A 144179-nucleotide genomic window follows, 5' to 3' on the forward strand; every position below is an offset into this window, starting at 1 on the left:
GCATGTGGAATTTTCATTCCGAATACACCAGACGTGTCATGTTCCTAGTCTACATGTGCTCATGTGGTGCAGTGTTAAACAAGGCATTCTGAACACACTACACTTTAGGCTTTATTGTAAAATTTTACTTGAAAGGTGTATATTAAAGTTATTCACAAAATTCTGGGATTATGTCCTTGTACTTTGTACATTTTAGTGTTGTCTCTGCGTCTCAGACAATGCCTACACTGTATGATGTACTCTGATATAAAGCCCAGTATTTTTGAATAACTTTATGCAGATGTACCCTAATAAAACTTGTTTGTAGCTGCGTATACTTTCTCATGATGTTAGCTACTCCTGTGAGTTTTGTTATCTGATTATTTGTCTTCTTTATATTACAAAACATAGTGTTAATGACACTTGGCTCACATTTGGTTCGATGTGGCAGCTAGGCCACAGTGAGTGTACATACTGTAAACATTTAATAGCTTCTATGGATGGGCCTTAGCTTGTAATAATCATGTCAAGTGCATTTGAACACATTTTGATGCATAGTACATCAAATACCAAGGCAAAGTATGTAATGGTTGACAATTGTTACAATGGACACACACATACACAATACCATGCAGACTGGTACATCAAAATCAGTGATACACATTACCATACCAAGGTAATTAAAGATGTCCTCTTGTGATATCGTACATGGGATTTATGTAAACATTATTTGGTAATTCATCAAGCAGCAATATTTAAGAAAACAACTGATTATTGACTTGGAGTTGGTTGTGTTTCTGTAAAAATATCACCAACATATAAAATTCTGACTCACAGTTACTGACGTTTTCACAAAGTTTACAATTTTGCTGCTCATTATTTATTAAGCATACTTTTTGCCAATGACAACTTCATTCAAACAAAGCCTGCACCGACAAACCAAATACAAATAAGAGGTTAGAGGTGTAATGTGCAGTGGTTCTCAAGTTTTTGCAATTTAACCAGAGAAATAAAACATAGGGCCAAAGTCCCTGAAGCTACTATAGACATGGATACAAAATTAAGTATTTCTTGACTGTATGAAATTATCTCACTAAGGTCATCCTAGGGACTTGTAAACCAAATATTAAAGCTGTCTGACCAGCGGTTTTGAAAAACAAGCGACTCAACAGTTGACAGAGCTCTGCTGTGTTATGTAGAGAATAACCTTTTGTGACACATGTATTGATGAAGAAGGTGGATATCTTTGATAGCTCATTTCAGGATGGCCTGACCAAAAATGGAAAAAAAAATCCTTAAAAATACAGATTTGCATATTTCATCACAATTTGAACAAATCTAAGTTGGGTTATCCCTAGGGACCTGTATGCCAAATAACAAAGCTGTCTGACCAGTGGTTATGAAGATTTTTTTTTACCAAAACGCCTTTTTGGGTGCTAATTTGCATATCTTCAATAATATCAAAAAATTAATAAAAATAGTTTCTCAAAATCATATACTTTATCCACACAACAAATATCAAATCAGTAAGTACTGCAGTTCTCAAGATATTTGAGTGGACGGACGCCTCACAAACGGACATACATACATACATACATACATACACACAGCACATATGGTACATACTATATTAGTCTACAGTAGCTAATAAACGAGAGTTAATTACATTCTATTTAAAGTAAACAAGACTTGCTTAAATCAAGCTTTACGTCATAAAAATACAGCATATCTGTCAGGTTATAAAGAATCTTAAGCTGGTTATTTTTATCCTAACAAACCACATTTTAACTTTCAAATTAACATTGTAAGTAAGTTCTTTTGAATAAGTTGAGACTGTACGTACTCAGAGAAAGCTCACTGAAGAGACTAATGTTTGAAACTTAAGAAGTTCAAGGTCATCAAAAGCATTGTCAGGAGTCATGTAACACTTTCATTGCACTGTTTACACAGATTGCATAATTGCTATAATAGCACATGAGGAATCTTACAGCCCAGCTTTACCATAAAAACCCTATCACTTTGACCACTCTTTTAATTGACCACTCTATTTTTTTCCTCAAAAAGTAATTTTATTTTATCCTCAGCAAGTCAACCATACATGAAGATTAGAACTTTCTCTGATCTCTATTTATTGACCACCCTATCATGACAAACTATTACAAGCAATTTCTTTGAGATAACATACAGGGCACAATAAATGACGGTTCAGAATATGCCAAAGTTGGGATTCAGGAAAGTTGCCTTACATGTTTTAATCCTCTAAGATGGTAAGCATTTCACTATGGACTGTCAAAAAAGTTGAACTTTCTGATAATTCTACACTAAAATTATTTTGCTTTGATGATTATTCAATTATTTAAAATCATATTTTTTTTCTGGGTGAATTGATAGGGTTTATACAGTACAAGAATTACATACAATGTAAGTCAAATTTTGACCAAAAATGACAAAAAAATTCCTTAAAAATACACGTTTGCATATTTCATCACAATTTGAACAAATCTAAGTTAGGTTGTCCCTAGGGACCTGTATACCAAATAACAAAGCTGTCTGACCAGCGGTTATGAGAAGAGAAATTTTTTACCAAAACGCCTTTTTTGGCATTAATTTGCCTATTTTCAACATTATCAAATGAACAAAAAAACTAGTTTCTCAAAATCATATTTTTCATCTACACAACAAATATCAAATCAGTAAGTACTGCGGTTCTCAAGATATTTGAGTGGACGGACGCCTCACAAACGGACATACATACATACATACATACATACATACATACATACATACATACATACAGACTGACGACGGACACCGGACGGATACCCATCCCAATAGCTTCTATAGACTATAGTCTATAGTAGCTAAAAATGAGATGTTTGGCATTTTTATGGACCAAAACAGCAAAAATCATAACAAAAATACAATAATACATGTTTAGTCACAATGTGAACATAAGCCAACAAGTTGACCCCCAAAGAGCATGCATACAAGTTTCAATGCAATCAGACACATGGTTATAGAGAGAATGATTTTTTGATAGAAAATGGGAAAAAATTGCCTAAAAAATACAGATATGAAAATTTCACCACAATTTGAACAAATCTGATAGAGGTCAACCCAAGGATCATGCATATCAAGTTTCAAAGCAATCCAACAAGAACTTTGGGAGAGAATGATTTTTTGACCAAAAATGGAAAAATTTGCCCAAAAGTACAAATATGAAAATTTCACCACAATTCGAACAAATCTAACAGAGACTAGTCCTCAGATCATGCATGCTAAATTTCAAGTTAATAGGACAATCAGTTCAAGAGAATAAGATTTTTTGACCAAAAATGGGAAAAATCGCCCCAAAAATATAACAAAAAATTTCACGACAGTTTGAATAATTCTAACTTAAATCACCTTAAAGGACCTGTATACAAAGTTTGAACCAAATCTGGCATACGGTTAGAGAGTTTTAGCAATTTGCAGGAATGTTCTTTTTTTCACCTAATTTGCATATTTTTGACGATGACACGTTCATTTCAGCAAAAGTCACATCTCCACTCTTGGGTGCCCCTCTACACCAAACACTTAGATGGTAGGTGCTGTAGTTTTTGAGATTTTGACATGGGCAGACATACATCTGCACATACATACATACTGACACCACTGACTTACCATATTTTAAGCTCTCTTTGGTACACATACGTGTACCGAATGTGAGCTAAAACCAAGCCAATAAACATGCAGCTCCAGTGTAACCAAAGTTGGTGGTGGGTGTACAGAGAGTGCAAATCAAAACAACATGATAACAGTGTGGTAAATTGACCTGTTAAAAGTCATAAACCATTAATGCAGGGAGGTTTTATTTTTAACACTTATCACACAATTAAGGGCAGTGTAGTTTTGGAATTAGCCTGAGCTTTCAAACAGGCAGTTTCAATAGATATGGAACTTGGTGACAATACTAAATGCCTACTGTGTTTGGTATCACAAGGAAAAATCTGTACCACCGCTGATACAAACCGTATTTATTGCACATAATAATAACTTAGAAGAAGTGAGAGTTAAAATCAGAGTTAAAATTAGAGTTACGATCAGATGATATGCAGATCAAAGTGATACTAGAACGGTATCTTGGGCTGTAACACTTTGTAAAAAGGCCAGTGTTACAACAAAATGCATATATCAGAAAAAGTGCATGTGGTAATGTAGTTGTGATTTGAATTTTAATGACCAAAACTTAATAGGATCACACATGATGTAACTCCTTACATCAGAGTTGTCTTGTAGAGTTTAGGAAAGTTAGTACTTTCACAACGGCTTGGATTATGATACGATAGATAAAAGATGTCAGTGTAAGGATTTGATAATCCAAAGTACAGTACATGCACACATGTACAGTACATGTTCAGATCACTTGGTGGCCTTTTATTCAACTCTTTCGAGAAAGCTTTAGAAATACACCCACTCCAATAAGCACATATATAAGGTTGTTTGTATGACCGCTATGTGACCTGATACCCTGGTAGGGTTGTCAGTATGTAGCATTCAAAATTTAACATTTTGTAGCAAGAAACATACAAATTTTCACCTAAAAATAAGCTGTGGGGGCAATGCAGTTAGAATTCTCTAAATTTTAGGCTTTTATGACGTTTCAATTCAATGTTTACTTACATTCATACAATGAAACAAGGATGCAAGGGAATGCAGACAGGAAGAAGATGGCCAGTTTTGGTGTGGATATGAAACAATTTGATTAAAATTTCTTTACACTGAACACTTTGTTATTACATATCTCAATCTGAGGAAAATAACATGTAGAGGTGGCATACATATGTGCTGCCCTACATCATAGAGAATCGATCACCAGTGAATGAGAACAGCAATGAGCAGATCTGGAAACACTGCCACTGCTCCATTGGATTTGATTTTAAAGATTACAGTACAATGGCAGAACTATTATTTTTTCATTTTGATGAATCATTTGTGTGACATCAAGAGATTGTTGTTATGTGGCTATCAATTTTGATGTCGACATTTGTTTTGTTAACCATAGCAGCCAAAATATGGACTTTGTAACTCAATTCAAATTTATCAGCATACCATGTGGTTGGTAGATAACCACTCAAAAATAAATATATGCTAGTTTATTAAGGCAGCAGTTGGGGTCATATGCACATGGCAATTTCTAGGGTAGAGCGTCAACACTACGATAAACAGCACAGAAAATACGCCAGTTTGTTAAGGTAGTATGCACCTCAAAAGTGGAAGACAACTTTTGCTCAAACTTTACTAAATGAAGCTTTCAGCCATATTCTCACCAAATCAAGAATAAGAATTCAGGGTTATCGTGAAAATTTTGGTATGAGAGAAACAAATTTCGAATCATTTACCGACATTTTAAATTCAAAATGGCCGCCATCTCTATTAATTCTATGGGGAAAAATTTTCAATTTTCGAAAAAGTAAGATGGTAAAAATATTTCTCACTCCAAGAGCTTTAAAATGATCTCCTACAAGAGGTAGATCAGAAGGAATTGTAAAAGTTAGGGAGTCCGAATATATTCATCCCCGAGCTGCATTCTACCTTAAGTGAGCAGTTTGGGTTGCAGGCAAATGGCTTATTGTGGGGCATAGCTTAAATATTATGATAAACAGCACAAACAAGGATTTAATAGTCATCGTACTCATAAAATTTTATTTACAATGGAATCCACTGAAGTTTGAATCCACTCCTCGTTAACATCTCTTTACTTTATTTACGGAATCTTACCAACGTCTTCTAGCACCACATGGAAGATACTTCACAAACAAAACAAATCAAAGAATCATATTAGATGTAAGATTTGAAGATTAAAAGACAAAAGCAAGAGCCACAATATTACACAGCATATTGATAAATACCTATAAATGTTGTTTTTATCCCATGTTTTTAGAAATTACAGACATTTGTTTACTGACATGTAAATATTTCGGATACAGCATTAGCATAAAATTTGCATTTGTGATTCACCTTTCACCTTTTGTGTTTTGTACAGGTATGGATTTATATTCCATGATGAAAGTCTTTACAGTTCATATCGTGAATTTCATTTCTTATATTAACAATTACATTTGATACACATTTAGCTGATGGCTGCCTGATTGGGCAGTCTCCACTGCCAATACAAAGAGAGGTAGTGTCTTTTCCTCGAATGTAAACTGACTTTGTGCTTCATCTCAAATTTTTTCTATCAGCAGAACTTTCCAAGTTTATGTTATCTGAACAGTTTGTTATCTGAACAGTTTTCTTTGACAGAGATCAAGAAAAGTGATGAAGATCAACACTGAATTGAAGAGCATTCCCGTTGCTATGCAGTTGTGCATTTCTGTAGTTCAAACTTATGGCAGTTTCCGTTTGAATTTTCTGCAACACAGCAAAAAAACATACGGAGGGGAAAAAGTATATCACAAAAGTGAAATAATTACAATCTGATATCTGACATAATAATCTCTTGAATCTTGCAACACACTTGCTTAATACATTGAACCCTGACCTATGATCTATGACCTATGACACCATGTGAGGATTTACTCCCAAACAGGGGTCAAAGGGAAACACATCTTCATAAATGAAACTCCACAAGAAAGGTTCATAAAGTAAGATTTCCAACATAAAAGTAATGTCATGCCTGCTTCATTTACCAGAAATACTTAACTGTGAGGAACCAATGTGATGATGTTGCAGATCACTTTTGCCTGAATTTTCTGCACTTTTTGCATGTCACCACTGACACATACCCTGTTTGGAAATGTCCTGTTCTAAAAATTCACTAAAACTGCACGGACAACACAACACAGAAAATTCAAACCTATGGATGACAATTCTACACAGAAAATGACTTTACCTAACGAAGGAAATCAATGGATTTTCAGGTAGCATCTCAGTCCTCATTCAAATTTAATAATGGGCATAACCCTTTCTCATCACCATGGTTTGGCCCACACCTATTGTTAACAATGGCAATAATGGACCTGTTTACAGGGCATCAGGGGTGACAATGTCAGTTGATCTTTACTTCTCTTTTATAAATACTGCAGCTCACAGAACGCTGGCACTGTGCTATTTCAAATATGGGAACTGAAAATCTCAAAAGCTATGTTTATACCACTCTGATGGGTGGAGACTGTAGATGTCAAATAACAGCTACAATAAATCGCACATGCATCTGTTTTTCCTGTTGTCATCATCTCATAACTGTTTTCTTTTTCCTGAAAGAGTGCTTTCAGAAACAACCATGGAGGAAGCAAGAAGAGGAATCCATACAGGAAATTGAAAAAAAAACTTAGTTTGCCTGACACAAAGAGTGTGGTTTTCCTTTTTGAAATGGACAGTACTGTTAAGAAAGCTCATCACTGGCATTGTATCACATCTGCTATAAATTCCAAACATGCAAAGCTGTGAATTCATTTGTCAGATTTCCCTCATCTGTGCAGATTTCATATGCCAAGAGAACATAGTTAACGATTCACTGGTAAACGGGGTAACTTCTGTGAGCTACGATGTAGAAGTATCACATGTGTGTATAGTAGATATGAATCTACAACGTAAAACATGACTGCACACTCAACAGGAGGAGGTCATTCTGTGGCTAAGCTGCAATGGTACAGCCAAACTCATGCCAAAATTTACAAAATATCATTTGAAGACACCTTCATATCCTGTACAATACTTAGAAAGTTTCACAGATATCAGTTTCACAGATATTCGTTTCACAGATATCAGTTTCACAGATATCAGTCTTGTATTCATTAGGCTGTAAACCATGGATGCAGAACTGAGCACTTCAAAATAACACATCAGAATTTATCAATAACAGAGTTCATTCCAACTGCATTTTCAACCATTCAAAAAATCGCTATATAAATATAAATATTACATTATACGCTTGGCACTGCTTTAACATATAAATATTACTGAATTATAACCACAGCAGCATCTTGGTTCACTTTAAAATTTGCTTCATTCATTCCTTCTTCAGTAAAGCACTTTAGGAGGAAAAAACAGTGCAGGACATAATACATTGCAAGGAAACCTACAGAGCATGTTTCATAATCATAGAAATATTTTTAGCGCAACCACTAAGGAAAAAATTGGTCCCAATAAAAGTTTGGTTCAATATGTAAAGACAGCGCCACAGATATAGAAAAATTATATGTAAATAAAACCTGTATCGAAATAAGGATAAAATTATTCAACCATGATCAAGATGAATATTCTACATGATAAAAGAATTCTCCCCGTTCTGCTTTAGAAAATGTATTAGCATACAAGAGTGCAGCAGTTTACCTGGCATACATCACACACATTGTTTTGGAATAAATAGTTCTTAAAAGAATTTAATGGGTGTTTTCTGCTGCAAATAAATCAAGTCACCATTCTACATACAAATATATTACTTAGCACAGTGCAGATTGCACTGGAAGGACCATAGACAGCATTATGTAATGGTTTTTCCTTTCCAGACACCATTTTCAAAAATTGGTGACATTTCATAAAATGGCAAGTCAAAATTTTTGTGTCACTTTGCAACAAATAGCACAATATTTGCCTATGGCGATCAGTTGTAAGTTGTAAACACAAGAGCTACTAGGCTACCATGCAGGTTACAAAGGTCACGCCAGCAAAACAAGGGCGCCCTCTCAGTCAGTTTCTGAAAACCTGACATGGGTGCTGGTGACATTTCAAATGTTCACATAACTTTGGCTTGATGGCACCAACCTGCTCTATGAAGTAAGTACCCTGTATGACATTTGTGAAATGGTTTGAAGTTGTGATTTCTGCACTGTGCAGGAACATTAGATTTTAGAAATTCAAAGAAGCAAAAACAAAGAATGGTCAGAAGAGGCAGACGTCACAGAGCACATACTGTAGAGCTTATTCACTTTGCAATGTATTTGCTGAAAATGTTCTCAGTATGAAGGTCACAAAGCAAACAAGACACATTCACTGATCTTTTGCCTTTGATGACATGGGAAGTTTTTAAACATGTTTTCTACATGGATAATAACCAATTATCAGCGGTCCGCCAGTTCTCGGTCTCCTTCAATCCAATAATTCTATTCATTGTATTGTAATGGCATATGTAAGAACAAACATTGAACACTGGCAAGAAAAGATCTGAACAGATATAAGTTTTTTTCCCTTAAAATTTGTGGCAGTAGACATCAACAATGAATTAACTTAATTAAAATCAGATTAATTAAAAGATCAAGGAACTAAAATGAATTAAAAATCATCATGACAATAAATAACAGAAAGGAAAAAACCTTAAGTGTAGCATAAGTTGAAAATCTAAAACAAGTCCTTTTTCTTGTCTGGACAACTCAAAGTGCTTAAAATGTATGCCAGTTTGAAAATCTATGCAACGGGACAAATTATTCTTCCACCCCTACTGTTCTTTGACTAGGTCCAACCATGAACTAAAGAACAACGGGATTAAAACCAGAGTTGTCAAAATGGGATGGCTTCTTCTCAGTTTCTCAACGCTGTGTTCAGCCTCCTTCAACATGGGACTACCTTGTGTGTTACTATGGCTTTCTGGAGGGAAGAGCTGGGAACAAACAAACACGATTTAATGACCCAGCCTGATGTACAGTACGCACACTGGTGCACAGTATAGTACGTCACAACAGACTAACATGGCCAGGTTTCACCCAAGAAGTCAAAGCAGTGAACACAAATTAATACGCCAGCTATGGCAACTTCAGCTGGTTTTTTCCACTTTCACACCGCAGTGAACACGCAAGGGTTGAGGAGACTCAGAAAGTTCTGAACTGAGGAGACATATGAATAGCAAAGGCACAACTCACTAAAGAGTTTGAATCTTGGGAAGATTTTTGACATGTAGCTGACACGGCTTTATCACACAGTCAATTTCAAATTCATGATTGGCGGCAGAATACATAAAACAATCGACAGAGGACAGTATCTGATAGGCAGACGGGTACAAAATCCGGTCAGTGACAATTTCTCACAGAAAATCTTCATAACTCGATATAAAGTGGACACTGGAATCACTTTTATCAAAGTCCTGTACAAAAAATAATAACAAAATTTTTTAATAAAAAAAGTAATAAATATGTGAGCCACGCTTTTCGAGATTTGAAGAGTGGCCCCTTGGACACCTCAGAAACAGCAATTGAGATATAATAACTTTTATGGCACAATTATTTACTATTTATCTTACCAGTATTTAATAACCTAAATAACATTTTTTCTAAGTCTATACCATCAACCACAGGATTGGTGATTCCTTACAACCTTGAAACAGGAAGATAGTTACCTACTGATGGTTTGATTGACAAGCAAACCTCAGTGGATGGTAGGTGACTTTATTCACAGGGTAGAGAATTTATTTTTATATACAACCATGTTTTATTTTTGATGGGATCCAGATGAGATGGGTACCCATTTATCACCATCAAATACCACCTGAAGGACATGCATGTTGGAGGGACACATTCACATTAAGGACACAGTGACGCTTATGACTCTGTAACAACAAGAACATCTTTTAACTGTATAAGCCACACCATCCCTTCTACCACGTATATTGGTCCAAAAAGACTATTAGAGACAGTGTGCTTTGACAAAGAGACACCAACGACAAAGCTGAAAAGTTTTCTGGAACATTGTGAAACAGGGTTAATCAGACAAAACGGAAGACTCTACAGGACTTGCTGTGGAATGATGAATTACAAAACAATCATGAACAAGGATAAGCAAGGAGAGGGATTCTAGAGAGATGGGCTGATGGAAAGTGTGAGGTAGAGAGGGTTAAGAAGATCAACTAATGATAAACTTACTAAGAGAGAAAGATTAAATTACAAAACTTATTCCCTACTCTTCTGTTTCTGAGGCAAAATGAAATTTTTCATAGCAACAACAGATGAATATAACTTCAGATATATCTCTGATAAAAAGTACAAAAAAAAGTTTTCCGTCATTTTCTTTGTCAAATTTTTGTTACAATACATTAAAAGTTGTAGACAAATTGCATGGATATGGTGAGGCAGTTTGTTGTACACATTGTTTTTGTCATGGAGTTGGGGTAGGGTGTTTGGGTTTCATACAATGTGCACAACAAACAACCCATGGCAAATTTTTATCACACCACGCGGATCAGAACACCGGAGTGTCATGACACGCGACATTGATATCCATTCTCATCATTGCCTATTTCATTCTCTACATCGGAAATTTCCGACTCGCTGTTTCCGTCCAGTGTGCGGACCTCGTTTTCATCATCAGTGCGGTTGCCATGGGAACCATGAAAACTTAACTCGGATCCGGTAAATGATGCCTCGGGGGTTGGGGATGTGGGAGTATCAGGGGGTGTCTTACTGGGTGTTTTGACGGTGGACTCTGAATTGACGATGGCTGTAAGTACCTGAGCCTGGTCTTTCAAGCTGTATAAAAATGGACGATATCCAGGACTGAAAGAAAAAAGAAAACACTGATAGCTTATTGCTGCAAATTAAGAAAGTCAAGGCTAACATGCACTGGAATGAGCAAACAAAGAAATTAGCATATGCAGTAAATCCAAAATTTATTTTTATATTCCTACTTTACCTGTTTTTCTGATGACAGCAGACTAAGCATAAATTCCACCTGTCCCCCAGAATCATACAACTCATTACCTAATTTCTGTTTGTACGTTTACTTTCTTGGAGAGACATGTGGCATGACGATACTAAAGTTTCACGAAAATTCTTTTTTTGTAACATTTTGGCTAAACATCACAAGTATATTTGACATAATTTGGGTCATCAATGCATTATATGATGATGTGTGTAGTAGCATATTGATAGAAAACATGTCAGGTTGGACACACTGTTACAAAATTTAAAGTTGAAAAATGTCTATAATACATGCAGTTTTTACTGCAATGGTTGGGTTTATTTGGTTCCTCAGACCAAATGGTCAGGCTGCTCTGAAATCGGCTTTCACAAAATGGTGATGCTAAGCTTTAGTAGACTGGTTATGTTGACATTGATTGAAACTTCAAGAGACCATAAGTCCCACATAGCAAATACATAAACTAAACAAAAATCCAGAGACTGTGATTAACCTACCATTCTGTGTCTGCCCAGAGTTCAAGGAATGACAATGCTTCTCTCATTCTGCCAATCATTTCTAACGGACACTCTGTCATACTGGCTGTGTTGACAACGCTGGTCACTGCTACCGGGTCACGTAATACTACGGCCAACAACAAACTCCATTCAAGACATGTAGCTTCTGAGAAGATCTTCTGTAAATATCTGTTGTGAGAAAAAGTGAAATTGATGATTTACCTACATTTAAGAATGAGAAAATAGTGTACATTGCATGTACATGTACTTCAATAATTCAAAGTAAAATTTTGAAATCAAACTGGCAAGACAATGTTTTCTTTAACAGGCATACGGTTCAATTTTAACCCTTTTCCTGCCAGACAGAAATAACTGTATCACTTCCCCATCAGCCAAGTCAGTAAAAAGCGGTATTGAGCCAAAACATGACGTATTTTCACCCACTTGGCTTGGTATGTTATAGCATCTTTTGTCCAAAAAAAATCAACTTTACAGTATCATGTTTTCAACAGCCTTCAAATGTACAGTATTATGTTAAAATACATCATATGGAATACGTTGTGTTTCATTAATTTTAACCATCTTGACCTGGTGGTGAAATATGGACTTGGCAGGAAAAGGGTTAAATGCAGAATACAAACAATCATTCCTCTCAATTTTAATATCATGCTTTTAAAACATTTATAAAAGGCGAGACAAAATATTAAGGGAATTCTGACCATGTATCCTTGGTTACTTTGACTTGTTGCTAGGATACCAAAGTCACTCTCATCATCAGTCCTTTGCTCAGTTGAGATACATAGTGTCTAGCCCTGTCTATGAAGCACTACTTTACAACAAAACAGTGTACAGTTGACCGTGTATGAAAGATTGTGTTCAAAGTCCATTATCAGATATGAATATACATACCGTAGTTCTGCCTCTGATTGAGGTGGTCCCTTGTGTACCAGTTCCTGTGATAACAGCTCCAACTCTGCCAATTGTTGACTGCTGCTCCATGGACTGTCGTCTAACAAACCATACTCATTCTCACCCAATGTTGAACTGTTCTCAGAGGTCATCTCCGTGGTGGTGCAGGTACTCAGACTGACCTCATCTGTCCCCATTGCTGTGGTTACAAATGCATGACGTGAGTAAGACATGTACAACTGGGGCTTTAACCCTTTGAGTGCTGTAATTCTTTTTCCCACCAAAATTTTATTGCAACATTTTACCAATTTTTATAAACTTTTCTGAAATTTTTTGATAATTTTGGACCCAATGGATATCACATTTCACTGGCTACAGTTTTTATCAAAATTTTGGCAAAAATTTGCAAAATATTGACTGGAGCATAGTTTATTATAGACTGAAAGATCCTTTGCTCAAGGACACGTAGAGAGCACCCTCGAGCTATGGATCTTCAAGTCTAAGTTTTATAAAGGCAACAAATATGTACTTGGCACTCAAAAGGTTTACTGTAATTGTATTGGAAATATTGGATACCATGGGGACAATAGTGGAGTACTTGAATCCTATTTCTCATAAACAAATCAAATCTAGGATCTTTGGATCAAAGGTCATTGAAAGTTCACTCGACATTCGATGCACTTCCTGTTCAAAATACTTGCTACAGTTTCCAACTAAGGCCACTAAGTAGTCTAGACACTGTCTACAAACAAATGTGGCCTGAAATATGACTTGACAGAATCAGAATTAATTACAGTCTTGGATGAAACTTGGACATTGAAAGGTGTTTCAATAAGATTCTTTGTTTACAGGAAAGTTTGTCAATTTCACCATGACCTACCTTTGATGGGCGTGATGGGTTTCAGAACAGCGTCCTCTGTCTTGCCATCGCACAGCAAGTCTTCTGTTTGAGTTGTAGCCTGTTGCCGTGACTTGGATGAAGGTATGGGAGAAGATATGTATCCATGGTTACTGCCGCTTGTTGCAAGGATGCCGGAATCAACTTCATCATCAATACTGACTCCATTGACATTGTTGTCAAGTCCGGTCTGGGATGCACTGCCAGATGATGACTGGGAATACAGTCGACCTACGCAACGTGATTTGAAAGAAGAGTTTTACTCTTCATACTAGAAACCATTACATACATACAAAACTTGTGGCAGAAGCTGTATCTTTCTGACTGTGGACCAAATTTCATGACAATTTTATTGAGAATGGTTTCAGATTGTACACAAACTGCAAATCACAAATGTCAGCAGTGTACATAAACAAAGACAGAAACAAACTTGACATGAAAGCACACAGTAGTCGTAATTGGAAGAATTCCAGCATCTAGTATGACATATCGGTAATAGTTGCAATGAACACAAGACATAAAGAACAGAACCCTCACTGTGCAAATATGTCTGCTACGGAAACTTTATCTGGTGATGGCTGAAAGCTACTTTCTTCCCAGAGAAGATTACGAGCTTTGGAAAAGAGGCAAAGTATATTATGACAGCATGCATTCACATCTTATGCTACTGAAACAAACCACCAGAACTCTGACAGCCTTAAGCTTGACACATTATACCTCAGCCACATTCAGACCTACATTGTACTCATTGACTGTGATGGTGTTAATAACACTGCAACGGATATTGAATATCTATTTTCCTTGGGTTGTGAAACAATGTAGGAAACACTGAACAGTGTCCACAGGGTAACCTTTTCACCTCTGAAGTAATTTAACACATGCTATTCTGAAGTATGGGTGGATCAAAAAGCCTTGGGGGAGGTGTAAGAGAGTAGAGTTATAATAAGACAATTTTTGCAGCAAACTTATATGAATTTGTGTGGCTTTCCAAGTCCCTAGATTTTGATTTATTTCAAGGAACTATTAAACCCTCAACAGTGTTCCCTCTAAGGTTTCAAGAGGGTGCGCAACTTGAGATACGCCTGATTGCCTCACAGCTGGGTCCGTTCATGTATATGCTAATTTACTGAGGTACGTCACAACGTACAATGAACGTTGGTGGCAACTGCGCCACCAACGGGCGCTAAACCCAAAACGCGGAAGTAAAATCTACGCCGAGATCGCACATTTCACCCCGAGTTATCGTTTCCAAAACTACCGATCGAAATGACTGAGACTAAAGTTGCGCAAAACATGAAATTTCACTGCGAGAGCAGTCGGAGACACTGCGCAATTGGCGCGCAAATAAGCCTTAGCGGGAACACTGACCCTCAACACAGAAATTCTTTTGTTCAAAGCATAGCTTACAACTGGTTTTCAGAGCTGTTTTATCACCCTGATTCTACTCTTTCTGTGTGTCATTTTCCATTTACTGTTTTGTTTTCATTTTGTTGTGAAACAAAGTTCAATGTCAAATGTTAACAATCAGACACCCTGTCTCACACTTCTACAGCTAACATAAGAATCTCAACACTCCATCACTGCAAGTTGCCACCCACAGAGTGAGATCACTCTGCTGCACACAGTAAACATGCCCACCTCTACACTGATACTCACCAACATACTTGGGTGGTGGTAAATGTGATACACTGACCAATGGGAATGCTGGTAGTGGCCACAGAAAGTCATTGTGAAGTTTTTTCAGGGATTCCACTGGGTCCTCCACTTTCGCTACTCGAAGTCTGCAGACGTCAGAAGGAAAATAACATGATTGATCTTTTCACAAAAGATATCTTTTAATAATCAAGTGCTATGTTACCAGTGTTTGATTTTCACACTTGTTTGTGAGGTTACAAGAGCTACAGAAATAATATTGAACGATAACAGGGCAAAGGAAGTTCAGTGACAAAGGATCAGGAAACTTGCAGATGACAGAATGAATATGATTGGCCAATGGAAGGATGGGTGTGATTGGTTCATGAACCGATTCAAGTGACTGAGTCATGAAAGCAGAAAATAGACTGGCTGTAAAGGAACAGAAGACATCGATACATTCAAACTTCTGGTTACCATGCCAAAGAAATTATTTAAATAGCTTTTGTTGAAATATCAATCAAAATACTTATTTTTGGATGTGATTTTGTCACAATTATGTACTTTATGACTGATGTTTGCACTGAACGTAATGTCTCTATTTTTAAATGATAGACTACCAGAGCATACACCTAAAATCACAACAAAACTAAAGAATGCTTTATATAGTTGATATAATTGTTAGACTTTCAAGCAAAACCAACTGTCAGCTAATCAACACTATCACACGTGTATGAAAATCCAATCAAAGCTAAACACACAGGACACATATCATACACTAACAAAATAAAACATCTGTTAACACCGGTTTAAATTTGACTGGGTCACAAGTTTGGGATACCAACCTTTCTTTCCTGAGCCATCCAATCAGTGGAAACTCCAGATGGGCGGCAAAGAGTCCAAGATCTTTGAGTTTTCCGATACTGAGTAATTTCCTGGCGTGTCTGGTCAATATAGTGTCCAGGAAAAACTCATCCGCAGATCCTCCACTGTCCTTTCTGTGAACTGAAGACCTGTTATAAATATGAGAGATGAAAATGTCAGAAACAGTGTGGTATAGCGGTATGTTTTATTACATTAGTGGGTAAATTTCCTAAATACAATAGATGTTTTACTGTTTGTCACTGAGGGTAAGTACAATCTCTCAGATTGGGGATAGGCTGGTGTTTGAGATTGAAGAATACAGGTCAGACTTTCCATCTGGATGCAATGGGGAAGATGAATATGTAAACACAACAAGGCTCAGCACCATGAATGATGAAACAGGAAGTATACATGTGTGGTTGTTGTGTGTACATTACACTAGTATTACAGGGAATTTATTTCCCAGAACTAGTAAGCCTTTTTGCTTGATGTCAGTAACACCATATTCTCGTCATATAGTGCACCTGACAAAGAAATGCTAACATGACTGAAATATTAATATTGTGGTGATTACATGGACATATCAACAAAGCTGGTCTCCTTTGTTCTCAAGCTTGAGTTTAACCTTTGTAGCGGATGTCACAACCAGGTCCTCATAACCAAGGGCGGGAGCGTGTGAAAATGTTAGTACATGTGTGTATGAGTTAAAAAAAGTTTAACATGGAACGAAAAAACATTTTTTAGGTTTGGACCTGATATTGTCCAAATCAGGAGGTACAACCTGAAAAATATTTGGTAAACACTTACTTTCTGTCTGGTATTTGCTGGTGAGCAGACGATGATCTCTGTTTGTCGTTTGCACTGGTTGGCGGGAAGTTAGGGTTGGTATAACTGCTGCTTCTGTTTCTCTGCGTGGCTGCCAGAGCTGGGCTGAACGGAAAAGCTGTCATGCTCTCTGCCTTGGGAGTGGTGGCTGAGTGCGGGAAGATCGCCGGTGAGTTGATCGGTGCCGTGGGTCTTGGGGAAGATTCCGGATCATTGGGTCCTATTGCACGGAGGAAGCGGACGAGGTCTTTGCAGAGTTCCCACTTGCCATGGTCTAGAGTGCAGTCCAATAGCTGTGTGGCATGCTGCAATGTCAATCATTTGCTGTGTAACTGATTTGAATGGTATTTGATTAAATGGCCATATAGCAGAAAGCTAACTTGAATTGTGAAATTTTTTTTCAGCAAATAAAGGCATGATTTGTGTCACATAACACCCGACTTATCCACTTTGTAACACTGTGGCCTAAGCAGCCCTTGGGTGCAAACTTTAGACTTAGACTTGATGTAATCATGTATACCAATCAGATAATTTGGAGGTATTCTCCTAAACAGTGCCATTTGACCATGGTTCAAAACTTGCTTGAAGGAATGACAATATGTTTCATCAGTTTGTAAACAAAATTCCCACTACATACCAGAAATAGTAACTACGATAATAACAGTCCTTCATTTGTGATACAGACTACAGACAGTATGTGTACAATGTAAACGACTTATGATACATATTTCAATTTCAGTAGGCCGCGATTGAAAAGCTGTAGCCATGGCAACTACTTACATGTCTGCTGACTTTGGGATTCTCTAAGTTTTGTAGAATAATAAGATAGGATGCTGCCGTCTCAAATGCCTCAGATTGTATACATTCCTGAAAAATCAAACAGGGCAAAAATACAATAGTTGAGCAAAATAGTTCATGAATGATAATAAATTGACATTCATTTTGATATCAACTCTGTTGTGAAATAATGACATGATTGCACATAAAAAATATATGTCTTCTCTTTTCGTTGGTGGTTGTGCTAATATTGAAATATTTTCTTCATATAACTATGAGGGCGCACTCCATATTCTCAGTGTAATTGGCAGTTGTGCTAATTTTGAAATATTTTCTTTATATAACTACGAGAGCGCACTCCATATTCTCTATGTAATTATGAGGGCGCACTCAACATTCTCTGTACATAACCATGCGATGAAGTTGATGACCATTTGATGTTGACTTACTTCAAAGAGATCTCTTGGATTTCCAACAGTGGCAAAAAGGTATGGCCATAATGCTATTTCAGTTTTCCTGGCACAGTGTACAACAGTTTGGAGGAATTGAGGAAACTCGTGTATGAATGCCACAACTCTTGGAAGGAGAGCATCTAAATTGATAAAATAGACATTTAACATTTAGTTAATTGATAAAAACTCAACAATTTTCGACCACTGTGTCAATTTAGACCATTGTAAATGCTGGCTTGTAGTTAAGCTTTTCATGCCTACAGCCTACAAGAGTAGTTCTGGTTAAGTTCCAGAAAGACAGGCCTGAAAGGGATTATATCACAGCTGGTTACACTAACCACATTATTTTATGAACAAACTTGAGCTTGCTTGGCATCAAACAAATGAAGTATTTTAATTTTTGAAAAAAATCTCAAATTGCATGATTTCATGTTTTAAGTGATTCTCAAACAGCCATGAACAATGACAGTAGAGACTAAAATGTATGAAAAAGAATAATATTTTACTTTTCAATACAAATTTCCTTTCATAACTGATGAATTTGTGTTTCTCTTTTCTGGTTGCTTGTGCAGGTAATTAACAAGTGCAAAAATGTGGTAAATAAAGTAGCAAGTATAGTTGTAGGCACGACACAGGAGTATTTTAAATCATGATATTCTCCAAAATAATGAAAGCAATATTAATACCTGGTATTGGTTCTGATGCTGTTGCTTCTGCTTCTAGTACTTCATGTAACATGAGTTCCAAGACATGTGAGAAGTAAGGTAGGGACGTACAACTCCTGGCTATATCAAGCGCATGGAATCCAAGACTGTGTCAAGAAAGGTCAGAATAATGATGGTGATTAAAATTCCATGTGCTTGAATAACCACCAAATGATACTCCTTACAGTAAACTCATATCAACTTTTGATTCTCTGTTTTATGTTGCACAGTAAATTTCACCTTTTTACCGTATTTTGTTAATATCTGTTGAAGATACACTTCTGTGAAACACATGAACAGTCACCTGATTGGCTGAGGCCAGTCCTAGGGCAACCAATCACCAGAAGGCACCGTCATTGTACAGGTATCGGCAACGGTACAAAAATACACTTCAGAATTTCAAAATTGAGATCCCTTCTTTTCAAATCATTTGGGTTTTTCTGTTCATCAACTAAAAACTGATTTAACACATGAATTTGTAGACACAGATATGTGTATAAAAGCACTGAACTACGAGGTACATAGGTACATGTGCCATTATGGACAGGAAGCAAATTATCTGATCATGTCATGAATTTTGCCTGTAGCATTTCCAGTGATCCGATAGTACTGGCAGAAATGAAAAGTATCAAGTTAATGTAGACACTACTTACTTTCTTCGTAGAAGTTGCCTGAGTATATGGTGAAGGTATATTTGAGTCTGAAAAAGAAGGCAGCAAAATGTTAGGGACAGTAGGATAGCAAGATGTAAGGGATAGTAGGGCAGAAAAGTGTGAGGGACAATTGGGAAGACAAATATAATGGACAGTAGGGCAGAAAAGTGTGAGGGGCAGACAAATATAAGGAATAGTACGACAGAAAGGTGTGAGGGACATTAGGGCAGAAAGGTTTAAGGGACAGTAGGGCAGACAAATGGAAGGGACAGTAAAACAGACAAATGTGAGGGACGGTAGGACAGAAAGGTGTGAGGGACATTAGGGCAGAAAGGTTTAAGGGACAGTAGGGCAGACAAATGGAAGGGACAGAAGAACAGACAAATGTGAGGGACGGTAGGACAGAAAGGTGTGAGGGACAGTAGGGCAGAAAGGTGTGAGGGACAGTAGGGCAGAAAAGTGTGAGGGACAATAGGGCAGAAAGGTGTGAGGGACATTAGGGCAGACAAATGTAAGGGACAGTAGAACAGACAAATGTGAGGGACGGTAAGGCAGAAAAATGTAAGGGACAGTAAGGCTGAAAGATTTAAGGGGCAGAAAGTTTGAAAACTATGAAATTCTTGGATTGTAAAACATCACATTTACACACATTTGAATAATGTGCACTGCGTTATTCAATATATGCAAGCTATTTCTCTTAGATTTTCATGCAACCTTGTTTCTGTTAAATATGTCAATTTCAATGTCACTTACTGTTCTTTCCATGACACAGTATGGAAGTCCTTGCTGACATGACAAAACAAGACCTGGCGACATTGGGTCAAAGGTCAATACATCATTGGCTGCTCCTAGAACGACAGCATCGGCAAAGAGTACAGCTGAAACAAGAATAATTAAAACAACACTGAGAATTAATAATAATTAAGTCTTTAATGTCAGACTGTATTCAACAAAAGTTTATGTAAAATTTGTTTTCTTATGACAGATTTTGATAAGACAGGGAAAAGGTAAAACTCACACTTGGTATGGAATAATCAAACAAAAAAAATGAAAACTTTGGAAAGATTTAATAAAGTGGAGAGATTCTGACAAAGAATGAAAGCAAAAACACAACTAATGCAACCAAGATCAGTACATTAAAATTCAAATTGTATGCACTTGATTTGACTATCCCCCTCCCCATTACAATAGAGAGATCCAAGTTTGTGAGACAACGAAAAGGGTTGATCCAAAATTTGGTTGTAAAAGGGTTAATACTTTCACATCACAGATTTTAATATGTCGGTTGGACCTTCATGGCAACACACATTGATGATGATGAGAGGAAGAAAAAGTATGTTGTTTTTCCTTACCAAGAGGGTATATTTGTAACTTGAACGGTAGCATAATCCGCTTGGCAAGAAAGCTGTGTGGCTTGTCTTCTTTGGTTGGAAACAGTGGTAGCCAGACCTAGGGATGAACACAGCAGTGAAACAAGGACAGGTAGTAAACACTTTCTGGATACACGGCATATAAAAACTTTACAGCAAAAATGCTTTAAAGATACCACCCTTTTGATAATTTGTGAGCCACTGTTATGAACATTTTTTGTCTCTCTTTTCTGGCCCCAATATACCATGGGTTAGTTTATTTCCTGTTTTGCCTTGCTAGAGGGTGAACTGTACTCATCTGTACGGGACATCATCCTGTCGATAAACCTGTGACGCCCATCTGATGAACATATTCCTGTGTGCCATATTGTCTAGATCACTATGATTGTATCGGTATTAATATCTAACAACGTAAAACATGTGTCATCTGGATGAATAATATCAGATGAACATGTTCAGCAGTGTTTTTGTGATTCAAATCTTTTGAGTTTAATATTTCAAATTACTTTATTTCTTGTCATAATTTCACATATCTCAGTTATGGCCTTAAATTTTCACCTCACACCTCATGAGGGAGCTAAAATACTGAATTCACCAGCAGCAGAAGAAGGATGTTTCAGTCCCAGAACTCTTTTGAGTCTCGGGTCAAAGGTTGGTAGACTATGAGACGTGGAAGCAAGAATGCGATGGCTGTATGAGCCAGAGCACCAATGGTGTGCACACTGCTGTTGTACATGGACTATCATTTAGTCTGGCTATCATATTTGCCTGTTGCAGAGATTTGGTTTAAATTCACGAGAATCAATTTATTGCTATCATTAGCAGCGATGTATTTTGTTATAAGGCCCATAAAATGCTGATGTGAATTATTCACCAAACATGTTGATGCTTCCAGCGAAGATATAAATACTGTATTTTACGTCATTAGATGTCGTTTATGCAGGATAAATATTGATGTTACTCCATACAGGGTTAACGAGCATTCCGTATATTTTAAAAGTTAATACCTTCATGCCCACGGCACCACATCCTAACCACAATGCTTCCATCAAATGTGGTTTCTCCTTGCTGTAGCCGACGGGGGCCCACATGTTTTCCACGGATGAGGCCAGTACCACTGGAGCCAGGAAGGGAAGCTGTAATGAAAAACAAAATCACACAGATGAGGAAAGAGACATCTGTGAATTCTGAATCTCCGCACTCTTGTGCTTGTATTGATGAACTTTGACCCCTGAAACCAATTGCCTTCTCTAGGCAACTCTGGCCGTGGAAGCGTAACAACAGAGGTAAAGCATTAAAAAATGCATCTTATGGAAAGTTACAGAGCTAACAGTTACGAAAAATTTCCAAAATGTTGCATAAATTTTGGGATGTTAACAGTGGAATGTGAAAACTCATACAGCTTTTATGGAAAACCATGAATGTAATTTATTTTTAAAATATTATTTTCCTTTAATATATGAAGTAAAGATTACATTGACCTTTATCTTGTAGTCTTTGTACATTACCAGTATTGATTTCATTTTCCAAATATCAAATTATTATCTGATATGTACACAAAGTTGCTGTATTCAGAATGTAAAACGTGGCATTACAAATACTATTTAATGTTATAAAACAAACGAAAGCAGTAACAGATGACAAAATTACTCTGGGTGATCTGAAATGTTGCCGAGATCCGCCACAATGCAACAGTAGTCCTACAGTCTGTCTCTATTTGTGATATGCATACAGATAACAGATTCCAGCGCATTGTCGGGAATTCACTGGATCTTGGTAATTTTCATAAAGTCATATTAGGCCAAGAAAAATAAAAAGATTGTTTCTCATCCTCGTGCGCATCAATTCAGACCCGCTGTGTCAACCTTTTTTCTGCTCATAAGGAAATAAAATGAAAAAAATACCGCAATTATGTGGTGTCGCTCAAATTTGATCAGAATTAGTATACCAGTATGGTTACCAAAGATCAACAATAAATATTGTTTCTATCTGTTCGGTGCAGGAAAATTCTACGTTAATGTTGTGATAATGATTTCTGCACAGTACAACCAGAAAAACAACAAGAAATATTTAACCAGAAAAAAAGAATGACAAAAGTAAATAAGGTCTGAAACTTTAGGTACTGGATGTCAACTTTAGCAACATACACAGCACTACAGCTAGCCCCTCTTAGTTTGAGCATAGACACTGTCTATGGTTTGAGCAGGTCTGTTAATATGTAACAGTTCATAAACAATGACAGGAAATGACTCAAGCCTGTTTCAGTCACTGGCATGCCATCACTCCTGCACATTTGCAGGATTTCCCTTTTTCTTACCTCATTTGCACATTTTTGACACTGACATGTTCATTTGAACAAATTCACATCTCAACCCCTGCATCTACCTGTACACCAAATTCTGAGATTGTAGCTTTGGCGGTATGGGAGCCTTTGTGTGTGACGGACATACATCCGCACATACATACCCACAAACATACAGACATACAGACGCCACCGACTCATCATATAAGCTCTTTTTGGTATTTATATACAAAACCAAATATGAGCTAAAAAATAAACACAAATATACGCCACGATAGTGCATAACACGGTGCTGTATAAAACAGAACTGTAAACAAAATAACTGACACAAACATTCCATTCAGAACTGTACACATACGTCACTGTTATATTAATCTGTCAAAACTGTGCATTGCTGCACTAAAAGTCAAACCGTGGAATGATGCTATACAAAACTGCTACATAGAGCAACACTGCTGTGCATTTATCTCTGCGTGCAATCCTATGTTGTTTTCATGTTTTTGCACGTTCTTGTTGGTTGAAGAATAAAAAAATTGACAGAAAAAAAACCCCCGTCACCGCATCATTTTTGCAATATTTCTAGGATGAGAAACAAACTTTTTATTTTTCTCGGCCTTGTTGTGATAGCATCACGCAGCAGGGTAAAGCTAATTTTATCAATCTTCAGATCAAGGTATTCTTGATGCAAATCAGAAACACATTTCAACATCAACTTTTATGAAAATGTCAGTGTAATTTTCAGTGATATTGACGGTAAATTCTTTGAATGTCTATTTTCCGATCCTTGTCAAGTCTCACCTCCTGGGGGGCTTTTTTCCTGTCTTTCTCTTTGTATTGTGGTTTACTTCGATCTCTCTGCAGCATTAGTAGCCTTCCAGCTACATTGACAATCAAACTTTCTGCTTCTCTGCTGCTTGATGGCATTTTGCTAGAAGCTGTAATGACAAAGGAATGAAGATGCATTGGCTTATACAAATATCATGAACAGATGAATATTCATTCACGATATAAGAAGATTATGAATATCATATTAGTTAAAAGTCATTGAACTTGAAACATTCAAATTATTTTTTATTATACAGTTCTAATTATTTCAACATTTTCACAATGCAGTCATAAAGGTAATCGCTTGACATGGGAGAAATCTTTTCTGGCGTGTAGTGTTTGTAAAATATATTACTGAACACTTTGTGACAGAAAATTGAACCATTGGCAGTGACTTCCACACAGAATTGCACTGTAACATATTTTGAGCAAAATGTTACATTTTCGTCCCTGCAAAATATTTAATTTTCTACGACATACTACTGAAAATGCAAGAGTGTAAGATTGTACGTATACCAGGGACAAACAATTTGGTGGACCGACCGTTTCCACACGTACCTGTTTCTGATCTGAGGGAAGTCAAGGTGAGTGATATCAGCGATGATGGATGAGGTACGAAGTTCGCCAACGATAAATCCTGGATCCTTGTCAGTACACCAGTGGGATCTAACAGCAACGGAGAGAAAAATAAAATGATGTCAGGAAGACATATTTAGACTTTATTGGGGTCAGAAACAGTAGAATGCATTTATCCAATGATATTCAGTGTTCACACAAATCATATGTAGATATGTAGTTAGTCATAAAATCTTATAAAGGTCATTGTCAGATCTAAACTGAAGGAAACTGGACCCGACCCTCCGCATGGCGGTAAATGGTCACCATCTTGGGATGTCTCTCTTCACAAATCAAATGCAATTATACCCTCTAGGAGAAAAATGAAATATGGTGGGGCGTGATTCCTACAATTCTACAGGCTTTAAACGCTGTTTTTTTGGTTACACAAGGGGAACTGGAACTGCTCAACCATGGTACATGTACATGTAGGCAAGAATTAGCAATGCTGCATTAAAAGTTTTGGTTTCAGAGACTTTTTTTATTTTTAACAGATTGTTACTTATCTTATATTGCAGGTGAAGAGGATGTGTTCTGACGTTCAGTAATTTGTAATAACAAATTTGATGATTTCAGACAAGATGTACATGCTGAAATCTGGACCAATTCGACATGACAGCATAACTATGTATGATGCAAAATTACCGCCCTCTTTATTTGATTTTTTCAATATCCTGGGTTTTCGCATTGAAAACTTCATAAAGGTCTTTAATCATACAAAAATAAATTCCAATCCGATTACTTACACGCATCATCAAGTGTGCTCTCTTTTGATGGGATGGGTAGTCAGAGAAAGGTCACAAGAATCTTTATTAACTTATGTATTTCCCATACAGCAAAAAACCCATCAAATAACAAACACATCCACCACTAATGATATTTAACCACACCTATCTAACATTTTTAATGTATTATAACGGAACTGAGACCCATTTTACCCCTTTCCACCCATTTTGCCAAATTTTCTCCACTTTCCACTCAACCTGTTATTACATACTCTTTTTAAATTTTTGCTTTCCTAAAAGCATACATAATTGTAATTGAAAACTTTTCTACTTGAATTTTCTTCATTAAGGTAGTATGCGCCTCAAAAGTGAAAGACTTAAACTTTTGCTCAACTTTCCTGAATGAAACTTTCAACCATTCTCTTTTCAAATCAACAATAAAAATCGGGGGTCACTGTGCAAAGTTTGGAACTAGCAAAACAAATTACCCAACATTTTGCGATATTTGAAATTCAAAATGGCTGCCATTCCTGTGTTTATAACTCTATGGGGAAAAAATTAAATTTTGGATTTTCGAAAAACTAAGATGTGAAAGTTTTTCTTTCTCCAAGAGCTTTAAAATGAGCCTCATAAGTGGTAGATCAGAAATGAATTGTAGAAATTGGAGAGTCCGACTATCTGTCCCCGAGGCACGTTCTACCTTTACTGAGAAAGAATGCTCTGGTGTTGAGTGAAAAGTTGGAGACACACAGTGTAACATGCTCTGTGTAAAATGCATAATAAAATGTGACCTTTTCACTAATACTGTATCATTATTGCGTGTGTACCTTTACACACACAGATACACAAACATGTGTGGCAGCTTGGCTCCACGCTGATCTGGTCACATCTGATAGTATATATCAAATTTCAACAGCTTTTCACAGAAGTGAAATTTAATTAGCTTGTCAGTTAAGTCCCTGTTAGACATAATTACTAATAGGGTATGTTGAGTGTACATCAGGATAAATGTAAAATCATGAAAGCCATTCAGGCCCTGTAGGTATAAAGGCTGCCTTTGAAGTTTTCTAATGGAAGGATATTCGTAAATGTCAAGGTAACAGAGAATACAACATGGAGTTTATTCATTCAGAAGAAAGTCTCTTTACTGATACAAAACGGATATGATTTTCAGAAAATAATTCAACATCTCCATTAGATCTTTCACATGGTTTGATTACACTAGAGCTTTGATCACTGTTTGAAATATGGGCAAATATTGTTTACAATCTTGTTTCAAGGAAACATTGACAAAACCAAAATAAATAAAATCAATAAATAAATTGATAAAATCAATAACTAATAATGAAAATAATAATAATAATAATTAAAAATAAATAAAATGACTTGATAAATAAAGTGACTTAATTCATACCAGGATATATCAGAATTTAACATTACTTTTTCACTCTAGAGTAAATATCGTATACCTAGAAAAACAGTTTCACATTTTATGTCCTTCACACTAATATGTTGACAATATTGCTATTCACTGAAAGAACATTTTACCATGTTCTGTTCCTTGCCACTACTTTTAGTTTGAACCGAATAGTTTTAAAAACTTGTAATTTAATGATGTGTCACAAAGGGTTAATGTATCTCGTCTTCTGATAAACTGATACATTGGGAGTAAGAATTAGAATTATTTTATTTATGTTATTCTCAATTATCAGGACAAATGCACTGACTACAGAGTTTGTACATCAAAGTTTGTATATCTCCGTACCAGCAGACTGTCATGCATTTATGTTAATTCATGCAGGGATGTCGTACATTTCAGTTCTAAGTGCACATGTACAAATAACATGCATTGATTTCAAATTTTACATCTACCCAAGGTAACCTCTGTGCCTGAACCTGGCAATGGTAAGATTGACACCCACGCAAGTCAGTAATGCATGCTTATAGCTGATTATGATTTCCCCATTCAAACACCAAAATCCTTTTACGAGGATGATTTCAAATATTACCATGCAGATATATGATAATGACACAGTGTGTCTTTTGCAAGCTCAATAATATAGAACACATCAATCATATTTTATCGTTGATAAAACAACATGGCAAACAATATCAGCAATTTGGCAAGAGGCATACGTATGCAAGCAGAATATAAACAGAAAGACACTAATGGTTAGCTGAGAAAAGCAAAGAATGATTTCAGTTCAAGTGCGGTGAAAATAAAATCAGTTGAAGAGGAATTCAAGCCCAGAAGGTGAAAAACAAAATTGTCATCATTAGAAATGGTATAAAAGTAAATGCAAGCGCATCAAAAGAAGGTACTCCCTGTTCAGAGAAACATTATATATCGAAAAAGTTGGAGCAAGTTTCCTCATTTGTCTATTTACCACTCTGAAGTACAGCAACAGATGTTTAAACGAATGGACACAGTTTGACATATTTCACAACAGAGATTACGCGAACAACTTTACATTTAACACAAAGTCATCTGACTTGAGGAGTTATCTGCATGACTAGCAATCTACATGTGGGTACATTTGGTTTCAGTGGTAAGCAAAGTTTTGAAGAATTTCTCGAGTTATCTTGCACAATCGTACACCTGTCTGACACAAATTATTGAAACTGAAACAAAGGGTTTCTTCTGTAATATCGTCAAATACTAGCAAATCCATCCATCATTCCGTGAAAGGTGACTGACACATCAAAAGTTTACACAAACCACTATAAGATGGGAGCTTACTTGGTTTGGTGTCTCTCCGTTCTATGTTGTACATAGTGACATGGTAGTCGGCACAGAATACAATGAGGATATCACGGAATACGTTGACTAGAAGGACTTGGTACGGAACCTTGGTGATGGTGGCAAAGGCATTGTCCAAATTGCTAACTCTTGGATAAAGTCTTATCTGTGATAGAAAGACCAAATGATACCACCGTAATTTGATGAATCTGAGGCACATGAATATCACACATACTTTTCACACAGATTTGATTTGTTCATATTACACTAGAGGTAAACCATAAACACTGTAACTATATTTTAGTTGTTTCAAATGCTATCTCTGTAATAGTTTAACAAAGTCTTGAACATCTGAAGGCATCTGAAAACACAGAATACTTTAAGCATGATTTTTAAGGACCCCACCTTCCAGTGCCATGCCAAGCAGGTGAAAATATCTAGTGTATAAGTTTTGGTTCAACACCACTTTTTACTGATTTGGCAGATGGCAAAGTGACAGGCCTGGCTAGAAAAGGGTTAAAAAAGTCTAGAAGGGCTTAAAAGCAGATCTCACCTGTCAACAGGAAAAAAACAACATATTTTATGTGTACATATACTTGTCTATCACAATTTCATCTCTGACATAAGTGTTGAAATGCCAGCAATGTACAGAAGGAGAAGATATCCTGTATGTCCCTTACCTCATCTCTACTTTCATTCAGATTGTAGCAGGCCACGATGATGAAATCCCTCCACCAACACAGCCCACCGTTGACAACCATGTCTTGCTCCTGTGTTTCATTGCCGAACAACTTCCATCTCCTTGTAAATAGTGCATAGTGTGCCAGACCAGTCTTGCCAGCTACGGCCACACAGTGACCAGCTCTGTCCACTGCAGCATACTGACCAGTGTACAATGAAAAAGTGGCTTTGTGTCACACATGTGAACTCATATCTAGCAATACATGATAATGTCTGAGAGAAGTCAGAGATTTTCTGTTCTATTTTCATCAAACATCTTATATTTTTGGCAAATAATCATTTAATCTAGCCAACATTTGACTTAAAATCTTTCCTCTTTTATGCATCTATTGTCTTTCACATGATTTTTAAAGAAATGTCTTTTTGATCTATGTATATGTATTTTTCTATTTTCTAATAATCAGTTACTATTATTTTCAATTGGATTTTTGTACCATGATCTACCGTAGTTTGTGAATTATTATCATTTGGCACTTTTGATGCAGATAAAGAAATAATTTTGGAGTGGCAAAATGGAAAAAATATTTTAACCATGACTAAATTTGCCACCTAACGTAGGCAACTAGGGAGTCCCACAGTACTTCATGAACATAAAATCATTTATTAACTTAACACAGCTTTATTAGTCCAAGATATAACATAATAATAAGATATTGTGGCAGCATTGCAGATTACTCTATTGTAAGAAGTTTTACAGGGTGAACAGGTATGATGAAAATATTTCCCTGTGCTAAGTTTTCCAACACAAAACAAAATTTGCATCGTAACATACAACATCTATTGGGACAACAGAAAGAAGGGAACAAGGAAGGTCAAGTCCTCACCTTTATTGGCCAGTTGGTGGACAAATAACCCAGGGGAAGCTGTATTATTTGCCACTGTTTGTTGCCTATCAATAAACTGGGACCCTGAGTTGTAGGACCTGTAACAAGTCCAAAGAAGAGATAATTGTAAAAATAGCGCCGCTGGCACTACAGCTCTCATACCATCATTATGCAGTTATGAACACATACTTTGTGATGCATTGCTCACTGTGTGATCTCGGGAATCAGCCTCAAAAAATGTCATTGTCATGATAGTTTTCATCAGCCGGGACCTGTTGTTTCTGGCAATGTCTTTGAATCAGTATACTTCATCTTTGTGGCTTTGAAACGAAGAAGACACCTACCTTCCATGCCAAATCCAAAGACATGAACATGCTGGCTAACTTGCGAAAACACAGGCAATGTACATGTGTATTCATTTATATTTCAAAGCGAATTTTTTTGGCCGTTCACTGTATTTCTTAACAGAGCTCAATGCCAACACTGAGTAAAGTATACGCACATTTGGACACAATTGAGTTTACCTAAATTGAAAGGGTGCATTTGCTGAATTTTTGAAAATAAAACCTACCGGCAGAATTAAGTACTGGGGGCATCTCTCTGACAGGGCTTCCACCTGATGCAATTTGTTCTGTGTTTGTTTTCAGTATGGTGTCCCCTGTGTTGATGTAGAGTCTGTCCTCACCTTGCAGGAATAGATGTTCATGATTGCACTGTGATTGAGAGACAACGGCTATATGTATCATGGAAAATAGTATATTGAAAGCAATGCAATGATATGCAACCAGAAAATGTATGATGTCTACTTTGGAAACACCCGAAAACTGATATAGCATATTTTAGCCATACAATGGGTTGAAATACTAGCATGCTCCATTATTTGATCACAAACATGTCAAGGGCAGTTGGGAAATGCACAAGCAAGGTTATTATCAAGTACAAACTGCCGTGGCCTGAAGCATAGTGTTGCTCATTTTATCAATTAAGGACTGTATGTCTATGAATCCACTACTAGTGAGACTTGATGACACTTCAGACTTCATTCAAAGCCACTAAGAGTTTCCTTGATATCTGTGAAAAACTATCATTTATCAGGTATACTTGTGCTTTTGGGTATCTTTGACTTGACTTACGCGGCAGGGGTTGACTGTGAGGGCACTCTTCACAAATTGCAACTGTAACAGGTCGCCAGATGATTCCAGTGACCTCAAATCGCTGCTATTTTTTTCAGATTTCTTTGGAGTTGTTGTGATCCACAGATGATAGCCCTCCATTCCCCATTCCTAAAAAGTGCAATGACATTAGATAATTAAGAACATGAATGGATCATTCACATTCTGCACAGCACTGATTGGATGATTTGAAATTTACGTGCCAGCTCATTGGTTAATTATGCATATGACATCAGATAAGTACCATTCATTCATATGAATATATTATGATGAAATATTCAGGTGGGTTTTAGTCTTGTTTCAATGTGCACACATTAAATTGACTGATTAAAAGTGATCAGGCAATTGGCTGGTTGAGTCAGATTGTAGTAGCATTTAATGGTTACTTCAGACTTTGTACAATATTGAACGGTCACATTTCCGATAACTTTACAGTTTTCCTATTTCGACGGAGGATGGGATTACTAATGAAGGTGTAAATTTCAAATATCACTAGAATGTTTACTTACCATAGCTTTGATCTGTAACGGATTATCCCTGAATGCATCTTGTGAGAAACTGAAAAGATAGACACAAGCAGAGAATGGAGAATAGTAATCATCAAAGGAATTTAAAAACAGACAAACTCTTGATCAATCTGTCTCTTGATCCATGCTAAACCTAAAAGCAGTATCCAGTCGCACTATCATGCAATGTTCCTGCTATGTTCAAACTTCAAACTTTGGTTGATAAGCATTCTCTTGTCGTGCAACTCTTGCATCTGTCTTTAAATTGTCTTGCCATTTATGTGCAGAGTAGAGTCTATTTGATGCAGCTGACACCTGCATAGCATAGCCCGTACAGGAAATGTAATATAGTATCAGCCGCTTTCTGATTTGATTTCAGCCAGTCTCAGCTTTATCTCATGCAAATCAGAAACAGAAGATATTAGACCCACCACCTAGATGGAGCTATAGAGAGGTTGAGAGTATATGCTGTGTGTATTTGTATGCATCTGCTGGTGAAAATGTAAAGCTAGATCTGATCTCCTATGTTGACCTAGCATAAACAGGAATGTATTTACATGTTTGATGTGATCTTGTAACTTTGTACAGCAGATGCAAGGACAGCAATTGCTATGTACACACCAGAGAATGGTGAAAACTACAAAGTCTGCTTGATACACAGGACACAAATCTTCATGTAAATGTATGTTCGAGCTCTTGTGGTTGCTGCATTTTGTATTGTGTTGCTTCATAGTGTGTGTGTGTGTGTGTGTGTATGTGTCCATGTCTGTGTATCTATAGTATGTCTGCGAGTCCAATACATATGTATTCAGATTTGGCCATGCCATGTTACCATACAGGAAATGAAAAACCGTCCACATGATCCACACGTATTTAAAATCAACCACAAGCTCCCAGTCCCAATGGAAACACCATTATCCTGTCACCACATGTCACATGATGCCATGGAGATAAAGAGGATGACAAACAGATGACAGGCAGCCCTGACTAATCATGACACACTCTCTTCCAATCTATCATGTTGTGAAAGGAAAACTTCTGACATACCATCAGCACATACTGAACTCTCTCTGGCATCACGTTTACTCTGACCTTTCATGCAAGGCATGGGCACTGGTGTCGGAGTATCAATACACAAGTTTTAGATCCTGAGGCAATAAACTCCTCCATTATTCTGAATGTGATCGTATCAAAACTTCAAAAGGTGATTTGGAAAACCTTCCAACCAAATCCTAAAATTTGAAGGATCTGATTTCACGTGATACCTCATAGTACAGAGAATTCAGCATGCAGTGATTGTATTTCTAGAAATTTCCACCTATTTTATCCCCTTGCTCAAATACGGCATGAATGCTTGCATGTTGCAACTGAAGTGATAAACAAGACAAGTATGGATGCAGCACCAGTATGGACTTCAAAAAAATCAACTCGAAACAAGTTTTTATCACAAGTCTGAAGAATTTCTCAACAAATAATGCTTTCAGGACTGCTGGTACAATATGTAGCCATATCTTCTATAAATTTGACAATCCCCTTCCTTGTAATAAAAGTTGTGTTCAAGTTGATTTTCCATGCTATAGATAACTTTATCACACGATGAACATGGTCACACATTAGAAGTAAGCGAGCATTATGGTAAGTACCACTTGTTCTTCAAGAAAGAGAGAGACAGAGAGACAGGAATCACCAGCCCTAATGTACATAGTTTTTGTAAGTTTTACCTGTCGTGTGCAAGGGAAAAATTACTGCCAGCCTGTAACCTTCAGGAAGAAGTCAGTAATAATTTGAAGGTGAATCAGCTGACAAGAAAATGTCATACTTTACATGGCCTTTGAATTGTGATGAAAGTGACTTGTGCTAACACTTGCTTAAAACAAACCTTTGTCAAATATTTGATCTCAACCTAAGGGGTTCCTGTCATTTGGTAAACTCTGACCTTTTACCTTTAACCTGGCTTGGGTTGGTGAGTTTTCATTTTTTAGACTTTTACCTGTGACTGTCCCAGCACCTTCAGGTATGTTGTATAAAAATATTGAGCTATAAAACTATACCTTTGAAGTTAAAGTTGATAACTGACATTTGAATCTAAACTGGACAATCAGCCTTTGAACTTTGACATGTGAACTTTCACTCCTCAGTTGACATAAATATATGCACTTTTGTTTCACCATGAAAGCAAAATCGATTTGTTTTGATTTTTTTGGGGGGGACAGTAAAGTCTTGCTTTTTGTGTATAGGAGAGCAACAGAAGCAACTGCAGGGGAGAGTGAAGGATGTAGAAATGAGATTATTTCAGCCAAGTTTATGCATAATGGTCAGCATAAAAAATAAATCATTGATAAGCAGAATAACAAAGATGAAATACAATAATTGACTTTACAGTTGGATTAAATAAATTCAAGTTATCAAATAGAGCAGTCGGCAAGTACGGTAATCTAAATATTACTCATCACAAGAATACAATCGCCATGTTATGAGTTATGAACTTGTAACACAACAGATACATTTCAATTTTGTTTCATTGTTAGTACAGAGTGAGAAAAGTCTTGACGTGAAAGTGATTATAAGGGGAGTCTGAACCCTTCCATCGCCATGGTTTGACCTGAACACTTTGTTATCAATGGTAACTGTGAATATTGTTGTGAGTGAATGGGTTGAAGAACTTGTTTGTCATTACGCTAGTATCAATTTATTCAACTGACTGATTTCATCACAAGGGTGGGTGTGAGATGTCAAGAAATTCTACCACATGAACTCTTTAGATTGCTTTGGTTGAACTTAGGAAAAAAATCAAAAATTATGAACTGACGTTCGGGAGGGCAGACAACAAAAATTAAAATGGTGTCTTCTGAACATGGGTATGTTGACAAAGGAATCGACCCTTGCTGTCATCTTGAAATTTTCTGAGAGCATTTTGTACAACTTACCCATAGTCTCCTCCTAGTGTACACAGTAATTTAGCACCAAAGACACTCCACAGTGCCAGGCCCCCATTCTGCCAGGACATGGCCAGAGCACAGCCGTCAGGTGTCCACTTCAACGTGGTCACAGCACCAGCTGCATTGCATGCATCTGTGTTAAGAAAAGAGTTAAAGGTCAAAGGTTAGTGTGAGGACATTACATGATATAATCTTCATTAAAAAGTCATATCTATGATTAATCTATGATCAGAAATTTTTCTGAAAGCTTTTAACACAAAACAGTCTACATCAAGGAGGAATACAAATTCATGATTAACCCTTTGAGTGCTGTAAATTTTCCCACTAAAATGTATTGTGCAAAATTTTACAAATTTTTAATGATTTTTTTGTTATTTTTTGACAATTTGGACCAAATGGCCATTACTTCTAATTGGATACTGCTTTTGATCAAAATTTTGGAAAAAATCTGAAAAAAATTGTATGGGTTACATTTTATAAAGGCGGCAAAAATTGACTTTGGCGCTAAACACCATAGATTATTGGAAAGTAATGAAATAATATTATATTTCATTCATGAACAAAATAGCCTGCAAAATTTCTTTGTTTTACTGCAGAGTGATATTTGACACAAATGTGAAAAGAAGTATTATACACACTAAATTATTATGACAGAATTTGCTATGGCAAAATGAAATACAATTAAAATATTCAATAATATTATACAATTACCAATTTGATGTATTTGAACACACACACACACACATGACTTTTTGGGAAAGATACTTCCTTTTAAACAACCAAACACATGCTTTCAATGGTTTCCTTAATAGGAACATTATGTCTTTTACAACATTGGAATGTTAACTTTGAAATGTGCGATATACAAATAACACTGCATGAACTCTTTCACAAATTTCATTGACACTATTTTGTAACAATATCCTTACCTGGATAATCTGTGTTGGAGAGTGCTAATCTATGTGAGACTAATAAACTACCAGTAATTTCATCAACAGTATATACAATTCCCTGACCACTGCATGGAAAACAAAAGAGGGGAAAAAAGATCAGAATGCTAGAGAAAAACTGGTAATGAAATACACAAAAATTGCTAATACTTAACTATGTTCTCAATATCCATTATGAGATAATTGCCGAGTTTCTACAAACCTGGCCAATACTGTGTTACATACACAGTACTCTTTGGAGGGTACATAACATATTATGCCTTGTCAGGTTCACAATGTATTATTTCTTTGACAAGAACTGTGCGACTGATTTCTTCAGTAAAACGATGCTTTGAGAACAGAACTGCTGCACCTTGCCAATAAAGTCAAGATGATTCATACATACACTCAATTTTGTTTGTGGCTTTCTTTTTTACACATACACGTACATATTGTAATATAATACTGCACCATTATTAAAGATCAATGAGGCTGATCAGAGCAAGTAAATAGATTTGTGTCGCTTACTTTTTGCAGCCATATGCTATAAGTCTATATTTGTGATTTGCTGCTATACAGCTACCATTTGTTACTTCTTGAGCCCACACTCCATGGACACTCTGGTGTGCAAGGAAGAACGAGAAATAGATATTGAAGACAGAATAAGGAAATTTCAATTAACGTAATTATGAAGACAGCAGCTGAAACACCACATCAATTACACATGTTTTAATGCTTAATTAAGCCGAGTTCACTTGCAAAAAGAATTTGAAATCCCAAATTTGAGTGAAATGTTGAAATTCTTAGAACAAAGTTACAGTAGGTATAAAAGTGCTAACTGGGAAACCAAACCAAAATGGCACATATGGAAACAGTCTGTGTGTCTGTGTCAAGGTATGCGATCTCTCTGTGTAATAAGTTACTCAAAATGTTTTGCCAACTGTAATAGGACCAACACTGCCACTGCACAACGAAAGTTTAGGAACAGACTCACTCTTGGAAACTGATCCTGAGAGTATGGTTTATACTGATAGGATAAAAATACTGAGCTATCCAACCTTACAGTGGTTACACATAACTGAATGAAGTCAGAGATAAGAATTTGAAAATTTGAAATATTGCACACTATTTCATGTTATGATTAGTCTTGTCAGGCAATGATTGATATTTTATTTCTTTAAACATCTGGCAAACTTGTGACATTACAATAATCCATGTGCTATTTATGTGTGTTCTGTTTTCAGCTGAAACTACAGTTTACACATTTTTGCCATATTTTCAAGCTTCTATAATTTATTACTTTGCTTTTGCCGTAACGACATACATCACAGGAGTGAGTAAATTATTTTTTCATTTCAATTCACATGATGCATCTCCAATAAAACTTTGTGAAACGAGAGATGTGTGTTATAAGGGTCAATGGCTGCAACTTGCTATAATATTTTGATATTTTTGTTTAACGAAATGAGAAAACCTTCTTATTCCTCCCTCTAGAGTATGTTGAAATATAATGAGCCTTGCCAAGACGATGCTTTGTGTACAATATACAATGTCATGGTTGACAAATCAACGCTCTGGGCAGAAACTCAGTTGTTGACAAAAGCATTGGATATCATGTACACACAGGCTAGTTCTAGTTGACAAGCTGATCTCCAGGTCTTTTTGACATTCACATTTTAATATAAATCACTGTAATTTTACAAACAGAATCACAGCAAACACTTTTCATTATATCTATGACTTTTCAAAAGATGTTGAGTTTCTTCTTCATCTTCAACACGTATATGAAAGATAATTCTTGGTTTAATAGTCAGACAACTTTTAAGCCACATTTGAGTCCATTTTCTGCAAGCCATATGATGATTATACATTCCTTCTTGTACTAGGAGACTGACAACACTATGACTATTCCTCAATAACACCACAGCCCTCAAAGTAAAGCAAAAATATCTTTGTATATTGATAAATAAATCTATCATTGACAAGTAAATCCTTCTATCACATGTAAATAACCTACATGTTCATATGTATTGCTCTTCACACCAGAACATCTGGCACCTGTTAATTTCTTTATTAACAGCTACATTCTATTTATAAACATGTAAATATACACAGATACTTTTTCCAAGTTTTGTTGGGAGGTATTTTTTAGGGTATATTTACATATACTGGTGTGCACCAAAGTGGCACTATGCATTTTGATCTTCAAGTCTACTTGTTTATCTAAAATGTCCACCTATCGTATATTGTGCATTCCCTTATTATCAATTTGGTTGTATGTATCTACATACTTACATGTATGTACCACAAAGATATGCATAAAAGCATTTCTCTCTGACATACACGTGTGAGGAAACCTCAAACAAGCAAACACACAAGTAGCTTACAACACAGGACTCAAACAGCAGTGGCTAGCTGCCATGAAGCAATCTCAGGTCTCAAACTCATTGTAAACAATTTGGTATGCTGAACAGTACTGATGAAGGTGATATTACCTGGGGTTCAAATCGAGCACTGGGGGCCGTCAGGAATCCAGCTCGACCATCTCCTAGGATAACGGCAAAGCCACCCAGCAATGGACAGTACTCTATTTGATTGAAATATACACCAGGCTGATCCAATTGTGTTTCTGTACAGCAAAAGAAAAGAGAGAGAGAGAGAGAGAGAGAGAGAGAGAGAGAGAGAGAGATAACGGCAAAATTAGAGTATTGAAGATTTAAATTTTTTTATTCAATTTTGGTATAACTGTAGAGAGGTAGATAGTCAAATTGACGTAGCACATAGTATCCATCAGGAATGCATACTGGCATTTCATGTTAGTCTCTGTAAGCGGTAGGTCTTGAGGCAATATGCGCCTCGAATTGATTGACTTTATATATGACTTTTGCTCAAACTTTCGTAAAACTTTCAACCATTCTCTTCCAAAATCAAGAATAAAAATCAGGGGTCACTGCATGAATTTTGATGTATGGAAACAAACTATACTAAATTTACTGATATTTGAAATTCAAAATGGCTCTGTGTTAACTGTAGGGAAAAAAAAAAATTAAATACTACATTTTTGCAAAAATACAACTGTGAAAGCGTTCTTTACTTCCAGAGCTTCAAATGAGCCCACACAAGTGGTAGATCAGAAAAGTAATGTAAAAATTTGGGGGTCTGCACATGTCCCTGAGGCGCATTCTACTGTTAAGTCTAGATTTGCAGATTTAAACTGTTGGTGCTGAACAAAGATATATACACTATAATTAAAACATACTTTGGAGCTCCCTTTTTAGCTCCGTGAACATATTTAAGTACTGCTTCAAAACAGACTAAACAGAGGTTTAAATAAAAGGAAATACACTGCGATTAGAAATTATTATCTCATTATTGATGAAGCTTGTCAGAACGTTGCATTTTTTCCTCTTGAGAAACACATGTACAAAATGCAGACTTTTTATGGAGAATGAGTATACTGACTTTATCCTTTCAGCAGCAAATTTTGGTAGGACCCCATTGTTTACAAGGCCAGAGATGGATTTCTTTAAAGGGCAGTGGGAGTGGCAGGGTTACAGAGATTAAAGTCAAACTCCTTCCACCAAGAAGGCAACCGTATGCAGGTAGTCTGAGTTAATACTAAACCAATCAAATAAGGCAATTATTATCACATGTTCGTAGAAGACTTCCGTTTTTTTGCAAATCACACTGACAACGTGATCAGTTCAGATAGGAAGAACATCCTTGAAATGAAATTCAACTTGTAAAACGGTTGAGAATTTGCTCCACGGGCTGGTAAAAGGGTAGTTGGCATACAGTAACAAGGACTGGAGGAGTACAGATCAGGTTGACTCTGCTTGCTGTCTTGACCTTTGACCAGACACTACTGACATACGAACTACAGCCACTGCACTGTATGTACTTTAAGAGACTACTGAACTTTGTCACATCAAAGACACACCAGTGTGTACTTTTCACTTTGTAACAGGACAAGACTTGTACTACATGAACATTACCGTTGGGCAAGGGAGCTTATAATAAATGAAAGACTTTTACCAAAATTATCTATTAGAGAGAGACTCATAAATATATGACTAAAGTGTAGTGTTTTATAATTTGAAATGCAGCTTCGTCGCTCTTCCCCTATTTGTATGGAACAGTCATAACAGTCATCAAAGCATTTTATGGAATGATAATACAGATATCACTGGATAGTCATTCTGCCTTGTCAGATACAATACACCCCTGTTTGTCTGTCACCCTATTTACATGTACTCAGTTCAGTTCAAATTAACCCTTTGAGTGCTGTAATTCATTTTTTCCACCAAAATTTTAGTGCAACATTTTACCAATGTTTATGAATTTTTCTATAATTGTTTTGATGATTTTGGACCAAATCGACATCACATTTCTTTGGCTACATGTTTCTACTAAAGTTTTGGCAAAAAATCTGAAAAAACTTGACTGGGATATATTTTATAAAGGCAACAAAAGTTGACTTAGGCGCTCAAAGGGTTATTCACCATATGTTTACACTGAACTTGTCCATTGTTTCATGCACCCATGCATACACATGCATACACATCAACAACAGTAGATTTGTCAATACCAGTGAATTTTGTGATGTCATTCCAAAGTTTATCACTGATAGTGTATCTGATTATATCCAGCATTGTGGCCCCATCAATAATGGACCCCCTGCCGGCCCATCATGGACTCAAGCAAACTTTGCATGTACTTGGCTTCACTAGTACATTATGGCATACAAAGTTCACATTGGTTCATTATGGGCCAGGAGGGTTACATTATTTAATAAGTTAAGAATCAAAACCTTGTGTGAATATCTGCCGGCCATATTACATGTACATTGTAGATCAGAGCTGCTACAGTAAATTTAAACCATCTGCATTTTTTTTTGGGGGGGGGGGATTTGAGTTGTTGACCATCTTGAAGAAAAGAACTTTGTTCCACTCAGAACATTAACATTATATAGTGTCTCATTTCGTTTACATTGCTGCAGTTGCCAAGTAATTTTTCCCCATTATCTTTCATCATAAACAAAGTCGTTCTCTGAATTTCAATCACAGGTTTCATTTCTTTATGAGAAACCCTGCAAGGTTTTAGAGTTACAAATGGCTAAACTGAGATAACGTTTTCAAATAAGTTGCTGGGAAACTACAGTCTCACCAAGTAATTACATATGGTAGCTGTTGTACATTCATTTGCACTGAAAATGATGATCAGCATTATCTACAGAGCAGTTAACACATAGAAGATGCTCTCTCCCATGTGTGTCTATTAGAGAAACAAGAATTTATCCCACTCATATTTTCCAAACTGTCATCTGAATGACGTGAATTTTCATTTCGCAATAGTATGTTGGAACTACCTATTCCATCGACATGTAACATTTCATTTTATACGGTGAATTTAGGCAAGACGCCGTTACAAAAATTGAACAGTTTTTGTGACCCGGTTTGGAGAAACACTATTACTTTTCTCAGAATACTGCCAAACATTGCTTTACGATCTTAGGTCAATCTGACTTAATCTTAGCAGGAACAAGATGAGACAGCATATCACTATGGAAACAAGAAAGGACTTTCACTGCCTTCAGAGTGAAAAAATCCTGCAAGCTCTCCCCGGGGAGCATTAACATTGAGATAAGACACACTTATCAAGTTTGGTGTCCGTTTATTTCTTGGATCAAATTCAGTGATGATGATAATGCTGTGATAGTTAATCATTATCAGCATTATCATCATTATCATCATCATGGCCATCATCTTTTGTCCTAATCATCATTAGTAGCAGCAAATCATCCTTATGAACCACAATGCTTGTTCAATTTAAAAGCATGACCGAACCGATTTAGGGTAGTATGTGTCTCGAAAGTTAAATACTTCAACTTCTGCTTTAAATTTCCTCAATGAAACTATCTACAATCACCAAATCAATAATTAAATCAGGGGTCACCTTGCAATGTTTGGTAGTAGAGACACAGATTATCTGACATGTACCGATATTTGAATTCAAAATGGCTGCCATTCCTCCATGGTAAAAAATAAAAATTTTTGATTTTCGAAAAACTAAGATGGTGAATTTTTTTCTTAATACTCCAAGAGCTTTAAAGTGAGCCTCCAAAATGGGTAAATCAGAAATAAATCGTAAAAATTTGAGAGTCTGAATATCGGTCCCTGAGGCGCATTTTGCCTTTATGTGATATTGCAGTAAATTAAATTTAATTCTACCCTTACACACACACTAAAGAGAAAAAGAATTCAAAATCTGAATACTTACGTCTTGACTGCTGTAAATCTATGGAAAATCTTATGGTATTTATTGATATACTCATTTTATCATTAACAACGCCATCCCATCTAACCCTCATCAGAATGCCATGTCCAGAAGAGACCATTAATTCATCTTTAAAACACACCATGCTGTGAAAGAAAGTAAGAAAAAAAAAAGATTGCATCTCAGTGCTGTCATAACCTTGGCTCATGAAACATTCATGAGATATCTTTATTGATGGAGCCTGGGATAGCACTGGCTGAACTGCTGAGGTAAATCATCTAACACGTCTTGTCTAAATCAAGATGCATCTTCTGCAAACGACAAATAAAACCTGGGTATTCAAGGTACTTCTTACAGGCTGTATGTCGTTTAACCCTTTCACGACCTGACATTAGATTAATCCTCCTGTTTTCAACGGAGAGATTGGACTTCTACATGTCTACCTCGGCATAGAGAAATGGCACATCAGGGGGTGGCACTCCAATTTCAAGCCAGACTAACCGGTTGTGTGTGTGTGAGATTCATGTTTACACTTTGACCTTGCCATGGAAATGACATGTTTCTGAAAATACTGTCTGGCAAAAAATGTATTATGTGTGTTATATTTATGATCTCATTACACTGCCAGTCTGCCATCAACTGGGGCTGCAGATCACGCTATGAAACCACTCATCTTTACCTAATTCTACACGCAGTACGGCCTACATAACAGAAGTCTGGAAAACAATGAAAGAATGTCTACAGACATATCTGAGAAACTGAAAATGATCGGACGCCATCAAAACTGTGAAAGAGAGGCCTTGACCTGGGCAAGGCTGAATATATTTTACACGCTTCACCTCTATCAACTCATGTAATTAACACATTATAGTAAATTGGACAGACAGCTTTGGCATTGCTCCATAATTGAATGCATTGTTGATTCAGCAAGCATACACGATGCATGGTGGTATTGATATTGCAGACTGCAATGTCGCATCTGTTTATGATGTTGATGTAGATATCATGCTTTCTGGGATAGATTGAAACTCCCTCACCAATATTGATATTCACCGCACACAGCCAATGTGTGTTGACAAGCTGGACATTTCCACATGATTTTGACAATGAAACAAGAATCTTTGTGTTTTCCAAACACTAAGGCTAAATGGAGCGAGCTTTAAGGTAGAATGCGCCTCGGGGACAGATATTTGGACTCTCAAACTTTTCCAATTCTTTTCTGATATACCACTTGTGGCAGCTCATTTTGCAGCTCTTCGGGTCAGGAAAGCTTTCAATGCCTTAGTTTTTTGAAAATATAAAATTTCATTTTTCTCCATAGAGTGAACACAAGGATGGCGGCCATTTTGAATTTCAAATATCAGTAAATCTTGGGTAATTTGTTTCTCTAGTACTAAAATTTGCACAGTGACCCATGATCATTTTTCTTGATTTTGAGAGTGAATGGTTAAAGGATTCCTCAGGGAAAATTTGAGCGAAAGTTTAAGCCTTTCACTTTTGAGGCACATACTAACTTAATGGACTGGACAATACACTTTCAGTTCGGTGGTAGTGACCTGATGCAGCTATAAGTAGGTCAATTGGTTCCTATACCAACATGCTGGGAGTGTCGTACCTGTGGTCCCAAACACAAACAGGACAATATCACTTTCTCTAAAGCATTGTGTAGGTCTATTTTAATGGTATGGCACCCACAGAATCAAGAACATGTTAACACACAATAAACAATTATTGTATGACAATACAGGGTGGGGAATATCCAAGCAAACAACACAGGACATATCTGCACACTGCTTTTTCATTATATTGACCTACTTGTCAAATGTGGGGTTTCAATTTTGACATCTCTCATTCACATTCCACTGAATCCTGTAGACTGATTGATTTTCACAGGGAAGTGCCTTCTGGGTAAAATTTTAATTTTATAATATCCAGTACTGTATTCATGACTGTCTCACTGCTCACCAAAAAAAATATTTCTTTTTGCTAATCTCAAAACTGTCGCTGACAAACCAGTAAAATAATGGAATCAGTTTGACATCTTAAACTTTTCCCAGGTCTAAACTTGTAGTTTTAGCATTCATGATGGCGAAAGCTTGCTTTGATTGCAATTACACTGTTTAGCACATATACTATGATGATTATGAGCCGGTAAAAAGTAGCCAGTATGCAGAGTTCGTCAGCTCAGTGTACTCAAGAAATCCTGTCACTCAGTGCATTGTGAAAATGGCTAGATATACACAGCAGTATAATGTGTATAATATTTGGATCACAGCTCAAGATTTGTTTTTCAAGTAAAACATGTATTTTGTTTATGCAGAAGCTGTCTGACTTGCCCAGAAGAAAAAACTTCCATAGCATGACCACTGCACTCAAAAATAATTTGTGAATCTCTATTCCAGTGAGGTTTAACCCAGTTTTTTTTTAAAGCTAAATGTACACAGAGTGGCACTGTTCAAAATGTCAACAGCAAACCAAACATAAGGGATTTTCTTACACGGGTCGTTACAGACACAGGCATATCAAATACATGTGTAGGAAGTGAATTAAATGACCTATGGGAAAGAAGTGAAATTAAAATACCTATGGGAAACAAAGAAACCAATTATCCAGTTCCTTCATGAAACAAATGACACAATTTAACTACTTCAGCAGGTCTTTTTTTTCACTGTCTATACAGAAAATCAACAGGTTGGCCAAGTCAGAAATGACACAGATTCTTACATTACAAAGATGAAATAACAGAGCATGGTACTGTACACTGTACATCGTACAGTAGATGATTTTCAGTTTCATGATTATGATACCATCTGTTACTGACCGCAGTTCATCCAAAAGCAAAAGTCACCTGATTAAAAATTTTTTAATTTTATTTTTGTAGATGTATGTTCATTTTTAAACACTGATAAATTGATTTCATAATGTGGTCAGTCTGGGTCTTTGAATGTAGGCTACTTACACTGTACATTTCAAAAGCACCACAGAGTAAATAAAAAACTTGACGATGTCATTTAAAGTTAAAGGTATAGTGTCATTTCAGGTCTGTATTTCACATCTATGACATGAGAGTACAATTGATGGGCACAGTAATCGTTATTAAACTTTTCACATGCAACAGAAATAACCTAATCCAGTAATGTTAAATTATGAGACCTTGACCAATGACATGGCTCTGATCTGGAATACTTGCTCTATGAAAACTCCTAAACAAATGTGCAAATGGATGGAAGTGGCATTTGTGTGCCACATGGTATTATATTAATATGTCAGTGTACCCATTGCCTTGTAGCATGCATGCTTCACAACTCACATGCATCTATGGACTGAATTTACATGAAATTACTAATTTCTACCTTGATTTGGTAGATTTTAATATTTTTGCATTTTCCTGGCAGCTTAAATATTTTAAATTTTGATCCCTGGCTCGGAGAGGGAAAACACATTTGATTTTGCCAATGTGTACTGGGTAAGGTCTTGGTTTTAAAAACTCTACTTCTGCAACAACTAAATGTACCTATGATTTGCCACTACCAGTCATGTTTTAAATATAAGTGTGTATTAATCCAATATTTCCCAGTCATTTAAGTTTCATGATGGTGATACATCATGGTGATGTATCGTAGCCATCTTATCACAGTTTTTCCACCTAGCACTGTTTGGAAACACAGTTTAATCACAGCTGGTCTGGAAATCCAATATCTCAGTAGGTATACGCTACCATTAGTCAAGTGATGGACGAGACCAAAACAAGGCAGGTATGACTACCCATTGCACAGTGTATTACCCCTCAACACAGTCAGACCAATTACAGCTAGGCTTTATTTCCTCCATGAAAATTAAAATACAACTCTTGCCATGGAACAAAGTGTTAAAATAAAGTTTGAAAAAAATATTGATGATGTCATAACATCAGCTGGACAAATTTTACCCACGGATGAACAAAAACAACAGCAACACTGGATGAATATGAATACTTGATTATTCCTGAGTACAGTATGTATTGCATGTGAGTTGTCAATGTTTTGAAGTAAATGCACTTTTTTTTAATTGTTCTTTTGAGTGTATATTTATTGTGTATCTCTAGCATGAAATATATGATTGAAAAAACTTGGCGTTTATATTACCTACTACTTCTCCTGCATGAGGTAAACTTTCATTAGTTTGTCATCTGTGTTTGGTAAAATTCTATTATTTCCAAAGGAGTGGGTGGACTTACATTTATTATGTAGGGAAATGGAGTGAAAGGTTTGGTGTTACATTGATTCGCCCTTCTGCATTTGACTCCAGCTGTTGACACAAATGTCAGATTGGGAATGTGCCACAGATGAGAAAAATCCTTTTCTGGTATTTTTCTGTAAAGATTTCTATTTGTAGAGCAAATCCATCCATTGAATTGGGAAGTAATGACGTAGAGCCATGAAAAAGACGTGAATGGGTATCTATTCTTGTCCTAAAGCAACATTCCCAAAATTAACATATAATAAAACGCCAGTGTTAAGGTACAGACAAATAATACAGTTAATTTAGTTTTGCATCTGGTAAGTGGCTCCACTTCACTAGCCATTAGGTTTCATGTCACTGCCATTTTTCATTGAAATTCCTGAAAGTCAGAGAAAAAGCTAGACTTGTGTTTCCATTAGAGTGTAAATTGAATGCACTCAAGGGTGACCAAACCAAGCATAAAAAGAGATAGCTTGTCATCAGTTTTGACATCAATCACAATGTACAGGTGATGTGCTCATCAAACTTTGTCTAGTCAGAAAATTGCTGATAATTAACATCACTATTTCCAGAACTTAACCTTAACCTTCCCCTCCCCCATAAAGACAGATTTGGTTTAACCTTATTTCTCTCATGGAGTGGTCCGACCAATGAATATAAATTTAGGGGTGGGGAGTGAAACATTTATAGGGAAAGAGCATAAGGTTCCAGTGATTAATAGTTTCACAAACACAGTGAATTCTGTACGGGCAATTTGAACTGTCTGACTAGTGGGAATTAGAATTTACAGTGAATACTGTTAATCCATTTCTCCTCCAATGGAATTCAGAGACGTTTCACAGCCCTACAGTTTTTACATGAGATCTGTGTAGGGTTCCCACTCTCAATTTCAATGGACCACTGTCAGTTTTAGGATCCATGGTACAGTAGAGCAACCTGAGAAAAATTGTCCACAGAACACACATAAAATATGACTCAGATTAGAAAGTGTAACTCTCTATTGCCCTCACAGATCTCACATGCCCATCCTTCAAACACACACACCACTTTGAACTGCACTTTAACAGGTCTAAAAGTACTGCCATTAAAGGGTCTATTGATATGCAAATCTGCATCATTGTTCACTATTCATCTGATTCATATACCAGCTTCATATGTTGTATATGAAAACTATAAATAGCCATTTTCCTGTCACGATCAGCCAACAAAGTGTTTTCAGATGTGACGCAATTTATTTCTTCTTGTTGATTGAAGTGTAGTCACTCCCAATGATATATACGACATCCTATCATTATGAAACTGACTCTAATATCAAATCCATCATCTTGCAATTTTAAAGTCCTGCGATTCCACCCCGAGGATGAGGGGTGGATGGGAGTTACTCTTGCTATTTTCATATTGGGGTGTGCCGCCTGAGTTGAAAACATCTACCTATGTATATTTCAAAAATATAACCCATTGTTGTTAATTTGTTAGGGATTTCTTAGACAAATTTTGGGAATTTTCACCTTACATTCTGTTACATGTGAAGGTTTTCTTAAAGCAGAGAAATATCGACCAATGTTTTGCGGTTTTTTAAGATGAAAAATCGACCCATGTTTAGGGATTTTTTCATGAAAAAGTGACCCATTTGGGTGGCACATACCCCCTCCTCACCCCTTCACATTTGTATAGGCAGTCGCCCCGGGGATTCCACTCACTGCTAATTGCAATTTTTTCTGTTTTGTGCACTTAAGACTAACATAAAATGACCTGAGCCAATACTCGGTCAAATTGCATCGTTCTGGGCGTATGACATGAATGATGCTGAAGAAATAAAATACGGGACTGGATACCCAATTGTCTCAATTAGCTTGTTTTTCCTAGCTGAACCCGGACTTTTATATTTCAAGTGGAGTTAGAAAAACATTGTTAATTGCATGCAGTAGGTGTAGCTTGATCAGAGGTGTTGAAATGCATGACAGTTGTAGAACGTTACTGGAGGGGAAAATGGGCACGTACACATAATGGATCGGAGAAAATGTGTAGAATATCTGAGTGGCTAATTTTCAGTTTATTATACTTGAGAAACAGCCTGCAGTGGGTGAACTGAAAGAATAAATATCTGCGCATGAAACTGGCATGCCAATCTATCAATGCCACTGCAATTTTGTGGAATTTTCACACCAAGTTTCGTCATGGATCCCGAACGTCAAAATCGGAGTGTGCAATTTTGTTTTCAATCATTGGTTCTGTGTTCATAGCATTGAGTATTTGCCTTACCTTTTTATACCACCGTGTATCTGTAATGTGCCTGCTATACTGATTTTCATGGCCGGCACAAGATGGTTGTCGACTTCAATTGAGTCCTGCCTATGCCTACAGTAAATGAGGGATAAAAAAGTAAAATTTTATGTGAAGTAAAAAACTGACAGTGTATGTTGATAGCATGTTGTTGAACTCTATCATTTATTTAACAAATGAATGAAAATTTTGGGATGGCTGTGGGATAATTCTGGTGATACTTAGAGTTTCATGAATGGGTAACTGTGTTTGCAATATGCATAATATACTACTGACATGCAATGTTGTATAGCTAATTAAGTCATGGTAATTACAAAAGTACTGGTAAGTACTTTTGTATCAGTTACATATGAACGCACATACAAGGAGATACTATATCAGAAAAATGTCTGCAGAATATAGCCGTGGTATTTCCACCAATATGTAACCGACAGATAATTCTTCCTGTTTACTTCCTTGCTTTGTTTCATTTTTCCTGAGCATGATATGATACGATATCAATCTACGGGAAATCTTTGTAAACCTCTAAGAGTTTTTCCCGTACTGGAGAAATACAATATTATGATTCGTAAGAGGGCAGAAAAAGATTACGTTTGATCATGTAATCAGCATGAAGGGTAATGAGAACTGACAATTGTACAGTATCTGTATATTTACAAATAATGAAACCTTTGGCTTTCCACTGATTATTAAAAAAAGCCATCTTTAATAGAACTGAAGGTCTCTCTCCAAAGGCAACGTATTGGCTGACCTTGTAATTCTACTCTATAGCAAATTTTAATATCTAATGTGGATCCTTGTCATTGATGTATACGTACATGTACTATTCAAGGAAGGTACATAACCTGATCACTATTTGTGGTCTGTAAATTCCCAAGAGTGGTCTGTAAATTCCCAAGAGTTGTGTGTGAAATTATATGTCTGAGAACATTATCGAATCATTTCCAAATTATCTATCGGTAGCTTTTGCAATTTATCAAAGAATGCATTCTATTACCTCTGACAGGTTTTATGATATCATTTGACAAACATGGCCAAGATTACTCTTTGATAATACAACATTGTCATCTTCAATATGAAGACACTTCTGTGAGACAAAATTAAGCAAACAAATTTTGGGTTTCTTGTGCAAACATGTTAACGTTTACTCTTAATTCACAATAAAACCTTTCATAAACCTGTTTGGATAAGCAGATAAATGTTATTATTAATTTTATGGTATGTTTATCATACGGTATTCAACAGTTTATGGCAAGCAAAGTACAGATGCAGCTTGAGATACAATCAGAGAAAGACTTGTTCAATATTTGTTTATATTTTCTTTACAAACCTGTGATGTTTCTGTGCATAGAGGCTTCCACTTCCTTCATGGTCAATTTTGTAAAACAAGAGATGCCCTCCAGAAGTCTGGAAAAAGAAATATAAACAACAGAATATTATGTTATATTGCAGTATACACTATGCATACATTATGATGTGTGCAGAATATATGCATATATGAAACTGAAAGTTTAATATTCAACTTAAAGCAGAATTTTTACATCAGACTTTGATAGTTTCTACACTGTAATTGAACATTTGACTCGAAATTGAACAATTTCATTAAAACACTTAAATCCACAAATACTGCAATTTTTCACATGTTTTGCAATTCTGAGATGTTTCAATTTTCTCTATTGTGCGACGAATGCAAAATATTCCAATATGTCTGCAATATCAAATCACACTTATTATTTGTAACTTGACAAGCACGATACCATGTCTATCACTTCTATCCTTGCCTATAGAGACAAAATCTGTTTGGCTTTCTTGTTTGTGGAGGGACTGTGCTGTTAATTACAAGACAGTAGTATAACCCTTATCCTGCCAAGTTCATATGACACCATCAGGTCAAGTTGGTTAAAACTACAAAATGTAGTCAGACAAATATTACATTATTAACAAAGACCTCAGCATTTGGAAGGCCGAAAATACCAAGATACTGTAAACATGGATTTTTACTGACTGAATCTGGTCTGACATACATGTACCACGCTAAGTGGGTGAAAATAAATATGGTTTTGGCTCAATACAGTACCATGTTTTACTGACTAAATGAGTAAATCTGCTACGACATACTATGCCATATGGCTGAAGATATGTATGGTTTTTGTTCAATACCAGAATTCGCTGACTTGGGAGATGGGGAAGTGATAGGCCTTGCACGATAAAGCTTGTAAATTAAATGAAACACTGTTGAAGAGTTGACGAACTTGACATGTTTGATACATTGCTTCCTTGATGTTTTTGCCACACTTATAAAGAAATTTGACAAACTCGAAGGGCAGGTGTACACATACATGTATATTTTTGTGCGTGTTTGTGAGTACTTTGTACAGCGTCCTAGTTTTATTGCTTTTTAACGGCAGTTAGTGCCTGAATTTTCTAATTTTTGTAACTGCACAGAAAAGAACTACAGGTACACACCATAGATCAAAACATTCTTCACCAAAGCTAAGAGTATTCTCATACATTTTCAAGATGTCACGGCTAAGCTACAAACATCATTTAGCAATGGGTATAAAAAAACACAGACATCATTGGATTCTTGTGAAAGGTTAGGCGAACTGTATCACCCCATCAGGCTCTGATTACAACCCACTTTTCTCCCTGCTGGAGTTGGAACACACCCAGGGTCCTGGGGCTGGATTCTTATGAAAAGGCTCACTATTCCACCATGAGATTTGATTCATGGATAGTTACCCAGGCCTGGTGGATATTTACTGACAGCACCTAGCTTACTCTAACCCTATCCCTAACCTGAAAGCACTGTATTTCCAACTGATTGATTGGAAATGTCCATGTGATTAATGTCTGGGGTAACCTTCCTGATATTCTGATAAGCAGGATTTGGCTGACATCCCCCTGGGTTAGGAAAAAAATCTTCAGCTGCTAAATGTTTCAAATGGAGAGCTAGGGTCTGATTCTGGAAAATGGAGTTGAAAGGCAAATACAGTTTTGCGTAAACAACCCACAGCACTTTTTCATCTGCTGTCCTTGACGAGACAGATCATTCTATAACCTTTCCAGAAGCACATATACTGCCCAGCGTAGGAAAAGAAGTGATTATGCCGGAGTGTGTATCACAGAAAAGATCAACATTGGCTTTGTTCAGTGCCTGACTTCCCGCCCCTGTTAATCCAACATGGAAGTAGGTCTAGTGAAAACTCAATCAGTTTGTAGGAAAAAAAACACCATGGTTACATGTCAGAAAGCTCGGAAAGACTACTGTAGCTCAATAGAAGAGAGACATACCAAGGGGGATGTTTCCATGACAACTATGGTTATATGAATGGGATTTTCATGAGATTAAAAGAAAGTGACACATACAGTAAAACAGCCAATCCTTTCATGAACAAAAATAACTTATGAGAAAGTTGACAAAGAGTGCTGCATCATTATAGCAAAATGACCTTGCAGTTAGTCAAAACACACCTAACATAAATATTTAATTTCATGCAATTAAAATTACGTTGTAGACTTAAGAAATAGAATGTAACACTGTGATGGAACGTACCAAAGTGTACATTGTCAACAGTATGCATCATATTAGCCTAGATTCCTTTTCCGTCCGCTTGCCTCCGTACCTCTGTCCCCACGGAGGCAAGCGGACGGAAAAGGAATCTAGGCTAGCATCATATAAATATGGCTACAGTAAATGAAACACACAATATACAATCCATAAGTTTTCTCTCTCCCCTCCCTAAAAAAAACAACAACAAAAACCAAAATCCCAACACAATAATAGTACATTAATTACTCTTTAGTTGTAATATGCCTCCATAATGGGGGATGCACATTAATTAATATTCCCCAGCTTAATTTTTATGAGAGATAGAAAAATACTGTTATTCTGTTTTTTTCCTTTTGATAGTTTTCATGTACATAAATATTTTAGTGTCCCCAAATGTCTGTATCTTCATGAGCCATGTGTGCTACTTTATATACAGTGTGCACATGATTAAAATACTGTATATGCATTGCTCTAATCTCATTTTGAGCATATTCTGCTGAAATCACGACACAAACTGAGTTTGTTATATTATCATATTGAACATGGTTTCACTTCTACTTGGGTATCTTGAGCTGATTACCTTCCCTACACGCTGACTCATTTACCAACAGTAAGTTTCACCTTTTCATATTCACTTTTAAAGCCCAATAAAATTTCTCCAGTTAGAGCTAAGATGTACAATACAAAAGCCGTTGCAACCTACTGTAGCTCAGGCTTGCTGATTTTTTCCCACCTTTTCTCATGATGTTGGTAATACTCAGTTTTGATGTCAAGCCTCTGAAATACCTAACAATCATTTAGGTTCGATGTTAGAATTACTGCTGCTAGAGTGCTGGCTTTAACTATTTTATTAAACTATCCTTCAAAGGTAAAACTGAAAGCAATCGGAGGCTTTGATGTTAGTGAATGTACGTATGCATGATAGCTGGTGGAAAAATGTGAAATTTGAAAAAAAAAAACTTCAGGGCAGACTTTTACCAATGATGGAATCAACACTTGTTAAGAGGTAAAAAACTAACGAGGTGCACTTTCTCCATAAATTTTGCCAATAAAAGATATTACATATTTACACAGGCTTGGGGGTAAAAATCTCCTGCACAATATCGATCCTTTTTCACTTATGTCGACATCTGCATGCAATTGATTGTATATGACAGATACCGCGCTTAACTCTTTGGGTGCTGGAATTTTCCCTCAAAAAGTTTGGTGCAACATTTTATCACTTTTATGAATTTTTCAGTAATTTTTTGACAATTTTGGACCAAACAGGTTTCACATTTCATCGACTACAGTTTTTCATCAAAATTTTGGCAAACATCTGAAAAAATTCGACTGGGGTACATTTTATAAAGGCGGCAAAAAATTGGCTTTGGCGCTTATAGGGTTAAGTTAGATGTGTCCAAAGTAATTTGAGGACACTCAGACGGTCAAAAATCTTATCTTTCAAATATTATTTTAAATAAAGAGCTTTTCCTGGATGTGTTTATACAAGAATTAATGAAAGATGGCTTTATGTACAGATGCCACATTATTTTAAACATGAATGTACCCCAAGGGGCTTGTACAGGTACTACAAACATAAGTGTCATCTTTGCTCAATAGGGCAAAAATTGAGTTATGATTGATCATATATTTATTGTAGGGAGTACAACTATAAATCAGACATTTACCCTGCATACAGTAAGTAGTGACATGCATTTGCTTGACAACAGAATTTAACGTGACTTGATGAATTGGCTGCCCAGGTTTGATGTTTCACAGATTAAAATTTCAAGGACTATGCACTGTAATCCTTACGGACAGTGAAAGTGCATGTACACAAATATAAAAAAAATTCATGAATTATTCATGATTAATTATGATGTTACTAAAGCAAGAATTCAAAGAATCTGACATTGAACAAATTGTCTTATATAATAAACACCAAACGGATCAAAATGCATAAAAACATCACATAATCTAATATATGACTGCAAAGCTCCTAAAGATATATGTACTTGTAATACATGAAGTATCACAAACATGTACACGTCGTACTGTGCAACATATGGCACATCTCAGACCTCATGAAAAGCCCGGGTCTTCATCCTTTTTGTGATATCAATCATAGCTTGTCTGAGGGTGTCTTTCATGTTGAATACATAAAAACTTATCAAACTGCACAATATGGAATAGTAATATTATTAACCTTTCACCACCATGGTTTGGCCCAAACCCATTGTTATCAATGGTAAGTGTGGACCTGTTTACAGGGAATTGGGGGGTGAACAGGTTAATGTGGGCCAAGTATTCTCCAGTCCTGCCCACCATGCCATAGATGTATTCATTCATGTACATGTACATGTACCCATAGTTTTTCTCGAGTTAAATCGTTGCCCATTCTTTCTAATCGCCACAAAAAAATTAACCCAAAGAACGATGTGTAGTGTAAACTTTCTCTGTGTATGGAAAGCAGCGATAACATTTATCAAAGAATGAATGTTGCATGGTATGCCCTTAGACTAATGGACTGGTTGAGGTGAACAGCCCATTATGAACTCTCTGTTTCACAGAAGAGTTTGGAACCCCATATTGGACCAGACATTCAGACATTGTATTAAACTGGTAAACATGTCATACGGTAAATGTACATGTATTGAAAGTCGGCCACTATCTGAAGATAACCCCACCATATTAACAGTGGAAAGTGACTCACTAAGACTAGGTGTATCACCTACACCTGTATGCATGCATGAATGTCAAATTATTACATGTGGTATATCATCAGTACAGACTTTTCTCAATTCACATACTCACTGTACCTGAACATTTATTGTCTTTTAGATATGGACTAGACAAAGTTATAAAAAGATGTTCTCTTTATAATCTATATCTCAAAATCTTGATGACAGAGGTTGCAAGGTACAGTCTTCTGGACCTCATCCTATTGTGTTGCTGTTGCTAAGTAACGTAATGGTGACAGTTACACAGTTGGATCTTGGTAGCATGTTGGAATCAATTTCCATCTTTATTTTCATTTTCACAATGCCTGCACCGGGAAGCTTGTCCTGTACTGTACTGTATCCTTATCACTACAGTCTCTTGATTGTCAAGTTCATTGATAAGTTTACACATGTACTTTTTGGTCCGTCCTCCACCATGACTTGAAAAGGACCTACTCTAAGACACGTTCGAGGTGCTTTTTTTAAAAGTCAGCAGTATCACTACAAGAGTTTGATGATCTTCTGAAATAGTACAGTAACACCCACTGGTACATGTATACTCTGTACTTTTGCACAGCTTCTGGCTTAGAGCACTTGCAATGTCGGCAGATCGTGAGAAACCATGACAACATAGACATCTGTGGCATACTGATGTGTACTGAACAATATAAAATTTGACAGAACCTGCAGCCATGATGGATTATGTCTCGATACTTTCACATAAATTTCACTTCAGATCTCTGATGATCCCCTCCAATGCGGCTTATGCCTGCTGGGCAGATTTCTAGCACATTTTACATGTACCGTTAGGTATCAACTGACAAGTGAAGATGACATTCACATGCAAATCCTCCAAGAAACTCTGCCCTGATCAGATAACATTTGCGTGTGATGACCATCCTTCCTGCAAAAAACTTGATTACTAGTTTTCAAGGATGTGATTGAGTCATTTGTTATTTAGTATGCAACTCCAGGCTAGGATTTTCTGGCGCTAACAAATCATTCAGTTATTATGTGATATAATTTTGGCTGATACCATCATTGAACATGATGTGGAAGAATAGCAAAGCAAAAAAGGTACAGGTAGAGGCTGGCCCATTTTTATAAACAAAAGAGCTCAATCTCTATGACAGCCAGCATGTACACTACAAGGTGATGAGATACAACGGGCATCACAGCGCCCCATGGCAGGATGTTCCTTAGACTTGATTCAATTCTCTAGATGTTTTTGCTGACCTTTTCTTTAAGCTAGTAAGCCTATTATATAGAACCCTGGCTCTAGAAGAGAGCCCTTTATGGAAATCCCTGGCTCTGAAAAGAATGCTTTCGTGCCAGTTTGTCATCAGAAAGAAATCAAGAAATATACATGAAGTCTGCAACATAACCTGGGGACTGTAAAACGTGACTAACTTCTATACCTGCTGTTATTGGCTGGTATGCTGTTGGCAAAATTATGCGTCATGTGAGCCAATTTAGACTGCAAACGTGCAGTGATTGTGTCATTTACTATATACTGTTTATACTGTACTGCCAGGTTACGTTACTGAGACATTTGCTGTACTGTATGTGTACTGATGTGTCTGGAAATTTATGCATGTATGCTGTGATATGCACATACATATCTGGTGATGTAATTAAAGGAGCAAAAGTTTTTCTCCATCATTCTTGATAAGCAGTATACACTCACGGAGGAAGAGACAAATTTGTGCCCATTTGATTAGATTGCTCATACAGCCATGTGTGCTATTTCATACTAAGAAAGGTTTCATTTTCAAAAAAGAACCGACAGAGCAACTTACGGTGACTGCTAAAGCTGTAGAATCTGGTTTCCATTCCGCAACTTGATTTTTCCCCAGTACAATAACAGAATCATCTGAACGCCTGTAACTCACAACATGTACGCAGGGCTGAAAAAGAACAGATGTTTATAGTGTTAAATTCTTTCACATTAACTGTCCTGATTACTGGAACAAGAGTAAAGTTTTACTGTGAACTGAATAAAAAAGATGGTAGAAATGGCAAACCAGTCATATACAGCCATTATGTTTTATTACTGTCGTCTCAAAGCTCTATGGAAGCTTTCAATAAGGTCAGAAGTAAAAAAATAAACTCTCTTCTCTTCATGAAACTCTGACTATACAATTTGCAGGCAAAGAACTTGTCAAAACAGTGTACATGTATGCTTCACTCGCTGGAAAATTTGATATAAGGCTTTGCATTAGAACATCTTGAGAAAATTTGAACAGATTCAAGATTTGACTAGATTTATAACAAAGCAGAATTATTTCGGACCGAAATTGGAAAAGATTTTGAACAAATTCTGCTTGAACAAGCTAAGTGTCTGTATAATGGTGTTCAAATGTATTTACTGCTAGTACATCACAGCACCATCTCCATCATGCAGCATACAGTAGATCTGAGTGGTTCAATTTGACAAAAACACTGATCCCTTGATGCTGACATTGCAGAATTTCTATGCCAGTCTGACTACTCTACACATACATGTAATTCAATGCCAGATCACACTAATCACCAAACCCTGAAAGCCAGATACTGTACATGTACATGCACATGCACAGTGCACATGTCTATCCCTGTGAGCTTGTTATTGTCATCTCAGATGTCACATGTATGCCAGCTGGTGACCGGATGTCACATGTCTCAACAGCCTGACTGAACAGACAACAAAGATATTGATTGCTCTTTGCTGATCCTACGTATATATACTATTTATTAATTAATTACAACTCTTTTCCTCATGAATCTTTGAACAACCTGTGTGTCTTCTACAGTGAAGTTTAATTACCACTTTAAACGCCAAAGTCAATTTTTGTCACCGTTATAAAAATTTTAAAAATTTAAAAATTTAAAACATTCACTTGCCAAAATTTCATAAAAAACTGTAGCAAATAAAATATCATGTCTATTTAGTCTAAAATTATCCAAAAAATTACAGAAAAATTTACAAACAAGCGACCTAGCGGCCGATATAGCTCCGCTGTATTTATGTACAGAATAACTATTTTTGACACATGTTGATGAAGAAGGTGGAAATCTTGATAACTCAATGCAGTGGCCAGAAAACAGTGGCTAAAATAAGCTGCAAAAATACAAAATTGAAGATTTCATCATACTTTGAATATATCACATCCGATCATCCCTAAGAACATGTCAACCAAAGCTATCTGATGAGTAGTTTTTTGAGAATAAAATATTCTGACCAAAAATGGCAACAATTGCCCCCAAAAATAAAAATTGCAGATTTCATCATAATTTCAAATATCACACTTAGTTCATATATAGAAACCTGTATACCAAATTTCAAAGCTGTTAGACCAGTACTTTTTGAGAACACATTTTTTGACCAAAAATGGGAAAAATTGCCCAAAAAATTCAAAATTGCAGATGTCATCATTATTTCTATAAATATCATTTAGTTCATCTAAGGAAACCTGTATACCAAATTTCAAAGCTATCAGATGAGTAGTTTTGGAAATACACATTTTTTGACCAAAAATGGCAAAAATTGCCCAAAAAATACAAAATTACAGATTTCATCAGAAATTCAATATATATTACTTAGCTTATCTGTAGAAACCTGTATACCAAATTTCTAAGCTATCAGACCAGTACTTTTTGAGAAACACATTTTTTGACCAAAAATGGCAAAAATTGCCCCAAAATTACAAAATTGCAGATTTCATCATAATTTCAATAAATATCATTTAGTTCATCTGTAGAAACCTCTATACCAAATTTCAAAGCTATCAGATGAGTAGTTTTGGAAATACACATTTTTTGACCAAAACTGGCAAAAATTGCCCCAAAAATACAAAATTACAGATTTCATCAGAAATTCAATATAAATTACTTAGTTCATCTATAGAAACCTGTATACCAAATTTCAAATCTATCAGACCAGTACTTTTTTGAGAAATACATTTTTTGACCAAAAATGGCAAAAATTGCCTTAAAAATGCAAATTTGCATATTTCTGCACAATTTGAACAAATCTGAAATAGATCATCCCTAGGGACATATGTACCAAATATAAAAGCTATCTGACCAGTAGTTTTGAAGAAGAAGATTTTTAAAGATTTTTTACCAAAAATGACAAAAATTGCCTTAAAAATACAAATATGCAAATTTCACCACCATTTGAACAAATCTGATTTAAGTCACCCTAAGCAAACTGCATATCAAATTTCAAAGCAATTGGACAAGCGGTTTCAGAGAAGAAGATTTTTTTACCAAAAACACCAAAAAATGCCCCAAAAATACAAATATGCAAATTTCACCATGATTTGAACAAACTGAAGTGAGGTCATCCCAAGTGAACTGCATATAAAATTTCAAAGCAATTGGACTTGTGGTTTCAGAGGAGAAGGCAATTGTTGACGGACGACGACGGACGACGACGACGGACGACGGACGACGACGGATAATCAACCTATTTGATAAGCTCCGCGTCGCTGACAGCGGAGCTAAAAACTGGTTGAATGTTGTACTAAAATTCTGGTTGGAAAAAATTACGGCATTCAAAGGGTTAAGCCCAACACTTTAAAATTGAATAAAACACTTTAGTGTCCTGTGAAAAAAATGCACTTTCCTACCACACACAGCATCTAGGAATAAATTTATGAGAACTATTTCCACACTATTAATGAATTTTTTTATTAAAGCAAATTCATAAATGATGCAAATCAGGTATAATACAGCCATAACATGTCGAGTTTTGTGCATCAATATTCTGTCGCAATGCACATGCAAGTTGATTATTTCATGCCCCAACTCCAATATATAAAATGTTTCACACTCCGTTTTCTATGGAAGGTTGTTGATTAGGGAGTATATTAGTCTGTATCTAGCCTATTTTCAAATTCAAAGCAACAGAGCATAGTTTGGAGTTTTCAACCAGGGTTAGGTAATTGGACAAGAAGTACTGAACATGATGCATGCACTATGGATTGCACACCAGTGGGAATACCATCTCTATACTATATTATTATAATTAGCCTCATTAATCTCTCGCTCGATAACTAGTGTTAAATACTGAAACATTTTGTCATTGTTTAATTTACTGAAACAAACAATCACACTGATTCCCGTCTCCTAGTGTAAGTATTTCAATTGCCTGATAGTATATAGTCTACTTGTTTTCTTTACTGAGTGAGACCTTTTTCGTCTGCCCTTGAGCATGAACAAGATTTCTGCAACAACTATAAACATCTAATTTCTGAAATAAGCTGATTAAGTACATGTAGCAACCTGCTGATGATATTTAGAATATTTGTCGTCGAAGGTTATAATATTTGTTCTATAATCAATGTAGTGTTAGTTACCATTCACAGTTACTTTAATAGTTTCTGAATTACAAACAATCTTTTTGTGACCTGTGCAGTTAAATCCCATGGTTGAAAAGAGTCTCTTTTTTCTGCATGAAATATTCAAATCAACCTATTTCACAAGCAACAAGATCAGGTTATCCACTTATAATGGTCAAAACCAATGCATTGTGGATGTAATGTATACAGTTTAGCTTGAAAGCAAATATTGTTCAGATCCAAATTTGTAGTAATGGACAATAATAGACATCTCAAGAAATGACTTTAGATGGACAAATTCCATGCATGCATACTGATAGCCATGTATGTATACCCATTGCCATGCATGTATACCCATGGCCATGCATGTGTACCCATAGCCATCATGCATGTATACCATTTTTCCTGCCAGACAGTAATAACTGTATCACTTCCCCATCAGCCAAGTCAGCAAAAAGTGGTATTGAGCCAAAACATGACGTATTTTCACCCACTTGGCTCGGTATGTTATAGCATCTTTTGTCCAAAAAAATCAACTTTACAGTATTATGTTTTCAACAGCCTTCAAATGTACAGTATTACGTTAAAATACATCATATGGAATACGTTGTGTTTCATTAATTTTAACCATCTTGACCTGGTGGTGAAATGTGGACTTGGCAGGAAAAGGGATACACATGGCTATGCATGTATACCGGTAGCATGTATGTACACCCATAGCCATGCATGTATACCTATGACTATGCATGTACCCACAGCAATGCACGTATATCGATAGCCAAATTTTTGTTCTCCACAGGTACTATAACATATTGTCTAGTACTGTACATGTGTATGTCAGCAATTGTCTGCTCTGGAAATTGTGACAAGCGACATCTGTGACCAGCTGAGCTCATCAGCTTCCACATATACAATTTTGCCTTTCACTAATTTGAATGTACAAGTAATGGTGGACATCTATATTCATTGTATTGTACGTCCCCATGGAGAATTTCATGGCTACATGATGGGTCAGTTCAGGGTACTGTGTGTCTGAAAGACTTCCACTGTATACAATGTCGAAAAAACAATATTTTTAAAGAAATTGTTGTCTCTTGAAAGTACATGCATGACATTCCAGACAAAGTTTTGTGCTGTCTTTCATTAGGCACCTCAATGAGATTGGAAATTTAAATGAATGTTGCTGGTAATTGAGATTGTACTTGGTGACTGGGGAAAACTCTGACCTTGTTGGCGGCGATGATACGCCTCAATACCTCACAGGAATATTACCACTCTGCTTCAATATAACAAATAAACACACAGTTCAAAGAGCTTATTCCCATATGGAAAAGCTCTGCCAGAACTGACAGATTTCCCAAAGGTTTGTGTTCTGTTTGTCCGACTCCAGCAAGATATTACCGATAGAAAGTGCAAAATATCAGTTGAGTTTAATATATTGCCACTTTACTTTATGAAATCTGAACACACACAAAGGTACATGTAGATACCCTACAGTCCATTCAGGAAATGGAAAGATCATGATCAAGGATACCCAGGTTGGATTGTCTGGTATTACTCCAGAACCAGGACTTTTTCCTTTTTTGTCCAAATATTAACACATAAATGTACTGTTAAAAAAAAAAAGGTGTAAGTTTTTGCTATCTTTGTAATTGTACTTTTTTGGCCACTATAGCTTCATATATTTTGTCACCAAATGCCTGTTGAGGTTGGTGATGAGGTTTCAGCAATGGATTATAAATTTATTCATAAATTGACTAAAACAGTGCATGGGTTGTGCACTGGTCTTCAAAACATTTGAAATGTCAATACAAGAACTTTGTAAATTGTGTCTCCAAATGTGGGTTTATTCCGCATAATGATTTTCATAATTTTTCACTACATTTACTTGGTATTGCAATTTTACACAAACAGTGGAATGTACTCCATTCCTGTATCCAACACTACAGATGAAAATCTTTGCATCATTCATTCTTTAATAATGAATTCTAAATATTTATATTTCCACAAACAAGAACTGAGGTCCCTCCCTACCCTGTCAATGGAAAGAGAAATAAATGAGGAGATAGCTCTGTCTGGAGCAATACATGTGTTATCTATCCATAGAACAGCCCCTGTCTGGTGCATACATGTGTATCTATCCATAGAACTAACAATGATTACTGGCACATTGACACACATTCTAAAACCCAGTATACTTGCTGCAGTAATTTCCGTTTCAACAATGTTAAGTGAAATTCCTTGTACTATTTGTAAGCCCTATGTCTGGCATGTGACAGAAACAAACTCTGGGGGTAGGGAGTCACCAGTGGGGTGAAAACAGTAACACCAGTATTGCAGTGGAGGAAATCTGACATTTCCAAGAAATAAATGAAAATACAAAACCAGCTTATTTTCAGGGATCTGCTAATTTTCACACATTGAACGAAACAGACTTGCTCCATCCTTTTTAGGTAGCACTGACGATATTTGTATCTTTCACAAACTCTAGACTAATCCCAAACTGAATGAATATACCTACAACATTCTATCACATGCAGTCGGAGTCCTAACAGTACACCAAATACATTGATCAGTATCACTAACAGGCTTCAAAATGTGAACACACAGTTATAAATATGCATAATGTAACATAAACAATTCACAATTACCAACATTAACAACTCATCAAAAAATTATTCTTGCAATGATGTGCATACCTATTAAGGATGCACAAATATTTCAAAAGACGTTATTGACTATGCATAATGTAACATTAACAATTCACAATTATAAACATTAACAACTCATCAAAAAATTATTCTTGCAATGATGTGCATACCTATTAAGGATGCACAAATATTTCAAAAGACGTTATTGACTGAAGTTAACCATATTTCTCAAGGGTATATTACGAGTTAACTTTACTCTTGGAAAAACATGAGCAAGTACCTATGCTTGGGCCCATTCAGGACTTCACAATTTTAAATCCAGAGCAGAAACCACACAGGAAGTTTCTCAAAGGATTTCCAGACTGCCACTTGAATAACAAACTCAGAGGAAGGCAAGCTAATAGCAAATCCATTGTACTCAATGACCAGCCGCGACAAAGGTCACACAGTTGTGATTTAATCGACATCATTTGAATTCTAGACTTTAAAAGGATTGCCAAGGCAGTTTGCATTGGTGTTTTTCACTTTCTGTACGCGCTGATACTGGCGGATGATTTTTGATCAATAGTCCATACAGTATGACGTTTAACTCACTCTCGCTTTTCATTTCGATAAATGTACACAAGAATTTAATTAGTAAGTCTGCGTTATTAAATATGACAGACCCTAGTTATTATGTGAGTCTGAAACTGCTTTCAGTGAAAAAAAAAAATGTTACTGAGAATATTCTGACAAGTCAGATAATTCCTGCAAAAATGAGACGACGGTTGAAAGAAAAACACAAAAGTGACACTGTGTGACAGACGACATAGTAGTGGCAGATGACGTATTTACATTCGCACCGACGTGGTATCGGTACTTATCGCCAGCTGATTGCTGCTATTGTCTAACAGACGATTAATGCTGGGACGATGCACTGATTTGACACTGTTGTGTACACGACGCATTCGGTTCACACATCCTACTTGTAAAACGACGAAAATAAATCTGTCAGTAATCATACTGGAAAAGTAAAAGTAATAAAGACGGAACGAGACAAACACAAGGGATAAAAAGCCGGATAACTACGTCTATTTTCCGGCGTACGAGGTCCAATCCGTACCTTGCAGAACCAAACGTACACCGCTTGCGAGGTCAAAACGGCGAATAAGGTCTTATCCCTGTTGGCGACAACGAACTGAAGCACGTCCTCCTCTTCAGAGGGTAGCGATAATAGTTTGGGCCATCCAACGGGGAAATACATGGTGACAAAATGATGGAAATTCCGAGAGAGCGTAAAGACAAATAGAAGTCAAGACGACTTCACGCCGCCATCTTGGATTTGAGTGTCAAGTCAGGTGACAGGAGGAATTTACAAACTAGAGTCTGATTGGTTGACTAAATAAAATGTTGAATTTTAGGGAACACCTGTTTATCCCGAAAGAAAACTGTGAGAGAGACAAATATGTGAAATTTTTATACTTTACATATGATAAAGTTCTAAGAATGCGAGGATCTGATCATACAGAGCTTACTGTTTATACAGTTAAGTTTTCTCGTTGCTTGCCGTTTTTTCTCGCGTGAGTTTGTCCTGGACTGTGATCGATCTATTAAATCAGACTGAATTTAATTCCTTTTTATTTGGAAATAGATAAAATCAACAGATCGATTAAGCGAATTGTTCGGCGGTGTCTTCATGTCAGTGAGCAGGATTTTCGATTGAAATATATACAAAGCAACTTTTATATAGTCATTCGCTGTCTTCGTCGAGGCGGGGCGCTGTTCTCCTGCCCAATCGCAAATGACATCAGAGCCGTCGCTGTCAATCAACAAATGGTTTACAGTCGCCAGGAAACCCACGTTCCTGATCGCTTCACCTGATATTCGTTTAAGACACGGCTTCTGCGGAGGAATCTAAGCAGAATTTTCGCCATCCTCGGGACAAGATTCGCAATAAACTGACAGGAAGTGCCCGAGATTGCCTCCAGAGTGATTCCCTGACCGTACAAAGGTGAGTTTAGCCGGTTGTTGGGTAAATGTATACCAGAGCAATCGTACAGGTGGCTGGCTTCAATCAGCTGCTAAGCACAGATTCATTTACTGTTGCTAACTGGTGTAAAACTATAGCATAACAGTTTCCAAGTGAAGTGACAGCGACAGTCAAGAACCAAAGACTTGGGCGACTAAAAGGTGAAAGTCAAACGCGAGTATTTATGTGATTACCGAGAAAAAAAACCGCGAACGATCAATAGAAACCAAGGAAGCCTTGTTCAAAGAAGGCCGAGTGTGTTGGACACTTGTGGGACACAAATGCAACATTATATGCAACAATTCACACATGTGAAAACCTTATCAGTTCTGTTTGTGATTGTTTTCAAGCAAAGGGACGAAGATGTGAGAAAAACACACTCAAGTTCAAGTTATTAGATTTCGTGGGGAGGGGGACACAACACGTTTGGAATCCAATGAAACGCAAAATCGATCGACTTAGGGTCAAGCTTTGAAATGCTGTGATTTGTTAAGACCAGCAGGCTTTCTTGCGAGCACAAAGTTTTTAAGCCTTCCGTTCATACCAACGTTGAGAGACAACCGGGCATGTATTGTCGGGCACTAGGGCTTAGATTTGTGAAGTGGGAAAGCCACGGAAACTCCACAACCGTCAGATATAGCTCACTCAGTCGCCTCAAAAATGTACCCTCGATCAAAAGAATCCATACAACAACAGTCAATGATATGGCATTGCATCTAATCACCAATGTAACAAACTGACATTATATCTTGGCATGGATGAATGCCATAAACAACGATCTGTAGTGACCGGAAAATGTACGGACATGCGGCGGATCACACACTGGCCTTCCTTAATTTCATGCCATCATGGACAAGAATTTCAACTAGAGTCCTTGTAGATTTGTAGATGTCCTTCGAGATAAAGCTTGGGCACAAAATAAGTCTTGTATGTCTTTCAACTGAGTTTGATATCAACAATGCGGACATGTCACTAAAATGACATCCCTGTGAATGGTAGAACTCTACAGATCACTTGGTCTCAAGGAGAGACTAAGAAACTTTAGAAGTAGGTCGACTTGTCATGAATAATTTGACAACATACATAACTCCAGAAACGTGTTTTTGTGCACTTGGGAACTATTGTGTGTCATGTCTTTTCTGTCCTTGTTTATTGATTCCTGGTTGTTTGTTACTTGTTTGGATATTGTCTTTGCTTGTGCCGTTGTATATGTGACCTCTTGTGTTGGATGTTAATACTGTCCCTGAAGTGAATGATAGATAAAAAAATGTATACTAATATTCAGTGTTCTCTTTCTGTTTGAGGTTTATTGATAATGCTTACTTATACTAAAGTAAATTTTTTTCTCCGGCTTGCATGTTTAAAGACAGCAATTTTCAAAAGTGAATGATGGCACTACATAGAGAAAGTAATACCATGATGATAATGAACCACGCTGAAAATATTCATTAGAATCCTAAAACAGCTAATTGAGAATGGAGTTCTTTCGGTAATCTTGCACTTGCCAAGCAATTTCAGTTAAACTTGAGATATGTTACATATATAACCTCCATGAAAAGAGGTTTATCGTAAAAACCTATGGAGTTACTGAGAGTAATAAAAAAAGATGAACAGTAATAATAATAATATATATTACATTACAGCCATATCACAGTATTACCAGAACTGTAGCAAAGTAAACTTTAAAAAAATTTCAATTTTGATTTTTTATTTTTGTCCGACATATTAAATACAGTAGTGACTCAGTGCTTGGATGTACATATATATACTGATATCAGAAGTAGACTCAAATTACATTTTGCAATAATCTGTCTATTCTTTTGTCATTCAGTATGCATTCTGTATACAACTGCACATAAACATTAATTATTTACAAGATACAAGGGTCACATATTTATAAAAAAATCGTAATCCTTCACATCAAAAGGTTAATCCCCAAACTTCAAATAATGTCAAAAGACCAGTACACTAGTGGATTAGGCACTTCCCTTCCAGCTTCTTAACACATCCTACTGCAAACCTAAGCCAACATACGGTCGATACAAGCTTATCGTTGATGTAATTATGTTGATTAGCAGCCAGGTATTTTAAAATTAATTTTAACAAAGTCATGTAATTGACCACACACAGACCATTGTCTTATTGTATTGAACTGAAAAAATGCAGAAGTTTTTTTATTGAAAACGAAAGGGAAAAGGCAATTCTTACAATAGTCTAAGGCTGACAAACTCATATGTTCAAAGAAAGAGAGAAGAATACGTGTCTTCTGTGACATTTTTCACGATGAAATTTATGGAAGCAAAGAAACATTAACAGACAAAGGCGATGGAAGGACCACACTTTGTTTGATAATGAATGAAATGTAATGCTGTTGTTATCTGTGTTTGTCTATCCAAGCATAACATGAACAGTCGGTGGTTTATGATTTTCCCACTAAGATTGATTCCAGGGAACAATGAGACCAAGTCCAATGTCTGGTGGCGCAAAGTCGACATGTTTTGTTGTAAGTTGACTGACATTAGTTCAGTGTGTGACTTCTACAGGTGTAGGAGATGTACCTGTATGGCAAATATCAGGCACTAGAAAGGAAAAGAACAATAGCTGCTTAATGGTAGGAAGTGTCTAAAAATAACACATGGTTTGAGGTAGTTTGTTGTTTCTTAAAACAGAAAAGACAAGAGTCTGTCATGCACGGTGTTTTGTTTTGCATACACTACAAGAAAACTTTATCGGAAGAATGATATATAAGTACAGATTTGCAAAATCCAGGTTGAAGATTAATGCAGAACAGTTGAACACATTGGCAAACTCTTCATTTTAATAAACAGGATATCTTCATTTTAAGATACAAAGTCATGGTTATATATATATATATATATATATATATATATATATATATATATATATATATATATATATATATATATATATATATATATATATATATATATATATATATATATATATATTGAGGGTGTCTTTCTAACTCCTTTTACCCATAGCACATCTTAACAACGTGTAAAAATGAATACATTTTTGTGTGAATCCCCCAAATTCAGGAAAATATAGGGTATACTTAGTACAAGGATATTAAGCATGGAATAATGAAATATTTTTTTTTCATGAAAAATTGTTTTGTTACAGAGATTTAGTATCTTAATATCTCCTGCAGGTAGTGTTAGTTGATATGCAGAGAAACCACTCCAGAAAGGATTGAAGAAGTTCAAAAGTCAGTGTTAATTGGTGATTGAACAGTAATACCAATTAGGACAATAGATTAAAGTTAATTGCATGGCAAACATTTCCTATTTGAATAAAAAGCAGAATGGTGGATAAGTGGATCAGCTACAAAATGGATTCATTAACTCTGGGTAATAATTTGTGTAAACTTGAAATGCCTTCTAAACTATGCTGTGTCCCAGAAATGAACATTCCCAGAATGCAAAGTCAGCTGATTAGCAACACACTCTGCATATCCTGACGATATGTCAACATTCAATGGCTTTGCATACTAAGAGTGTGGCTGTATTTTCCTGCAAGTCACTTTTCATGGTGATCATATCATTATTGTTTTTGAACTATATTGTTCAAAATGGCTAAATTCAAAAGAAATCTTGAATTTGATGAGGTACTTTTAATAGCTGACAAAAAGTCACCAGACAATTTTGGCTGGAATTTGCCAGATAAAAGCACTGCACACTGTAGTTGGTTATATTCAATAGAATGTTGGATTTCCTTCATAGGTTGATTATCATTAGTTTTGCTGGAACAGATGATGGGATTCTATAATGTCAATGCTGTTGAAGTTAGGTTATTGCTGTCGCCCCATCTTGCTTTAGTACCTCAGATAAAAAGCTCCACACTACTCAAGAATATAGTTTTTGAAGAGAAAACATAAATATTATTTCAAGACAAAATTCAAAATCTAGTGGTGTGTACTAACTTTTAATGTTGTGGTTCATATTTTGTTTACCTCATACAACGCCAGCTTGTGTAAGTGCTTGGTGGCTAGGAATAAGATTATGTGCGTTTGCTGCCTGTGATGCACAAATTTCTCTCTTGTGAATTTAAATTAACTGAGTAATTTTAAGGGCATTAAGAATAAGTTATAGGTTAAAGTGTGAATTGCTAAAATCCTACCCCTTAACTGAAATATATTGATTTTTGGACCTCGCAGCTGTTTGGAAAAAAACCCTAGTCCTTTGGTTTCTATGTAGAACATTGACTAATTTGCATGTAAATTATTGCTATTTAAATTTTGTAGAGGTATTTCATAGTATGGTTGCCATGCAACATATTCTTGTGTGGCTATAGAAGTAGCTTCATGATGTAATATGCCTTCAATGGCACTGACTCCACATCCCCACTCCCCCTATTAAATTGTTACTATGGCAGTGAACAAGGAGATCAACACTCACAACCAGAAAAACTCACGAAAAACAAGTTTGTTTTCAGGCGTTTTTGTGAAAACATTTTTGTGTTTCAGATAAATACAATACATTGTTGTTATTACACTGGACACAAAAGTGGTAACATTTCTTTTATATTCACTCTCTTCAGAATATGACCCTATGATTGCACTCGTACCATAGTTACTCAGTTCTCAGACCCACAAAAAGGGGTTTTATCTGGGTCTGAGCTAAGTTTTTACTTTTAAGAATGTAATTGTATGTCTCCCATAGAAAAGTTTGTAAAATGGACCACAATGTATATGAGTACAGCAGGTATAAGGTCTAAATGTTTACATTGGAAATTGTATTGCTTTTATTCAGACATTAAATAGAGGAAAAGTCTGGATTATACAGGCATCATTATTTTAAGTAATATTTTGTCCATTTTACCATTATGTTATAATTATGTGTGGTGATAAATGCAGGTGTGTGTTATATCCCTGTCATCTTATTTTACATTCTCCTATGCCCAATTACTGAAACCATTAAGAACAGTATTTCATCTGACCGGTTTAATACATGTATGTAATTAGGAGTAATAGCATGCGTGCATCAGCGTTATAAAAATGACTGTGAGGTATGGCAAATGTACATGTAGGGGTTAATTTACACAAAATGCAATGTCAATATTGTAAGATAATGCTAGTCATACAAAAGGTAAAGTAGCAAGGCCTTATGTCATGTGATGTCTTAATCTGAAATCTTGTCATATTTAAGCAGAGTACAGAGTAAAATTTGATAAACAAGTGTTTCACACAAGTTACTATTACATTGTATTGAACAAAATAACCACTTACCTTTCAAACTGCCTACATAGTTTCATATCAGAAGCTTTGTCTGATGCCAAAATCTGCCTTGGACAGTACTGTGTCAGTGACAGACAAGGAATGGTTGCCAGGCAATATATCGTATGAAGTAACTTTAACAACATAATTTTTGTGAACTAATATATATATATATATATATATATATATATATATATATATATATATATATATATATATATATTATTTATATATATATATTTTTTTTTTCAACATCCTATTTGAGATAAAAAATTTGTAGAGAAGTCACTATGGCATATGTTTTTGATGAAGATGTATGTTTGTTGTACAAATAGGCTGTTTATTATAAGACACGATGAATGTATTACTTATAGTGACAGCAGAAAAGATTCGAATGCAGTATTTTTGTCAGAAAAAGACAAAATACCCGATTTTAAAATTTTTCAAACCAAAATCAAAATTTACTCTGATGTCAGTAGAATTCGTTGCTCAGCATGGATTGTATAACATTTAAGCTACGTAGTTTAAATATACTAGAGATAGAAGTAATTTAACCTACAAAGTATGAATGAAGACATAGAAGTGAAAAGGTGTATGTTTGCAGCGGCATGCCAGATTTCCTGCTCATTTCCTGGATAAATGTGATACACCTACATGATTTTATGAATTATTCAATGAAGTGTAAGTGAAAAAGGAAGAGAAAAAGAAACATGAAACTTCAGACATGTCGGTTTTGTAAATTTACAAAGTAAAACAAATAGTAGTCAATTATTTGTTTTGCTTTTGTACCCAAGTGTATTTGTACAGTCTGGCTAGGGGGTCTTTGACAAGATGTTCAAGTTGCAAGTTTAAATACAATAATGGTACTTCAGTACAGGTGGATGCTCTCAAAACACTAACACAACCATTTTGAATAAGGCCACGACTGTGTGTGTTTAGAGTGGTGAGTGGAAATCAATGACATTTTTAAGGGTTGCTATGGCAATGAAATAGCAGTTTTGTGTTAGAATTCCTTTCAAATTGTACACGTCTTATTTTAGTGCAAAAGCTTCAAAAGGTATCCTTGAATTCTATCAACTGGGCTATAAAGGACAGTTCCTATGGAAGCCATGACAGTGGTTGCCATGGTGACCAGTATGATGCCCAGCCACCAGCTGAGTCTGTGCAGTGACTGATCAGAGGGCTTGGGTTAAGAGAGCTGCTGGCATGGCAATTTAATCAGTTTACACTCGTACAGAATGAAAGAACTCACGAATGTTTTAATGGCTGTCAATAAGGGGAGAGAGGGCCTACAGCATTTTCTGTCAGTTCTACATCAAGACTGTCAAGTATTTATAATTGAAGTGTCAAAAGGCAACTCAATGAATTCAGTTGTACTAGGGGTAATTCACAGTGTAGCAATTTCTTTACATTCGTTTGTGTGCTTTCATTAACAATATTTGTGATGAAAAGAAGGCAAATTGTCTCTTCAAATTAACGTCTAAACTCTCCAGTTATGATTTGCAGCTGACAATGTATCTATAATATATGTATAGTGGTTTTTTCTAAAGGTAAACACTTTGGGAACCCTGGATAGTATTATTTACGTTGTCTTCTAATGTGATTATATTTATATGTACATACCAATGGGAACCTGGTGATATGACTGGACATAATTTATCAGTACCCATGAGGCTCAAACTAAATACTGTACCGGTAATGTCAAACTTTGTATTTAAATAATTTAGTAAAATTACTGTTATATTTTTACTCTGTATTGATTGAGAGAAGAGTTTTAAATTCAACATTGTCAGACTTTCATAAAAGTCAGCCAAATTTTTATCTGACCAGTGGTTTGTGAAATTTGCGACATATTAAGTGATATTTCGCTTTTTTGACTGAGCTACTCCAGTAAAACATGAACTCCACCATGAAGAATTCGATAATGTACATTAATTATTGTATATTGATATTCATGTATTTCAGATGATTCTTTATGGGTTGAGCAACAATTTGAAAGAGATATTGTCATCTGTGCATAAGACAATTGCAAATCAGCACAAAAGACTAGAGTTATTTTCAAAAATTTTTATTCTTCTCAGTATGTCAATAAAGAATGTTTAACTGACCATATGTTTAAAAGTGAAAAATAAGATTTAGGGTTCATTAATGTTTTCATATACAGTAAAAGAACAACTGTCTGCAAAAAGCAGCGCCGCAGTCTGTTGAAAATTTTCGAGCAGGGACTTATTTCATGTATGTATTTGTTTTGCAAATTGTGTAATCTGGTGAACAATGTGTGCCTGGTACGGATAGAATCCACCACATAATATTGCCTGATAGAGGGCTTTATGCTGGCTTTGTTGTAAGCTTACCGTCATAAAAGAACATGGATGAAAATTATATACATTCATAAGTATCCGTGAATACCTTGATGCCATGAAATTGAAAAAACTCAATAATGAAGCGGGCTGATATAAACAATCAAATATACAATACATCGTATAACCAAGGCAGTCACACTGGAAACTGTGTCCAAATTTACTAATGACATCATTTTTCGAAGCATAACCATGAACAGTCATTTCTCATAGTAATTTTATCACTCTCTGTTTGTTCCAACTTTAAAGAAGGAAAGCTATGAACTTTTATTTGATTTGCAGTGTTCTGCCATCATACTTTAAGGATCTTTTTTCTAGTTGAAGACGTAAACTTTTGTCATAACAAATAATGACAATGTATTTAACCACAGGTATCGACATCAAACAGTTTATGGTAGTGGCCTTTGCTTGTTTTAGACTGAAAGATCCACCGCTCGAGGACTCTTCCTACGCTCCCCTCCTTTACTCCCAATACCGTAACTTTCTTGACGAAATCTGATTGGTCGCAACAAAATTCTGTTGCCAGTCAGGAATCTTACAGACCGTGTCCAGTCGTAGAGGAGGCGAGCGTAGGAGCATCCTTGAGCGATGGATCTTCCAGTCTACGCTTGTTTTGGCTGAAATTTCTTTTTCAGCATAGACAGTAGAGGGGGAAGACCCCTTTCTGCTGTCTATGGTTTCAGTAAGCAATAGTAATGGTGTTGCAACACTCTATGTGATTGGCCGATTTTTTGTAATGTAAGCAATAGTAATACTGTTGCAACACTCTATGTGATTGGCCAATTTTTTGTAATGTAAGCAATAGTAATACTGTTGCAACACTTTGTGTGATTGGCCAATTTTTTGTAATGTAATGACTATGTAATTTAATGCAATGCAATGTTACATAGTCCTATATTGAAATTGAACCCCTTTCCATGATCCAGATTAAAAATTATAATAAATGTATCATACACATAAAGTAACACCAAAAATAATATGTATGAATAGAAATGAAAATGAATATGTATGTATTGATATTTATAAATGCATGAATGATCAATGTATATAAATATCAATAGAAGTGAGTTAACAAAGAATACCGTAGCGAAGTTTCAATCTTCAATACAATACAGTATTTTACTCTGTTAAAGGCTGCAAGACGTTTACTGTTGTATAGCTTGTACTGTATTCTGATTTTAAAGCAGGTGTGAATGTACCCCATATTTCCTAATGTGTCTAACATTTGTTTATCTTTTGTTGTCAATATATCCACAAAGTTTGCGTAAGTCTGTGAAATTTTACAAGAGCTGCTTAAATATGGCAACTAATTATGACATCATAAATCATGGAAGCAATGCATCATGGTCTTCTTCTAAATGTGCTGTGACACTCCTCTGGAATGGAATGAAAAACCGCAAAACAACATTGCATTTAAATTACTTTCTGTGGCCTCCTATATAAACGATGTCCAACTGTTGCTATGCAACGGGTTCAAGAAACACAAATCCCATCCGCTAATTTGTGTTACAATTAGCAAGACAGTCACTAGTAATACAGGAATTCTTGCAAACATTTTGTTTACCTTTAGCTCAGCAGAACAAAAATAAATGTTGTATTTGCAGAAGCTAGGGTATAAATCAAGCAACCATTTTGCTAAAAGTTCCATTGTGGCTCCCAAGAACGACTGAGTGACGCATACAGACAGACATTGAACCATTAACCCTTTGAGCACCAAAGTCATTTTTTGTTGCCTTTATAAAATGTATTCCAGTCAAATTGTTTCAGATTTTTGCCAAAATTTAGATGAAAACTGTAACCAATGAAATGTTATGTCTTTTTGGTCCAAAATTGTCAGAAAAATTATAGACAAATTAACAAAAATTGTTAAAATGTTGCACTAAAATTTTGGCGGGAAAAATTACAGCACTCAAAGGGTTAAAAGAGGTGATATGTTCTATAGAGAAAGTTGCATTTCCCACTTTATGGACTGATGTGAACTGCTACCATACTAATGTAACAATGTCTCAATCGATCCACAATATGTTTATAGGAACATTAAACTGATGAATAACGGCACAGTGCTGTATCTGTGTGATAATTCTAAGGTTGGGACACTCAAGAATTTTGAAAAGATTTCTTAAGTTCTTTGCATAAACTCTTTGTCATAAACTTATTGTCATCAGAAACTTTAGCACTCATATGCAAAATCTGTCTCGCTACTTTATTTACTGGTAGCAGGTAATTACAGTAACATGGAGGCAACAGCACCACGTATTATCCAGAGACTAGTCAAACTGTGGTGCAACCTACAGTACATGAGAATAATAGCTTATTGGAAGAGATCTGGTCCCATTGATTCATCAATTGGTCAAAAGATAGAAATACAGAGAAATGGACCAATCACAGACAACATAGCAATTGAAACCAAGTGGCTCTTTGGAATCATACTTTTGTCCTGCAAATTCACAGAAAAATTGAGAAATGGACCAATCATAGATGGCAACAACCCTTGGCTGTTCCATCAGTTTATCTGGGATTAGGTCTTTCCATTTTTTACATTACACCGTCAGACAAATCTTTGAATTTGTACAGGTGTGTAAAGTCCCATGAGCTACAGATTAGTCCTCTAATTTGTAGGGAAAAAAGCAGTCTATACTTCTATTGATATGCAAATTGCCACTATACTGACAGAAATCCCTCGAGAAAATACTGCACAAGCAGGGTAGATGTCAATAAACAAAAATTAAAATTATGAATCCAGTCATTAAACGCAATCAAATTTGAACGTTCCATTAGCAACGGACATTTAAATTTATTTACTTTAAATCACCTAAGTGTGCATTCTATTTGTGATGTATATATGACAAATAATTGCTCTCTGAAAATTTTTCATTTTACAGAAGATTCAAGCAATGTATTTTTGTAAAAATTTGCTGTTTCAGATCTGATCATTAAGCTTTCTCACCCACTTCATTATCATGTTTTCAAATATTAAATTTATAGAATTGAAGTTTATGCAATTTATATTAATATTTTCATGCGGAGAATGGCTTTTTATTGATATGAAGCATGTGTATGTTAGCAGAGACAAAATTGAGTGCGAGATACATTTTTTTGTTTCTTTTGAAGAGTGACTATTGAAAAGCATTTATGTTTTTTCCATTGAATGAACTTACCGGTACATGTATATTCAGATAACTAGAATGAAAATATGATGAAAAGTACAGAAATAATTTTCTCTGTGAGCACAATTTCTGCAGAGTTATAACTTAGATTCAAAATGATGAAATAATTGATCCAACAGAAGAGCTGCTGCCCAAATGTGACACATCAAGTCAACTGTGCAGAATTACAGACTCAACATTGTAATAAATTCATTTTTTGAGACATAAATTTTTTTTTTTTAATCAGGCTCCGTCACATAGTTGTCATTGCGAGTAAATCTTTACTCAATTTATTGATCGTTACATTGCAGAAGATATTCAAATAGAGAAAAAAATTTAGTATGATGGACAATGAATGGGTATTGATATTTCAGAAATTACTGCCATACAGATCAAACCTGTTCACTGTACAGCATTAGGAGAGATCATGTTAGCCTTGTTGCTATGGAAACCCACAGTTGTATCGACACGTGTCACATTTGAATGCTTTGAAGCATGTAACTCAATGCTATGAAGTTTGATTAAACTGAAACAGACATTATTTCGTTGACCTTACCGTGGCATTCATCAGCAGTACTTGGAAAGCAGTGTAATTAAACAAATTGCATTGCATCTTGGGTAAACTTAACTTATCTATTATCCCTTTTGAAAACTAAAACTGCATGGTAGGGTTTCCGTTTATTTTGTTGAATTTGATCAAAATTTGATCAATTTTTAATATTCATCTTCTAAAACACACTGTATACAAAAGAATGTATTATTTTATTGGTTTATTGGCCAATATTTATTTTTGATTGTTGATTTACAGTAGACAACAACAAAAACAACAACACGTACTCTGAAGATACTAATAATCCCTTTTATACATTCAATATTTAGAACAAAATGCTGAGTGGCAGAGATATTTTTTGTTTAACATTGTTACAGTAGAATATTGTCAAACCCTAGTGGTCTTGTTTTTCATTGTTAAGTGAACTGTTCCCAGTGATCTCCCCAGGATTTTCTGATAGAGTGGCGGCCAATTTGCATAACAATAAATGAAATTGTTATGGTAATGAGTTTCTATTGTTTACCAAAAATTATAGAGTGGCGGCCACCACTCTATAATAGCTCTGGGGAGAACACTGGTTTCCTGCTGACCATAAGCGACACTGAATACGGTCGGATGTCTTTTGAGGGGGTTCAGAATGAGGGATGCACACAAGTCTTTGTGCACCTTCACTATTCTCAGAATTAGCAGAATGTACAATGTACATCGTACATTCCTTCTGCAGAAGAAATTGTAGTTTGGCAGAATGTTTTGAAAAACAGCAATGCTGAAAATTGTGTTTCAATAATTTTGCTCCACAAACTTTAGTGTATTTTGACCCACCCCTTTCCAAACGCCCAGGTGGTTCAACCTTAATCCTTACACTCTCCATGTGGTTCCAATTGTACAGCAACAACCAATCAGCACATCAATATGCAATTCTTCATTTGCATATCCTATTGTTATTACAAATCTACTTAAATACATGTAGCGTTAAAATGTAAATCAAATGAGATGACTTGGCCACACTCCTTCAGAGCCGACTTGGTGAAAACAGTGATTTTTGAAATGCATCATTCATATGCGCTGGAATGCAACATGTAATAATAAAGCCAATCTTGATATTTTCAAAACGTGTATACATTTGTTACTAAATGTAGTCAATGCACAAAGACAGCAATAAACTGTTTGTTATCCTTACTTCACTCAAAATAATTCCTTTTCAATGTTAAATACAAAATAATCAGAAATTGAATTTATAGGCGTACTGCGCTACATCAAGTTTTCCTTCATGTCTAATGGACCTGTAACTGCATTTCCTTTCAACAAATTAAAGTATACAAAAATGGAAATGATGTTGCCATAGCAGCGGGATAAAGAAATCACGAAAGTAATTATTCCCAGGCTGTGGGTGTGCCAGGCATGTACTGAGCAAATCAACCCGTCCTTACTGCGCTGTTGTTCAAACATTTGTCAGCTTTTTAAAGAGCAGCCACTGCTTTTAATCTTGAATTACTGTCTTTTTAACTTCAAGTTAATAGATCAATATTTTCATCAATTGTCGATTCTCTGTTGACAATGTGATAAATTATGTACACTCTGGATTATCAATTGACCAATCCAAAGGAATATTACTCAATCTGTGGAAACACGCCCTCAAGACTTTGGCGATGATTTGCATAATGATCCTTGGTCAAACAAACCCTGGAGAATTTAATGAAAAGTGAATTAACCCTTTCACCACAATGGTTTGGCCCAATCCTATTGAATATTTGGACCTTTATACTGGGAGCTGGGGGTGAAGGGGGTAAAGAAGCTTGATAACCTATAATATTTGTCACTGAAGGTCATAATTTTTTTTTGACAATTTAACATTTTATTAAAAAGAAATATCACCCACACAGTCAGTACCCTACATGATATACATGCAAACTGTTTGTTTTAAGCTGTTCCCCAAACACGATTGAATTCACAATATTGTAATGGCAGTAATCAAATGATTATGAGTTCTGCAGCTACAAGTCTAAAAATGGAATGAATATAAACACATGACAAATACAAATAACGTGCAGTACATTGAATGAATACCCTGAACATTCAAAGGCATTTTATTTTTATAATGAATGTCAATTTCCTGTATAAACAAACTGTTAACAAAATGTTTTTAATCAATGTCTATGCCATGACTAATTGAATTCACCTTTCTCTGTAAATGATTTCTGGCTCCATGACCAAAATATCTTAAGTTTCCCTTTTTATGTGTCACATACACTGAGCTCTTGCCCTTTCAAAGTTGCAGTATGTCTTTCACCATATTGATTGAGAGTGTCTACTTTCAGAAATGGCCATCCCTCTGGTGAAATGACAGGGCCCTCAGATGTAGCGGTGGTTGTTTGAAAAAAGCAGCAAAAGTAAACCATCAGACATGTATTCATTTCACCAGAACTTAATCAAATCTCTATTGATCCATTGATGACTGTTTCAAAAACGGCCGACAATTTCCTGCTGAGGTTTTTTTTTCCATATAGAAAGAGTAATCTTATATCATTTCAATTTTTTTTTTCTTTTTTTTGCCAATTTTTTTTTCTAGACAGCTGACAGGATGTCAGACAAACAGACTTCAGACGTTGCGAGGGACAAGGCAGCCAGACTGCTGAAGAAACGCGGCAGTGCTTCGTCACTCATGAGCAGCGAGTATGGACGACCGGGCGCAAGCGCACGTAAACACGGGTAAGCACCGATAAAATATTTCGTTAACAAGGAGAGTGTTTTAAAATGTCAATATGCAATATTTTATGTAACTTTTTTTTAATTTAAAAATATTGTGATATTCTGTAGTCTTATTTAAATCCTAGAGTACATACCAAGTCAATTTTTGCCAAATATGAATCCAAAAATGAAGAAGTAATTTTCGGCAAACAGTTCTAGAGAGTGACTTTTTTTTTCAGAAAATTTGTTAATGTTAATGTTATAATAATTACAAGTACAGAGGAATTGAAATAACACTATCCTTGATTTTCTGATCAGTTTTGTAATATAACTCTGTGATACAAGAAAAACAAATCCTTTGAATAATTAGTTATCGAAAAATTCTTTGCCACAATGAACACAAGCATATACATATTCGGTCAGTTTCATTGTCTATGTTTCCTGCAGATTCACTTTCAGCGTTTCATTGGTCAACAAAAAGGAACAAAATATTTCCTGTTATAAGAGTGTGTACGTTGATGTTTGTTGGTCATTGTGGTTTCCACAGGTTTGTGTCGAAAGCCAATAAGAACATTTCCACAGCATACTCTACTCAGACTGCGTTTGCTTGAATGTGAAATTTTTGTAAAATGACGGTATTTTCCTTCAAATATTTAAGTTTCATAATCAAATGATACATGTACAGTTCTTTTTATGCTTAACATTGTTAATTCTGTTCTGAAATATTCTCCTTTTCCATATCTGGTTGTTCGTTTGGAATATAATTGCCCTGAATAATTTTGCTGTTCATAGAATTTTCAAATAGATAAATTTTTCACAAAGATGAAATCCAGATGTCAAGGATCTATCGACCTTATTTGTCCAGTTTAAAGGATGCTCAGCAACATTACTTGTGATTTGCTGAATTTTAATAATACTCAAGATCGTTGATTTTCAGTGAAAAAAATAAAACTTTCAACCGTAATAGTAAATACGACCACAAAGTGAGAGTGGCCAGTACCGTGTCAAAAGTAGCAAGCATCATTTGAAATTGAATTCTGTATTAATCTTTAATTGTTTGTGACTTGTCTTGCCCAATTGAACAAAAGCTATTTATTTATTTATCCCAAATTTATAAGATATTCATATGGTGTCAAAGAGGTGACCTTTGACATTGCTGTCGCCAGGGTTACTTCATGCATGATGGATGTATCTTTTAGAGACCTTTTCCTCTCCAGAATGACATTATTTGAATGCAAACAGAATGGGGAGTCCGATTGGACTCTGGACTGGCCGACAAATTTATAATTTATTGTGTTGTCGTTGTAGTGTAGTTACCAAGGCCGGTAGGTATGCCATAGGTCCAGAAGTCGGTTGGAACTTTAAATCTCCAGCACAGGTGTAGATAGTAGCTGAGTCGTCCGGTGTAGGCACCAAAAGTTAGGAACCCTCTCTCATGAGATTCACGCAGGGCAGTCAGGGCGCCGGCCAATCCAGAGAGCAGGAGCGAGACACAGGGAAGATGTCGATGCGTAAGAAATCGTCGGTAGTACCGCCGAAGATAGGAGACCGCCGGTCCAATCATCTCGCACCCACAAATGTAGTCAGGCAAAGTGCAAACAGTCGCATTAGGTGAGCTCTTAGCGTGCTGCTTTTCCAGATCAACCAAATCACTTGCAAGCTATTCAAGCCTGGAATGTGTCATCTGTGTGCATTGTCTCCATCTAATGTCCGTGCATGGCTGTCTAAATGGCTCTTTCATCCCAGAGCGGGTTCTTTAATAGATCCATTCCAGAGTTTTCTAGCAACTGAATATTGGCCCCAAAAATATTATTCTGGAAAAAACTAAATAACTTTTAGCTCTACAAAAAATGGATTGAACAAGAGTTGGAAACATTTTTACTGCTCTTTTGTTGGTTTGAGTGAAATCTAGCTTTATGCAGGTTTAAAAAAATTTCTACCGTATGAAGAAAAGTGAAGGCTTAACGACACAATCTGCCATGTTTTTTTGCTCTTAACTGTGCATGTTTGTTTATTTATTATGAAGCAATATTCCAAAGTCAATGACAGTTGTTTCAAATCATGAGCAGCAAAACTGGCAAAACTATTGCACAGTGTCACAGATTTAAAGGTCCTGGGGTTCGTTACTGCTGTTGAGTATATACAAAAGCTTGGCCACTACCGGTGCAACCAGTATTGATTTTTTCGTTCATCTATAAAACAAGCGGTGACATACACAAGTGACTGAAAAGAATTATGTATGCAAACATTATTCTATGTTTAGTCATAAGGCTGCTTCGTGAAATTTTCAAGTTTTTTTTATGCCACAAAATATTAACAAACATCGCTGTTTTAGTATTGTTGACTCTGGGATTATAAACTTGACTTTTGAAGATCATATCAGCGGTTTTTTGCTCCCTTTAATGAAGTGACAAGTGTGTGAGTTTGGATATTGTGTATGCTTGAAACATTTCAGGCAGCACTTAGTCAAACAAGGATCAGATCTACAGCTATTAATACGCCAGTTGTCACAAGCCTCCACACTCAGTAAATTTTGGGCGAGGGCTAATTATAGCAACCGCGGCACACTATCTCCAGGTCAACATTTCAAACCGAACTCACAAAAAACCAAAACAATCCATAACCAAAAGTTGGGCATTTCTGAAATTGTTCAACAGGATTTTTAAAAATTTATAGAGGAACCAAATAGGCCAGACATTTTTCCAGTAACGCCCTTTTGAAGGGAAATTCCATTAAGAGAACTAGTAAATATTGCGTAAGGGCTTCTTGAAAAGTGAGAATAGTTCATTATAGCTGCTAAAAGGGTTAAAATAACAACCCCTTCAGCAAGGTGTGTGGAGGTTTCTATGACAATTTTGCTGTGTTTACACCAATGGTGTATATTACAGTAAATATTCCGAGGCAATGGAAGTCACTGGGATGAATTATCGCGGCAAACAGCTTGGGGTTGAGGCTCCGGTCGACGGTTGATATCCTTCGTAGATTTTTATCGACTGAAATAATGTCAGGTATGGATGATGTCATGTGTGAAAATTAAGTTGTAGCATACATTATTACCAGATTTCTACATGAATCAGAGGGCCAACATCGTATTCTTGCATGCTGAAAGGAAGCGGAATATTTATTTTGACTCGTACTGAAGTCAATCCAACATGGTGTCATAGTTCATAATGTCTGTTGTCATAACAACCACCTGTTGCATAGCTCGGCAGTTGATCTAGTCAATATCTGTTTCCGATATTATCAGACAAAAATCATTCAGAGTATCTGTAAGGGAAAAAAGATTTTTTATTTTTCAAAGGATTTGACACCACCAATTGGAAAACAAGCCATTGCTTGAAATAGTTATTCTGATTATTAGTAAAATGCTTGGTTTTGGCAAAAATATTATATCAAGGAGTTGTAGCTGTATTACATGTATCGACATCGAGACTAAATATTAAGAACAGTACAGTAAGTCATTTGTGATTTATATGGGCATCTTTAGCTTGTAAAATGTGTAGAAGGTGGCCAAGTATTGGCACAGGACTAGCAGTTTGCCAGATAATTTCAATTCAAAAAAGTAGTTGTATTTGAATTTTTTTATTTCCATATTTTCATTATTATTTATGTTATTATTTTTTTTTATTAATGATTAAATGTGACAAATTTGAGATGAATCTTGGGAAAGTTACACAATTTAACACCTTCATGAAACAGGTAAATTTCTTTTGATCAATTTATAAAACAACCAGGTCCTTATTTCTGTATTGTGTTATAAGTAAAAGGAAACCTGTCATACGTTTCTGATAACTTTCCTCCAAATAAATCTTTCAACATTCAAGGTAAATGTGAAATTGTAAGTTGCTTGTCATTCAACTATGAAATAATAATCTGTCCTCCATGGATATGTAAAATACATGCATATTTCATCCAAAGTAATAGAATAGAGATCCCTCTGTAATATAAATTTAAAAAGGTATTGAAATTTAAATAACGAGATGAATCCTTAACTAAAACCTTGACTAATAATGATGTCTGGAGATATCATGATGTATAAAGTCTTTCAGTATGGATACTAAGTGTCATCAAGATTGTAAACTCAGGATTGTAGAGTCTGTTTTATCTTGCCATGAAGAATATCAATAGGTTCTTTCAGGCAGAAGAGAAGAAGGCTTTTCCGTCATTTGTAACTGTGAAGTATCCTTCTTCTGCTACCGGAAGAAATACCAGATGCTAGTTGCCCTCTCCGATTCATCTCCATGGAAATACTTCTCTGATTTCAGGAAACAGAAGTGTATATTGAAATGGTAAAAAACTAAACCTACCAGGGGATGAGTATACAAATACTTCTGTGCAGCAATACAAAGCCGAGTACATCTATTTTAAGTTAAACGCTATTTTAACCCAATTGGTATAATATTAATTAGATCAAACTTGATATTTTCTTTTCTACCTACAGTTCAGTGAGTACAGTGTCCTTCATGGATGAACCCCATGAGCCGATGAGGGGGCCACCGGTCAGACTTGAACCAACGTTCCAGCTTAAGCCGAACAAGAAGTTCCCGGTAGTACAGGTGAAAAATATACTCAAGGATGTCCTTGAGAGCTATCTCAGTGAAGAAAAATATGAGCCAGAGCTCTGTAGGCAAATGACAAAAACAATATCAGAGGTGAGTACTCTAAATGTATACGTGCATTCAGTTTAACTTGAATTATACGATTTGTTGACTTTATGGTACTGTGTAGGAGTAGGTGTTAAAAGACTATTGTGAAAGATCATTTCACTCAAAAGCAATAAAGTTTGTCTGTATTTACTGAGAAAAGCTAAATTTTCTGGCAGACGTTTGGTTATTTTCATAGCCACAGTGAAAATGAAAGGTAAAAGTCATAGACCCTCGAAAAAGGTTTCTAAAGGGTCTGTGGTAAAATGCAGTTATAAAGTTATTAAATGAAGTTCAGCAGGGATAATTGTAACGAAAACTTCAAACAACATTTGTGGTTTCCTTGGGAAATATAGACACAGTTAATTGTTTGGAAGTACTGTTACAGAACAACAAACATGACTGTGTCTACCCTAGTGTTGGAATTCAAAAAGTGGTTATGCCATGAAGGCAAACATACCTCTGGACAGACCACTTTATCTTTTGTTTTTAGGAGTTAATGGCGTAAAGTGTTTGACCAGTGCTGTGTTGTCAGTCCAGTCCACAGGTTTAAGTGTTGCTAATGTGCACATGTTGTTTCAATGTGATTGTCAGTGCGGCAGCAAAGAAAAAAATCCCCGACAGCTACATTCTATTGCCAGAATGAGAAACATAGAGGAAAGTGGGTCTTAATTGTTTGCCCATCAACAACACATTCACACAAACACTGGCTACCGACTTACTTAACGATAGGATGTGCCCCCTGCAAAGTACTCAACACGCCAAATATTTTCTCAAAAAAAATTCCAAGTTGCCAGGACAGGATACAAGTCAGTCACCTAAACGATTGTTCTCTTCTGCAGTCACTCCCTTCTAGTCTCTAATTACAGCAGTATTGTACTGGTTTAAAATGGCTCTGCTGATCAATAATTGTAAACAATTCATGCAAACACAATTAAGTATCTGTCAAACAGTGGACAGTTAGAGCAAGCCGACAATTGATTGGTTGTTGACCTTTTGTTATGTAAATCATGGCCCCAGTCATTCCCATAGTTCCAGGGCAAATCTTCACTGCATGAGAAATTGCTGTACATTTCAACTGTGCCAGTTTATCTGATTTTTAGTTATATCAGACTGTGAATTATTTTCTCATATTCATATGAGTATATTAATCCGCCAATTTTTGTGTTCGTTTTGTTATCTCTGATTAAACTTATATTTCTCCAAGATGATGTTAACTGTTTGGACTATTATCTTTTCTTTGAAGAGTTTAATTTCCTGTCACCAGAATGAAATACATTTTTAACTGTATTTCCATCTAAGATACTGGAAATGTCAGTAATATTTCATAATGTTTCTGTACGTCTTCCATTGTTTCATCAAAATATGTCACTGCTCTTTTTGACATGATATTGATTTCTGTTTTGACAAAATCCGTTGCAACCAGTGATAAGAACACATTCCCATAGTAACATACTCAACCCGCTTTCATCACAGTCTCCGTTGGGATAAGTGTTTGTCCCATGTGGTAGACTAACAGCTAACCTTTTCACCGCCATGGTTTGGCCCAAACCTATTGTTGTCCATGATGATTGGACCTGTTTATAGGGTAATGGGGTGAGCAGTTCAAATGTAGATAAAAATTTGGGTGAAAGTTCACAGATAAAGCCAAAACATCCCAAAGCACAGTAATCAGATTAAACAGAACTACATGCAAGAAATTATTGTAACTTATACTTTGCAGTGTGATGAACCTAATCAATTATTAATCTGTGTTTTGAAATTTGTGTGCAGTTTGTAAGTTTGTCTTCATATTTTAATAGTAAACTTTAGCCACTGACTTTAAGTGTAAATTCATACAGACCATGTCCATAGGCTGAAAATGAACAGAGTACAAAAATTATAATTTATAATATTCATTGTAGGACAAAGTATTAATATAAAGTTAGATCTTTGGCATCTCACAAATCTCAAGAACAAAAGTTATATAATTGGATACATCACACATTAGAAATCTACACCATAAGATATATGGAGGTAGAGCTTTATGTACAAAATATGAGAGCAAATTATAGAGTTCATAAGCTGCCAGAAAAAGCTTAATTACCAAGACGATGGAAACAGCAGCCACGAAAGTTACTATTGCAGCGTACTCTATGTGCTGTAACTACATGTATCTTGTTAATCAGTTTGCCATCACGAAGATCAGGAAAATATTGATTTGGTATGATGACATCTCTGTGTGGTTTTAGTTTCCAAGACAACTTTGTATGAAAGTTATGCTATGAGGCTTTGTAATTGGAAAGTTATCAGGTCAAACTAACCTAGAATGTTATACCATAGCCACAGTAAGACACACTTCTTCCATCTATGGTGATAGGAATATTTGAATAAATCTTAATGCTATTTATACCTAAGTCATTGTTTCTTTTGAAATGGTGCTTGTGATTATTCTGAATGTCTTCAATTACATGAATACAATGTTCAAGCATACATTTACACAAGACAAAGCAAAGAAACAGTACAAAATACCACAATTCTAAATTGACTTAATTTAATACTACGCTGTAATTTGGAGCAGAAATTGGCTTCTTTCTGAAATGGTGTATAAACTAACAACATTTATTTGGACCATGTAGTAGAAATTAGGGGAAAAAAGACAGATTAAAAACATTTTACCCACTTTGCTAGTAAGTTCTGCATTTTAGACATCAATGTGCATTCCGCTCTATATAGACCGATAAGAACATACTTTAAATGAATTTCTCATGAGATTAGAATAGTACAGTATAGCTTGTCATGGAGACATTCTAGATGATTGTCAGAGTAATCCTAACAGGGAATAAACAGAAGATATTATTTACAATACCTCCTTATCAGAGGAAAGGGGTGGTGTCTGAAACTACCTGTTGCTACATGTAGGTTGTTGCTAACACGATTGTTTACCAAGTGTCAATGACCTCTGTGCTCTTTATTTTGTTCTTGTCATGAATCACCCTTTCATTCAATGAATATTGGTTCAGCCCATGTGTTTGTGAATGGAGCAGTCCATTTTCCAGTCCCACATAGGGAAGGTTGAAACAGATTCAGTATTTGTGGTGTGACCAAAACCTGAGTTGGTTGGACACGTTTGTGTGCATATCACTGTTTCTAAGGACAGAGTCGATAAATACAAAGCATAACATGTTAGTGTTCTTCAAATAGACACCGCCGTTGCCCATATCAGTTTGAATTCCTTCCTATTTGTTTTCTGTATTTGTCATTGCTACTGTACACATTCTTTCAAAGTGCAGTTCAACCAGATTGTAACTGTCAACTTAGAACTGACCTCAGCAAGTCAAGCCCTCAAAAAAAAATGGACACTTAGCTGACAACTGTGCGAGACAAACCACTATGTTCTCAACAAATTTTTGAAGAGAAAATATGTAAAAAAGTCCAAGAATGATGAAAAGATGTTTCTGTGCAATGTACACAAATGAACAAAGTCTCATTTAATATTTGTTGTTTATGTTTCCATGTCTACGTGATAGATGTACTGATTATGGAAATATTTTCCATTGTTTAGCAACCAAAACTCATTATCTGCACACATGCAGTCCTGCGTGTCAATAGATAAATACCATCATTATCTGCACACATGTAGTCCTGCGTGTCAATAGATAAATAACATCATTATCTGCACACATGCAGTCCTGTGTGTCAATAGATAAATACCGTACTTTGTTTCACATAATTGTAAATAGCAACAGTCATGATAATATTCTCATAATTCATATTCTCAAAAATAAGTATATTCCTTTTTTCATCCCCTAAATCTATTCAAATGTAAAGTATTAGCATTTCCAAATGACAAATGAATTCTTGTCTGAACAAAAATTCAGTCGTCAACAATAACATTTATCATCACTTATTAACAGGCTGAGTTAATAAGTTGAATAAAAACATTTAAACATGATTTTTTAATAAGAACAAGAACCTGAATTTTTTAAAATTAAAAAGAATTGACTTGAAAAAAATTCAAAATTCAATATCTTAAAATGTATTTATGTGAAAATGAATGCTTTTTCACTACTTTGTTCACATATTTATATGTAACGTCTACATGCAAAGTAGTCTTTAAAACTGTACTTATACATTGTATGATTTTTTATATCTCAAAATTGCTTCCAATGACCAAACTAACATAAAAAAACTAATGATTTTGTCCCATAAATAATTCCTACTCTTTGGTCATATTCCCGTAAGTATTGTAGTGGGATAAGCAAACTTTCAAAGTAGTGTGACGTAGAGCATTTGTTGTGCATTGAAATAGCATACACTGTACTCTACATGAAAGAAAAATGTAAAATTTTAACTTTTTTGGGGGGAAAGCTCTGTGAAAGATTGCTTAATTTGTATCTTTTTCTGTTTTCTCTCAAAGGTGGTGAAAGCACGGGTGAAGGATTTACAAGTGAAAAGATATAAAGTGATAGTGCTTATACATATAGGTCAGCTCAAGGACCAAGGCATGAGGATGGGAAGTCGCTGTCTGTGGGACCCCGAAAATGACACTTTCTCGTCATATGAATATAAAAACAACTCTCTTTTTGCCATCGGTAGTGTGTATGGAGTTTACTACGAATAGATCGACTCAGCTAGAGTGATCTGTCTCTCCTATCCAAGTTTGACTTTTACTGAAACCTCTTTTTGATTATCCTGCAATGTAAATGCATGCGGCAAGAATTGGAATTTTTTCTCCCAGGATGCTCTGTAATATTGACCCTATATGACCCCAAACTCTGGTCTCATGAGGGCAGTGTATGTACCGTGGTAAACTTACCAACATATGCTATAGTATTAACCACCGTGTGGGTGGAGGCACGGTGTATTAACGTACACCCGGTGTTCCACGAAAGATATAACCTTACACAAACAGAAGATCAAAAATAATTACTCCTGGAGCATTCCTTGCAAACAATTTGATTTTTGTGTTCGTTTGTGTGTTTGTGCGCAACTGCAACCAACAAAATTTGAAAAGGAATCATTCCTAGGAGTTATTTTAATATTTGAAAATCATATGTCACTGTGAATTCCTTCAATATTTTCTGAATTTGGATGTGTTGAAATTTAAAAACACTGATTTTTCATGAGTTGTCATTGTCTAAAACATCTTTTTTAGGGTCTATTTCTAAAGTTAACAACCACCAATTCAAATGACCATAACCAGCGCCCTCTGTGGGACAGACAGGTCTTTTCTACAGGCATGCTGGGAGAAAAATAAAGAGATCGAATTTGCGAACATTTCTTGATGTACCACAAGGCATACAGCATTAATTATATTATATGGCAGTGTACTTATATCAATTTATTTTCGCTTCGAAAAATTGCCTTCTTTGTTTGTAAATTTTTCTGAAATCTTCGCTGATCATCCAAGTTTTACTGTCTGAGGTGTCATAGGTTACCAGGAGGTCAAGGTGAAAAAGAAGGGGTTTTACGAAAGAAATCTCAGCTTTATAAACAAAATTTGGGGAGATGAAGAAATAGACTTAATTAACATCAGGCAGTCAACATTTCTTGTTTGAAAAGACACAACTATGTAGAAGATACAGAAGAAAGCTTATAATATGGTATAAGGGTCAATAACAAGCAATACTTCCTTACAATGAAGTAATTTTTTTTCATGGAAATTTCTGTTGATATATTAAAGCCAGCAGAAAGAAATTTTGTCAGTTATATGCATTTAATTTCAATAACTTTTTGCATCTGATTTTGGAAATGTACATATGTGTGTATTTTGAATATTTTGTACATGTCCCAATATTTAATAGAGCATAACACAAATTGTAAAAAAACACGACTTTTGTAATTCTCAGCTCTGATTTTCCATATTCCAGTTCTTTTCTCACTCCGTCCTGTAAGATAAACACTGTACTTTGTAATTTTTTTAGAATTGAAAGCTTGATTATAATTTTTTTTTATAATTTGTAGAAACTGTCACATTCAAATTAATTCTTACAGTATTGATGAAAGGAAGACTTACGTTGCCATCCAAAAAGAAATTCCTTACCTTTTGCGTAAGGAAACTGTTATCCATTATTCCAAGTAGGATAAACTTATCCTTGAAAGGACATACAATTTACAAAAGTCTGGTGGACTTGTGATGTTGAAATCATTTTTCCACTACTATGCACATTATCTGAGCTTGCCAAGCATGATGGGTAATATATCAGGAAAGGTGAAAGGTCATAGTGGTTTTCTTTGCTATGGAAATAGGAAACTAGCATATCCGTAAAAGGCCATATTTTGATAATATACTACATGTATTTGATCGATGGATACTGTGTTCAACTGTAAGCTGTTGCATTTTTTATTTTGAATATATTATCCATCATGTACCTGCGGTCATTGCTTTCAGTAATCAAGGTATATATTTCTCCTCTTAGTATGATATGCAGTTGTGTATTCAGTTTCACCCAAAAAGCACTGGGTTTGTTTTGAAGCTTTTTTTTCACATCCAGTAAACATTGGACTCTTGTGAATTTGCCATAGAACATTGTAATGCAGACGATAGCAATGTGACAGATTCTGTATCTCCATCCTCTTAAAAAAAAACTTAACAGTGCCCGTATGCAGTGCCAGAAGTATTTCTAAATTGTTAGTATAGAAGACCATCCGTCCTTCATCCTTATGCAATCGTGATTTTGCCAATGCAACGTTTATGCAAGATTGTTTGCGACTGGTTTAGTACCGTTACTTGAACCGACTGTGCCTGTATGTCATGATTCAATTGTTCCATAATGTTTGTAAGAAAAGTCTTGTATTTGACAGTGACACTCAACGTTTTGCAGTTTCTCTGAAATAGATAATCTGTTTTGAGAAACAGCACAATGTATGCTGGTATATATACATAAGTGAAAAGGGTAGTTCTGTTGCCTGATATTAAGTTTTGATTGTATTCAAGTGTTCCTGCGTGATCATGATACGTTTGTAAAAGTATGATTTCCATGAGCACTTTGCAAGTTATGTTGTCAATATACCAATCAGGATGTATTGTAATAGAACTATTTCTCCTGGAAGACAATCACAGCATTGTCAACACTAAACATTTTCTTTATTCAGCTAATTTTACGAACTCTAACTTCTCAGATGTAACATGACCTTGGTAATGTAAGTGACCCGTGACCATGCAACTGTCTCTCATGGTAGATTTGCACAAAAACTATAATTTTAAGGTCAATTATTAGCGGGACATGCAAGTCATTTCTCATGAGTCAGAACTTTGAAGTTCTCAACACTTTTTTAGTCTAAATTTACATATATCAAGGAGGTTTAATCAAAGATTTTATTCTACCATTGTTACAAAGTGTGTGGAACCATGATGAAGCCAAGTCTTTAATGCCAAGATCTTGAGTCACAAACATTTCTATCATTGGCCTATAGAGGGCGCCCATTGTTATGGTCAACTTACAGGCGAATATCGGTATCTGATCTGCTGTTGCTGGCTTTTTAACACAAGCTTTCATGATCAAACTTTGAAAAAACGATTTACACCGTCCAGCGTGAGCCCTTGATATTCAAAAGAGCATTGTTTACATACCAAAATTAGCACTTCTTTTCAATGTATAACATGAAAATTTTTGTCGTGGCTTCTGTGGTATAGCAATACTATAGAGCAACATTCTACAATGGTAACCACAGCATATGTAGCATTGAACTTACCCTGCCAAGTTTTGTGTTTGTTGCTGGAATTCATGGTCACTAGCAAGGTGTAGATTGCATCAAAATTTTGATGATTTTGTTCTTTGTCAGTTCACAATCTTAAAAGTTTTTAGTTCTCACAAAGTAAATTTTACGACAAAAAGTGACAGTAACAAATTATCCACTTGTTCAGTGAAAGAAATGTGCAATGGTGTAGTTTTGAAATATCGACATCACATTCCAAAAATTGTTCTAATATAAAACACATATTTGTCTAATTATTCATATATAAATACAAATAATTGAAGAAGCCTTCCAGAATATAGCACAAGTCAAAAATAATGTGTATTTTTTATCCAAGGATTGTAATGTAACTTATATGTAACTAGACATATACACAAAAGAGGTCTGTACATATTTTTTTATCTGGATTGTTGTTATAACAAGCTTGAAATTTGTCGGCTAGTCTAGGATATACTGACAAGAGTTCATGCACAACAAAGCACTTTGTGAAAGATCATGTACTGAATGAAATAAAAATATATCCCAAAAATTTATGTATTGTCTTTGGGTCTTTATTGTTGATTTTAATACTTTGGTCATGATTTATGTCAGCACGATTATGACCTGAAATATTTAGTGGACCAAGATCTGTTGGAACAACTCTATACTATGTGATGTTTGAAGTTCTTGTGCAATGGTCTGCAAACCAGCGTTGTTTCCATTCTGTTAGAATACACCTCAGGGACAGATTTTCAGACCGTCAAACTTTTACAATGCATATCTGAAATATTTAACAACTAGTAGGCCTCTCCACATATTACCTATTATTATGGACTAGCCCACTTATTGCTTGGCATTTCTTGGGTATCCACAGAAATCACTGGCCGCTCATGTTCACTAATCTACCCGACAGCCTTCAAATTATTATTGCTATAATATCTTGGGACGTTAAATATGATTGTGCTGCCTAAGTGAGTCATTAAAGTGTCAGGCGGTCGGCCATATTTTCAATATGGCAGATTTCTAGGTAAAACACATAAGATTACAGACTGAAGCAAAAGTAAAGTTTTAGCTTATACAGGAATAAGCTTAGCTAGGTTCACGAACAAGCAGAACTTTTGAGAGATTATGTGAACATTAAAAGTATTTACAAGATCACTGTCTAAAACTTCCTGTGGTGAGAAGTCAACTTTTTACCCAAAATGCATTGCAACAATTGTAGTCCCCTCAGCACAAGACAAAAGTTATTTAAGGTAGTAAGAATTGCTCAGCATTTCTCAGGCATACACAGAAATTACTGGCTGCTCTTTGTTCCCTCCCTAATCTACCTGATATCAAGTCAAGTTTATTTCACAGTACTTACTGCCACCGGCCAAAATGTACAAAAATATAAGTAATATAGTACATGGGTCACTGGGATAAAAGTAACTTACAATAACACCAGATCATGGAAACTAATTACAAAACAGACGACAAGATTAAGTAGAATTTACATTACTCATATAGTCGTCTCTACACTTCATTGCAAAAAAATATATATCTACTGAGTTGTCTTAGAGTTTTAAAATTATCTGCTGACACCAACAAAGTAAGCTTATATAAAACGGGAGGGTTGTAATAATAGCGTGATATAAACTTTGTCCTCAGATCTTGATACCTGGGACATACAAGTAAAAAATGGAATTCATCTTCCACTTGGTTCATGGAACACAAATCGCATGTTCTGTCTAAACGTGGGGTTTGTTCCATCGTCCTGTTTCTATTTTAAGGGAATGAGCTGACGTTCTGAATTTGCAGAGAGCTAATCTGAACACAGGTTTTTCAAGGTGTAATAAGTATGGTTCTAGGCAAAGTTCCTTCTTGAATGTGGAGTAAAAGTACAATCTGCTGGTATCTCTTAAATGCTCTGACCATTGCTGTATCTCAACATCTATACATCGTTGCTTAAATAATTTTTAAAATCTTATTTCGTCGCCAACACGCTGGTTTTCCCATACTTCTAAGCTTTGTAGTAGTAACTTGACATTTTTCGCCCAAAAGTTATAACGCTGTACATCTATTTTACTTATATTTGGAATTCATAACATTTGAAAGCTATTCTATTTTTATCTATTCTTAACAACCTCAGCCAATATTTGATGATTATATACATACATGGAAACTCGACCTAGTTCACCCTTCATTGCACTTGTTGATGTATTACTGTATAATTTCAAAACCGAACGCATCACTTTGTTGTGGACTTTTTCAATATCTGGGGCTGGATGAAAACCCCAGATTTCCAAACAATAGTGTAAAATGGGAAGTATTTTGGCATCAAAAAGCTTAAGAGCAATATTAACTGGAAGAGTACCAAATTTACACAAAGAACTTGATAGACAAAATAGCGCTCTACTAGCTTGCTCACTAAGTGCTTTTTGGGCTTGGAACCAAAGACCTGTCCAAGAAAAAACTACACCTAAATAACTGTAAAAAGAAGTAACTGATATCCTGTGCCCATTGTAAAACCATTTTTCATAGTTTTTTAAAGACCCTCCCCTTCTAAAGACAATAACTTCACTTTTATTAGTCTCCACGGAAAGCTTCCACTTACAACAATTCATAAAGCTGATTGAGAAGACGTTGTAATCCTATTCTTGAGGAACTGACAAGAGTTAAGTCATCGGCGAACAACAAATAAATAATTTTTAGAATACCGATTTCGACACCAGAAAACTGGTGAGTATTGGCCAGAGTAAGACCAATGTCATTAATAAAAATACAAAACAAAAGAGGAGAGAGAACAGAGCCTTGTTGGACGCCAAAACTACACTCAAACATGTCAGTTATACCCTTCGTGGTCCTAACACCATGATTTGACCTTTTTGTACATTTGAAGCAAGTACATCATAAATTTTACATTTCAAACCACACTTTAAAAGTTTATAAAACATTCAATAATGGTCAATGCGATCGAAAGCCTTTTCAAATTCAATAATTGCTACATAAATTCTGCTTTTTCTGCGTGCTAAATATTTGGATACAATTGTATGTAAAATAAAAATGTTATCAGCTGTAGAGTATTATTTGCGGAAACCCACCTGCTCATCAACAATTGGATGGTTATCTTTTAGCCACGTCTGGAGTCTATTTTCAACAATACCACAAAACATTTTACCTATTATCGGCAGCAATGTTATTCTTCTGTAATTATTTGCACAATTTCTATCACCTTTCTTGTATATCGGAGTAATAACTCCTTCTACCCATGCTGCTGGAAAATTGCCTGTCTCCAAGGCGGCGTTAAAAACCTTACAAATCATTTCTTTCATAAAAAGTTGAGATTCTTTAAATATACCTGCGGTTACACAATCTAATCCTAGTGCTTTACCATACTTTAACTTATAGATTGCTTGTTATACTTCCTCGATTGCAATTGGTGCATTTAAGACTTCCAATCCTTCTGTGTCGATATTGAAGTTTAAGCAAACCCTGTTCAAAACCATCAACAAAATATTTAACTTCATTGTAAAAATGAGAAAATTATCATTTACCATACCAGGTGTATTTAAGAGAGAGGAAAAGTAATTGAACCACTCATCCTTGTGAATACTAGCAGAAGGTGAAGGTGCTTTACCTTTTACAAGCGACCAGAAATGCTTTGTATTTGTTTCTATGGAAGCTGACAGTAATTTATCTAAATTACTCTGGTTGTATTCTTTCTTCTTTTGACTGACAATTTGTCTGTAGTCATTCTTATATTTCTTCAACTCTTTTAAATTGTCAACAGATCTGTTGTTCCTAATTTTGAATTTACAATACGTTTAAACCTTTTACAATCACTGTCATACCATGAATTTGTTGACAATTCTGTATTCCCACGTGGTCTTCCACCATACCTATACGTAACCTTCATATTTTCAGCAGCAGATTTAATCATTGATAACAAACACTTTGCTGCCTGTTCAATATTGATGTTGTTAATGAACGAGTTAAATTCTTCTTCTTGATGTCTTGCATGAACAGAATCCCAATACTCCAAAAATATTGATCCGTTATTTACATTCCAGGCATATTTAACAATACCACAGTCAACATTGTTAACATGATCATCAATACCTAAATCTGATGAAGCAAGCTCAGTGATTTCTTTACAGGAGAGTACAGTAATATCAAAACACAACGGTTGATGGTCAGATTCAATCCTGTTATCTATGTAAAAACTACAAAAAGTTGAAAAATTACTTGACTCTGTCAGCAAATAGTCAACGACACTGTAACCAGAATCATTAACAAACGTGAACTTTCCACTACCAGCATCTTATACAGCCTACCATTAACAATTCTGAGCTCTGTATTTTTATAAAACTGAAGAAAACTTCTGCCCGCGTAATTGAGAACTCTATCACAGGATATACGACTTGGGATAGGCGGGTCACTATTTGAAAAAATAGCATCTTGGCAGACAAATTTTGCAACACTTTCGTCAGGGCAATCTATTTCATTTGCGGTACGTGCATTGAAGTCACCACAGATGTAGAAACGGGAATTTGGAAAGATACTACAAAACTGTGCATACTCTTGTTCAAGGATATCAAGTGTACACTCTGAATCAGTTAATTGTTCCAACGTCATCTGGTGGTTCTACCTGATATTCTTCTGGTGTAGTATTGCTACAATTTCATTATCACCTCACCATCAACACAACTGTCTGCTGAAGTTTATTCAGCTTGCTCTGTTATAATGTAAATAGGTTCGCAGACTTCCGTAAGTCTGCCACTATGACTGGGTCTCACAGTTGTCCAGCAACCAGCTGTGATCATCACTGCCCGGCAACTGAAGTGCATACAATCACAGATCAGACTGCATCTGGAGCGACAGTGGCTCAGCCCATAAGTACTGAATTTTTGAGAGAAAAATATGAAAAAGGTAGTTGCCTGTTTTGACTTCTGCTTATCATACCCAACATTATGCATTTCTCTGATCAAACATATTGAATGTCACGATCTTGCTAAATCTGAGCAGCTGTTGCAATAGGATACCTAAGAAATCTAGGGATGAAAAGAAACATAGCATTATTATGTCACATTTTAGTTTATTTTCAAGTATGGTAAGTTTTCAAATAATTGCCTAATATGTCATCACATGCTTTGGGAGGGCAGGGGGACATCGAAGTTATCCGTGGGGACAATCAACAGGTGGTTGTGTCCCCTGATTAACAATACTGACGTTAATTTTCTTTAGAATTTCAGATAGCTTTGCACTGAATTGATGATACGTAGAGATTTTAGCTTTGTACGTGTCATCAGCTCTCCAGCTTGCTTGTGTCTGATGTCCTGGACTATGTCAACGTTTCCTCATACCGGTATATTCTATCTTTATGAAAGTTTCAAGCTGCTGAACAAAGCAATTTCTTAAAATTGAAACATTTTACAAAAATCGTGTCAAAAGACACAGGTTTACATTGTGCTGTTTCAGTGCAGTACATACCATTACAACATCAATTCACCAAGGTTCTAGGAGTTGAACTCTGTAATTTCTTTGAAGTGTATAACCACATTATATGAATATAGATGATATACGTCCTGTCTATGGATGAAATAACAAAAACTAAGGCACCGCTTCTTTAGTGTAAACACAAGGCTGCCAGACTTCTAATACAAGATATTAATTGTGTACACTTCATGTCAGTCATGTGTACAAATGGGATAACAAGCATATGGTACACACGTACCCAATGAAGACAAAGGAAAAAAATCCAAAATCAAAGTAGGAAATGGCTGTCTGTCTGTCTGCATGAAACAGGTAAATTTTTGGCGGCACGTGAAATTTTAAAGTTACCTGCCTGAATGAAAGGAGAAAATAAAATAATCAGATTTTTGATTTGCTAACATAGAAGGAACTATACCAAAAAAAAAGACAGTGTACCAGTTACATCAGGGCAGGTACTGCTTTGCTTGGGCATGCCACTTTCAAGTTACTAGTTGTATGCCTGGTTGTTATTTTCCATGAATATTCTACACTCCCGTGATGACAAACGGATTCCAAGTATCTCTGGTAGAATTATAAAATTGAAAATTGCTGTTATCAAAAAGAATAAACTAGTTATGCTGCAAAGTTGTCAACAGTGCTTTTCTACACTGAAGCTGCATTGTTTACAGTTACTGCGGTAAATAATTACAGAAAACAAAATACAGGTATCAAAATTTTTAATCAAATATATCACTTTATGAAAGTAGTACATTACTCATTGAATACAATTTTTGAATAAATAATTCAGTCACACTTAAGATATTAAAAATTTTTTTTTTTAAAAGGAAGACATAGTTTTGATATAGTGAATTTATCTTCATCAGATAAAAGGACAGTTATTGCTCACGGACCAACAATTCAAAGTTCCCCGTTATTTCCATGGCAACAGGCTACAATGTATTGTGTGCAGTTGGCACCACACTGTGCTTTGTTAACAAATTGCTCAATTCAAACAAACCAGAAGTACGTGTGAGGATGGATATTCCAGTGTGTGCATGATCACTTCATGGTTGCCACAATATGGCAGACGGAGATAAATTTGAGAAATCCCGTACGAAAGTTACAAGGTTGCCCCAACAAACTGCAACGTAGTGTAGACTTTGTGACATCCTTGATAAACCTGCCTGATACTGACTTAGAAGTTGCCCATCTTTGTAACAACCCTCACACGATATCTACAAGAATCTGGCTACCTTGTGCAATCCTTGTACAAAGTCCATCTTGCTTGTATGATATTCAGGCAGGGCGTATAAAGATTACATAAGGATGTGTGAGCCTTGTAGTAAGTCCATAATATAAGATTACCAGTGAGCTGGCAAAATGTTAGATCATGACAACATTGATACTGAGATATTTCAGTTGGAAAACAATTGTTTGTATTTTTTTCTAATTTCTTGAAATATTCTGTCTTTTGTAACAAACACAATGACATTTTAAGCAAAAAAAAAAATACTTATTACGAAGTAACAGTTCACTTTTTATCCAGTGATATTCATGAACCTATAGTTGCAGCAAATTATTTTTATCAAAAAATGTATTTTTTTTCAGAAACATAAAATTGACTGTCATGCTACAGAAATATTTTGAGATCTTTTTGTTATATTTTGAACAGGGGTATTTTAATACTGAACCATATTTTAAGGCATTTAAACTCCATTCAGATTATAAATGTTAATGGTAGGTGCATTGCCATCTACAATACAGATTTATTAGTTTTACAAAACTTGGCTGTCCTAGTCTCTTTCACATGTATTTGGAAATTTACTTCTAAGCCAGGGGCTCATCTGCACCTGTTTACATAACATACACTTTTACCTTATACCACTGACGGGAATAACAAATGTGTTTCAACCACAGCAAAGTTTACATTTTACAGCTACATTCATCAATGTTACACTTGTCACAGTAATTTGAAGATACTGGAAGAAAAACACCACACCTAACCAAAGCAACTTCTACCACATGAGACCTGCAGACTGCCATTATTGTTTACATCAAATCTAAGACTATAAGTCCAGTGGTCCGATGATGTTATACATCATGTGAATGTTTCTTACTGATTGGCCCGAATGAAACATGTGATATGCCTGTTATCTCTGGTGCCAAATCAACTACCTGAACAAAACAACTACAATCAACCTGATCAATCTGGATGACATCAGCAATCATATGAATGTTTCTTACTGATTGGTCCAAATGAAACACGTGATGTGCTCTGTTATCTTTGGTGGCAAATCAAATATCTGAACAAAGTTACCGTTGAAATATACTACATCTGCTTCTAGGCTCTGCTGCCTTTGAAGTACTACTTCATTGTTACAATTGGATAATATTTTCTCGTTGACTGATATTTATTTGGCTTCGAACAAGTTTGCTCTCGTGTATTGGTGAATTGAAGAAACATGGAGTATTCAGACTGTTTTTTTCATCGTTGTCACTGAGGACAAATGTATAAAGGTCGGGGAAAAATACTGTTACAGCATCGCATGGAAATTTGGTGGTAATTTAAACAGCGTTATTTTCGCGCCATAGCAAAGAAATTAGGTAAGTGTTGTCTTCTGCAATTTCCCTTTATAGAGATAGCTTTAAGGTTTCAGTATCGGCTGGGTTTTGGAGAACTGTTTACACATTTAATCAAATGAAACAACAATTGACCCCACCAGTGATCAGTGTCTCTATAATCATATTCTGTGCCCAGTATTTCCGAAAACGTCAGGTTGAAAGTGCAAGAGCAGTGCAGTCTTGTGTTAAATACATTACACTCGATAATGAACGGGAATAAAATCCCATGTACATTTTCACCTATTGACAGTGGTTGTAGGGCTTCAGTAACATCAGATCATTGTGAAGGTCAGCTTACAATTCTCCACATTTCAAGCATGATCATTTCATTCATATTTTCTGAATGTTGCGTTAAGTGGTATGGTTGAGAATTCATACTGTGCATCATCCAGAATTTCATTATGCAGAAAACTTTCTGCACCTCATGAGTGAATTATGTATTTCTCAACGTACTTTGTGAGCGGGAATATTATCTCCTTCCAAATCTGAGAACACATATCCACCTGGTGTTATGTAACAGTCACCTACAAACTAACCTTGCATTTATGACTGCTTGTCTATGGTTGTGAAGTGAAATGGCTGTCAGCTTACTATTGTAAACTTCAAAGAAAAAAGATTTCTATTTATATAAAAAAAATCCTCTGTCTTTATTTTTCAATAAAAAAACCAAGCCATGATGAATTTTGAAAATAAATAATCTTGGTAGTAATTAAGAATCTTTCAGACTGTGTATATTATTGCAACACTATGAAGACCTAGAGGGAAAGTTGGTTCAAATATGCGTGGTTGTTTGTGAAAACCTGACCAAAAAAATTGTGCTCATTTAATTACAATGGGGACTGCTAGTTGTATTGTAAATTCTTTCCACTGCAAAAAAATTTAGGACTCTGACACTTGAAGACTGTTTTTTTAAATTATCAAGGTTTTATGTTTCATGCATGATTTCCATTTTTTCAGGAGACAGGAAAACTCTGAATGAGGCAACCTCAAACAGTAATGAATCAATGTCACACATGGGCAGAGGTCGAAGGTCACCAAAACCAAACCAGTAATACACCAATCAAGGAATCACACTGCCTGTGAAAACTGGTAAGAAATGGAGTGCAAAAGGCCAAAGTAAAATCATGAAGCCCAAGAGTAACAGTGCAAATCACCACATCGCAAACGCCTTTGAAAGAAATACTGCAGCCACCACTAAGGATAGGCAGAGGCAAAATTCTGGAAACCGTGGTTTAGACATTGAAATAACAGGAGCAATAAAGGGTATGTATATTGAAACTTTTAAGTTCATCAATAACAGCTTCTCTATTGATCAAACAAACTTTGTATCAATCAGGGTCATTGTGCATGTAGATCTACAAAAGCGGACCAATTTCGTGGGGTTCTAATGCAATGTATAAATATTAATAGGCATAGTAAGTTCAACTATTTTCAAATTTTAAACAAACAGTGGCTGTAGTCAAGATGAAAAAGCAGAGGTTGTTCCTTGTACTCCTGCACTGGACAAAGGTTTTGTTACTCATCATTTACGTTCCAAATTTCTGTCGTTTCAGCTTTCATCCACAAAAATATCAAACTGACAGACTCAGTGTACCAAACTTCAAAGATGTCATCAACGATTAATGTGCTCAAGCAAGAAAATGCAGAAAGAGAAAAACAGATAAATTGGTGAGCCATAATTCCACTGAGGAAAAATTTCAGTAATTTGTAGATCTATGGGACTTTTGACGCTACTGTACCGTGTGTTTTATTTCAGTCAATTTGACTTCAATCATGACAAGCTACATCACTGGCATAAATGTGTGCTTTGCATAATTCACTGTTTTTGTCTACAATTTTGTGCTGTCATTATAACTTCTAGCTTACTTAAGTTAAATGAGTTGCTTTGTAATGATAGGTTTTTTAACTAACGAGAAAAGCACTGTTTTATGCTTTGTATTCATTTTTTTATTTGCAAAGGTAATTTACATTACGAGTCATACTGCCACAAATTTTTGATATTGCAGTTGCATAGTTTACATGAAGAAATATTTTTGTAGCTGACAATGATATGATAGTAAGATGTTAACTTCAAAGAATCTGATTCAAATACCAACCTGATATAATTACTTCAGCCTAATGTTGAGAACTGTATGACACTGATAGTTAGAATTCTGAGTTTAATTTCTAAAATTAATATAATTATGAAATAGAGGCATCTCAATTTTTTCCAGGAACATAGAAACAAGTGCATACAACAAATACCTAAATGATAGTAATTTTTATGATGAAGATTAGGCTTCATAATTTTTATATTTTACATTCACAAAATGTAATTGCTGTTACCAAACTCGTGCTTCAAAAACGAGACAAGTATGATTATAATAATTTTTACATTTCCATGATCATGTAATCAATATACACCTATCCTTCACTTTATAATGTATTGCATTCATACATATATATTTATCATGTGTAAAAGGAAAGTATTTCAGGTTGTTTAATGCATTGACAAATTGGTCCTGAATATCCTTCACTTTTGAGCATAATTAAGGCTGGACAATTGACAAAAGTTATTTCAACTTTCAATATAAGATTTGTCTCTCATTTTTGTAGTGTTATTCACGTACACTGCTATTCCTTTTCATTTTAGCAATAAATAAGTTCTTTCATCCTACATTAGGTCTTATCTGGTTCATGATTAAGAACTTGTACTTGACTGTTGTGGAATGTATGAGTGACACTGTCCCTAAGTGGTAAGACTTTTCAAACATACTTACGCATACACCTGTGCAGTATTATGTGCAAGTATAACCATCACTACAGTTTGGTAAAGGAAAGAAGATGAGGATGCACTTGTGATGGTTCAATATACTGCTAAAATGCCTGCAGGAATATTGGTATTATCCCCTAATTAATTGAAAGGGACTGGGGGGGGGGGGGGGGGAAGGAGGATATGTAGAAACTGTTATGTAACATTATCCAATCTCTGTACAAAGATTGCCATAAGCGATAGGGGAGTCTCCAAGGTTCAGATAAGGTAAAGTCTACAAGCTTCTGACAAAGTTGGCACCAGTTCTAGCCATTCCCATGTCAACAATGAATACCAACCTTGAATACCATCCTAGTAACCTCCTAGTAACCAGGTTGTAAGACAAATAATGTTGCAAACTTGCACCATTATCTTGTCACAACCTGGTAGCTTTCGTACGGGATGGAACAAAATATTTTCCCTTCCTTGTGAATCTGTCAGATTCCAAAGTGAAATCTATGTGCAACGCACTCCCTTCCACATGTATTTCCCACAGATAATGATGCCTCTTTGCTTTTCGTTAAAATGGAAATATGTAAGGCACACAATATACATTGTGCTCATGCTGTATATGTGACACCCCTTTTTAGAGGTTCTAATACAGCAAATTTAATTCTATATCTATTGCCGTCAGAAACTCTACAGGCTATCATGCAAAGTTACAAAGGCTAGGACATGAAATGTATATTTTCTACATGATAATAATTGCTATTCACATGCCATTTCTTTTACGTCGTTTTGCAATTTAATTGACATACACTGTATTGATATTCAAGTTCCTAAATGACAAATTAATAACAATATAGCTTTCAATGGTATATAGCAATTGCTTTTCTGAAGGTTTTTCCTTTGACCATCACAAAAGAGAATTAACCTGAATAAGATGACCTTTAGACCCTCTGATTTGTTTTGATCACAATCAAAAGTACAAAAGAACTTTGAATTATGGGACACCTTGTGGCAGTTAGAACAATGCATTTCATTACAATGTAATAAATTGGATTAACGATGACAAAAGGAAAGATTATCATTAAACACAAAAAATGTCCATGGTATGAATATGCCTATATATATATATATATATATATATATATATATATATATATATATATTATATATATATATATATATATATATATATATATATATATTATATATATATATACATATATGGCGATGTGTTTGCTAAAACTTGAAAATTATGAATTTTACGAATGCAAAGTTTGGAGTTTAAATACAACAATTAAAAAGCTTGGGTCAATGGTGGTGATCACGTTAATATGAAAAGCTGATCAGCACACTTGTCTTGAAGTTTGATTAAATCTTTCATAAATGAACATTCTGTTACGTATGTATTCTCATCCTTTGCTTTTCCACTTTAATAAAAGAAGTTACTATAAGTACAAACTAATCAGACACATTTGTTTTTATGAAAATGCAAATCAGAATTCTGAATAAAACATGATATATTCATACAGTAAAATAAATATGTGACATTTCTTAATCAGCAGAAACGGTTTCATTAATATCAAGTAATGCTGAAGAGGACAGTAAATTACATGTTAACTTGGTTAGTCAATAAAAATTGGAAGACTTTTATTCCAGTAATACTTTGATACCGTTGCATGGCCACTTTAAGCAATAATTTTCAGGGGGCATGCAGTCAGGTTATTTCACTGATTTTTACATCTTTTTAGTGCATCAAAGAGGGCAATTCCAATTATTGTGTGTGGTTTGATTTGGCACCAGGTTTCACATTATAAAAGCATAAACACTGGATAAATTTTTCAATTTATGGTAGGCACACCAATATACAACAAGTCTTGTGATGCAGCATTCTCCAAATCTTAGAAAATCGAAAAGGCGTGGGCAATTTACATTACAATGCATGATTGGCTTATTCTTTTGTATGGTTATTAACATATGAATAGGGTGCTCCAAAAAAAACAGAGGGGTGGCCCATCCTTCAAAATCCCCTTGTGGAGAACCCTGGATCAAGACAAGCAGTGAGAGTAGGGATCAAAACCTGAACAGCACATCAAGCATCAAGCAAACTGATCAAGTAACACCCTCCAATTCCATATTAAGAAAGTCAAGCACAGTTGATCAAAAATTGAATATATTATATACATGTGGATAAAATAAACTTTCTGATCTGTACTAGTTTCTAGATAACTTATTGCTTCCATTCAATGTACATCCATTACAAATGCTGTGTTGCTGATTTAAGTAGATGACTTTTGGCAAACAATTTTTTTTTCTTGAATTTCATCCACTTTCAAATGTGGATTATATCTCAGATTAAAATAAAAACACTGAATATTCATGTTCTATTAGTACTAATAACTTCAATTTCAAGGACACTGTTTGTGTCATGTATTGTTTCAATTTCATTTTACATAGGCCCTTGTATTATGTAACTTTATCAAATGCAAATTACATATATATATACATGTAAACCTCTGATTGGTCCATGGTTGAAAGTTTTGTTTCAAATTCTCCAATCAGAATCACTGTTCTTCACTTGCTGTTTTGCTGATGCCTGCTCAGATCATTTGAATCAGCTGGAGGTCAATAAATATTTAGAGTTGGATTCAAAAAAGCATGTTGAAATTTTTCAGTCCATTACAATGAAATCTAGAATGTTCTCTTCTCCTTGCGTGACATCTAACGTGATCGGTCCACAGGCAACCTTGATGGCAATCACCGCATCTCTGTGGGATTTCCCTTCCATACTCTTCACCATTTATGGCCACAATTCGGTCACCTGGCTGTAAGGAGAAAAGAGCGAGCTTAATAGTTTAACCCCTTTTACCTTAATTGGTTTGGCTCAAAGCAAGTGTTATTAATGGTGTTTGTGGAGCTGTTTACAGAGGCCTAGGGGTTTAAGGTGAACATACTGCAAGTTTAACCCTTTGAAAGCCAAAGTCAACTTTTGTCGCCTTTATAAAATGTTCCCCGTCGAATTTTTTCAGATTTTTGCCAAAATTTTGATGAAAACCTGTAGCCAATGAAATGTGATGTCCATTTGGTCCAAATAATCGAAAAAAATTACAGAAAAATTCATAAAAATTGTTATAATGTTCCACTAAAATTTTGGTGGGAAAAATTACAGCACTCAAAGGGTAAAGTGTGATGCACCACACAAAAATACTGGTTGACGGCACAGACTACATACGTTGAAATGGAAAGCTGGCAATTTAAAAGAAAGAGGGTATTCGTTTGTGGCTTAAGAAGATGGATGGTACACCACACAATGGGAAAAAGAATGTGCCCTCACTCCTTTTAAGTGGAGGTGTCACACCTAGGTCAACGACCCCATGACAGGAAAAGCAGTAAAAGAACTTCAAAGACAAGTGAAATCCCATACTATTGTCATTCTGAAGACTTATATACCTTACACTGAAGCTCTTACACATCCATTATGCAACAGGTCATGCCTGACCTCATATGACCTAGAAAGTATAAGGCTTACATTTTTACTCCTTAGGGGAGAACCATTTGATTTCTGGGGGGGGGTATGGAGGAAGAGGGTATGGGAGCAAATTTTTTTTTCCTCTCAGAGTGACAGCAATTTTTTTTTTCTACTGTCAGACCTGCATCAATTTTTTTTTTTCCAAATGGAGTAGCAGTGCAATTTTTTTTTTTATTGGTCATCAAGTTTGTAATGCGTTGTATATAAGGGAGTCGTCATTATTTACGGCCTGAAACTCCGAAATTTCGAGTGACCCCCCCCCCTTCGCCAACCATGATGAATTTGAGTAACCTGCCTCTCTAACTCTGAAATTTTGACCGATCCCCCCACTTAGAAAAGTTAAATACCAATACATGTAATTGTAAAATTTACAAAATACAGCAACAGTAAAGACCTTTCAAATCCTGATGTACCCTGCTAGACTATCATCAGTTATCTCATGATAGTTCAACAAAGGTGAACACATCAAAATGATATTCAAAGTCACAATAAAATAAAGATATAAAAGATCACGCAGCATCTAATCATATAGTATATTGTTAAATTTGGATGGATATTATGACAGGGTTTTCACTAGGATATCTGACCTGGCAGAATTTGAAAGTACAGGGGGAGAACATGAGAGAGGCTTAGGGGGAAAGTGTCACAGGGGCTTTCCCCTATCTTGAATGGAAGTTTTTAAGATATTGCTGTGTGCAATGGTGCAGTCTGGTGCAATCTGAGAGTTTTTTTAATTTGTTTTACTAAGTGAAACTGTTAGAATACCCCAAGGGGGAGAGCACGAGAGGGGGGTTCCCCCTCGCTCTTGTATTGGAAATTTTGAGAAATTGATGTGTTTAATGGTGCAATCTGAGAGGAGTTTCAGTTTATTTTGCACTCGGTAAAACTGTTTAAAAATGACATTGAACACTGATATTTTTTTTACATTTTTTGCATGATCAGTTTTTGAGTCACAATATTCAACAACCAAACAATGACAATACAATTTGTGAAAAACAGTTCTGTTTGCCAGAGACTGAAGACAAATGAATATACAGGAACGGAAAATCTGTGACCTTCTTGTGTCATTTCTCCAGCTGCCAGCTTCTAATGAAAAGCCTGAATATGGTATGTTTGCGATCCGGTGTTTGTGGTCAGAAAAACAAGGCTCACACATTGTATTTCATTATATTTGTTGTTCCTCAATTTTTCATTGTCAAGATACATCTTTCTAACAAATTTATATTGAGAAATAATATATTGGTTTTAACACTAGTTTATTGACTCCTGTCTTGTGTTTTAAATTTTCACAATTTACAGAAGTCAAATAGTCCCCTTTAGATAGTGCCTATGCCATTGAGATATTGCAACAGAAATCCTGAAATATGATTTCTTGGGTCAGAAAAGGGAAGGAAAACATTGAGTGTACTGAGGTGTAAAGTAGACCTATGTAGTGCATGCTTATATCATAAGTGCTGGGAAAAGAAACATAAGAATTGCTTGTGGTAAAACATTTGCACCGCCTATGGCGGCGCGCCGGCAAAGAATACATGAGAATAAGATTCCAAATTTTGCTTATTTCTGGTGCATTGTGACAATTTTTTTTTTCTCTTCTGTCTGTTATGACAATTTTTTTTTCTCAAGCCATGACAGGATCAATTTTTTTTTCTTCTCTCTCACCTGGTGACAAATTTTTTTTTCTCAAAATCCTCCATATCCCCCCCAGAAATCAAATGGTTCTCCCCTTATATAAAGTTTTATGTGCTTTTGGCTTTCTTGGTCAGCAAGTGACAGAGAACCAAGGATTTTACTCTGAGTTATAGAACTGAGACAGATCTCATGCCACTAAAATGTGAAGTATTCCGGAATGTATGGGTGTGTACACTTTCCATATTAACTGACCCAACCTTACCTGTAGCATTCCTGTTTTGGCAGCAGGGCCGTGTGGATCGACACTAGCGATAAAAAGTGGCACATGACCAAGCGGTGACATCACACCTCCAGAGAGACTGAAACCAAAGCCCCGACGACCCTCTTCAAGCTCAACCCTCCTAATAAGAAAGTGAAAATTACTGAAATTATTTCCAAGAATTTTTAGAAATGTAACTCAGAAAGAATAAATTTGGTTCTACCCTCTTGATTATCAAATATGTTCATCATAGACAGTTTGCTCTATTTAACAAATGGCCGCCGAGTTTCTGAGAACTGTACCCAAACATACTGAGACAGACAGTATCGGGTAACTGTACTCAAATATACTGAGGAAGACAAGAAAATTTACATATAACCAATAATAAATTATCCAAAAGAGTAAAGAAAGTATAAGGAAATTTACATATGACCATGATAAATTAACCAAAAAGAGTAAAATAAATAATATTTGCTAGCAAATATTATTTATTTTATTTAGGCACTTAACAACATTGATGAACTTTGTTCCACTTTTTTAGAAAAATATTAGAATTCTTCCCAAAGGTGTAATAAATCATTGAATTATAATAAAAGCTCTCGTTGACAAATTCTGGTTGCTATCCATCTATCCATTCATCACTGCATTTATGATTAAAATATGTCATAAAGATAATTAGCTTGATGTCACACAGTTGAACTTTTTGCAAGTCTTAATTTTCAAGAAAATTGTAGTCTTGAAACAGACTTGTATTCAGCACCATACAAAATACAACAGTTTTGGTCCAGACACTGTGTACATAATTTGTCAATGATTTACATACGGTATAAAAACTGCGGCTTACAATGAGAGAAAAGGTTGGTGTATGTTTCACAATGAATCATACGACAGGGGGAGTTGCCAGTTTTATTGTCAGAGATCATTAAAAACAATGAATGAGTCATTTCCATTCAAAGTAAATAATATGAAAAGTACTTTTTTCACTTTATTTTGTTTTGGGAGGAGTACAATATTCCTGCAACCCAGTATCCAATGATGTGTACAGTGCAAACATCACTGATATTTGACTGTCTTTGAACAGTTTATGTGATGTATTCAATGGTATTCAGAAAAACAAATATTTCCTCCAGTTGCCTTCTCAATGGCTAACATGAATGTCAAACGTATATATATTACATTGAAAGATTAATTTTACATAACATGTATGGATTTTTAAAATTGGCCGATGCTTAGGTTGTACCTAAATAACAAATACCAACCACCCAAATGTTATCAAACATGAATCTATTTCAATCAGAATGAATCTATTTCAATCAGAGCAACATCTGTAATCCTTTCAATTGACCTCCATCACCCCCACACCTCCCATCCCCACCCCACCAGACTAGGCTGGTGTAATGATGGTTTCAACAGCTTAAAACACTTGGATGAAGCTATACTTTGTTGCATTAGAAAATTTAGTCTGAATATTACTGTACGATCACATAAATGATTTTTGTTTGAGATTTCTCCATTTAATACTGACTCCTAGCAAGAATTTCTGATTTTTTAATCTCACAAAGATATACGTCTGCGAAAACCCCCAATAATGGATTGTTGCTTACGGATCATGGACCTACTTTGAAGTGCTAGTAGCTGTAACTTTTGATGATTTTTCCACTCTTTTTCATTTGTATGTCAATTGCAAGTTCTTATTTCTCTTCCCCAAAGAATGTGGAAACAATAACTATTTGAGGTTATCAACATATATAACCTGATAATCTATACATATTAAATGCACTGTTATTGCTCACATTTGGATTCTTATCCGGACCACAATTCACTTGATCATCAATGCACAGTCTACACATGTACAGGCTGAGATGACAAGCTCAACTCATTGTATCACAACATGCTTCAGAGATCATCGGAGAACAATTGAGCCTATTAATTGTAGTGCTGACACTAGAGACAAAAATAGTGAAAAAATTATCGAAAGTTGCAGATACATGTGCCCTTCAAATTACAAGAAATGATGTCACTTCTAGTTTGGTTAAATAGGAATTTTAACAAAGGTCATTACCCGCCGAGCTGTTAATTGGTGTGGGTTTGGTTACAGTCAGAGTGTTACATAAATGCATTGACACATTACATTTTCAAATGTGCATGGCACTGTTTACACTGAAAAGCAATCTACAGTTTACACTGTATACTCTACGAATAGATTCAACATTTATTTGATTTCCAAGGTGTGTCAGACCAGTGCAGCACAAAGCTTGCATTGAAGTGTCAAAGACAAATGCAAACAGTTGATGTACAATACTACTGAACACGAACGTCAATGGTGTCTACTTCTATTTAAACAGATAGCTGTGATGGGGTAAGGCAAGACACTCCTTTTATAAACAAGGTTAATAAACTTAAATTGAATATTTTATTTGATGCTAAAGGGTACCGTATTTTTTTATTTTAGCATGAATTTTTTTTTTTTACAATAAAAGATATAATAGATACTGAACCACATTAATGAGATAACTTTCAACATTCAAGGAACAAGTTATGAAATATTATGAAAAATTCAAAACTAAAATAAAAATGGGTCACAGATTACATAAATACTACTAAGAACATGCCAAAAGTTTGCTATTCAATTTTTTTTGCCATAGCTGTTTGCAGACTAACCAAATGTATCTTTCTTGATTAGTCTATGCAAATACTGTAAATAGAAAGTTGGGAGTTCATATAAACATACTTAAGGGTAGAACGTATCTCGGGGACAGATATTTGGACTCTCAAACTTTTAACAATTCTTTTCTGATTTACCTCTTTTGGGGGGATTCATTTGAAAGTTCTTGGTGAAAGAAACTTTTTACTGGCTTAGTTTTTTTGAAATTCAAAAATTTTATTTTTTCCCATAGAGTTCACACAGAAATGGCAGCCATTTTGAATTTCAAATATCTAGAAATCTTGGGTTATTTATTTCTCTAGTACCGAAATTTGCACTGTGCCCCCTGATTTTTATTCTTGATTTTGAAAGAGAATGGTTCAAATATTCCTTGTGGAAAGTTTGAGCAAAAGTTTAAGTCTGTAACTTTTGAGGCACATACTAACTTAAGACAAAAAACAAGGATGATTAATTGATAAAAATTTTGGGATGGAAAACAAAGGACTAACACTATGTAACTACTCAATGTCAACAAGAAGTAATGTGAGAATCATGGATTGAGGACTGCCGATTTAAATGTTTGGTTTGCAAAGTTGTTTGGCTTGTCATTGTAATTTCTACTGTTTGTACATGCTTATCTTGAAAGAAAGTAGCTGAGAAGGGTCAAAGTTCAATATAGAAACATTTTAGATTAGTCTGGTTTCATTTCAGAAAGATTTGACAATTTATCATTTTTAAAAAACAGGTGACTGATTTAAAATATACAGAATTAAAAAATAACTTTCATGTTATTTGCATAATGAAATGAACAAATTTTTCACCATTGCAATTTTTTTTGTTTCCTCTGATCCTAACAAACGTATATATATAACAGCATACTTAGTGACAATTTCAGATGGGAAAAACTTTCAACCATCAATAGTTGGTCCTACAAAATGGAGTCTTAGAGGTGGTACCATGGAGTTCAATGAGACAGCGTGTGGTTTATTCACACCTGAGCAAACACAGACAACTTTCAAGGAGGTGCCGTGCTGGCAACATTGTGCAGAGTCCTTGACGATCCTGTGACAACTTCTTTGAAAAAGATGGGTTTTGTTGTGTGACAAACTAGTGATAGATTTGCACATGATTATCACAACTAAAGAATGTTGTACCAGGAATTTGAATACCACACCTAACACAGGTACTGTGCCTCCATCATTCACAACAACATTCTTGAGTTCAATATTGGGAATTGAATGCTAAATTTGAATAAATTGCATAAACTACAATTCCTGAGTGTTGGAGTTACCATACTGTTTTCAATAGCTTGAATTGATCTTAAGAAAGCTAAAGGGTCTAATAGACCAGAGTGATTTTACACACCAGGTTGGGTTTTTTTTTTACTTCTAAAGCTTCTACTATGAAGTGGATATAAATGCAGTAATTTCATTGGGTTAAAAGATAAAAAACTGAAATAAATAATTTTATTGTTGTTCATATGTTTTTTAAAAATGTTATTAGATTGAATTTATATAAACTACTATTTAAAAAGAATTTGCTTGGTTTGATTTGAATGATAGTTCACCGTTGATCTTACATTTGTTCTAGCTTTTCACTTTGAATGATTGATTTTAAAGAGTTGAGGCTAACCTTGTTTAACTCTCCGAGTCTTGTAATTTTTCCCACTCAAATTTCAGTATATAACATTTTACCATTTTTATGAATTTTTCAGTAATTTTTTGATAATTTAGGACCAATGGACTTTACCTTTCAATGACTACAATATTTGACCAAAATTTTGGGACAAATCTGAAAAAACTGTCTAGATCTGACAAAAATTGCTGGCTATGTTATATTCTATAGAGGCAGCAAAAATTGACTTTTGCACTTAAAGATTTAACAACGAAGACTGACATTAAATTTGACAAAACCAGCCCGTTACAATCAAATGTGAAGGAAACAAAAATATCTGCCGGATACTTTTATGTGTTAATGTAGCACTCTGGAAATGTGGTTTTCCAAAATCCGTCAATACACGGCATTTTCCTGGTCACTGACAGTGGTCTATTCCCGGTCATTGACAACCAAAACTATCATGGCATTTCCTTCCTTGAGATTGTACCTTTGGAAAATATGGAAGGAAGAGGCCATTTTCCATTCCCTCAGAAACCACTTCCATCTTTTAACTTGCGTTCTTGTAAAGTAACATCTCCGTTTAAACAGACACGGTGCCTTTGTTTTACTACTGATGGGAAACCAAATATCATCTTGGTCTGTATTGGAGGAGGTCTACGCCCACCGTAACCTTTATTGAACTTGTGATGCTACAGACTTTGGCTACAACAATGTCATTACCCAGGAGTGATGATGAAAATAAAAAAAACAGTGATACATATATCAGACTGTATACAGTCACCCATGGATCTCTCTCTGAGTGAATGTCTAAAAAACTTTTTGTTTCTGTGATATTAAAAGACCTTTTAAAAGGTTTGCTTTGATGAGAAGCATATCTGATACATTAAAACTCTACAAAAAATCACTTAAAATTTTAATTTTTGATTTCTTTTCAAAGTCTTGAAAATACTTGATCTAACTTTGCATGGTCTTACCTGGCGTCATACGGACTTTCTGACCATTCTGCGGACAGCCCTGAAGCAGAATCACTGTCTAATGTTGCAATATCTGTAGAAAGAGTCAGAAAAACAGTTCTTCAACTTCAAGATAATACAGGATCAAAAATTCTAGATAAGGCACTTTAAATACAATTCTTGTTTGTTGTCTGTGTGCTGGTAAGTTTTCAGAGTAAATTAAGAAAACAAACACAAAGTTAACACTATTACAAATTAAAATATCTTTTTCCCAAAGGAAACCAGATAAAAATTGAGCTTATGTTAATACACATGTTTTTCTCTGTGTTTGTTTTTTTCCTGGCTGGCTGGTAGATTTTTCAAAAATCAAAGGATGGCAAACAAAGAATTTTCTTTGAATGGCTCTATAGACAAGTGACTGTTGAACATGGATTAAATTACAGAAAATTAAGGTAGAGGTAACTGGCTTTGGTGACTATAGCAAACAACACAGTTGGTCAAAGCTCATAATGCATGTAGATTACTAATGGCAACCAAGGCCATGTATTGCTATCTTAGAAATACTAACTTTCCCTTTTCTCAGGGTAGACTGCACCTTGGAGACAGATATTTTGACTTTCAAATGTTTACAATACTTTTTGGTCTACCACTTGCTCGTTTGAAGCTCATGGAGTGAACAAAGTTTTTAGCACGTCATTTTTGTGAAAATTGAAAAGTTAATATTGTCTATACTCTATAGAGTTAACCACAGACTAAAAGAAAAACTGTGAGTTAACACAGGGTTGGGGCATTTTTGAATTTCAAGTGTCAGCAAATATTGGTTAATTTGTTTGTCTAGTACTAAATTTAGCACTGTGACCCTTGATTTTTATCCTCGATCTGATTGGGAATAACTGAAAGTTTCCTTACGGAAAGTTTGAGCAAAAGTTTTAAGTCTTTCGATTTCCAGGCGCATACCTTTCAAAAGGGATTTTTATCACAATAGCCATGGGCACATAGCAGACACACAGTGTTGCACTCTATACACACAACAAATAGCGTAAAACTACACTACAATTGCAACACGGTTGAAGGGCTGTGCTACAATGAACGACTGTTCAAGTAAGTTCAGTGATTAGTGCGGGCGCAACATAAATATTTCTGAAAGGCTCCCTGAGGATCTAAATATTAGCATGACAAGGGGTTCGAAATTCCGCTCGGATGCTTCACGCTATGAAATGTTATTCACAGCAAGTTACATTGACAATATGTCTCAGGGTGGGTAGCCAAATCCTTGTAGAAAAAAAACAAAACGTGTGAAAATACTTCAAGTTGACCAGGAACCTTCCCCCCGCTGATTACTATTGTCAGGTGTTACAACCCCTTTCAGCAATACATTCAATATGTAGACTAATTCCTTCGAAGTTTGAATGAGGGGGGGGGGAGGTTTTGCAAAATACGACTTTGGTCTCCAGGGTTAGTCATCGCATGAAGTTAACGATCTTGAAATGTGTAATAAAATGCGTAAATCGACAAAGGTTGCTGTTGTACCGCAGCGCCATATTATACACAAAACATCGTAAAAACGTTTACCATCATCGTCGGAATCCGGGTCTTTCAGTCCCTGTACGACGATCACCACTGGTTCGAACCATACTGAACGCTGCAGCTGGTTCTGTTGCTCGAGGTAGTCTGTTGCCATGACAAAAGAAAAGCTGCCAAAATCCTGGAAAATCAGCACTGTCACTTTCTGCGAAACGATGACTAGATACTGATTTATCCCTACCCCAGGGGCACGACTTATATGGGAAGATTACATTAAACCAGAAGTTACCATTGACGCTGGCTTCCTTCCCCGGTAGTGTTGGATTTCCGCTTATTGACAGCGACAGCAAAACTCTACAAATAATTTTGCGTTAAAATTTATGTATTTCACCCACACACGTCGTGGTCATTACCTGTTTGTTGGACCGTCACCTCGGCCGGATCAGCGTTACTGCTATCCACAGTAAAGCTTGACATAGACTCTGTTTCCGGCGATTCGGGTTCAAGTCCGGTCGGCTCCCCTGCGTTCAGGTCATTCAATTGGATTTCGGAATTGACATGGTCCGTCGCCATTTTCCCCGGCGTAGCGTTTCTTTGCTTCGTGGAGCAAAAAAGCTGTTTGAACGCTACAGAGCTTAAAAAGTGCCTTTAAATTTTATGACAGTTGTCATCGCCCACGTTCGATTTGTCGGCAGTCCCGCATTTAGCAAGTTAGGGTTGGTGTGTTCAGTGTTCACCTCGTAAGGTTGAAACCACAGGAATTTCCGCTCAGGTAAACTGGTATACAGAGAGTGCACAGTAGATGAAAGTTATATCCGCTCACACGGCTCAAATTACTCAGCTCAACATACCAATGTCCTTAGGCGCTTAGATCTTCCAATGAACACAGAGGCAGCAGAGAAAATGTTTGATGCTGTTCGCCTACTATTATAAAGCGTAGTTCAAACGACTAAAACGGAGAAATGGGAAAAAGTGCAACAGGTGTCATTCACTCAGCTCCACTGCACCGTTCGTTCGTTCCGCCGATTTCCCTTTCACTGGGGTGGTGGATTGAGACCACCTAACTCGTTAATAATTAACGTGTGTGCAAACACAATCGAATATATAGAAACTGTATATTCCGAGCAAGTGAATAGCTTTGAGGCTTTGAAGTGGAACGTATACGTGCCTGATTGTGTTTTGTGCATTTTAATGCGGAAGATCACTTTGATATATTCTCTGAAGAATTTCTGTTCAACGTATACGGGCGGCTGAGAAAGAAAAGAGGAGATTTTGACAAGAGAGCCGTGGGCGAATGACGTTACCAGAGAACGCTGATTGCTATGTCCTGTGAAAAAAATATTAATTCTGACCCAGTATTCATGGTTGAAAAGTAGAAGTCGGGCTAGTCAGATTTTGACAATGAGATTTCTTCTGGTCATGAGAGCGTAAATCATTAGGCTTTATAGTGCATTCAACGCGACGTGTCTTCGAGTCGACACATTCCACAGAAGTTCACAACGAAGGCGAATTAGATTCACCACGGTCTATGAATGTCCACTGCCTTTTCTCTGGTTTAATAAATCAGCCCGAAATGTGTAAAGAAACCGACAAAACAGTGTGGATTAAAAACAACTGATGCATGGTACGGTTCTGGAAGAAAAAAGGCAATCATGCATTGTACAATGTAAGAGAGGGCTTCACAGTGCTGTTGTAGAGTGAAGTTTAGGGCGCAGTCAACAATCTTTACGTTCTTTATTGCAGTGCAAGGCCTCAGACCATCGTACTTTTCAATGAAATATAAACACAAAGGAAGATGGTCAGTGACAAACTGATCTCTAGATAAATTTAACAAAAGCACATATTTTGACAAATAGACATGTAAATACAATGCAATAATGAAATACAATTAAGTTTACAAATTAAATTAAATCTGTTACACATTCGTCTCGTCTTTTCAAAGCTTTTCTCAGGAAAATAGCAAACTGTTGTGTCTCATTAGTATTCTGCGTAGATAAAATACGAACAAGTTTTTCATTAGATGGATATATTATCAATGACATGGATATATACCTTGTTCTTATATCATTATAAAGTGGGCAAATGAACACAAAGTGAAGTTCAACATCATTTACACTCTTACAAAGCGTACAAATAATCCGGTAAAATTTGAGTTACTATAACAAGAGATGTGTTCCATTTGTATATGTTCAATTCTTAGTATTTTGAATAATTCAAATGAAACTGCTGAGAGAAAATGAAATATGTTCGCAACTGATCTTCCGTCACTATATGAAATGATACCTTCCTGCGATGAGGTTTCCCTAACAAATAACATGGGAAAGTTTCTCGATGGAAAAAAGAATTATCTGCCCTCTCGCCATTACAAACGTTCCAACCAGCTCTCTCTTTGGTGGGTACTTTAGCCCTCCCGGTCGGAAAAGCTCAAAAACATCAAATTACAGTACTCCCTGCCCAGATTACCCATCCGGATTTTCCAAGTCGCCCGCTTAGCAAGAGAATAGAGTTTCGCTGCTCACAAAAATTGAAAATGTGTCCCAGGCTACTGTTCTTGTCCGTTGATACAAGAAGAATATATCAAGTCCGCCCAACACGAAATCAACTTCGACCACCACCCGCCCCGCCCTTACCACAGAGAAACATGGACAGAGTGGCAACGCTTGCATGCCTTTTGTTCCATGGTCGTCTCGGTAGACTATTGGCTTTTCATATTAAAATGAGCTTCAAAAGTGTTAAACTTTTTGGAGGCTTTGTTTGTGGTTGATAATTACACGAGATTATGCGAAAAATACGACGAGATGGCATCGTACTGCCAGTCGCGTAGCAACCATAGTTACTTTGTGAGCTCTCAGGCCAGAAACACTGCTTCACGCCAATCAAAACATAACACGCCAGCAGTTTCATAAACATGTCCTTCCTTGACGCACGTGTAAAAGACGGTATGACTGACCGTAAACCATTGAGTAAAACCAGACAGTATCGATAAAAGACTTTCAAATTTGGTTCAAACATACTCATTATATATTCATAAAAATATGAGAGGAATTTTTAAAACGGTAAAACTCACTTTCCTGAAGCTCAAAACACTCCCGTTTTCGCCAGCACGTCAAATCCGCTCAGCACCACACAACAACAACAACACAAACTTTGCCGAACATACTTTCGCTTAACCATTGGCGAAAATCCGAAAATTACCGAAGGATGCATGGTCGGCAGTCTTCGGAAAAGAGAGGCGAGAGCAACCTGAGGCGAGGCGAACATGAATGGGTTAGGGACTGGACGTAAATTAGCAGGGGGAGAGGGAGGGCAGGGGGGATTTGGGGGAGGGTCACAAATTTTTGAGCCTCTGTTTGAGGGAGGGGTCACAATTTTTTGAGCTCCTCTAAGGGGGAGGGTCACAAATTTTTGGGCTTCACTTGTTGTCGGTGCACTAAAGGTAGAAAGCAAAATTGTTTGCACACTGCCTCTTACTTTCTATTAAGTGCTCATTCCCAACTCTCTGTGCATCTCTTCCCCACCATTATCTTAAATAGGATTGTCTCTCTTGTTGCTATTCTTATCGCCATTAAGTTTATAGCAAATCCAATCTATTGTTCCTCAGCTAACCCGTGGCACTCTGGCTGCCCAGTGTACATGTAGTGTGTTTCGTTAATAAACATTGGACAGTGTTTTTGCTAAGATTGGGGAACATTGGGAACCTGGTAAAATTTCTGTTGTCCGCTATTATGACTGCACTGATACACCAAGGCCAACCCTGGTAAAATGACCAGGGAACCCCGGTAACATTTACCTAGGTACCGCCCTTAACAAAAACACTGCCAGATATTACCAAAATATCTTACATTGTTCCACTGATGTAGTCAATCTTGAACCTATAACTATTTGACAATATTATTTCTCATTCCATTTTTTGTTGATCAACAGAAGTTCCCTCCAAGCTCCACCCTGCATCAGTCACTTTATAGGTACATGAATTTTAGTTTTTAGAGATACTATTGTTTGAAATTAAGAGTAAGCTTTGGTGTGATAATTAATAATTTTGATTCCAGAAAAGTGATTTTAGTATACTTAAATATTTAGGTACAGTCATCTGATTGGTATGGCTACTTGTGGCATTTTTCAAGTTTATATTGGCTTTACTACGTGGGTACTATCTTTGGAATGGATAGTGTTCATTTGTGTTGTGAAGGCAGGATATATGACATTTGTTGAAATTTAATGTGGGTAATTTACACAGTGAATCAACCATGTTGATCACGTATTCAGATTGAACTTGATTAAATATCCCAATGTCATTTCAGAATATGTAGACTTGATTGCTCATGAAATAGTGTTTGCCACTTCTGTGTCAAATCAGGATCAGTCTATCCTCTATTATCTAGGCTGCTTTCTGTGATATGTTTAAAATGCAAACAAACGGGGCACAAAAATTGACAAAGTATTGTCAATGTTAAAACACCATAATATCACACTATAACATTCAATCCATGACCATACTTTGAATTATTTGCTTAAATTATTGCTTGAATAGGCATAGCCTTTCTGTTGACTTTTCCCCACAAACAGGGCAACATGACCAAAACTTCTCATTGTCTACTGGAACACAATAGTACATTTTGTAAAACTGGATTTGATATGAGTGCAATGAGCACATGTACAGTTATTTCCAGTTCTCTGACTACACAGGTCTATCAGGAATATCTTAAAATCCAGTGAATAATGGGGTCATGCACACATGTAGTTCTATATCTGTACCAGGAACACATTTTAAACATACATTGTACTTTCCCATATTTCCTCCCCATGTAGAGATTGAACTGCTCAATACATTGTACATGACCATATATCATTGTTATGGAGATCAGTGTCACATTGTGTTTCCAGTATTCCCTCAATTGTCAATGTGATACATTCCAAAATTATGAATTTCACTGATATTTTGATAAATATTAAATTATAATTCCTTAGAAAAATGGCAGGCACATGCATGTGCATTAATATAAAAGAAAACATTTGAAGAGCATTACTTATCACAATCACTCTTAATGGAGTATAAGTGTGCTCTATTCCATTATGAGCCAATTTGGGCATTCATTATTGGAATTATTGGACAGTCTGTTGAATCATAACATTCCACATCTGCAGTTCAAAGCCAAAGTGAAAGGGTACATATTTACTGCCTACTTTACATGATATATGCCATTGACTTGGTGTAGCAGTCTAAGCCCTACGAGAATGGTAAGAGTATTCAGCTATTGGCTGCTTTGATTGCCTCCAACAACGGCATACTCATCACTCAGGTGCAACCACAGTCGCAACGCGAAGGCCTATGCACCCGGTAGAGAGAGAGCTCTTTGGGGTAAGTAGTCTTCGCGTAGCGACGGTGGTACACATATCCATTGCCGTTGTACCTCAATATTTGGACTGCTGTTTAGGTAGGACGTCAACTTGATCAAACCCTAAAAACTTACAGCTTAAAATCGGAAAAGGGCAAACCCTTCAGTTTCGGAACTGCAGCTACATAAAGCAATATATGATACCACGGTACTACCAAAAGAGTGTGGTACTGCTCCTAGCTTTGCATGGCAGGGCTGTGTGTTACCAGCGTTAAACCACAGTTACGAGTGGAGTGATACGTACCGGCCGCCGCGTACTATGCATATAATAATTGGAAGTTGGGAAACGGAATGGCCGTTTTACGCACCCCTCGCCGAGTTTGGAGGCCGATTTCCCTCACAATAAGCCTCAACTATATACTAAACCAGCATCGATGGCCTCCAATACATCTTAGAATTCATACCTACAAGCCTCTTTGCGTCAAAAACGACCTTCTGTCCGTTTTTGGGTGCGATTTCCGTGTTTTTTGACGTGATGGAACACTTTCATTCTACAGCTGTGGGCGGGGTCAGACCAGCCGCGCTGTGATTGGCTAATTTTTTCCGATCGACCCCATGATGACCTCTCTTGTTTTGATCGCTCGTTTGAGGCATAAATACGGCCCGGTGGTTTCAATCGGGTTCGAACTCATATAGGAAATGAAGGCTACTTCACATCTGCTCTACCAAAGTTGTTTTATATTACGATATGGTGAATAACAGGATCATTGTAGTTATTTTGTTTGGAATAAATGGCGAGACACTGGCGAATCGATAGTGCTATGACCCTGTATAAATATAGTAAAGGGAAAGCAATTCCACACGTACACATCGTCCGCGTCCATAGATTGGTGGTTTGCGTTTAATGTATAGTAATGTGTAATTTTTGTTTCACTGTCTTGTATATAGAGCCGATTTCAGGATTTTAATTCCAAGGGCGCCGTCCTCCCTGTCACAACGCTTGTCCCACTGCGAAACACACACATCCTGTGTAGAAAAAAAAAACACCAACAAAACACTGCAGACTCACTAGAATGCTTGTACAAAACAGACAGCCGAGAGACACCGAACGAAGTTGATACATCAACACAGATGAGCGGCAACTTAACCACACAGTTGGAAGTCTCAAGTAAAAAACAGTTGGTGAAATGTACCTTCACGTCTCAGAACTCGACATCACAGTACATTCGCAGTGAGCACCGTACATGATTCAGTGTCTTCACCACACATCATAACGGGCACATCACAGAGAGTCAAATCCGCCTTCAACTCTATGTTTAAAATTTCGCCAAATTTTCTCCCTGCACAGTTTAATATTGATGAAAGCGTTGCAGATTCATTTCCTTATATGTTGACCTTTCAATTATGACATTTTGGCAACTGAAAATAGCTATGCGATAATTATTATTCATATACACAATAGGTGAAAAACACAGTCAACAGCCAAACGATCGTTAACTTGTCATTTCATAAAAATAAGAGGGAAACTCAAAAAAATAAAACGAAAGTTTCATCAGCTGTGTTATCTCAAACACATTAAGAATTAAAGCGAAATGAAAAAATTAGATTAATGTTTTTTGGGGTTTTTTTTCAGATATATTTTTCATTTTACAACGCGGCAAATAGGCTTGATTTCCCATGATAGAAAACAATGACGTATAATACACCGAACAGACTGCACACTTCTCGCCGGTGCAAATTCCTCAATTTTGAACGAATAATGATGAAATTGAATGAATAATGATGAATTTCTCCATGAAAATGTTTTATTTGCATTTTTTTATTCCGATCACTGAAATATACGGACTGTTGCCGTCCATAATTTGGCGATCTTACGGCGTGTACATATGCAGAACAAGGGTCTTAAATTGACGCATTTTAACCAGTATGCGTCTCATAAGTTGTACAGCCCAAATATCTGTAATTTTGTTGTAATATAGACCAAATTTGGGCGAATATCAACGATAAAAATTCCAGTAAATTTGAAAAAATAAAACAGAACGGAGGCGAACGGGCGCAAAGTGTCCACTGTCATCGAGCGGTGAACGTTATCGATCGATATTGTTTATTGGAAATTGATACTATGTTGTGTTGCTCACTCGCATGACCTTCCCAGCCAAAAATAGCGCAAAACTTGGCCAATGTGCGCCAAAATGTGCTGAAACATAAACACATCACAAAAACTGTAAAGAGTGTCGACGATTCAATTTAAGTTCAAGAAACCAACGGATACGTTGGTACTATGTATGTAATCAATATATACGGGTTATTGTGGACATATTCATGACGTGACCTGAACGCATGAGCCGATACGCCAGCAGATTTCGATCGATATTCTATCGAAAATAAATTGATACAATGTGTTCGCTGTCGTCACTAGCAACCGGCCAAAAAGTGCTCTGAGGTAAAATATGCTTCGCAGAATATGAGACCTCGGCATAGTTTCGCCCCGCAGTGGTTGTAGCTTTTGAGTAACGGTGTAACAGTCTTCTCGAATATGCCTATCAGCAATCCCTTCTATAGCCTAATTTTAATGTCTCCGCTAGGTGACAAGATACCATACGTTGTGAGTTCGAACCCGATTGAAACCACCGGGCCGTGAGCGATCTAACAAAGAGAGGTCATCATGGGGTCGATCTGAAAAAATTAGCCAATCACAGCGCGGCTGGTCTGACCCCGCCCACAGCTGTAGAATGAAGTGTTCCATCACGTCAAAAAACACGGAAATCGCACCCAAAAACGGACAGAAGGTCGTTTTTGACGCAAAGAGGCTTGTAGGTATGAATTCTAAGATGTATTGGAGGCCATCGATGCTGGTTTAGTATATAGTTGAGGCTTATTGTGAGGGAAATCGGCCTCCAAACTCGGCGAGGGGTGCGTAAAACGGCCATTCCGTTTCCCAACTTCCAATTATTATATGCATAGTACGCGGCGGCCGGTACGTATCACTCCACTCGTAACTGTGCGTTAAACGGCCTGTGGTAGGAGGCCGTATAACGCGCGCTGGTAACACACAGCCCTGCCATGCAGAGCTAGGTCCATGTGATACGCTCCTGCTTGGGAAAACAACACCGAGACTTGTGAATTGCAATATCAACATCCTTCTGATCCTTTATATATTTTTCATAAGCCAATAAGTCAATCATTTAAACATACAGACCTTTATTTCCTGAAAATGATAGGCTAAAATGTACAGTGTACGTCCAGAGAACTTCTTGGCACAGCGTGAAACTTGTAAACAAACTTGTATGCGTTGAAGGTATTTGAATATTTTTAGAATGTTGTTCACAGTCACACTTGGAAGTAGTGACAATTTAGTCAAGTTGTAAATGAAATATATGTGTGAAAATCATCATTAAATTAAGTACTTTCAATACTTAGACCTCAATCAATTTTGACAGTCAGGAAGAACGGACAGAAATAATTGAGTGAAATTAATGACTTACATGACGAATCTCTGACTTAAAATGACGTTGAAATTACTGTCAGTTTCCAGAATTCATGTACGTGCCAAGCTTGCAGGTCAAGTGCAGAGGGTCAAGTATGATGTGAAATAAGCCCAGATGAAAGTTTTTAAATAGCTTTGAAACAAGCGCACTGCCAATCTTGTTTAGTGGTCATCTAGTACCAAGACTTTAAATTTTTCACACAATGCTATGCTTGGTGTCTACCTCCATGGTGTACAACATACCGGTACATGATTCAACACTCAGCAGAGGATTGCACTTTCATATTGGAAATATTTGTGAGTTCACATGGTGGTGTAATCTTACATCCCTGTTCAGAAATGGCTAATATTATGATACTTTGGACAAAGCTATTTTTGTCAACATTTTACAGTACTATCTTGTCAATGCACCAATTATAAAAATATTCATTGCCACCATTTTAATACTTCAACAGTGCAATGGTCATGCTGCTTGACACTTAAATTAAAAGAATCTCTACTAGATATGTACCAAGTTAAAGGGACAAAGTTGCTCATTATTGACATTATTTTGCCATTAAAATTTCTTTTGATAGATTATTCTCACTGAAATATGCTCACTCTCTGGTTATTGCAATTCAATTCTCACTTTTTATAAGGCACATTAACATGTGAAATTTACTGTGACAATTTTTGGTACATACCTTAAATTAAATTATTAAGTGACCACATGTTATATCCATGCATGCATATGAGTTGAGCTGTGACAACCAGAGATTGCAATTTAGCCCATTTCAGTGAGCAGCAGAAAAGCATATATATTCAACGGAAATTAAAATGACCAGAATTTTGTCAAAAATGAGTGAATTTGTCCCTTTAATGGCCAATGAAAATGGCTAAATTCCATGTTTGCTGTTTTGTTAGTTTTGCCTGTCAGTCACTGTAATTTGAAACAATGGTGTGTGGACAAGATGTTGGTTTTGTTGTTTACTTTGCAGGTCAGAGTTATATAAATTCATAAGATTTCAGAATTTTTCAGTATTAGCTGCTGTATTTTAGCATGATATGCTCTGTATTGATTCAGTTTGTCAGCCTAGCTTGATGACACTTGAGCAGTGGTGTCATTTTTTTGTCCAGTGAAGTCTTAAACTGTTTTTTTTTTGTGGTTTGTTCCACATTTACAAGTGTGCTGACAAAGTGGAAAATAGAGCATTTCATCAAACTTGTGCAGAAAATCAAACAATGAATTAATTTAATCATAGAGTGTTTCCTATGGTGTCCCCCAGAACAATCCGCCCCTACCAGAATGGAAATAAGAATACCAGTGCTCCTTTATCTGGTGATTGGTTTACTAAGTTAAACAGTGTAAGAGTTAAACAGTATATTAAACCATTATCATAACAATCAAAATGCATATTGTGTAGGCAGAGAAATCAGGGGTTTCCCTTTTATTAAAAGTACTGAAAAATCTGCAGCATAGAATTATCGAGATTTTTTCTACAAGATTAGTTTTACCCATGCTGGTCAAATGGCACTGACACCATGTCATTGAAAGTATTCTTAGGTAAGGCTGACATCCATATCTAGACTTGTTCTTGTCACAAGCAGAAGCAAATAAAAATATTGCAGACATCCTTTGCTGGTATCCATCTATAATGCCCTGTGTTGTAAATCCCCGCCTCAAATTTTGATCATTGAAGATTCGATCAATTTGTTACATTCTATTTTTTTGAAACTGGGGGAGGGTCACAAATTTTTCAGCCTTGCTTTGGGGGAGGGTCATAAATTTTTCAGCCTTGCTTTGGGGGAGGGTCATAAATTTTCGGTCACTCTCTTACGAAATCCCCCCGGCCCTCCCCCCCTGCTAATTTACGTCCAGTCCCTTACGTAACCGCTTCACGCCTTAAACAATACCCGTTGCCACTCTGTCTATGTTCCTCTGTGCCCTTACGAACAGATTAATTGGCTACTTCTGCGTTTTTTAAAGAACAGAGATGTAATGTCTATCGACAATGTGAAGATCTGTGATCCGGTAGTATCCTGGTGGCTATACTACTGTTGGAGCAGGTTATGTGCCCTGCTGACACAGTACTATTGTCAAAATCGGCAAACAATTTGCGATCCTTTGAAACCCACGTTTTTGATACGATCTCTCTCAAGATCGATTTTGAGATAATACTACGGGAGTGGTTAGGTTTTGGGTTAATGACAGTCAGAAATGAGAGTTGCGGTTTTAAGCTGCACACAATATGACGTTATTTTAACTGCTATACTGTCTTTTAGCTGAGGAATGTTGATATTCTTGCTTTATCAACAGATTGATTAGACAAGTAGATAAGATCTCTTAGACAAATCACCAGGAAAGTAGAACTTCTCCGGCTCCGGGCCCCATCTTCCGGTAAAATCTTTACATTCCCCGATAGAAAGGTAGTGAAACTGGGCAAAACATGAAGGCATCGAAAATTAGCCACACATTTTGACTCATATCGGGCATTAATACACTTCAACAAACAGTACAATGGGGTTTTTTTTAATGCTAAGTTACATTGTTTTTAGCTCACGTGTTCACACGTGGGCTAATGTCATAGCGATGTCTGTCTGTCTATCCGTGTGTGTGCGTGTGTGTGTTAGTGTGTGTGTGTTAGTGTGTGTGTGAGTGTGTGTCTGTCTGTCAGTTTACACGATAACTCAAAAACGCCTGTACAGATTCAAGTCAGATTTGGTACACAGGTACCATATGCTACTTGCAAGAAGTGATTAGAGTTCGGTTAGTGTGGCTTGCATATTAATGAAGTTATGTAATATCATTTTTTCCGTACAATGGTTTCCCTATGGAGACGGTAATGACAGTGTAGACATAAATCAAGAAATACAGCACAAAATTTCATGAAACTTTTCACAGATGACAATCTCAGAACATTATGATGATAGTGTAAGTGTCATGTCAATTATCTGCTCATTTGCATATTTAATGAACTTTTGTTAATAGTGTCATAACTCTGAAATTCCTGCACCGAACTTGATGATACGTGCAACAAATATTGATATGATATATATCTAATTATACTTATAAGCATTTGGTAGTGTCAAGTTAATAAATAGCTCATTTGCATATTTTATGAAGTTTTATAATTAGTCATATAACCCCGATATAACTGCACCAAATTTTATAAATTTTGCTGCAGATACTGATCTGACTGATATGTAACTGAAGTGTAAAGCACTTAGTAGTGTCAAGTTAATTAAGGGTTCATTTGCATATTTAATGGAACTTTGTAATTAGGTATATAACTCTGAAATTACGGTACCCAAGTCAGTGAAATCTGGTACAGATATTGATCTCATAAATATCTAATTGTACTGACAAGCATTTAACAGTGTCAAGTTAACAAATCGCTCATTTGCATATTTTATGAAGTTTTGTAATTAGTCATATAACTCCGAAATAACTGCACCAAATGTGATGAAATATGCTGCAGACACTGATCTAACAGATATCTTATTGTGGTGTAAAGCATTTAGTTGTTTTGAGTTAATTAAGGGTTCATTTGCATATTTAATGAACTTTGTAATTAGTGATATTACTCCAAAATAACAGCATTACATTTGATGAAACTCGCTACAGATATTGATCTGATAAATACTTAATTGTACTGAGAAGCATTGGGCGTGTCAAGTTAATAATTAGCTCATTTGCATATTAAATAAAGTTTTGTAATTAGTGCTTTAACTCTTAGAGTACTGTTCAAAAGTTGATTTAACCTGCTACATATAATGATATAACAGATATCTGATTGTTTTTTTTATTACACGCCTCACACGGTTGTCGATTATATTGGTATGAATTTGGTTTATTGACAGAAATATTGAAAAACATAATACAATAAATCCTCGTCAGAGATAGTTACTCTAGCAGTAGACCGTATACACGTCTAGTCTAACTATCAGTAGTCTGTCTGCCACTCAGCGTCGTGTGCTCAATTGAACTGCTGTCAGAATATACAATGTCTGTCTTTGTTCTTGTGTTTTGGTTAGTGATTTTCCTGAGGTCTGCAAATGTTGCGTAACATGTCCTTGCACGTTGATTTGTCACTTTGAAATGAGACAGTCAAAGGTACAATTGTTTTACACAACTTCATAACAGTAAAAAAGTATGCAGTTATTCATGTCATACTGTAGTATTTCATGCGTCCAGTAGTGTGTGATAAACGTCACTACAGGTCGAGTGATCAGCAGTAAATTTCAATGCTTGATAACTAAGTTTGTAATTTTGTCAAAATTTTCTAGTCTGTTTACTGGATATCAAACATTATGTGAAGCGTACTACTATTAATGAACCTTTTGTAAAACGCGTGAGCATATTCAGTTCATATCTGGTTCTCTATACATGTACTTTAAAGTTTGGTGAACGACAAAAAACCGTATGAAGTTCAACCATAGGTTGGTTCATAGAAGACCAAGTGAATAGTGTTCAGTTCGTTGAAGAGAGGCTCCCTGGGTCTGTGAAAATTGTCATGACTCTCTCCCTCTCTCTCTCTCTCTATACATATATGTAATGTATATATAGTATGTAGATGGATAGATAGATAGATAGATACTATATACATATAAATATAGATATATACATATATACATATATATACATATATATATACATATATATTGCTCATTCCCTGTACTACTGTATTAGGATATTTTTCTTTCTTCTGAAAAATAGAAGTGTACAAACAGGTTTTGAGAACTATTGTACAGCGTATACAGGTGTGCATTTATTGTGGATGACTAGAAAAAAGCCTGAGCAGTTGAAAAAGTTAAAAGAAATCTTGCCTGTTTACTTCCCACGCATTTAAGTCAACAACGGGAAAGGTAATGTACCTGCCATAACGCGTAACAGGTATTTGGCGATGGGCATTGCAGTTTTAATTTCCCACAATGCACAGAGAGGCACAGTGACGTCAACATGGTGTAAAACCGCAGACGCATTGTTACAAGACAACTCAACGTGTTTGATTATTTTTGTCTTCATACTCATTGAGAAATGTAAATGAAAATGAAAATCTGTAAATGAAATCCAAATTTTCTGCTCCTACGCTAAACAGGGTACGATATCTTTCACGCAATAATTAGATCCCATTGGCTACAAATATGTATAGCGGCGATTTTTTTCCTGAAAGCAGTGTCGCCAATGATTATCATAATAGAAATACTAAAGTTGTCGTTGGGTAGAAGAAAATGTTGCTTTTGTAAACATCGGATTTCTTACGACTCTATGTGAGCAGTTTTTCTCTCTGGTATTAAAATCAAGAACATCCATATGACAACTGTTTGGCAATGTTGCATCAACTAAAGTTGTGTCATATACACCATAATTTACAGTTCTGTATTTTAAAAAGATAGTCTTGGATTCATCGATCTCTTCAGAACTTCTGAGTGAAAATCTGCAATGTCAATAGAAGATTTACCGAAACAGCCCAAATAAATGCTTTTTGTTATACGAGGGGCATTTGTGAACGGAACTAGTTTCTGAGGACTTTGAAATTTCACAAGTAAAATGTTTCTATTCAATGAGCTGGAACATTTTTTTTTCATGCTTACTACTTTTGCAATCTATGAATCGAGACTCACAAGTATGAGCGTGCAGAGAACTATTAAATGCAAGAACTAGTAATGAAACTCATTACTGGGTTTCGTATAAGATGATGCGATGACAAAGGATTTTTCATTTCATTTTCAAGTTATTTTTTATTCTTTTTTGCTCAAAAGATCCAAAAAATACTTCAAAAGAGCGGGAATGTTTACAGGCATATATTTAAAAGACTACAAAAACGCTGGTAAATACAGAATGAAAGACTTTTTATTTTACGCGAAAGACGTGAACTTTACAACGTTAAAGTAGTATCAGGCGAAATGCTAAAGAACAAATGAGGAATAAAAAAATAAATTATAAACAAGTCAAATCCATTGATGAAAAAAGACAATATAAAATTAAGATACATAATTGACATATAAGAATATAATTTGAATAAATGTAATAAAAATATCGCTCACATCTCTTGTTCACACTGTGTTCAAAACAAACAAAAACGGCAAATTATTTACATCCCTCGATGAATAATTTGACTATTTAATAAAAAAAAAATACTTTTGTATAAAGATTCGGGGCTTGCTGTCCAAATTTTTGTGGGAATTGGTTTCGACCGACTGAAAGATTCTACAACAATTAAAGAAAAAATTTCCAACATAGTGGTTTCTTTTAGATTTGGTCTGGCAAGTTGAAAATCGACGGACGAGTTCATTTGGTATACTGAAAATAGCTATTTTAAAATCAGTACAGTTCCGGGGAAAATGCAAATGGAATCAAATCTGTAACGATTGTACTTTATCGTAGAATGAACGTTGTAGTTACTCCGGTTTAAATTTCTTTGAAGCCCACGGCATCGCAAAGCTTACTCGGGAGAAAACCGATGGTTGATCTTTGCTTGCACAGCCCCCGCTGAGCGGCATGGCGACTCCAACCACGAACCATTTCTTGTTTTTCTTGCATACTAATGGACCGCCACCATCTCCCTGATGTATGTAAAACATTTTGGACAATAAAAATCATATAATTAAAAAGGGAAGCATTTCGGAAATAAAACACCATGTAATTAAAAAAAGTCTGCAATATATGAAATATGTTGATGTAACGTTGAGGAGAAAGGATAGAGGAAACCTTGCATTTTCTTGACAGACGACTTTCAAATGCCCAATCTATTTCTATTTCATAACAGAGTCTCGTACAAAACTGATCTGGAATAATACATTTAATCTCGTTAAAGCTGCAGCGCGATAGAGATCGTCCAGATGATCATATCCGTAGTAATTTGCAAACCCGTTCAGATTACTATTAAAGTCAGGCAAATGAGAAACGGACATTTGATTTCTCGCTGCGAACAGCGCCACCAACATGCACAATGAAATGCGCTTGAGCGTGGTATCATTGAAGACGAACAGGCCTGCGCGGGTTTCCGCTAACTGTGACCCATGGTGTGGGTTGGAGTTTATGGAGACCCATACACAACTGAATGTTTCAGTCCATTATTCTCCGGAGGAAATGCCGGGCTAACAGGGGGATTTTACTTTTCTCCCAAAACATGTCAATTCTCCACCGCAAGGTTATAAAATATAATATGTCAAATACCAAATGGTTGGGAGGGAGGTAGAGGCTATAACAAAAGTATAGACAAGGTGCGCATCGTGGCGATCAAATTCCCTTGTCCTGAGATGTATGACAATTTGCGATCAATTTCCCCTGCCCCTGCACTCCCTCGGTAGAAAACATTGATAGAGGTGCATCATTTATCAGTTTACGCAGCGCCATACAAATATTGGGAATGTTGTCATGGTAGCACTGGAGCAGAAGAATAAAAAAACTCTCCACGAAATCGGTTTAAAGGAGGTGGAAAACAAAAAGAACGAAGACATCTAGCTGAAATTTCCAAATTATCTCACACAAGAATCGAAATTTATCCAGAAGGGTGCGTTTTTATGATTCTTCTTGTACACAGCCAGTAGGTCCTGTTTGTCTATTGATTTATTGGCCGTGAGAAGTATCATAAATTATGGCCCTGAAAAGAAAAGTTGCGCTCTGAACTTTTATTCAATATTTCAGTTTTGCGCAATAGGATAACGCCCCCTCACAAACCGTGGTGTAAAACAGAGGCAGGGGAAATTGATCGCAAAAACATTTCAAACTTACAGAACAAATGCTGGCGCCACCATCGTTAGTAGTACACATATGGTCGCTGTAGATTTCATTCGGATGTGCTTTGTCGCATTCTTCTTGATCAACTATATCAACGTATGCGTACTTTAATTTCTCTGAGTAACGGTCAGATGCTACAGAAGAGAAAAGTATTTGTTCTTTAATTTCTCTGAGTAACGGTCAGATGCTACAGAAGAGAAAAGTATTTGTTACAGGTTGATTAATTTTCGAGATTAATTAATGCATGACAACCCCATTCCTGCATATGGACTGGTCTTACCCAGAAGGAAGGGGGAAAGCTGCTGTATGTCCTTTCGTATAAATAGTTTTCGTATAGGATAAAGCCCGAGTACGAGGGCTCTTCTGGTATATGAAGTCCAACCCAACGATAAAATGTCGAGGCCGCAGGCCGAGACATTTTATCGTAGGGTTGGACTTTATATACCAGAAGAGCCCGAGTACGAGGGTTTTATCTGACTTAAAAACTATCGCCCCTAACTGATATATTTTCGTTTTCAATGTGTTTACGTCAACCGTCCCCTTTGTCAATGTAACATGTTTAGGATATGAATTAAAACTTTTATTTGTGAAATAGCCTTCCAATGTAATGGAACATCCTATAAATGCCCTAGGGCACATAATATAAATGCCCTAGGGCACAGCAGATTTTGTGTTGCAGCTTGTTTCCGCTGTGTTACCAAATTTGAATATTAAAACGTACCAGATGTCTACAGAATATGACATGTTCACTTTTGATTGGACAGTACTTTACTACGGCGCTGTCATTCGTTTCTGGAATTTGGTGACCAAGGCTTTACGAGTAGATAAAACACCCTGAATTGAGCACTCTGATTGGTCAATCAACAGTAGATAGATTTTAACTTCAGATAGTTTGTACCTTGAAATTCGAAATATGGCCATCATCTTTGTGTTAACTATCTATGGAAAACAAAATTTTCGACTTTCACAAAATTAAGCCTGCGAAATTTTCACAAAAGATTCGACTTTGAAACTATAGGGCTTTCTGTATTGCTAAAACCAACGTCATGCCATGTCGCATGACGTTGGTTTTGTGCATTTTGGCTGGTGGCCATAAGTACTGAAATAAACTTGACTTGACTTGAACTAGCTGCGCCTGTACGACTTTTTTGTTTACAAAGAACGAATTTCATGTACAATCGGATATATGCATCACGTCAATATAGCTGCAATATTTAAATTTTTCGGTGCACATTATGACAAGCATGTTTTAAATTTCGTCAATCGCCAACATACCTTGAATATAGTGTTTGCCTTGGTCGTAGGAGTACCGTACGACCGTGACTTTTTTGGCGCTACACTCAGTGTGACAGTTTTCGGACAGGGTGGTGAATTTCGCCCAAAGCCGTTTCATAAATGACAAGCACAACAAAATCTTATTACCATACCTTTCGAAACTTTGTGTTTATCCTCAAACTGTTAACACGACGGAAGTGGTATTTAGAGGGTAAAAGTTGCCAAATTTTTTACCCCATGTTCGGTGCGTAGTAATCGGAATGCTATCGCAGTAATCGGACTTCATATTGATATTTTGAAACTTCAAACCCCCGATTTTCAATTTCGGTGTGTTTAAGAAACTGTATGTAAATATTTCGTGATAAATTAGTTACGCTTAATCTATTGACGACGCAACTATATTTCGGCGTGTATGGCGCTTAGATATCGGACACGGGCTCTGTGTGTTGCTTTCGACACCTTGTATCGTACGGTGTGGCTAACTTCGCTAAGTTTGTAGCCCGAAATAGCTTTTACCGAAAAAAAACTATCCAAAACGGGACAGCAGCGTCACCTGACTTAATATGCTGTCACATGAACTGTAAAATGCTATCAATACAGAGCAAAGTGAGTACAACGAACAGCATGTCATTAAATGTCCGAAAACTGAGGTCGTCCGAAAACTGTCACACTGAGTGTATTCCGGCGACCTGCTCCCTTTAAGCCATGTTTACTCGAAACACTCAAATGATTGCGATACCCGCAGACCAAAGTAAAAGTTTGTCGGTGAGAGAAAGATGCAATTTCTTACCGCCCGATTTTTTGGTGACGCCCCAACCACTGATAGCACACCTATCAAACTTCCCGGTATCCTCTGGGCCCAGAATGCATGCCGGTCGTATATAATACGTGTAATGCACCGGTGAGGGCATATGCAAGAGGGCGAAGTCCCACTGCCTGTATCCAGACTCGTACTTTGGATGGATCTCGACAATATCGACTTTACTGTAGAGCTCGCTCCAAGCAGACTCATCTAAATTTGCATTTCCCATTCTGATCTGCATCGTACCGAAATCTTTGACCACTTTCTTTTCGTCGTCATATCTGTTGAAAAAAAATGCCAGTGATGAGAATGACGTCATCGGAAGAAGCGATAAAAACAAAAACCATTGCATTTTCTTCAACACAACATATAGTTAATATACTTTCGTTATACAATTAGACATTAGGCGCGAAAGAAATCTTTGAGAAAGTAAATTCTCTGTAGCTCGAACGAAACTACTTTTCCCTACGGTTGCGGATTGCAAGGAATGTTTAAAGGGCCAGTAATACTAACTTTTGATAATTTTTTCACCATTTATGTTTTGAATGTCAACCATAACTCCTTGTTCTACTTCCCGAAGCATATTGATACATACGTTGCTAAGCTTTTTAACTCTGCCCATACGTGTGTAAAGTGCATTGTTATTGTTGAAAAGTGACTTCTGGTCCGGACTAGAATTCAAATGTAAACAATAACAATGCATTTTACACATATAGGTGCTAAGTTGATCAGTTAAAGGGACATTAGCTGTAACTTCTAACTAATTTTTCACTACTCTGTTTCAATGTATCAACTACAGTATTTTACTATAATCCGATCATCATGACCAATGCCCGGTGTCTTGCTTGCCAACACAGCCTGTATATGTGAAATGACCATTGTTGTTGTTGATAAATGTATTCTAGTCCGGACCTGAATACAAAATTTAAACAATAACAATGCAGATTATACTCATATAGGGTATATTTATGAGCTAAATATTAGGAATTTCTCCATCGTTCAGGGATTCAAACCACTGCAGATGATACACAGAACAAACAAAATAAAAAAATGACCGAAGTTACAGCTAATGGATCTTTAAATTGTGGGGTTTTAACATTCTTTGGGGAGTAGAATAAGAAGTTCCAATTGATATACAAAAATAAAAACATGAAAAAAATCATCAAAAGTTAGCATTACTGGCCCTTTAATCTCACGGTTTTCTTTCGTGTCAGAGATCAGTTCTTAGGAGTCCTTTATCGACTGTACTGACAGGTGGCTATGGATAGAATCAATTACTTACACGCATTGTGCGGCAGTGATTAACCACTGGCTGTCCAGCAGGACAGCGCCACAGGTATGTTCTCCAGAGACGTTGAGCGACGCCTGCCAAGGCCACATGCCAACCTGTGCAGTGTTTCCTTCGTATATGCGACTCTGAAGCTGTGGCGGGGCCTGCTTGCCGCACTCCAGTGGTCCTGGAAGCACAGAAAAGCACAGAAAATTTTGTCTACTTTCCCTACTTCTTTTGGGAAAATCATCGAACTTTTCTAAGCATATCATATGAACATAATATTATATAGGGCTCAGCCCTTGGTGTCGCGCCAGGGGTTAAGGTTATTTGTATTGATTCATGATAAACTGTAATTGTTACTTCATAAACGTTTATATGACAACTATGCCCAGTTTCCCTCTGATGAAAGCAGTTCACGTACTTACACGACGTCAAACCCTGCAGCAGGGCAGGTATAGATTTTCTCGTAGCATGTAAAAATTTTGGACAAAAATTTGCAATTTTTACAATGATAACAGCCTATGGCGTAAACAAGGGACGTATTATGCAATAATTATCATTGCAATGGTAACCGCACTGCCCACCTTCCACTTGCAAGCTGAAAACTATAGCGTTCCGTCTAAAAACTTGCAATTTTTGAATCTAATTATTGACACAGGGGGCGCTCTTCTATAATTCAATCCCAGCATTCTTTGCGTATGCCCCCGTTCATATGCACGACAGTTTTCTCCGTTTATCTATATCAACGATACTTTGTATCAGCGACAAGGTGTATAATAACATTTACTGGCTAATAAAAGAGGTATATTTTATAAAAGGCATGTTATATCATAGTAATTTGTTTCGTATTTGTTTATTTACGAGTACTCAAAAAAAAAACATGGCGGCGCCCATCATGAGAAAGAAGGGTACACTTCCGGTTACTCGCATAGTATATTATGAATAAGCGCATGCGTAGTCAGTAAGCCGCTGGCGCGACAATAATACAGAGAATCTGCTATATTTGGATAAAACCGATCCTTCTGAATAAAATATGTTTGCCCAAATGGAATTCTGAATCTGTTCGACTCGACGCATTGCTGTTACCAGAAATTTACATATGCTAACGTGATATGTACAAATATGAAGATTTGTGCAAAATCAATTTGTAGAAGCAAAGCAAAAAGATTTCGCCCATTTACACAGAAATATTACAGTCACAGTGATATTTTTTTGAAAATTACGCGAAATTTGACGATTACCGATATATAGACGGCAACAATTACAGAGACCAGCAATGCTAATAATGACAATTTTACTGTCTTTGTCTAGATGGGGTGACTTGACGTAACTAGTATTTTGGGCAGTCGGAGGTCCCAAATGTTAAACCCCGGTCATTGCTGTAGTAATCGGATAATAGATGTAAAAAATTCGGATCCTCGGACTGTCACATATTCTCATGTATTATCTTCACAAGTATTGTCGATCACGCAGAACGTCAGGGTCCATAAACGAAAGCTCAGCAAACACTCACAGGTTACTCATATTTTCGTGAAATAAAATAGTTTCTGTCATAACTAAGTAAAATTGTATAAGATCATTCAAAGTTTCTTATGTAAAGGAAAAAATTAGGTTTAGTTCGTAATTCGACTATAAATATAAAGTTTGTTTTTTAAAAAATCATGAATTTTGCTCACGCGATTACATTTTTGGATGACCTCAGCGCTGTGGTGACAGACGACAATTTGTGATCGCTGTTTGTGGCGTCAGCTGAACGAAAACCACAAAACTGCAGTAGTATCGCCTGATTTTACAAGGGGTCACATGACTTCTAAAAAGGGGTATTGCAGGGGAGTTGGCGTACAAACGATCATCATGTCATCTTTTATCCAGATACTTGGATCTGCTGAAAACTGTCACAGTGAGTGTATTGACTATTGTTTCCACTCTCTTCATGCAGATGTAACCGAAGTACTAGGGGACATTTTCACAAAAATGTTCACATCGTCATTTACACGATTATTTTACCTGAAAAATATTCACATATATAGTTCCTTCTATAGCCACATCTGTCAAACATCCAGTAGATAATGTGTTTTTTCACCCTTTTAAAGAAAAAAAAACCATGTAAATTATTTTTCCCTGCAGTAATAATCACCGGTATATTTGGGCAGCGGGGAAGCGTTGGAGAGTGGGGGACTAACATGAAGTAATGAGCGGTGATCTTCATGCAAACAGGTGTTCATGGGGTGCAGGAATGAGATTCAGAGTTTTTTCGAGGCATGCCTTGACGTTTATACCTGGCCACTTTAAAACGAATTCGATCTGAGAGAAAAAGTACTTAACAGGTGAAGCCAAGTTCACGTTTATTCCACAATCCTGAAAGTGTGAATAGCCTTCATAATTTTCTCGCCAAGGCATTCAGATAAAATCTTGCGACTTGACCTTATATAAGCTTAACTCTGAACGTTCAACAAACCTTTCCTCAGAGTGTTTTTCGAACACTCAAATTTTTATAAATTTTTTTCTGGCTCCACGTGAAAAATCAATTTTTAAATTGAGGTAAATATGAAGTTTTTACTACCTGCTCGTGTTCATAGCAATGTGATTTCCCCTCTTATCAGTAACATAGGGTATAGCGGCCATTTTAAATTCCAGACATCGGCAACTTACTAGGTATTTTGTTTTTAAATACTAATGACACACGCTCGTTCATTTTGGGTTTCGCTCATTTAGTTTTTGCCGAGTCATTACAGTCAAACTTCGATCACTAAACGAAACGAATAAAAATGTGTACAGCAACCAAAAAGTAAAGCATCTATTCGGTTAAAACCGTTATTTAATTTATCTTTCTTTTAATCAAACTTTTAAGGTAGAACGCGCCTCGGGGATAGATAGTCGGACTCTCAAATTTCTACAATTCTTTTCTGATCTACCCCTTGTGAGGGTTCATTTTAAAGCTCTCAGAGAAAGAAAAACTTTCACCGGCTTGGTTTTTCGAAAATCCCAAATTTAATTTTTCCCCATAAAGTTAGCACAGGGTGGCGGCCATTTTGAATTTCAAATATCGCAAAATGTTGGGTAATTTGTTTCGCTAGTTCCAAACTTTGAACGGTGACCCCCGATTTTTATTGTTGATTTGGTAAGAGAATGGTTGAAAGTTTCATTCAGGAAAGTTTGCACAAAAGTTCAAGTCTTTCACTTTCGAGGCGCGAACTATCTTAACGTTAAATGACTCAGCAAAACTAAATGAGCGAAAACCCAAAATACATGAACGTGCGTATAATCTCGAACTTTGCAAATTGACATCTTTAGTACATGATACATGGAACGACTTTCGTTGACATGAATCGTGATATTTTAACGCGTAAATTGCAATATAATCTAGGATTATAAGAAAATACATGAAATAGCTGTGCGCAGAACAGCAAATACGTCCGTATCCAAAGTTTAGATTTACTTAACCCGATCGTACAGCAGCTTTGAAATGGAAAAAAGTGCACTTACTACACCAAGCAACAACAAATGCGTGCTTATTAATATTTTTAATTACATTTTACCAGTATATTGTTAATGAGTCATTTAATTTGATATGTGATCAATGTCAATTTTGTTATTACGATGTGACCTTGCCAAAGGTCCTTCAACTTTCGTCCACTACACTTGTTACCTTCCGCCTGGTGACCAATAAATTACAAACAACACCATAAACTGATAATTAGTGACCCAGCAGTGTGACAGGGTCTGATCAAGCATGCAATTCACGTGTACAGGGAACCATAGATCACTTTGCATTTTATTGTATATGCAAATGACCAAGGTGTATCGAACGTACTTTTACGATTGCAGTCAAACAAGGGGGACGCCCAACATTGTGTGACATCTGTGCATAACAAATTGACGGTGTTATCTTTGAAGATTAGCATCCAGTACTCTTCCTGTACCGTGACCTCTCGCCGGTTATTTCCCATCGAGCTGTATAATATTTATGGGGAAATCGCAGCGATTGGTCGAGGCGTGAAAATAACATTGCTATATTCGCGATATAGCAGAGTCACGCGCTCCTTTTAAGAGAAGACGCCTTTTAACGTTTCACCCCTTCATCATTATTATTCATTATATAATAGCTGTGTCAAAACCAGTGAATTTTGTGACGTCATACCCTCAAGATTCTTACTGATAATGCATTCGATTATCCACCATTTTGGCCAGAGGTGTTTTCTACATCTACAAATTCACTGGCATCGTGAAAGTATAAAATAAGAACAATGTGACTCCTTCCAGCCCATAATTGACTCATTGCCAGCAGAATGTGCACTCCACATACTAATGTACTCGGCTTTGCTTCGTACATCATGTTTTGCAAAGTTTGCTTTTGTTTTGTCCATTATGGGCCGGGGAGATGTACATTATTGCTTAATTTTTTACATAAATTGGCGCACGCTATCGTCAGTGCTTATACATAGGGTCGTGAACTGTCAAAATCTCATGGTACACCCAACGCTTGGACAGATTTGTTACTAAATACATCGTAAATGCTCGTCATTTCACAAAGATGTGTAATGTTTTGTGATGTCAAAACTGTGTAGATGCCACACGAGAATAAACATGGTGGAGATAATTTTTAGAACACTTGTGTTCTATATTCTTGGTTTGTCAACTTTGTGTAGCTGGGACTCGAGTCGCAAAATTTAGCTGGCGAGGGTACCCTGCTTGTGGATACTTTCCTTGCTAAGATATCTGATGAGAAATATCCATCTCTGTGTTAATTTGATTACATAGCAAGAGGTGAGGAAGGTGAAGACAGAACTATATCAAAACCCCCGCAATAGGTGGTCTTGGTCACTTTATGATGTAAATACAATACATAATATATTAGTCACTTTCGTCTCGTATTTCAGATAGGATAGGTGCGCATCTGGAATATTTGTGAAGGCGGGGAACTATCAGAAAAAATGGAAGCTTCAATTCTTACCTCAGCATGACGCAGTTTCTCTTCCTGTCATTATTCATCTCACCCTTCATCCATTCGCCGACGTAATCGACTGGTCTGCCGCCATGCCAAGTAAACTCTCCCTCAGTGGACCTATCGTTCATAGCTATCCAGAACATGCCGCTGTCAGTCCGCTGTGAGGTTAGTAGCTGTGATATCAGGTCCTCCGAATTTTCGTTCAGAACCTGAGCCAGACGGCCCCCAGGAAAAAGCGATGCACAACGCTCATTCGCTCTGGTCCAGCCTAGTTTTCCGAGTTTGTCGGACACGATGTAATAGGATCTTGGAATGACTAATTAGAGAAAATATTTGGTTCAGAATGCATATGAATATGTATCTCGAACAGAAATCGTCTTTTGATTCAAACGTGGGTCTGTCTGTCTGTTTTGCGTCCGGTTTATAAAATAATCAATTTTTAATCAACATCTTTGAGTGAGCGCCGGACTTACTGATGCAGACCATAGCGCATCACATAACTTGCTGATCAAAAAAACAATGATGACTGCACTTGACGTTAAACCTAGCAATCTCAAGTTGAAAGAGAGAAAAACATCTGGGATTTTACATCAAAATTTTCAAATTGTAATTTAACTTTGGGAACAAGGCAAAGTTTGTATGCATTATTCGTTTTGGTAAATGAAAATCCGAGTTAGACAAATTTACCTTCTGTATCCCATGCAGCGGCTTCCTTTAAAAAAGAAAGAAACAGTTATTCATTTTCATTGATAAATGGTGAAACGTAAAATTAGAAGTGTAAAATGGTAAATGAGTAAGATGGGCCAAATTCTTAAATCGTACCGTACATAATAAACAAAATGGTCTATTGCGTGGGTCTGTATCACTGGGAGAAATTCGTATTAACTGTTAGTCTGAAATGATAAAAGCGCAACAAATGTAAAAACTAATAGCAAAAGATGATTTCTATTTGTAAAATTGCTGTTTTAACTTTTGAAATAAACAAGCCAAGCGACATGAAAATAGGGTGACCGGACGAGAGGCCCTCCTATTCCCTACAATGGGGCTGACACGAGTTTTCTGAGAGTGAATGCTCGAAATCGAAGGCTTAAAGGGGGACCCAGGTAGTGATAAATTGTACAAATTCACCTTAAGTATGCAACAGTTGTGCACATTTATGTCTGTGAACAAGGTAATGACGTGAAAATCTTGAAGTTTATGAACACATTTTGTCAACAAACGTCAGAGGGGACGCCATCTTGGAAGTCGTCTACTCGCACGCGAACATTCGCTATGAGAGATCGCGTGAACGGAAACAGTTGCATTTCACAGTGAATGTTGTGAAGACTAGGAAGTCAAGATGAGTGCAAAAATTTCCTAAAAAGGTCTTGTTTCTTCCGAGAAACTGCTGACGGAATTTTTACTTTGAAACGGCTATGACTTTTGGCATCATTTTCCAAGGAGGGAGGAATGGCCATGCGGGCAAATTGTACCTTAGATATTTTTCTACTTGTTTTGTGCTCTAAAAAGGCTCAACTCTGCAGTGCAAATTAGCGCCCACGGTTTTCCCAAAGCAGGAAGTAAGGTTCGCAATAGTGCCGTACTTGAACAACGTGCTTTTTCACCCGTGCACACCTGTCTCTGCCCAGAAACAATGGCTTGTATCCATGATACTGGAAACACAAAGGTCAGCGTGAGGACAATCTTCCATCCTCTTTCACTGGACTTATCAACCTATACAATATTCTCGCAGAAATGATTTGGAAACTATCAATGCACCTTTCACCTGACTCATTATTGTACAGTTAGTCATCTTTGAGCCATGGCATTTTAACAATATTTGATCCGATTTTTGGTCACACTGTCTCATTATTCCTCATTACAATATTCTCAGGGAAAGAATTTGGAAACTTTGATTTTCCAGATGCTGCCAAATTGTGATCATGCTAATTGGCCAAATTATTTTTTTCAGATTTGGACTTTGTACCAACACTTTCAACAGGTTCCATCAAGATTTTGGCAAAAAATTCCAGTTTTAAAAATCGTCCGGTCACCCTAATGAAAATTGAAATTCCGAAGCCAAGTCAGAATTGTGAAATGTGTCACTGGAGGTATAAAGTGCATGCCTTGTAATCTTCAACTGCTGCCACTGGAATTCAAAAGATTTTTTTTTCAAATGCCAGAGGTTGGAGAGTAATTTCAACCTACTCTCCATGCTGTTTTTCTTGGTATTTTCAAGGAGGTCACTCCATTTCTTTGACCCTGAACCTGGCCTTCGCCTAAATGTTGAGCAGGTGCACATGTTCCTTACATGTACTAAGTTAGTTAGCTGAACTGAAAGCATGGTTTGAGGAAGGATTCTGGTACACGATTTTTTAAAAAAATTCGTTAGTTTGTAGCATCCCTGCCATATAATGCATACATTACAGGATTGTTCGTCCGTTTAATTTTATATACGTACCGTAGAAGCAGCGGAAAGTATCCCTGCTATAAACGTCACTACCGTGATTTCGATGAAGTGCGGTGGTGCCATCATTAGGGTCGCCACGAGAGAAACTGTGAACGCGGCAGGTTTCGGCGAGGCAGCCCTGTCCACGTGACACGTCCATCTGGTTATCAACAGTATGCAAATAAGTCGAAAATTTGCATATATACTTGGTCAGTCACCCTTGATGCCGAATGGCGATGTACACGTACTGAAACTTGAAAAGGGAATCGATCAGACTTGAGCTAAAATACTGTGTACTTACTCAAAGTGGACATTAATTTTACCCTAGTCCTTTATGGAAGAGGGTTTCTTCAACTGTGAACATCGTAAATTTTAATTCCTAACAGACTGAAGTTCTTTAGTTCTGTAAGTAATTATAGACATATATTTTTTTACGTCAAGTTATTGGCACCAACAAACAAAGAAACCGGGAGATGATTAACTTTTACATATTTTTACTGTAATATCTTTACCACTCCCTCCCCCTGTGCTCGTATCAGGCTCAAACTCAATCATAGAAAAAAATCTCATTGAAGTGAACATGCCAATAAATATTGAACATGACTTCAGATAAACATTCAAATCGTCAATTACTATCTGCCATGGTATCATTTCAACTAAATTTTTCACGAAGGCCAAGAACATTGATTTTTTTTGGAGTTGTATTTTTACGAATGTGAGATCGCCCCTTCCGGATATTGTCCACATAATAATAATTTATCCACTTTCTTTAGAAGGAACTTTGCTTGCAAAAGTTGAAAAGAAAAGTGTTTTAGGAAAGGTCTCTGGCTTTTCTCTGTCTCACAATCTTGAGTTCATTGATATACATGGAAACTTCAACACAATAAACTGTCTTCAGTGTCCGACACGATTGGACACTGACACATTAAATTTGATCTGTCTTTTCTCTTCGGGTCGGGGGCCTGTTTAAAAATTTCCACGGCATTCCCGGTATTTGCAATGAAAAAATGGGGCATGTAACGGCTTATTATGCATGCGCATATTTCGTCTTCAAAGAGACAATAAGAAGAAAATATACACTAAAATAAGTAAACACAAAACATTAATACCACTGATCAAATCGTAAAATCGTTATTGTAAGTCATCCAGGTTGAGCTTCTTTTCCACTCTGAGATGCGATTCGCAAAATTACTGAACGAGCTCACACGAATGACTGACTCGGCAAGGCTCTCTGCGGCGCAACTGTCGTTGTCGATGGCTCAAGCAAGACTCTCCGCGGCGTAGCTGTCGTTGTCGACGGGTACAAGCAAGGGTCTCCATGTCCTTGTGATGTACAGTAATATGTTATTAATAATTATAGTATGTGTCATAACTATTGATTTTCATAGAGTGCTGTAATTTAATGATTCTATGAAGATGACAAACGTATAATAAACCATTTGGGTTATAACAGTTTTGCCGAATACACACATATCAACCGATCCGCAGGGCCAAGGAAGCTGTCAAAGTCTGAAAGGCTTACAACCTTTTGTGACATTTAGTTCAAATATAGACCTAGCTCAGTGTGCTATTTCCATGACCCAACAAGGTATGATTCTCACTGCATACTCTTTAGAACAAAAATTTTGAGGTTTAGATATAACTTTCCGAGTATATGTTTTTGATTTTCCTAAGGAAGGATTTACAAACGTACATATAGGGAGTCCGCCTATTTGGTAGAGTCATGTTGAAACTTTGTCAAACCACGGTCAAATAGCGCTCCGCTGCAGGTCAACAAGTCCCAATTTAAGCCAGTAGTTTGAAAGTCCTATGTGTGTTTACTTTAAATTTCATATTAATGGCCCCAGCATCGGACTGTTGATAGTTTCTCCAGTATTCCACGAGTCACTCGGTTCAGTTAATAACATTCGCCCCGAGAATGTGTTTCAAATGGTATGAGTATAATTTTAACCCTTTTCAAATAACCCATAGGCCTAAGTGTTATACTTGGTAACATCGAAAATTCTGTTTTCCCTTTAGCGCTAACTCTAAGATTGGCGGCAGAGCAGTTCTCAATGCCTACCGTACCCCTTCTGCACCTTACACAATTGACTTATCTAGATATAACTTTCAAAGCATCGGATAAGATGTTCCTACGATGCGATGCATTAACTACAATAAAAGGAGAACGTCAATTCGACTGAATCATGCTTAAACTTTGCCGTTCCTGCCCGAACCCTGATAATGGAGCACTCCCCTGCGAGTCACTGCGCCCTGATACAGTTCTGTATGAACTCCCAGGGAACTTTGATATACTATGTGCACTTGTCATATCAGCGACCGAAGGATAGGACCTTTGATAGTCGTATCCAGTATTCTCCGGGCCAACTTGGCTTGGTTCATTACACCTGTGTCAAGAAGACGTGTCAAATGATATTGGTATTAATATTAAGGACATGGAAAGTGGAAACACTTTGTCTGGCAAATGTTAAACCAATGGTCTTCTGTTCGTAGAAACGTGGTCCAAATCATTGCAGGAGATGTTAGCATCTGAGTCTCACAGTTTTCATGATAAAACATTTGCTAAGCTTATGGATGACAAAAGTGTCTCAATTACAAACCGATTGTCATCATGCTGATAAGACCAAAACGCACGTCATATGTAATTTAATTGCACTCTACATGTGTAGTGTCGATAGTATAGTACCAGAAATGCGGTATATATCAAAGATTAAACTTGTGCCGACCAAATTACTGACACGGCCCTGTTCCGCAAACCTGCACACTGCAAAAGTTCGGTGAATATCGTTATTAACGAGGTGAGTGTACTTTCTGACCTATGATCGCTTCTACATATATTCCCGCCGATACTGTCCCGCTCGATTTTCTGGCGCAACGAAGACTGATGTGGGATGCGGTGAGTATTGCTTTATGATAACATTTGATTACAAGTGTAAGAATTACTAATGTTTTAAGTCTTTGAGGAACCAAGAGAAGTTTATCGGGCCAAATCCTCTCAAAAGGAATGGATCATTCCTGTCATAATCGTTGAGCACGTTGTTGCCGAAGTTCGTACAATATGACCGACCTGTACTTTTGAAGGTAATATGTCCTCTAATTAGAAACGAAAACTAACATCCCGACATGAACTCTCCTGCATATAAAGGAAACCCATGGA

The 144179-nt window shown here is 36.2% G+C and overlaps 4 protein-coding genes across 11 annotated transcripts; 1 reads left to right on the forward strand and 3 right to left on the reverse strand.

The window, feature by feature from the left end:
* Positions 1-5636: 5636 nt before the first annotated feature.
* Positions 5637-63836, reverse strand: LOC139138580 (guanine nucleotide exchange factor subunit RIC1-like). Of its 5 annotated transcripts, XM_070707014.1 has the most exons (34): positions 63598-63836; positions 56320-56427; positions 49596-49672; positions 48245-48340; positions 41765-41907; positions 37981-38114; positions 36014-36105; positions 35486-35574; positions 34545-34689; positions 33339-33377; positions 31621-31669; positions 31073-31222; positions 30511-30652; positions 29940-30037; positions 29055-29255; positions 28375-28540; positions 25656-25676; positions 24853-24960; positions 24268-24404; positions 22175-22303; positions 21150-21246; positions 20551-20675; positions 19798-19844; positions 19127-19251; positions 18438-18580; positions 17992-18078; positions 17194-17516; positions 16368-16535; positions 15547-15671; positions 13873-14121; positions 12993-13191; positions 12084-12272; positions 11353-11444; positions 5637-10039 (listed from the first exon to the last, which is right to left on the reverse strand). In XM_070707014.1, the coding sequence occupies exons 1-34, from the start codon at positions 63736-63738 to the stop codon at positions 10032-10034; spliced, it is 4242 nt and encodes a 1413-aa protein (XP_070563115.1). In that variant the 5' UTR covers positions 63739-63836; the 3' UTR covers positions 5637-10031. The 5 variants fall into 5 exon arrangements, with proteins under 5 accessions (XP_070563115.1, XP_070563111.1, XP_070563113.1 ...); XM_070707010.1 differs by having other exon boundaries at positions 5637-11444; XM_070707012.1 differs by lacking the exon at positions 33339-33377 and having other exon boundaries at positions 5637-11444.
* Positions 63837-64283: 447 nt separating this feature from the next.
* Positions 64284-91339, forward strand: LOC139138581 (dynein light chain Tctex-type 5-B-like). Of its 3 annotated transcripts, none has more exons than XM_070707015.1 (4): positions 64284-64485; positions 78365-78504; positions 82925-83135; positions 87526-91339. In XM_070707015.1, the coding sequence occupies exons 2-4, from the start codon at positions 78377-78379 to the stop codon at positions 87727-87729; spliced, it is 543 nt and encodes a 180-aa protein (XP_070563116.1). In that variant the 5' UTR covers positions 64284-64485; positions 78365-78376; the 3' UTR covers positions 87730-91339. The 3 variants fall into 3 exon arrangements, with proteins under 3 accessions (XP_070563116.1, XP_070563117.1, XP_070563118.1); XM_070707016.1 differs by having other exon boundaries at positions 64303-64485; positions 78369-78504; XM_070707017.1 differs by lacking the exons at positions 64284-64485; positions 78365-78504 and adding an exon at positions 79795-80094.
* An 11665-nt stretch (positions 91340-103004) lies between these two features.
* LOC139138583 (disks large homolog 1-like) lies at positions 103005-114797 on the reverse strand. 2 transcript variants are annotated; one of them, XM_070707018.1, is made up of 4 exons: positions 114164-114797; positions 112248-112320; positions 107016-107154; positions 103005-104420 (listed from the first exon to the last, which is right to left on the reverse strand). In XM_070707018.1, the coding sequence occupies exons 1-4, from the start codon at positions 114321-114323 to the stop codon at positions 104244-104246; spliced, it is 549 nt and encodes a 182-aa protein (XP_070563119.1). In that variant the 5' UTR covers positions 114324-114797; the 3' UTR covers positions 103005-104243. The 2 variants fall into 2 exon arrangements, with proteins under 2 accessions (XP_070563119.1, XP_070563120.1); XM_070707019.1 differs by lacking the exon at positions 114164-114797 and adding an exon at positions 113799-114130.
* Positions 114798-128343: 13546 nt separating this feature from the next.
* LOC139138584 (putative serine protease 45) lies at positions 128344-141283 on the reverse strand. The gene is made up of 8 exons (XM_070707020.1): positions 141035-141283; positions 139282-139306; positions 138601-138910; positions 135654-135730; positions 133656-133830; positions 132362-132654; positions 130291-130430; positions 128344-129119 (listed from the first exon to the last, which is right to left on the reverse strand). Exons 1-8 carry the CDS (start codon positions 141107-141109, stop codon positions 128955-128957), a joined length of 1260 nt encoding a protein of 419 aa, XP_070563121.1. The 5' UTR covers positions 141110-141283; the 3' UTR covers positions 128344-128954.
* Between the last annotated feature and the right edge of the window lie 2896 nt (positions 141284-144179).

The sequence above is a fragment of the Ptychodera flava genome, chromosome 8, assembly GCF_041260155.1.
Source record: "Ptychodera flava strain L36383 chromosome 8, AS_Pfla_20210202, whole genome shotgun sequence".
In the NCBI taxonomy this organism is placed as follows: domain Eukaryota; kingdom Metazoa; phylum Hemichordata; class Enteropneusta; family Ptychoderidae; genus Ptychodera; species Ptychodera flava.

Coding starts and splice junctions, on each gene's coding strand:
- LOC139138581 (XM_070707017.1), top strand. CDS start 79,919: ATGAGATTCACGCAGGGCAGTCAGGGCGCCGGCCAATCCAGAGAGCAG. Junction 80,095..82,924: donor AGTGCAAACAGTCGCATTAG/GTGAGCTCTTAG, acceptor TTCTACCTACAG/TTCAGTGAGTACAGTGTCCT. Junction 83,136..87,525: donor TGACAAAAACAATATCAGAG/GTGAGTACTCTA, acceptor TTTCTCTCAAAG/GTGGTGAAAGCACGGGTGAA.
- LOC139138583 (XM_070707018.1), bottom strand. CDS start 114,323: ATGGCGACGGACCATGTCAATTCCGAAATCCAATTGAATGACCTGAAC. Junction 112,321..114,163: donor GGTGACGGTCCAACAAACAG/GTAATGACCACG, acceptor CTCTTTCTACAG/ATATTGCAACATTAGACAGT. Junction 104,421..107,015: donor CCAAAACAGGAATGCTACAG/GTAAGGTTGGGT, acceptor TTCTCCTTACAG/CCAGGTGACCGAATTGTGGC.
- LOC139138580 (XM_070707010.1), bottom strand. CDS start 63,738: ATGTATTTCCCCGTTGGATGGCCCAAACTATTATCGCTACCCTCTGAA. Junction 38,115..41,764: donor AGATTTACAGCAGTCAAGAC/GTAAGTATTCAG, acceptor TTTGCTGTACAG/AAACACAATTGGATCAGCCT. Junction 19,845..20,550: donor ACTGTGTCATGGAAAGAACA/GTAAGTGACATT, acceptor CTTCTTTTTCAG/ACTCAAATATACCTTCACCA.
- LOC139138584 (XM_070707020.1), bottom strand. CDS start 141,109: ATGATGGCACCACCGCACTTCATCGAAATCACGGTAGTGACGTTTATA. Junction 139,307..141,034: donor TACTTTCCGCTGCTTCTACG/GTACGTATATAA, acceptor TCTTTTTTAAAG/GAAGCCGCTGCATGGGATAC. Junction 130,431..132,361: donor CGTCACCAAAAAATCGGGCG/GTAAGAAATTGC, acceptor TCTCTTCTGTAG/CATCTGACCGTTACTCAGAG.